We start from the raw sequence: 125569 nt of genomic DNA, 5'->3' as shown, positions 1-125569 counted from the left end.
CCCATGCAGCCTAGGATGGGGCAGTGGCCGGCCAGCACCCTCATCTCTGAAGGCACCTGCCTAATCCTCTGTCCCCCAGCCCTGGACACCCAAATATGCCAGATGCCACTGTCCCAGTAAGTGTGGGTGTCAAAGCCACAGAAGGGCCATTGCCTTCCTGTCCTGGAGAAGTGGGAGTTGAGACAGCCACATATATTTCTTTTCTTTTTTTTTTTTTTTAAAGATTTATTTTTTACTGGAAAGGCAGGTTTTACAGAGAGAAGGAGAGACAGAAATATGTTCTGTCTGCTGCTTACCCCACAAGTGGCTGCAACAGCCAGAGCTGAGCCGAGCCAGGAGCCTCCTCCAGGTCCCCTATGCAGGTGCAGGGTCCCAGAGCTTTGGTCCATCCTCTACTACCTTCCCAGGCCACAAACAGGGTGCTGGAAGCAGCCAGGACATGAACCAGTGCCTATATGGGATCCTGGCTCATGCAAGGATTCAGCCACTAGGCTATGCACTGTCCCCACTCCCCTCAGTTCTTGATCCTTGTCTCCCAGACCTGGAAGTGGCTCAGGCCAAGAGGAAACAGACACTGCTGTTGAGAATGAAGCTGCCACCCTGACAGGTGGAGACGGAACTTCAACTGAGGACCTGGACCAGGAGACAAGACTAGGCTCTAGATAAGCACTCCTTAACCCCAGAAGGAATACCCTCAGGCTTTTCCCTTGTAGGGGCATGTCATCTGCCCCCAGGTCATCTAGGAGGGCCTGGGGACGTGTGCGGTGCCTGCTGCTCAGTTCAGGATGGGGGCCCCGTGGGATCCATGGGAAGAGGCACACGAGACAGAACTTGAAGTGTGACGGCAGCTACAGCGGTAGTGGGGTCCACGAAGACAATGTGCAGAGGAAATGAGGTACTGACCCAGGTGGGAGGAAGACACCAGAGAAATGCCCACAAGCTGGAGGACAGGTGGGAAGTTTCAGGAGGGTAGCAGCCACAGTGGGTGGCAGCCTAAGCTGGCCTTGGCCGAGCTGAAGGAACCTGTGTGTGCTCCGGAAAGGTGCATGTCCCTCCCTGCAGACCCCGCTGCACTTAGCGTGGGCCAGCAGGGAGGATGGTCACCCCAGTTGCCTCGGTTTACCCATTCTGGAGTTTTCCTGACAGCATCCTTTGGTAAAACAGACGATGATGTCACCTGACAGAGGGGCTCTTGTCTATAAATTCCCTGCATCCAAACATCCATGGGACCATCCTAGAGACTGTCAGCGAGCAGGGCCGCTTTCTTAAGAGGCATTCATTTAACTGAAAGGGGGAGAGAGAGAGAACTTCCATGTGCTGGTTCACCCCTCAAATGCTGTAGCAGCTGAAGCTTGGCCAGGCCGAGGCCAGGTGCCATGAACTTCATCTAGCCTTGGTATCTCCTGCTGCCTTCCCAGGTGCACTAGTATAGAGCAGAATCGGAGAAGGAGCAGCCAAGACTTGGCCTGCTGGGACCAAGGGCCACTTCTTTTTTTTTTTTTTTAAAGATTTATTTATTTTATTACAAAGTCAGATATACAGAAAGGTGGAGAGACAGAGAGGAAGATCTTCTGTCTGATGATTCACTCCCCAAGTGAGCCGCAACGGCCGGTGCGCCTGCCCGAAGCTGGGAACCAGGAACCTCTTCCGGGTCTCCCACGGGTGCAGGGTCCCAATGCATTGGGCTGTCCTCATCTGCCTTCCCAGGCCACAAGCAGGGAGCTGGATGGGAAGTGGAGCTGCCGGGATATGGACTGGTGCCCATATGGGATCCCGGGGCGTTCAAGGCGAGGACTTAAGCTGCTAGGCCACGCCGCCGGGCCCGAAGGGCCACTTCTGTCTCCACCATCTGTCCTACAAAATGCTCATGGAGCTTGTGCATTTAAATGGATCAGGATGACCTCAGCTTTGTCCTCCCAAGAAGCAGCCCATTTTTAGAACTCTCTGTACCTTGCAGTTGGTTCGGCTTTAAAATGGGGTTCCTCCTTCCTGTCACTCTCTGATGGGAATTAGCTACCTGTCAGGCTCAGAATGTGTCCTTATTGGGCCCGGCTGTGAAACCTCACAGCGAAGCCACCCAGCAAAACAAACCACCCAACGCAATCATGAAGAAATAACAAGGAAACTCCAAGGTCTTAGGAAGAGATTTGATCAGTCATGAACATTCTTCCAACAAAGAGAAGTCCGGGGACTCGTGGCTTCCCTTGCAAGCTGTACCAAAAGTTTAAAGAGAAATCTCAAAGGTTGAAGAGGAGGAACTGGCTCCAATGCTGGCTGCTCCACCTTGAATCCAGCTCCCCACTAATGCATCTGGAAGGCAGTACGGACACGACATTTGTGCCCCCGCCACCCACTGGGAAGACGCGGGTGGAGCTCCTGCCTGCAGTGGCCTTTTGGAGAGTGAACTGACAGATGAAAGATCTCCTTGTCTCGTCTGTCTCTAATGCCCTTTCAAATAAATATATCTTTTTTTAAAAATTGAAGAAGGGCCCAGTGCAGTAGCCTGGTGGGCTAAAGTCCTCACCTTGCACACACCGGGATCCCATACAAGCGCCAATTTGTGTCTTGGATGCTCTACTTCCCATCCAGCTCCCTGCCTGTGGCCTGGGAAAGCAGTCGAGGACGGCCCAAAGCCTTGGGACCCTGCACCCGCGTGGGAGACCTGGAGAAAGAGGCTCCTTGCTTCTGGATTTGGATTGGCTCAGCTCTGGATGTTATGGCTGTTTGGGGAGTGAACCAAAGGAAGGAAGATCTTGCTCTATGTAAATCTTCCTTTCCAATAAAAATAATTATTAAAAAAACTCCTGAGAATAAACAAAGTCATGAAGGAGCAGGATACGAAACTGACATGCAAATTAGTTTCATTTCCATACTCAACCAACCAATAAAGGAAAATAGAATTTCCATTTAAATTAAAAAAATAAAATAGAAATAAACTTAAAAAGAATAAACTACCAGATGTTGTTGAAATGAATTAAATACACAAGTAAATGAAAAGATGGCCTGTGTTCCTTGCTTAAAAGATTTACCAGGTCTGGCGCGGTAGCCTAGTGGCTAAAGTCCTCGCCTTGAGTGCACTGGGATCCCATATGGGCGCTGGTTCTAATCCCGGCAGCTCCACTTCCCATTCAGCTCTCTGCTTGTGGCCTGGGAAAGCAGTTGAGGACGGCCCAAGGCCTTGAGACCCTGCACCCACGTGGGAGTCCGGGAAGAAATTTCTGGCTCCTGGCCTCGCATTGGCTTAGCTTCAGCCATCGCGGCTGCTTAGGGAGTGAATCAATGGACGGAAGAGTTTCCTCTCTGTCTCTCCTTCTCTGTGTATATCTGATTTTGCAATAAAAATAAATAAATCTTAAAAAAAATTACCATTATTCAGAAGTCATTCGCCAATGTACGAACTCACTGCCATTCCTGTCAAAATACCATCTTTTTTTGCACAGGAATGATTTTTGTTTTAGAAAAAATATGTAATCTCTAAGGACCCCAAACAGCCCAAGGAATCTTTTTTTTTTTTTTCAAGATTTATTCATTTTTTATTGTAAAGTAAGATATATATAGACAGGAAGAGACAGAGAGGAAGATCTTCTCTCTGCTGATATACTCCCCAAGCAGCCACAATGGCCAGAGCTGCGCCGATCCGAAGCCGGGAGCCTGGAGCTTCTTCCGGGTCTCCCACTTGGGTGCAGGGTCCCAAGGCTTTGGACTGTCCTCTACTGCTTTCCCAGGCCACAAACAGGGAGCTGGATGGGAAATGGGACTGCCAGGATTAGAACTGGTGCCCATACGGGATCCTGGCGCATACAAGGCGAGAACTTTAGCTGTTAGGCCACTGCACTGGGCCCTACCCAAGGAATCTTAAGAAACAAAAACAGAATTCACACTTGATTTCACAACTTATTACAAATAGTGATGAAAATAAGGCAGCACTGGCATAGGGACAGACACACCACCCGGAATGGATAGAGGGCGCAGAAATAAGCTCCCACATGTATACTAAAAATGTATTTATTTGACAGAGGGGCCAAACCCCTTTGATGGGGAAAGGATAGGACAGTCCCTTCAGCAACAATGCTGAGAAAATTGACACCCAGAAGCTAAAGAATGAAGGTGGGAACTTACCTTACGTCACAGGCAAAAATAAACTGAAAGTAGAGTGAAAATCCAACACAGAGCTACAAATGTAAAACTCCTAGAAGAAAACATAAGGACAAAGTTCATGATACTGAATGTTGCAACCATTTCTGCAATATGAATCCAAAGCACAGGCAACAATGGAGCAATAGATCATTTAGAATTTGTTCAAACAAACAACTTTTGGACAGAGAATATTATCAATAGAATAAAAAGGCAACTGATGGAATGGGAGGAAATATTTGCAAGTCATATCTGATAAGGGATTAATATCCAGAATACTGTACATAAAGGATTCCTGTAACTCCACACCCAGGAAACGAATGACCCATGTCAAACATGGGCAAAAGATTTGACTGACTTCTGCACAGATGATAGGTAGATGGCCAAGATGCATACAATTGATACCAAGTATCAGAAATCACCAAGGAAATGCAAAAACAAACTATAAGAAGTTACCACTTTACATCCATTCTGATGGCTAGTATAAAACAGAACAAAACAGAAAGCACACGTTGGCATGGGAGTAGCAAAGCTGGACCTCTTGTGAAATGAAACAGATTGGTGCCCCTTCCAGCGAACAAAAATACCAGCACCATACACGACTCAGCAAGTTGAGTCCACTTCTGGATACGCACCTGAAATCAAAGAAGGTTCTAGAGCAGATACACGCATGTCAGTGTTCACAGTAAAGCTATTCACACTAGCCAAAAGGTGTAAGCAACCCCACTGTCCACTGGCAGATAAAACATGGTCTACACAGTGAAATACTGTGCAGTTCTAAGAAGGCATGAGATTCTGACACATCACAACATGCTACAAGTGTACCCTGAGGACAGCCTGCTCAATGAAGCAAGCAAGCTGCAAATGACAAGCACTGTATGAATGCACGGATACGCAGTCCCTACAGTAGTCAAATTAATGAGGACAGGAGGTAGAACGGAAGGTCCAGGAGTGAGGGACATGAATCGGGGCAATCTGTTTGCAGAGGTGAAGGGGTTCTATGGATGGATAGAGGTGATGGTTGCAGAGTAATGTGAGCATACTTAAGGGCATCTTCAGATGGACATTTTATACTATGGCTATCCATCCACAATTAAACGCAAAATCCCTGTGTTACACCCTTTGTTGCGTGGGTGAGAACAGGACTGAATGCATGATGCAAAAGGCTCCATACAAATGACCTGTTGGGTGGCGGGGGAACACAACACACCTGTGTCAGATGCTCATGCCTGCACGTGATGCTTTGCCATATTGTTCCTGGAGTGCCAAAACAGAAGAGGGCATGATGGGGCTCACAGGCCAGGCCAACTGGGTTCTGGGTGGTGACCTCCGGATGCCAGCTGATTGATACATGCTGAATTGCAGCCCAGCCCTGTGGAGTGTGGAAGGCCTGGCAGCAGTGTGGAGACACAGACAGCAGAAGCCATGGGCATCAAGTCTGGGCCCACAGGTCACGTGGTATGGGGAACATGATGGCACTGAGTTTCCTCCACCCTCAACCTCTCCAGACCTTTCCCTTGCTGTCTCCCTGTGGCCCAGACCCAGCACTCCCTCCCTCCTACCCAACACACTGCTCTCCCAGGTCACCTTCTCAAAGGGCATCCCCGTCCTCCTCTACCCCACATGGGAACCTCATGAGCCATTCTCCATGTCTTCTACACTGTTCTGCATACAGTAGGTGCCCAATTAGAGTATCTGAGAAGGGGGGAAGGGGCAGAGGAAAGGGCAGGCGAGGAAACTGGTTTGACCCTGAGGATGACTTTGAACAGTGCAGTGGACATGGTTGGCTGCAGACAGGAGTTCTCCAGGGGTGGAGATAGGAGGCAGGTGGTAGGGAGGGCAGGGTGCCACAGTCAAGTTCTGTGAGGGACCCAAAGCTCAGCTAGGTCCAAGACTCAGAGGAGTGCAGGCTTCTAGCATTCTCTTCCATCTCCCACGGAGCTGATGTTTCTGGCTGACATGCAAACACTCTGAGCCTCAGTTTTCACGTCTGTAAAATGGCACCAATAACAGCAGCAATGTGACAGTCCAGCGTGGGCTAGCAGCCACAGTGACCCAAGCCCTCCCGGGGCACTGTGGATCCTGGAGAAGCCTTAGCGAGGAACCCTGCACCTGGGAAACACACGGCACGTGCTGGGTGCTGGTTTCTCTGTTTGCAGACAAGGAAAGGGAAGGGTTGAGAGAGGCGGGGCTGCTCCCCACACACAGGGGCTTTCAGAAGTTTCCAGCTTTGGTAGAAGGATGATCACTAAGAGGTTTCAGCACCACTCACCTGACTGCCCTCGCAGCGTTGCAGGGGGACAGGACTACATCCATCAGCACCTGGGCAGTGCCTGCCCACCTTTCTCTGGCTGAGCCCCACTTCACTATCCGACAGCAAGGTGCTGATGCCAGACAAGGCAGTGGTACTTGGTCCTGGCTCAGAGCCTGCTAGGTGAAGCAGCAGCTGGGGGTGAAAGAACAGCAGTGAGGTCTTCCTGGACCCATGTGGGGCAGCTCCCAGGACTGAGAGAATGGGGTTACTCCTCTCTCCCTTCATGCTTTGTCTCCAGGTGAGGGCCTGATTCTGACATCAGCAGAAGGGCACCTGTTGGGTACAGGAGGTGGGCCTTGAGGACCGATTTTGGTTCCACAGGAGGAAGGACCTTCCCAGAGCTGCCTGCTGTGTACCCCAGAGCCCCTTGTCCAGGGTGTCCTGAGGCATGAAAGTTCTGGGAACATGAATTATGCTTCCCCTCCCACCAACCCCTCAAAGTGATCCGCATCCCCCAGCACTAGGTGCGTTTTGCTGTAGGAATGGGAGAAGAGCAGATTAGGAGCATCAGTCAGACAGGACTTACCACTAAAGTGGCCTCCACCCAGCACGGGTGTTCAAAGGATGCAAGGGCAAGTGTGGCCAGAGGCCAAGGGGAGAGCTGATTTCCACCTCTCCCTCCCCCACTCCCCAAAGGACCCCAGGGCACTGCAGGGGAGGTGGTGACAGCTTAGGACAGGAGCAATGCCAGCCTCCCTGGCTTCCTCTCTGGTAGACACAGTGGTGTGGAAGGAAGCCTCCTTGCCCAGGTCTGGGGCTTTCAGTGGGGTTCCTGGGCAGCTCCCACGCCCAGGCCAGACTCTGGGGCCCCTTGGAGGCCCTTACCCTGGCACCTGGGGAATGAGCATCAGGGAGGGTCCCCTGGACCCCGTCTCCGTCTAGGACTTCTCTAAGTCTCCAGCTTAGAGAAGGGGAAAAGTTACACTGTCGTATTTGAGCCAGGACCTCAAGTGGGGACACAAATTGAGACTGAAGCAGGGAGGGCAAAGAGAAACACCTCCTTCCCGCCAGCTGTCAGCCGCGGCTGCCAGGCCAGGAGAAAGTTGGGGTCCAGGAGCTTTTCTGCTTTCTGGGGGAGGAAAGACCCCACCTGACAGTCCCCTTGACCCAGCCGAAGGTCACCGATCGGCCCGCCGGTCGTGCCTTGGGGTTCCTGGGTCCCCTTCTCGCAGTCCCCGCAGCCCACTTCCCTACCCCCACCCCGTGCCTCTGGCCCAACTCACTCCCCTGGCAGGGACGTCTAAACCTACCTTCTTTCCCCAGCAGGTACCACGGCCCACTTTCTGCCCGGCAGAGGCCCTCGGCTCGCCTGGTCCCCGCGGGGAGGTCCCCCGGCCGGCCCACCTTCCAACCGGCCCGCCTTCCCCGAGCGGCAGCGGGGCCCAGGCCGGCGGGCGGAGGCGGCGCCACCCGGGGCGCTGACGTAGAGGCCGCTCGGCGGCCGGGGGTCCCTGCGGTGGGGCCGCGGCTCCCCGCCCGCCGCCCCCGCGCGTCCCTTCCCTTTTGTGTCCCGCGCGCGGCCCGGCCCGCGCACACTCGCGCCCTGAGCCCCGCGGCCGGGCGGCTCCGGCGCGGCCTCCAGCGCGCGCGGCATTGTGCGGACGCGCAGCCGGGAGCGCGCGGGCGGTCTGCGCCCCCGGCCCGTCCTCCGGCCGCGGCGCCGCCCGCGCCCGCCGCCCCCGCCCGCCGCCCCCGCGCGGCCCGGCCCGGCCCGGCCCGGCCCGACCGCGGCGCAGCGGCGGGGCGCGCGCGGCAACATGGCGACGGTGCCCGTGTACTGCGTCTGCCGGCTGCCCTACGACGTTACCCGCTTCATGATCGAGTGCGACGCCTGCAAGGACTGGTTCCACGGCAGGTGAGCGCGCAGCGGGCCCGGCCGCCTCCCGCACGCTCGGCCGCCGCGGCCACCCAGCACCCGGGCCCGCCTGGCGGGGACGGATCTCTGGGAACAGCTCGCGGGGACGGCCCGCTCGGCAGGGACGGCAAGGGGAGGCCGGCTTGCTGGGGGGCACGATTGGTGGAACTCGGCTTGCAGGGGCCGAGGCGCCGCGCGCCCTTTTGTGCCCAGGGCGGGGGCCGCGGGGCCAGGCCGGCGGGGCGCCTGGCGCCCGCACAAAGCGAGGCCGGCGGCTCGGAGGCGCCAGGGCGCGGGGAAGTTGGGGCCAGGCCCCGGCCGGGCGCCTGACAGCGGGGCCGCGCGGCCGCGGAGGCGGCCCGGAGGGAGGCCCAGGCCCTGCGCCCGCGCCTCCCCCTGCGAAGTTGCAGGAACTTTCCCCGCGCGGGCTCGGGCGGCCGGGCCGGGGGAGGCGGGCGCGCGGCCGGCGCGGGTCCCCGAGAGGCGCGAGTGGCGGCGGGGCTGGGCCGCCCGCTGCTCCCTGAACCCTGTCCCGGCGGGCCGACCCTGCCCGTGGACTGCGGGGACAGAGTCGTGTTGGTGCGCGGGGAGGGCGCCAGGCTTTGCTGCCTCCGCCCTGGCCTGCATGGTTCCCCATTTCCTTCCTCTGTACCGGGCAGGGACACCCTAGTTTGACATGACCCTTGTGCTATCTAAGCAAGGTGGGGAGGGGGCAGGAGGTGAGCCTAGAGACATTGAAACCCGCCTTCCAGGCCCTTGCCTGTGGCCATGACTTGGCCTGGTGCCTACTTTTCACGAGCCGAGGGCCCTTCCCACCCAGAAGTAGAAGCGTCAGGAGGAAGAGGAGGAATACTCCTGCCTGAACTGCTCCGACAGGTTCTTCTGTGTGCGACTTTGCCTGTGCGATGTATTTGGGCCTCCGAGGACTGGCCAAGGCTGCCTGCCCTCTGAAGCTCCAGGCTCCGGTGGCACGGAGAAGCCTAGGGGTACGGGAGAGGGTAATCATAGCTCTGGATCCTTCTTCCAGAGTGGAGACCCCCCTGCAGGCCCCTGCTGAGAGCGCTGAGGATGCGTTGCCTGTCCTCAAACGCTCCTACATGTGTTCTGTGGCCTCAGTCCACTATGTCCCCAAGCAGTTGTGGGGGTCAGGGTATTAGGATGGAGCAGGACTTGGTCCCCTCTGTGCCCAGGTCCCACTTCCCTGCTGTAGAGGGGCACCTGGGAGGAGACTGTGGACTGACAGCGGGGACTGTTTCAGAGTCCACATTGCATGTAATCCTCACCTCTCTTGTGTGGCTGGGGACACACTCTGACATCTCCTGGGCCTCTCAGGAGGATGCTTTCCTGGGATGCCCAGGGCTGGGATCCCTCAGACCTGGGAGATTGCAGCTGCCTGGGGCTCTGTTCAGAGCAGGACGATGAAAGCCTTGCTGGCTGCGAAGCTGGCCCCTAGACATCCTTAAACACGGTAAGGGCTTTCCAGCCTCCCATCCCCACCCTCTGGGCCCTTGACTCAGCTTCTGGGCACCCACACATGGTGCCCTGCCTGGTGAGGGTGAGAGGGCTCGTGAGGCATTTTGCACTGTGCTCAGCTTCCTGCGCTGGACGCTGAGACCAGGTCAAGACCCGGGAACAAGGGGCAGGCAGGGGAGCAGGGCTGATATCATTTGCTCTGTTGGTCCATGCTGGGGGTGGGGAAGATGTGACATTTGAGACCTTAGAGAGAATTTTGGGGGGACCCTGGGAAAGGACCCCTTCCCACCCCTGGTGTGTCTGGTTCCCTGAGTGACTTAGGGCTATGGTGGACTGAAGGTTGGCCCAGGGCCTGGGGCTGTGTGGACGGGGTGGGCCCTGGCCCCTTTCAGGGTTATTCTTGCCATCTGCAAGATGAAGGTGTGCTACCACTCCCAAGTGCTTCTCCACATGGACCACCTGTGCAGCCATTTATTGCCCAATTTGCATTTCAGCTCACTTCTCTTGCAAGTTTAAGCACTTCTTAACTTTGTAGTTTGAGGGGTCTTAGAGTCTTAGTTTCTCTACACAAGGTCCCCTTCAGTTTGCCTCTCCCAGGTTAGCATCTTGCATAACTGCCGTGCTCATGTGATAGCTACCGTAGCTGGTACCTGGCCTGTGGCCTTTATTCACATTGATGGAACCGGATTTCCCCTACTTTGATGTCTTTTTTTCTGTTTCAGAGTCCCCATTGCATGTAATCCTCACCTCTCTTTACTATGGGGAATGTTTCTTATAAAAGGAAACTTTGTATCATTCCCTGAAATAGAACATTAGTAACTTGCAGTCCACAGTAACCATGAAAGTTAACAAACTTTTGCTGTTGACCCACCTGTGGTCATATTACATTCTTTGAGTAAGTCCCAGAGTTTCAAAAGCAGTGTCTTTGTTTCTATGTACTTAAAAAGTAGAGGGAGGGAGGGAGAGAGAGAGAAAGAGGGAGAGAGAGAGAGAGAGAGAGAGAGAGAGAGGGAGAGAGTTAGCAAGCTCTTCCATCTATTTCCCTCGCCAAATGCCCATGACAGCCAGGGTTAAGCCAGGCTGATGCCAGGAACTAGGCATTCCCACTGCATGGGGGAGGCCCAAGCACCCCCTGCCTTCCAGGGAGCATGAACAGGAATGCTGAGATTCAAACTGGTAGTCTAGAGAAGATGTAAGCATCCCAAGTGGTACTTTATCCTGTGGCCCCTACAGCACCTGCCCCGATGAGCCTTGTTATGGAAGGGATATGAGAGAAGGTCCTTGAGTCTTCCACACTCACAGAATCTGAGTCTTTGTCCTTGGGAACTGGGGCTGAGGACTTGGTGGAGCATCCCCTGGTTTGGATCAGAGCTGGCTTCTAAGTCAGCACCCTTTCAAGTGTTCTCCTGAGCGCCTCCTGGAATAGGAAAAGCAGTCACCTGGTCCTGGGAACCCTTCATCTTACATTCCCTGGAGGGGCTGCAGACAGAGGCACTCCTTGCTGGGGAGTATTCTGTTCCGGAGTAGCCTCTCCTCACAAGGTTGCTCCCCTAACCCCATCTTTGACCTTGGCTGAGGGTTGCTTTGTCAGCTTATACATCCTGCTCTGGCCCCAGGGCTGCCCTGAAATTCAGGCCTTGGCTTGGAAGGGACGGATTTTGGGACAGGACCTGGCAGGAGGTGATGAGGCTGGTTGCTGTCCAGTATGTGCTGTCTGTCCTGGTAGGCAGAGATGTGTGCACCCCACACAGGTGTCAGGAGCCTGTCCTATTCCCCCTGGGTGCTGTATGCTTGCAGAACTGCTTGAGCTAAGTGCTGTGGTCCCCACCTTGATCCCTTGGGCAGACTGATGCCCTGGCTGCTTACCGTGTCATTAACTTGATCTAAAGGCTTTCCACCACTGGGAAGCAGGAACAGTCCTGGAAACTGCCAGACGTCCCTGGACAGGAAGTCACCTTGGAGCCCCCACACAAGGGCTTGTTCTGTTGCACTTTGGTGTTTGTGAGAGCTTGGAAGCTGTGCAGGTGGCAGAAGCTCCACTTGTCCCTCCCTCAGTGTGTGGCTAGGCATGATTCTGTGCAGCCTTTGGATGGGTTTAGGGCTGCCTGGCTGCGCAGATTGTTCTGCCAGGCTTGAGAAGTTAGACCAGCACTTGGGGAGTTCCCTCTGGTTTGCAGCCAGAGGTGAGCCAGCCCCAGGGGAGTAGAGAAGTGAGGGGGCGAGGAGGTCTGGGGGCAGATCTAAGGAAATGCTGAGCCCTGAACAGAGGAGGGATGGGAGGAGACTGGGGCTGTTATGGGTTCCCCCTGGCTGCTGTGGGGACAGAGGTGGAGCAGGTGGGGCAGGAGATAGCCAGGAAGCTGCCACCACATCAGGTGAGAGAGGAAAGGATGTGTACCCAGAAGGTAGTATGGACTTGCATTGGGAGACGGTGACTTCTGGAGATGCTCCGAAGGTGGGGTGCAGCCATCTCAATGGACAGGGCTCACCTGGCCCCTGTGTGCCCATCCTGTCCAGGACCAAGTCTCCATGTCCTGCCTTAGAACTGAGTCTGAACCAGAAGCCTGGGGTACAGGCGAACAGAATGGGTGCTAGGAATGGAAACTCTGGCAGAGTCTTGGTGGCTGCTAACGTTGGAGTTTGGCGGCGGCCAGAGCTTCAGATGCTGAAGGCTTGGGAGAAGGACCCTTCTCACAGAGATGGCATTGTGATTTGCTTGACGGTCATGATTAATCATTTTAATTAATTAATCAGCTAATTAAATGACTCTCTTCTTGTACGAACTGCAGAAGCCCTGGAGGAGGAAGGAGGGCTGTCCAGCTGACTTCCAGAGGGCAGAACTAGTGTCCCCGCCTGTGGCGTTTTTTTGGGGGGGGTGGGAGGTTTCCTGGAGGCAGCCGCTTGGTGCAGAGCTCATGTGCATTCCTGGAGGGTTTGCTTTTCGAAGAAGTCTCGTGGCTAGGCAGGGTCTCGGTGTGAGCCTCCGGCCGGCAGCCCATGTCTGTCCGGGTCACTTGGACATCACTCATTGGTGGCTGCAGAGAGTGTGGATGTGCGCAGAAGCGGGGTCCGGGGGGGGGGGGCTTGCTTCTGAGCCTGCCACCCAGGCACTCTTTTTTTTTTTTCTTTCCTGGTATCTTGTATGTGTCAGGTCGTTATCTCAGAAGAATGGAAAGATTTAGTATATGGGCCCCTTTGGAATGTGCTGAGTGACCCCAACTCCTGAACTCAGGGTATGGGGGAAGGAAAGTTCATTGACTCTTTTTTGGAAGGCAGAGTTGGGGAGAGCAAGAGGTCTTCCATCTGCTAGTTTACTTTGTAAATGGCCATAGCAGCCAGTCTGTGCCAGTGAAAAATGAAGTGCCAGGAGTTCCATCCCGGCTTCCTGTGCTGAGCGGCAGGTGCCCAAATAGTTATGCTATCCTCTGCTGCTTTCCTAGGTACATTAGTAGGAAGCTGGGTTAGAAGTAGAGCAGCCAGGACTCTGATTGACTCTTATGGGATGCTGACATTGCAAGCGGTGACATAACCACTGCACCACAAGGCCAGTCCCACTGACTCTTTTTTGATGTTGTGCTGCGGGGGAAACACTTGGGAGTGTGTGATTCCTCGTGGATGGCGGCTGGGGCGGGCTGTGTGCAGAGGCAGCCCTCATGGAGGTCACGGGCTCTGTTGAAGTCCTTCGCAGTGCTGCAGGTGGGCACAGGGTGGGGTGCAGGTGAGGAGCTGGCGTCTCTCTGGTTTGCACACTTTTAGCTCAGTGGCCTGAACAAATACCAGGGACTGATAACAACCAGTAGCTGTGAGTATGACAGTGTAGCAGGGGTAGGGACATCATGGAGGACCGCAGAGGGCCAGGCTAGGCAGAGGAGGTGGTTCCCTTCCCAGGAGGCCCTGCTTCTGCCACGAGGCACCCGTGTCTGTGTTCCTCCTTCTCCGGCTCCTCATTTCTGCTGACTGATTCCTGACACTGGGAGGTGATGATGGCGGCGCTCCCCTGGCTGCAAGCTCTGGTTTGATGGGGGGGTAGGTAGGTGGGGTCTGTCCACTTCTCCCTTGGACTTCCCCTGCCGCCCAAGTGCTGGGTCACCCACGGAAAGCTGTATTTAGAATCCCACCAGTGACTGGCTTCCATCTCAGAGTGCACAGGTCTTTATGGTGTCTATGCAGGCAAGTGGAGAAACTAGCTTTTCATCTCTCTCTCTTTTTTAATTGAGGCCAAACACACATAAAATTAGCCATTGTAAAGTAAACAGTTTAGTAGCATTTAGTGCATTCGTAGTGTTGTGCGACTGTCACTTCTGTCTGGTTCCCAAACATTTTTTTTCCTCACTCTGTGCACATCAAGCAGTCGCTCTGCTGTCCCCCCACCACCCAGCCCCTGGCAACCAGCAGTCTGCTTTCTGTCTCTATGGATTTATCTATCTTGTCTATTTCATATAAATAGAATCATACAATATGTGACCTTGTGTGTCTGGCTTTCACTAAACATCATGTTTTTGAGGTTTATGAGCGTTGCAGCCTGTATCAGAGGATCACTGATTTTTATGGCTGGGTACTGTTCCCCTGTAGGTTGGGCCACGGGTTATCTGTTCATCGTGACGGACACTGGCCTTGTTCCCACATATGGCTGTTGTAGATGACGCTGTAAGCACTGTTCGCTTGAACACCTGTTTCAATTCTTTGGGGTTTACATTTAGGAGTGGAATTACTGGATCATATGTTAATTCTTTGTTTAACCAATTTGAAAAAAAAAATTTATGATTTAAAAAGCAGAACAAGGGAGAGAGAAGGAGAGGGAGAGGTAGAGAGGGAGAGGGAGAGAGAGAGAGAGAGAGACATATCTTCCATCCAGTGATTCTTTCCCCAAATTCCTACAACAGCCAGAGCTGGGCAAGGCTGAAGGTGGGACCCGGAACACAGGCACCTGGTTACTTGGGCGTCTGCTGCCTCCCGTGGGTGCATTAGCAGGAAGCTGGATTGGGAGCAGGGGTGGGACTCAACCCCGGGGACTCTGATAGGAGATATCGGTATCTCAAATGAAGGTTTAATCCATTGTGCATCTGTGTCCTGCCCATATGTCTACCTTTGTGAGTAACCAGCAACGGCGCGAGGGCTGGTCAGGTTACATTCTCACCAGCAGCGTGCGAGTGTTCTAGTTTTCCACGGTCTTGCCGGCACTTGTTATTTTCCTCTGTACTGTAGCTGCCTCGGTGAGTGAAGTCGCATCGCTGTGGTTTACCATGCCTTCTGCTATGACTAGTGATTGAACATCTGTTAACATGCTTGGTAATGATTTGTGAATACCTTCTTCTGCTTTTTTTTTTTTAGATTTGTTTATTTGAAAGGCAGAGAGAGAGAGAGAGAGAGAAAGAGAAACATTGTCCACTGATTTGCTTCTCCAATGGCTGTAAGGGCTGGGGCTAGGCCAGGCCCAGGCCAGGGACCTGGATCTCCATCCTGGTCTCTCACATGGCAGCAGGGGCCAAGTACCTGAGGCCGTGTGCCACTGCTTTCCCAGGTGCCTTAGCAGGGAGCTGCCTGGAAGTGGAGTAGCTGGGACATGAACAGTATTCACAAGGGATACAGGCATTGTGGTTGGTGGCTGTACTCGCAGCGCTACAGTGCAAACTCCCGGAATGTTTTACAGCAAACTCTTTCATTGAGGTTTTTAGTACATGGTGAACTCATTGTTGTAAACTCTGTAAGGGAAGGATCCAGTTTTGATTTTTTTTGCCTGTGGAATGTCCATTCTCTCAGCCGTATTTTTTGGGAAGTGCTGTTTTTTCCTCATTAGATGGCCTTGGCACACTTGTCAACATTGTTTGACCGTATATATATATATGAGTTTATTTCTGGACTCTTCCTTCTGTTCCCTTGGTTTCCATGTCCTGTCTTTGTGCCAATACCATGCTGTTTTGAATCATGAAGGTTTGTAGTAAGTTTTGAAATGAGATTCGTGATTTTTCAAGATTGTTTTGGTTCTTTGGCATCTGCAACTCCATGTGAATTTGAAGATTTGCTGCTTCATTTCTGCCAAAAAAAAAAAAAATAAAGCCTGTTGGAATTTTGATAGGAATGCTGTTAAAACTGTAGGTTGCTTTGAATAGCATTGTCATCTTAACTGTATTAAGATTTTTAAAAATTATTTATTATCTATTTAAGGGTCGGGGGAGGTGGGAGAGAAAGTGACAGAGAGTGAGTGGGAGAGAGAATTTTTTTTTAAAGATTTATTTATTTTCATTGGAAAGGCACATATACAGAGAGGGGGAGAGACAGAGAGGAAGATCTTCCATCTGATGATTCACTCCCCAGGTGACCACAACGGCTGGAGCTGAGCCAATCCGAAGCCAGGAGCCAGGAGCTCTTCCTAGTCTCCCACATGGGTGCAGGGTCCCAAGGCTTTGGGCCATCCTCCACTGCTTTCCCAGGCCACAAGCAGGGAGATGGATGGGAAGCGGGGCCACCGGGATTAGAACTGGTGCCCCTATGGGATCCCGGTGTGTGCAAGGCGAGGACCTTAACCACTATGCTATCGCGCTGGGCCTGAGAGAATATGTTTCATCTGACACTTTACTGTCCAGGTGTTTCAATAGCTGGAACCAGGCTAGGATGAAGTCTGGAGCCTAGAGCTCTGTCTGGCTCTCAGGCAGTAGGGACCCAAGTACTTGAGCCATCTTTTGTTGTCTCCCATGGTGCTTGTCAGAAACAAACAAACAAAAAAACCAAACCACACACATACACAACAACAAAAACAAAACAAAGAAACAACAGAGCTGGAAGTGTAGCCAGGACTGAGTGCCCCAGGTGCCCATCCTAACAAAGTCTTCCAGCCCATGAACATAAGGTGCCTATCCTTGTGCCTGTAATGTTTAGTAGGTTTCAGCATGTGTGTCCCATCTCCTTGGGCAAATTGATTCTCCTGCGTGTCTGATTCCTTTGGATGTTGTTGAACGGAATTAGTTTCCCACTTGCCTTTTGAGATTGTTCATCGCTAGTGGTTTTATTTGCTTTTGTTGTCACCCTAATGTGTGGTGACAGAGTTTCCAGGACCCGGTGACATGTGTGCACTCAGAGGCTGGCGTGCCCAGCGCACCTACCTTCTGTTTCTCCACATGTTTTTGTGGAATGATTGTGACAGATGCAGGGCTGCGAACTGTCCTGTTTGGGTGCGGGAAACCCTTTTCCCTTGAATCCCATGCTCCCCTCTTTGACCTCATGAAGTCCCTGCTGAGGGAGCTTTGCTGGGATGATCCCAGGGCTCTTGAGAGTGAGGTGTGGGATGCTGGCAGGTGCCATGGATCCTGAGGCTCAGAAGAAACGGCGTTCTTCGGGCTGGGATGTGCAGGGGCTGTATGTGTCTAGGTTGCTTTCCAACAGTGTTGCTTCATTGCTAAGAGAGACAGTGGATGGTGCAGAGGCTGGGATATGCAAGCAGGCAGGTCCGGAGGGAATGAGGTAGCAGACAGGTCAGCTGTGCTGAGCAAGCAGCTAGCAGGACAGGGAGCTCCAGGCTGGCCCTAGAGTCCACCAGGCTCAAGAAGGCTTCTTGGAAAGTCCTGGGGATGTGCCAGCAAGGGAAGGTCCCTTGGGTGTTTTAGCTGGAGGGGCAGATTGCTCTTTGGGGCTAGGAAGCTGGGTGCTTTACAAGGAAGTCGGCTAGGAGCGCCTAGGGGACCCTGAGTCCTGGGCTCTGGGAAACCTACATCTTACCTCACTCCCACCCTCATCCCATCCTTCCAAGGCCAAGGGCCAGAGTGAAGGCTGAGAGGGAGGTGGCTGACCAGTGTTAAGTGCAAAGTGGAATTTGGACCAGGCTGCATGTTGTCAGAGACCACACAGAACTAGTGGCTCTATTGGGGCTGGAGGGCCAGTGAGTCAGGGTGAAGGTCATGAGGGCAGTTGACTGGGCAGCCAGTAGAGAACCTGAGGCCCTTGCACCCGTCTCATGGTCTGAGATGCAGTCTCCCTGCTTTGCAGGGGCTGAAGGGATGAGCTGAGAACAGGAGCCAGGTGCTGGAGGGTCCTCAGGGTCCTAGGGGCTGTGTGCTGGGGACTGGGTTCCTCAAGTGGGGCTGCCTGTTTCTGACAGCCAGGGCTGGAGTGCGCACTCCTTCACCTCTGTACCTGGCCCCGGCATGGGCTGGGATGGCCCAGAGGTTCAGACGTGTGCTCTGGAGGGTCTGATGGCCACATAGAGTGATCTGGCCCCAGGTCCCAGCTGGCAGCTGATTGCAGTGGGGCTCGCAGTGATGGCTCTGTGTTCTCTGAGACTGAGGGTCTCTGTGCGGCTCTGTGACTTTCGCCTAGAATACCCCATCAAGGCAACTTCTGCCTGGGGGTTTTGGGTAAAGCATGGGCAAGCTGGAGGAGTGGTTGCCTTGAGCTCCCCAGGAACATGGGGGCTGCACTGGTGGCAGTGTGTGTGTGTGTGTTGGGGGGCTTGAGGGCTTTCTCTGCCAGTTCCCCCAGCCCGCCCAGGGCTGTCCTGGCACTGCTGCTGTGAGAACGCAGTTAACTCCAGGCATTCAGTTCCCATTTCCCTGCAGGGCAGACTGAGACCCAGAGTCCTGAGGTCCTTAGCAGCCCAACGTTCAGACAGAAGCTGCAGCCTGGGTCTGTCCATCTTCAGGGAACAGGGCTGGAGAAGGGTGCTGTAAACGTGGACAGAGCTCTGGTGGCCCTTCCTCTGCTGCCTGGGGCTGCAGCACCTGATGGATGCTGTGTGGCTGGGCCTTGGACACGGGAGGTCTCTGTGCTCTCTCTGTCTGTATCTGGCACTGGCACCCTGGCTAGCCACCTCACAGCTGCTCCCTGAAGGAACTCACATCCCGGTCTGCTCAGGAAGAGGCCATGGGGGGAGGGCAGCATCCTGCCATGTCCTCCTCTGCACTGGGCTTTGTCCCAGCCAGGGCACTGGCCAGATGGGGATGCCTGCAGGACTTTTTTTTGTCACCCCTGGCTGTGTGTGACAACTGTATGTCCTGCTCAAGGAATTCCCAAGTCTCCTGCCATGCTGGCACTTTGGAGGTTTACCCGTGTCTGGGCTTGGCTCCTCATTCATCTGTCCTGTCACCCAGCTGGTGACATTTCCCGAGTACCTTGGAGGACTGCGCTCTGGTTTAAACCCTGGGATGCATTACTTATGGCAGCACACTTCTGGAACTGGGGCAGGAGGTGGTGGCCCCATGGGGCAGGCATGGCCCTCCTCACCAGCTGCCCATAGTTTGGTTCTGGTCAGAGCCCACTGTGTGGGAGGGGCTGTGTGGGGCCAGCTCCGAGGGCAGAGGGAGGTGACAAGTGGGGTTTACCGTTCATGTTCATGGCAGTAGGGTTATGACGGGGTGTGGTGTTCTCTAGTTTGTACTTTACAAAGTTGTTTCAAAGAGCCACGGAAGGTGTGGATTGCGGGGCAGGAGACCAGGGATCATGGCACGCTATAGGGAGGGAGGCCCAGGGTGAGGAATTGGGAAGTCCAGGTTAGGGGCGTAGGAGCTTCAGGTGAGGGTGTCTGATACTATCATCGTTCCTGCCCTTTGGAGGAGTCTGAACCTGCCGGTTGCTGCACCTGCTCTTAGCCACCTGTGGCCCTTGGACGGGGGATTGTAGCTGCTGTTTGGCCCCCAGGTTCTCCCAGCCCAGCATTGTTCTGGGACTCTTCTGCCCATCTGACTTTGGATGGCCAGTCCTCTGCCCATCTGCTCCCACCCGCCTATTCACCCTCTCCAGGCAACCTGGATCCCCTGCCTACCTTGGTCCCGTAGCACCTACTCTGCTGCTGTTAAGCACGAAGCCAAGTGGGTGGGATGCCACAGAGCATGCTCCTGCCCAGGGCACACTCTGGCCCTGGTCCTGAAGGCAGTGCTAGGGTGATCCTGGGGATTTTGTGCTGAAGGAAGCACCTTTGGTGCTTGTGGGTGCTGTAAGGGGATGCAGGGGACAGCCTGTCTCCTCGCTTCAGTTCTGTCTGCAGAGCAGCCTCCCAGCTGCAGCACCGGGAAGGGACCAGGTGCTAAACTCATGGCTGCAGAAGGGAGCTTTGCAAGCGAGTGGATTGGGGCTCAATACTGAGAACTGGAATGGGCCATGGTGGAGGGAAACAGGTGCATGGTGGGCCTTTGGTCTGTGCTGGAGAATTCTATTTTTTTGCGGAGGGAGGTTTGCTCATGCATTGTCTCCCACCCATCAGATACCAGCAGTGCCAGCCCTGTGGCCCAGTTGTGACAGCCTGGAATGTTTTTTGTCATTGCCGAATCTCGTCTGCTGCGGTCAAGAAACCGCAAACCTTCTTCCAAATAGGTTGCAACCTTATCTGGTGGAAAAATTAGTATATAATGATTTATATGATTTATTTTGACATGCATTTATTCATTTGAAAGCTTTCAAATTATTTTACAGAAGCAACATTTGTACTTGGTTAAAGGGGGAGAGCGGGGGCGAGAAGTAAAAAGTAGCTTGTGCTTGGAACCCACTGGGCTGCAGGTCCAGAGGTGTCACGTGGTCCTAAAAGCTCCCACCTACCTGCAGACATCATCGTGTGTGGAGTGCTGCGTCTTCCACTCTCTGGTCCCAGCTGCGTTCGCCTTGGGGTTCCCTTGGTGCTCCTGTAGTATTGCGCAGTGGAAACCCTGACCTTGTGCGTTTGTGTAGACATCTGCTGGATCAAGTCCAAGAAGGAAAGCTGCCGGATGGAAGGAGATGGCAGTTTGAGATTTTCAGTTCCACAACCTGGGCATCGCACCAGTGCTGCCTAGAAGGTGGAAGAGTCTCCAGTGCCGTTTCAGTGTGCACTCTCCCAAGGTCTGAGCCACGTGGCAGCCCTCTCTGCCTGGGCTCGCAGGACCGTGTCCATGGTCCCCACGCTTGCTGAAAGCAGGGCAAACAGGGGAGGCTGTGAGGTTGGATGACGGGGATGCCCCCTGTTCGCTCTCTGCTTGCCTGAGGCCCTCATTTACTCTTGTTCTTCCTGCTAAGTTAGGAATTACAGCTTTCCAGAGAAGCTACAAGCACAGTGCCAGGCGTCCCTGCATACTCCTGGCCCCTTGTCCCCTATGTGCATGTCCCACATCACCATCCACAGGGTTGCTGAGAGCCACCCTAAAGGTCTTGCACCTGTCACCCTGTGACTTGGGCTCCTGTGGCTGTGACTCACTTTGTCTTGTGACCCTGGCAGACCTGAGCAGCACCCCACGGCTCTGAATGTCCTTGTCTGGTTTGTGTCTTTGAGGCGCCTCTTCTCCCCATGTGCCCTAATGCAGCTCTGGAGGCTTCTCAGTCCCAGCACGAGCACCCTACCATTCGTGGGTGCTGCAAGGTGCAGGAGAGGGACCTGGCACCACTTGGCAAGGGTGTGTGGAGCTGACCGCAATAGTACCTGTGATGTACAATCACCAGTGCAAGTTTGCAGAGCTGCTGGTACCTAGAACCATCCTCTGTGCCAGCATCAGGGTATCCCAGCCATGAATTCCCAAGTTCCTCTTTGGGGAAGGTCAGACTTAGTAACATTGGCCTCTGTTGCCAGGTGCCTATGGAGTCTCACCCAGGCCCCTGCCTGCTACAGTGCTCTCTAATGGAAGGCACACATGGGAGCACTGGGGCATTTGGTCTAAGCGCCACACCCCAGACCTGGAAACTGAGGCTGCGCCATGAGTCAGGGCCCAGCAGGGCCAGCGTCCTCTCTTACTTTTTGTTCTGAAGGAAACCACTGCCTCCAGGGGCAGCTTTAGCCCTGGAAGACCAGCACCCCAGGGACTCTGGGAAGCCAGAGCCATCACCAGAGCTGGAAGCCTTCTGCTTTCCTCTTCCCTGGGAGGGCTCCCTGGAACATCACATCCATACGTCCCCCAACCTGGAGCCTTGGCCTTCACAGGCACCTTAGGTGCACATGGGACTCCCTGACTGGATTTAGGATTGTGGCATCCTCCCTTGCCTCTGGGCCCTCCCTTCCCACCCGTTCCTTGCCTCGTACCCATTATTGAAAAGCCGTCCTGTATTCCCAGGCTTCATCTCCCCCCTCTGCTAGTCAGCTGAGCATGCTCTTGCGACCTGGTGAAGGAAAGCAGGTGCTGGGGTTCCTTGGCGGACCTGTGTTTCTTACTTGCTGGAATTCTGGGACTCTGGGATCTCCTCCTTTAGCCCCTGCCTGGTGGGGCCTCTGTGGAGTTGAGCAACATGCCATGGATCCCGAGCTGACTGCTAACCCACAGGAGTGCCATGTGGGGCCCCTGTTGCTGCTTCTTTGGGCTACTGGGATGCTGGGACCTTGCTGAAGTTGCTCCCAGTGGCACTTGCCCACTTGCAAGCTTAACCCTTGAGGGCACTTCCTGAAGTCTCACCTGCTGGGTGCCACATAGGGAGTGAAGTGCCTTCCTCCCATTGCTGGTTGGGATTGTGGCAGCATGCGTTGGAAGCTGTGGCAGAAGGCGTGCTGCCGTCTGTCCATCCATCCGTCTCACTGCTTGTGTGTTTACAGTGAGCTGTGGCTGGGATATATGAGGTCTGCTGCCCACTCCATACACAAGGCCATTTCACAGATGAGAATATGACCTAGGAGCCTTCGTGGACAGCACGGAGGTCAGAAGTGGTCATGGCCTTGCACTTGGGCCCAGTCCCACCTGGCTGGGCTTGTATTGCCAGAGAAGGCCCAGCTGGCATCTGTCAGGAATATAACCTGCCCTTTGGAAGGGCCGTCAGGAGGCACCTCTTCTTGGAGGCCTGCAGCTACATCACTGCTTCAAGCCTCTAGTCCTTCCTTATTTCTTCTTCTTTTTAAAAACGATTTATTTATTTTTATTGCAAAATCAGGTATACAGAGAGGAGGAGGAGAGAGAGAGGAAGATCTTCCATCTGATAATTCACTCCCCAAGGTACCACAGCAGTTGGAGCTGTGCTGATCCGAAGCCAGGAGCCAGGAACTTCCTCCAGGTCTCCCACGTGGGTGCAGAGTCCCAAGACTTTGGGCCGTCCTCGACTGCCCTCCCAGGCCACAAGCAGGGAGCTGGATGGGAAGTGGGGCCGCCAGAATTAGAAACGGCATCCATATGAGATCTTGGCATGTTCAAGACGAGGACTTTAGCCGCTAGGCTACAATGCCGGGCCCTCCTAATTTCTTCTTAAAGGTTTACCTATCTAAGCTGAAAGGGAGAGTGAGAGAAAGGGAGAGACAGGTGGTTTTCTGCCCAGACGCCTGCAACAGCGCAAGCTGACTCAGGCTGAAACCAGGAACCCCCGGTGAGTGGCAGGGATCCAAGTTCCTGAGCCATCACCTGCTGCCTCCCCAAACGCATCAGCAGGAAGCTGGATGGGAAGCAAAGGAGCCTGGGCTCAAACCAGCCCTCCAGTGTCCCTAATTTGTCTGTGCCTCCAAGGATTTAGTGTCTATTTCTCATCTTTGTTTGTCTTGTGCCGTTTGCTTCTTTTGTTTGTTTGAGATTTATTTATTTTCAGATTTACAGAGAGAAGGGGAGATAGAAATATCTTCCATCTACTACTTCACTCCCCAAGTGGCCACAATGGCTGGAGCTGAGCTGATCTGAAGCCAGGAGCCAGGATCCTCTTCTGAGTCTTCCATGTGGGTGCAGGGTCGCAAGGCTTTCTGTCATCCTCCACTGCTTTCCCAGGCCGTACGCAAGGAACTGGATGGGAAGTGGAGCAGCTGGAATACAAACCAGCACCCATGTGGGATCCTGGTGGTCGCAAGGTGAGGATTTAGCCACTGAGCCGTTACACTCGGCCCCCATATGGCTTTAAAGGTGTTCAGAGAGCAGACGTTGGATCTGATCTTGGAACTCATGAAGTACAGTAGTGGGGCTTAGAGTTCTGATGATGTCAGGACTACCCCCTACCCTTTTTTTTTTTTAAAGGTGGAGTGAGTGAGAATGCCTTGCTTTACTCTCTAGAGAGTTTCAATGACAAGGGCTGGTCCGGGCCAAAGGTAGGAGCCCAGAACTGTATCTAAGTCTTCCATGTGGGTGGCAGGGCCCAAACACTTGGACCAGCTTCGCCTGCTTTCCCAGCTGCAATAGGAGGGAGCTGGATAGGAAACAGGGCAACCAGGACTGAACCGGCACTCTGATATGGGATCCTGGCTTCATAGGCAGCCGAACTGGCCACAGTGCCACAGTGCCTGGGCCCCAGATGAAGTCTTCTTGACTCCCACCTTTTCTTCCAGGGTTGTGTCTAGGGGCTGCAGTGCCCCCAGTTTGATGCGGTTGGAGCTGGGTGGCCCAAGGACCAGGCTTTCCCTGGGTCTGGAGTCTCTAGCTCTGTGAGTAGGACCATGCACTCCATTTCCCTTGTGATTGGATGTGAGTCAAGTCTCTGAGGATTTTCTCCAGAGCTTCTACGTCTACATACAACTGGTTTCCCTAGAAACTGCTGGAGTTGCCACTGCAAAACTGGCTTGTGATTTTTAAAGAGGTATGCCTTTTCTCTAGATGGCGTGCTAAAAGTCCACCATCGCAGGGTTTAAAGTATACAAGAAGGCATTTTTGGGTTATTCATTTAATGTCTCGAGAAACCCACGCTGTCGCTGCCGGAACTAAGGGGATGATGAAGGAAATGACGCTGTATTCACACAATAACAAGCTAGGCAGTCACCACCAGTGACGATTTGTGGTGTAGGGCACGTGCCCATGACGGAACATGAAGGGAGTGCCGTGTACGTAATAGGATGGCTGGGCTTCGTCAGTGAAACTCGGAAACACGCCAGAGGAGAACAGACCCTGATGGGGAAGGTCAAGGTTGTGTTTTCCTGCAGCTTTCATGCCTGTTTGTTCCAGGTGTGTTATGTTATTCTTGTATTTGCAAGTGTGGTGCGCTATATAGAGGCCCCTCAACTGATTTTATGAACGCTGGGTTTTATAGACACTGAGGTTTGTTTGAGTATCTTGGTGGCCCCAGGCCTCCTGACCCTGCAGGCTGAGCTGGGCTGAGGTCTCCTGGTGCTTCTGGCATGCTCTTTTCTGCTGTGACGCCCTCCCCCATGAACACGCAGGGGGCAGGAGGCTGCAGGTAGACTGCTCAGCGCTGAAGGAGCCCCTCACCGTCAGCCCCTCCCCTCCTTTGGGACCATCCTGTGGTGTTGGTGGTGTTCTCATTCCAGATTTTGCAGGCTTTTCTTTTAGTCCTCTTCCAGGGCACCAGGAGCAGTAACTGTATCCCAGAGCAGCAGGTCTGTCCTGCCACCAACAGCAGCTGCCCTTACATGCCCACAGAGTGGCCAGTCCTGAGGCCACCCCAGGCCCAGGGGACCTTAGCCTCCCCTAGCCATCTGTGCTGTTTTCTCTCCCGCAGTCACTGTACAGAGGGATGGCAAGCTGGGACTTGGGACAGGTCCTGTGATATTTACAGATACCAAAGGAGGACTCACAGTTACTCAGTACTTATTGATGTGTAAACACCAGAGGAGTACTGGCAGCCGAGTGATGAGCTGCATATAGCTGAGCAGTGACGGGTGCTAATAATCACTTTGAAACACCCAAGCCCTCACACATGCCATGTGATTACCTGTTGGAACTCGGGTGAGGTAAGAGTGCTAAAACACTTACAGATGCAATGTGATAGCTTACAGAACTCAGACACTATGGCGACTGCTTGCAGCTACCTGGGTACTTACAGGAACTCACAGATACTTGGGTACTTGCAGATGCTAAACAATAATATTACATTGTTACCTGTAGATACTTGGGCACTTACAGGCATTAAAGGAGTGCTTTCAGATGCAAACATACTTAGAAATACTCAGGCCCTTAAAGAGATGTGAACCAGTCATTTACAAATATTCAGGCACTTAGAGATGCTAAGTGCTAGCTCCAAGCTGATTGCTCCTGGGTACTCAGCATATGGGTGGTAGTGAGGACTGCATGCACCCAGATGGGGATGCTGGGTGGTTGCTTGTGAATAGTCAGGTATTTGGTGATAAACTCTTGGAAATGTGCTCAGTGATCGAGGTCCTTACACGTCATCTACAGATGTTAAATGACAGCTCTCAGCTCCTAGCATACATGTGGACACTCAGCGTCTGCTTCTGTGCACTTAGATACCTGCTGATGCTGTGTGGTTGCTGATGGGGACCTGGGCTCACTTAGAAAGGCTACACGGAGAGTATGGAAACCTGAGGCCCAAATGCAAGGGAGCACTCCAGGTGGACACACTTGAGCAACAGCACTTGGAGAATTCCTGAAAACGTGTTGTATAAGCCCTGAGAAATGTAGGATGGGAGTTGCAGACCATATGACTGGGCTGTGGGCATGCTCTGCTCGGTCCTGGGATGCCTGAGAGCACAGGTGGTCATTCCTGGGTCCTTGGTAGGGGTGCCCGGTGGAGGCTGAGCTGGCTCCGAGTGCTCCCTGCACAAAGGTGTGTGTGCTCATGACAGGGCTGCAGCCCCAGTGGTGTGATCCAGGGAGGAGGGGATCCCCGAGGATGCAGGGCCTGGACTTCCTGAAACCGAAGATTGATCCCTGATCCCTGCTGATATACAGGCTGATTTACAACAAAGGTTTTGTTCGCATTATTTCTCTCCCATCTTAACAGGCACAGGAGACACAAGTCCATGTGCTTCAGGGTGGAAAACTCAGCCTTGTTTGAGTTCTGTGCCTCCCCCACCTTCCGCCCCCGCAGGACTGGCCACACTTATCTGCTCACTTCCTTGCTGCACTGTGCATGGATCCCATGCTCCTGGACTTCCCATTGAGGGGTCCCTCCTGTCCTGTGCACAAAGCCTGGGGCCATTGAGCAGGCCAGGTGGAGAGCTAGGCACAACTGGGTTTGTAGGACCTCTCAGAAAAGGAACCCTGCGTTTGTAAGCGTGTCACCAGGCCGCTGGTGACAGGAGGACTATGCTGACCATGGATCCCAAGGCTCGCTGGACCTGTGTTTGTCATCTTGCCCAAACCTAGCTGTATCCCAGCTCCATGTAAGCCAGTGAAGGCTGCTCTGCAGGTACCCGCTCACTGTGTCTGCCCCACACTCTGCTCCCCTTGAATAAGGAGAGTGAGGGGTATGTGGCCTCCATGTACCTTCTCACCCCACGGGACCCCACCTCCAAGGGAGGGAGGAGACCTGGGATGGTGACAGGGGCCACCGGAGAAGGAGGAGCCTGGTCTGGGAGAAGCCCGTCAGGGCAGCTGCCCTCCCAGTTAGCTGGCGTAGGACAGGTGAGGCAGGCTCCATTCAGAGTGTTTCTTCTAATTTTTTTGAAGATTTTTTTTTTTTTATTGAAAAAGTCAGATTTACAGAGAGAACAGACAGAAAGATCTTCTATTTGTTGGTTCACTCCACAAGTGACCACAATGGCCAGAGATGAACTGATCCTAAGCCAGGAGCCCGGTGCCTCTTCCAGGTCTCCCACGTGGGTGCAGGGTCCCAAGGCTTTGGGTCGCCCTTGACTGCTTTCTCAGGCCACAGGCATGGAGCTGGATGGGAAGTGGGGCACCTGGGACATGGACTGGCACTCATATGGGCTCCTGGCAAGTTCAAGGTGAGGACTTTAGCTGCTAGGCTACTGCGCCTGCCCCTCTTATAATTTTGAATCACCTTCAAATCACAGGTATGGATTTCCCTAAAGATCCCTACAGTTGTCCTTGACCCATCCTTATCTCTGTGCTGCAAGGGGCTTCCCACAGCTGTGGTGCATGGGGGTACCCTCAGGAAATCCCAGTGTTCTTGTAATTCTGTAGTCATTATAGGCCTGCAGTCATTATAGGCCTCTATATGGCCCTGGCCTGTCCACTCCCTGTGGGCAGGTGGGATGGGTCCAGCTGGGCTTGGGATTGCACAGTGTATGATTTGTGCTATCAGCATCTTCCCTTCCAAGGTAGTCCTGGCTAACAGGAGAGGATCCCAACCCCATGTAGTGCCCACAGCTTCTCCCTTGCCTAAGGGCCTCTGCTCCAGGATCAGTAGGTGGGTACTATGTGCCACTATGGCAGAGGTGAGCAGCAGCAGGGGGCAGAAACCAGGAGGAAAGAGCACTCATGTGAGTGGGTGGTTCAGAATGGCCTGAGTTACCTGTGAGCGTGTCATTTCCCAGATGTTACTCTGCTCCCTCGTGGGTGGCATGCTGGTGCCTGGGCCCCGAGTGCCACGCTTTGTAGTGGAAACACAGATCCAGGGGTCTGGTTCATCAGGACCCAGAGATGCTTTTCTGAAACGCAGAGTCACTCCTGGTCAGGTTGCTCAGGGCCACATCTGCCCTGGGGACCACCTGCCCCTGACATTGTATGGTCCCACTGAGCCAGTGAGAGCCCAGCTCTGTGTGTGTGATGTGTGATGTCTGTGTGTGTGTGTGTGATGTGTGATGTCTAGGCATGGTGTGTGTTTGTGTGTGTGTGTGTGATGTCCAGGCATGGTTTTGTGTATGTGTATGATATGTGATATGTGATATGTGTGTGTGATGTCTGGGCACAGTGTATTGTGTGATGTGTGATGTCTAGGCATGGTGTGTGTGTGTGTGTGTGTGATGTCTGGGCATGGTGTGTGTGTTTGTGTGTGTGTGATGTCTGGGCATCTCAGGGGCAGTCACCTCCTTGCGATTGGGAGCCTGGGACATCATATCTTGCATAAGGCCTATTAGGACTTGTAAGTCTGTCCTTCTGACAGTGTGTTCCTGGGCTTGCTGGATGGTCTGGGTCATGCCTGGCCTCCTACAAAGGTGGGCTGGGCTAGGGGCTGCTGGGCGGATCTTTGATCGGCACGTCTCTGCTCGGCCTGGTGACATTCCCATGGGTGTGGGTGGGACGATATCCTTCTAGAGTCTGGCCTCAGTGAGTGGCTTTGGCGGATGACTCACTGCCTCTTCTTCTGACCCATTAATCTCAAAACGTAAGCTTTTGGCTGCCAGGTCGGCCCCATCGGAGCCCAGGGCACCTGCCAGCTCAGCTGCTTTCTGAGGCTCTCTGGTTTTCTCCCACGGACTTTTCCATCCTTGCTGGGAACTCATGGGGGTAATTACTGGGTGTTCATCACATCCTAACCATGTGTGTACCTGGCTGCAGGGAGCCATCCTCTGAGGGTAGGCAGTGGTCAGTGGGGCTCAGTGTGGGACCCCGCTCGCCTGCTCCAGGCAGACCTCTTTTCCCTGAAGTCCCAGGAAGTGAGACCCCACCTGCATGCGCGTGACAGCAAAGCACACCTGTCCTCAGATCTCAGGGCGGGGAGACTTGCTCTGGGTCCTGCCTGCTCCTCCAGCACCCTCCACCTGCGGCACCTTGTCAAGGGAGGTGTTGCGTGGGAAAAGCACTGGCTGCGCCCTGGCTGTCATGGAAGGAACCCCTCAGCCACAGCCAAATGCCACTTGCCTCAGGTCTTGGCCCCCGACCCGGGCCATTTGCACCAAGCTATGGTCTCACCTGGACACTGTCCACGTGTCCTCCTGTCCCAGGGCCCTGGATGTCCCATGAGTCTCTGGGATGAAGACAAACCCCAGGACACATTTTTCGCTTGTCATCAGACTCACTCTTTGGGAGCAGGTGACTGGGAGAGAGGTTTAGTCAGAGGTCCAGAGTCTGGGTTCTGGTGTGGGCTCACTTGGGTATGGTCAGCTATGCTAGACTGGGGAGGCTGGTGTGGTGGTGAAAACTTCTGGTTTCCCCAAAGCCTGAGGTGTCTGGCAGAACAGCGCAGGGAGCATTGCTATGCCAGGTGGCAGAGGCAGGGCACCTGTGCCCTGAGCCTCTCTGCTGCTGTGGTAGTGCTGTGGGCTGGCCTCTTCTCTGGTGGTTGCACTGCTTGGTGGGACAGAGGCCAACCTGGATACTCTCTCTCAGGTTGCCCTGCCTGTTCCTCCTGCCTAGAGGCACCCTGCCCAGTGCCGACCTGTGTGTCCGTGGAAGGCAGTACTGGGCTGGAATCACCATTTCCAGCTCAGAGTTCAGGGATTTGGCAAGTGGTAGACAGGATCTGTGTCCTTGTTGTTTGGGTACCTCTGGGGGATCCCTAAAGTACTGCTGGCTCTGGATTCCAACGGCCCATCCACCTTTGGGGCTCACGCTGTAGTCAGGCTTGTACATCCGAGCTTGGAGGATCCGTTGCAGCCCATCTCTACCTCTTATCTCTGTTTGCTGGAATTCACCTACAGTGTAGGCCCTGGGGACCCTGAGACAGTCTGTCTTCAGGACATTCAGGCAGAATCCCTCAGCCTGGTGTCTGAGGAATGAGTGCCCCTGATGAGTTAGGGTCTGGAGCCTGGCACAGGGGACTCCTTGGGGGGTGTGTGCACCTTTGCCCAGAGGTTGTCTTGCATGCAGCTGGCCTCCCCCAGGTCGGGTCATCTGGCACGAGGTACTCGCCATGCTGTTCTTTAGTGTGGCACCTGGAGAGTGGGTCCAGTGGTCCCCCTGCAGATCCCCCAGCTTGCAGCCAGTTCCAGTGGCCTCTGCAGCAGGTGGCCTGGATGTGGTAGAGTGCCCCACTGGTCTTCACTGGACTGTGGTAGTGGCTTTTTCTGTGGAGTCAGAGGCCGGAGAGGGGACTCTGGGATCAGCTGGGACAGCACAGCAAGCAGAGCAGACCCCAAGGGGTCCCCAAGTGGAGGAAGGAGGCTGTCACTGTGCTGGGGCCTAAGGTCCGGGTTACCATCTGATCCTGGCTGGCAAGGGTCCCTGGAGGAGGAGTGGGCTTTTCCAGGGGCAGGAGGCCTTGCCTTACCTTAGTGAAATGATAATTCTTTACATTATGTAGAACATAATCATCACTTGCTTCAGGATCTCCTTATAGTCTCCATCCTATCCTTTCTCTGCTCATTCTTACTATGTCGCTTGCTTACTTGAAGTAGCATCCTAGATGGCTCTGTTCCATCCCAAGCCCTCCTGAGCTTTACTCTCGTCTCCTAGAATTCCCACTGACGACCACTGCTACTCCAGGTGTTTGTGTGAAGCATGTAGACACTTGTGCTTTGTGTTTTATTTATGTGTTTGAAAGAGTTGTAGGGAGGTGGGCGGGGGAGAAAAGGAGAAAGAGAGATTGCGATCCTCCATCTGCTGATTTGCTCTCCGGCCACTACCGAGTCAGACTTGAGCCAGGAGCTTCATCCATGTGGGAGCAAACGCGCAAGCACTTGAACCATGCTCTGCAGCTTTGCCAGGCCGTGAGCAGGGAGCTGGATCAGAGGTGGAGCAGCTGGGACTAGATCTGGCACTCACACGAGATGGTGGAATTGCAGGCAGTGGTTCAACCTGATGCATCTTGATATTAGTCCCATCGTTCTTTGTCTTTTTTTTTTAATAAATATTTATTTCTTTTTATTGGAAAGGCAGAGAGGAGAAAATACAGAAAGGAAGATCTTCGCTCGGAGCTGAGCTGATCTGAAGCCAGGAGCCTCTTCTGGGTTTCCCAATGTGGGTGTAGGGTCCCAAAGCTTTGGGCCGTCCTCGACTGTTTTCCCAGGCCACAAGCAGGGAGCTGGACGGGAAGTGGGGCCACTGGAATTACAACCGGTGCCCATATTGTCTGTTTTTAATAAACTTAAGGTTTTGGACCTGTCTTGCATCTACAGAAAGATTGAGTTAAAAATACAGATAGTCGGGGTCTGGCGTGATAGCCTTGTGGCTAAATCCTCATCTTGAATCTGCCGGAATCCCATATGGGTGCCAGTTCTTATCTTGGGTATCCCACCCAGTTCCCTGCTTGTGTCCTGGGAAAGCAGTCGAGGACGGCCCAAAGCCTTGGGACCCTACATCTGTGTGGGAGACCTGGAAGAAGCTGCTAGCTGCTGGCTTCAGATTGGGTCAGCTCCAGCTGTTGAGGCTGTGGCCACCATGAGAGTGGGCTAATAAATCTTAAATATATATATATACACACACACACACACACACACACACACAGATGGTCCTTACTCAATTCCCCCTCTCCTAATTCACATTCCTAATATCTTCAGCTGATGGGTCAGAATCGACATACATCTGTAGTCGGCATTGGAATTTGGCTTTCTTGACTCCGTGCTGACGTGCGTGTGAGGCTGCTCCGCGATTCTCTCGGCTTAATCATGGTGGCCAATGACACTAGCTAACACTGTCTGGACATACCGCAGTTTATCCACTCACCCATTGCAGGACATCTGGGTTGCTTCCACGTTTCAGACAATACTGTGCAAACAATACTGACCCGCACATCTGTGAGTAGGTTTTTGTGTGTGAATCCCGAGGAGTGCGCTTGCTGGGGCGTATGGTGAGAGTCTGACTAGTATTGTAATGAACTGCCGACTGTCTTCCACAAGAAGCTGTACCATTTTGCATTCTCAACAGCAAGCCTGCTGTACATTCTCAGCAGTATTTGGTGACGTGAGTGTGGTAGGTTCTGACCATTACAGTAGGTACACAGGGTAGCTCATTGTTTTAGTCTACATTCCCTGATGACATAGGACCAGTATTTGGTGACGTGAGTGTGGTAGGTTCTGACCATTACAGTAGGTACACAGGGTAGCTCATTGTTTTAGTCTACATTCCCTGATGACATAGGACCAGTATTTGGTGACGTGAGTGTGGTAGGTTCTGACCATTACAGTAGGTGCACAGGGTAGCTCATTGTTTTAGTCTACATTCCCTGATGACATAGGACCAGTATTTGGTGACGTGAGTGTGGTAGGTTCTGACCATTACAGTAGGTACACAGGGTAGCTCATTGTTTTAGTCTACATTCCCTGATGACATAGGACCAGTATTTGGTGACGTGAGTGTGGTAGGTTCTGACCATTACAGTAGGTACACAGGGTAGCTCATTGTTTTAGTCTACATTCCCTGATGACATAGGACCAGTATTTGGTGACGTGAGTGTGGTAGGTTCTGACCATTACAGTAGGTACACAGGGTAGCTCATTGTTTTAGTCTACATTCCCTGATGACATAGGACCAGTATTTGGTGACGTGAGTGTGGTAGGTTCTGACCATTACAGTAGGTACACAGGGTAGCTCATTGTTTTAGTCTACATTCCCTGATGACATAGGACCAGTATTTGGTGACGTGAGTGTGGTAGGTTCTGACCATTACAGTAGGTACACAGGGTAGCTCATTGTTTTAGTCTACATTCCCTGATGACATAGGACCAGTATTTGGTGACGTGAGTGTGGTAGGTTCTGACCATTACAGTAGGTGCACAGGGTAGCTCATTGTTTTAGTCTACATTCCCTGATGACATAGGATGTGAGAGATACCCTCCTTCATTTGTATATCTGATTTATGAGGTGTCTGTTCAGGTCTTTGCCCTGTGTTTTAATTGGGTGTTCTGATACTGTTGAGTTTTTTTTTTTTTAGAATTATTTCATTTTTATTGTAAAGTCAGATATACAGAGAGGAGGAGAGACAGAGAGGAAGATCTTCTGTCCACTGATTCACTCCCCAAGTGACTTCAACGGCCGTTGTTGCGCTGATCCGAAGCCGGGAGCCAGGAACTTCTTCCTGGTCTCCCACGCAGGTGCAGGGTCCCAAGGCTTTGGGCCGTCCTCGACTGCTTTCCCAGGCCACAAGCAGGGATCTGGATGGGAAGTGGAGCTGCTGGGATTAGAACAGGCACCCATATGGGATCCCGGCATGTTCAAGGCGAGGACTTTAGCTGCTAGGCCACCGCACTGGGCCCTACTGTTGAGTTCTAAGAGTTATTTCATAGTTTAGATACCAGCCCTTTAAAATTTTTTTCTTTTTAAGATTTCTTTATTTTTATTGGAAAGGCAGATCTGATTTACAGACAGAATGGGAGCCAGAGAGGATGATCTTCCGGATGATCTTCCATCCACTGGTTCACTTCCCAAATGGCTGCAAGAGCAGGAGTTGAGCTGATCTGAGGCCAGGAACCAGGAGCTTCTTCCAGTTCTCCCACACGGGTTCAGGGTCCCAAGGCTTTGAGCTGTCCTCAACTGCTCTCCCACAAGCAGGGAGCTGGAAGGAATGTTGAGCAGCCGGAGTATGAACCAGCGCCCACATGGGATCCCAGCACTTGCTAGATGAGCATTGAGCCATTGCGCCAGGCCCAGACACCAGCGCTTTTAAAGAAATGTTTGCTCAAATACTTCTCTCAATCTGTAGCTTTTTAATATTTTCTTGACAGTGCTTTTCACAGTGCAGAAAACCCTAATCATAATGAAACCCAGTTTATCAATTATTTCTTAGTTTGTGCCTTAGATGTTACATCAAAAAGTCGTCGTCAAACTCATAGTCACCAAGATTTTCTCTTTCGTTATTTTCTTGGGGTTTTATATTTTCATATTTTACATTTAGATAGATAAATCTTTTTAAAAGATTTATTTATTTTTATTTGAAAGCAGTTTTAGAGAGAGCAGGAGAGAGAGAAATCTTCCAACTGATGGTTCACTCCCCAAATGGTCACAGCAGCCAGGACTAGGCTGATTCAAGGCTTGGAGCCAGGAGCTTCCTCCATGTGTCCAGCATTTGGGCTGTCCTCCACTGCTTTCCCAGGCCGTAGACAAGCACCTGGCTCAGAAGTGGAGCAGCCTGGATGCAAACTGGTACCCATGTGGAATGCTAGCACCACAGGTGGAGGGTTAGCTTGCTTTGCGAAGGCAATAGCCCCTAAAGTTAATTTTCGTGGCAAAGTAAGATCTGTTTAGATTTATTTTTCCTTTGTCATAGGTGAGTGCAGAGGTTTCAGTGCTATTTCTTGAAAAAGCTGTCTGTTCTGCATTGTATTGCTTTTGTTAATTCAAAACAAAACAAAACGTAACAGAAAACAGTTGTCTACCTTAGCCTGTTTCTGAGTGCTTTGTACTGGTCCGCTGATGAATGTCTGTTCTTTTACTAACAGCGTGCTGTATCAATTGCTATAATTGAATGGCAAGTCTTGAGAGCTGCTAGCGTCAGTGCACAGTGTTTGCCCTGCTTCAGTCTTGCGCTGGCCATTCTGGATCTTTCCCCTCTCCGTGTAAGCTCTAGCGTCCACTTGTAACCACCACCCTGTCACTTGCTGGGATCCATGGGAACGGGGTTGGTTTTCTAGGTTTAGCTGGAGAAAGCTTAGGTGACAGTATCGAGCCTTCCTGTCCTTCCATGAGCTGGAGACACCTTCAGGGTTTTGGAAGTTTTTTGTTATCTCTTGTTTCCCTTTCAGGGTGACAACCTCAGTAGCATCGCGTTTTAAATGAAAATTTCAAATTTTTACTGCTGGTATATAAGGAAGCAACTGGCTTTTTTTTTTTTTCTTTCCTGTCAACCTTGTATCTTATATCCTTGATGTGCAGTTGCGGATTGCTTCCAGGAGAACTTGGGTTGATTCCTTGGGGTTCTCTGCACGGACAGCCGGCAGTCCGTGAACAGAGACCATCAGGCTGCACCCTTCTCAGCCTCTGTGCCCGCTTGTGGTCTCTGCTTGACTTATATTTAACATGTGTTTCACTTATTTATTTTATTCAGTTGGAGGGCAGAGAGCTAGAGAAAGACAGAAATTGAAAGAGAGAGGGAACTTCCATTCTCTGGTTCACTCTGCAGATGTTTGTCACAGCCGGGCCTGGGCCAAGCTGGAACCAGGAACCTGGAACGCTGCAGCTTCTGTGTGGGTGGCACAGACACAAGGAGTTGAGCCTTCATGTGACACCTGCTACGTGTGCATGATCAGGAAGCTGGAGTGAACACTGGCGCCTGGACCCGGGCTGTTGATGGGATGTGGGTAACCCAAGAGGTGACGTAACTGCTGAGAATTTTCACAAATTGCCTGGTTTTGGTAGAGTGGTATCGGCCTTGCAGGATGAATTAGAAAGCATTTCCTTTGCAAGAGACTGAAGAGGTTAGTGTACGTTCTTCCTTTAGTCTGTAGTAACATTACCAGCTTCTCCATTTGGGCTTGCAGCTCTCTGGGAAGGTTATTAGTTATTGATTCACTGTCTTTGATGGATAGAGGTTTATTCACACTTCTGGTTTTTTTCCCATGTGAAGTTTACCCAGGTTTGTTTTTCAAAGAATTAGTGTATTTCATTTTAGTTATCAGATTTGTAGGCATGCGGATGTCTTTACTCTGTACTTTTAAATATGTATTTGTTTTTATTGAAAAGGCAGATTTACAGAGAGAAGGAGAGGCAAGAGAGGGAAAGATCTTCCATCAGGAACACTACCACTACCATTAGGGCTGGAGCTAAGCCGATCTGAAGCCAGGAGCCAGGAGCTTCTTTTGTGTTCTCCCATGTGGTTGCAGGGTCCCAAGGATTTGGGCTGTCCTCTGCTGCTTTCTCAGGCCATAAGCAGGGAGCTGGAATTGGAAGTGGGGCAGCTGGGACACGAACTGGTACCCAAATGGGATGCTGGCACTTGAAGGTGGAGGATTAGCCTATTTAGTCATGGCGCTGGCCCCTACTTTTTTTTTTTTCTGTTTTTTTTTTAATTTAATTATTTATTATTTAGCTTCATTAATTACATTGTATTATGTGACACAGTTACATAGATACTTGGGTTCTCCCACCCCTCCCCAAACCCTCCCACCATGGTGGATTCCTCCACCTTGTTGCATAACCACAGCTCAAGTTCAGTCGAGATTCCCCCATTGCAAGCGTATACCAAACACAGAGTCCAGCATCTTATTGTCCAGTCAAGTTCAATGGCTTCTTAGGTATACCCTCTCTGGTCTGAAGACAGAGCCAGCAGAGTATCATCCCAGTCAATTGAAAGCTCCAACATACCATCAGCAAAAATTTACATCATTATGGAATTAATTGACATAGTAATGAGTAACCAATATGTTAAAAGTAAATGCGAGTTCCCAGCCACCTTCTGTGACTACCTCACCTACACTTCAATTTTAGTTTATACACAACATATAACATTCAAAACATAACATGTTATACATAACATCATATCATCTTAAATTAAGGCAAACATGTGGTATTTAACCTTTTGGGATTGGCTCATTTCCCTTAGCATTATGGTTTCCAGTTTGGCCCATTTGGCCACAAAGAACTGCATTTTGTTTTTTTAATAGCTGAGTAGTATTCCATGGAGTAGATGAACCATAGCTTTCTTATCCAATCCTCTGTTGATGGGCATTTTGGTTGCTTCCATGTTTTTGCAATTACTGATTGTGCTGCTATGAGCATAGGAGTGCATGTTGGGTTTCTCATAAAACAAGTGTTCTGGATATATTCCTAGGAGTGCTATTGCTGGATCATATGGTATGTTGAATTTGAGTTGTTTGAATATTCTCCATACTGATTTCCATAGAGGCTGTACCAGCCTGCAGCCCCACCAGCAGTGGAGTAGGGTTCCCTTTTCCCCGCAACCTTGCCAACAAGTGTTGTTGGTGCTTTTATTCATGTGGGCCAGTCTTACTGGCGTTAGGTGGTCCCTCATTGATGTTTTAATTTGGATTTCCCTTATTGCCAGGGAACTTGAGCATTTTTTCATATGTTTATTTGTCATTTGGGTTTGTTCCTTTGTGAAGTGTTTGCCCATTTCCCGTGCCCATTTCTTGAGTGGCTTGTTTGTTTTGACATTTTGGTTGTTTTGTAGCTCTTTGTATATTCTGGAGATCAGCCCTCTATCACCTATGTCGTGTGCGAAGATCTTCTCCCATTCTGTGGGTTGCCTTTTTACTTTGTTGATTGTTTCTCTAGCTGTACAGAAGCTTCTTAGTTTGATGAGGTCCCAATTGTTTATTTTGGTCTTGATTTCTACTGCATTTGGAGTCTTTTTTAGGAAGTGAGGGCCTACCCCTAAGTGTTCCAGTGTGTTTCCAACATTTTCTTCCAAAAGTTTGAAGGTTTCTGGATGTAGGTTTAGATCTGTTATCCATTTAGATCTGATCTTAGTGTATGGTGAGAGATGTGGATCTATCTTTTTGTTTCTGCAGGCTATTAACCAGTTGTCCCAACAGCATTTATTGAACAGACCTTCCCATTTGCCTGGATTGTCGTTTGTCTTTTTGTCAAAGATTACTTGGCTGTATCTGTGTGGGTTTCCTTCTGGCGTTTCTATTCTGCTCCATTGATCTTCCTCTCTATCTTTGTGCCAGTACCACGCTGTTTTGATAACCACTGCCCTATAGTATGTCCAGAGGTCCGGAACTGTGATTCCCCCAGCTAACTTCCTGTTCTTCAGGATGGTTCTAGCTATCCGTGGTTTTTTGTGCTTCCAGATGAACCTTTGGATCATTGTTTCCAGTTCCATGAAGAATGTTTTGGGCAATTTGATTGGGATTGCGTTGAATGTATATATTGCTTTTGGCAGTATAGACATTTTAATGATACTGATTTTACCTATCCAGGAGCATGGGATGTTACTCCATCTTTTGAGGTCTTGTTCAATTTCTTTTTTAAGTAGTTTGTAGTTTTCTTCAAATAAGTCTCCTACATTTTTGGTTAGATTTATTCCCAGATATTTCATACTTTTCTCTGTTATTTTGAATGGTATCTTGCTGGTTAAGTCTTTTTCCATCTTGGGGCTGTTCGCATATACTATGGCTGTTGATTTTTGGCCCCTACTTTTAATCTTCATGTTTAAAGTGTGTTTCTGGAAGTTACCACATGGTTCGGTCTTGCTTTCCTATGCACTGTGACAGAGCTATTGATGTTTAAAGTGATTGCTAATATAATTGGATAAATGTCTAATATATTTGTTATTGTTTTCCGTTCTTTGTTTTTCTTTCTTTACACCTTCCCTGGTTTTAACTGAGCAGTTTCTATTATTTATTTTTTTGATTCTCAGTATAACATTAATTTTTGAAAAAAAACTGTGCTAAAATACAGGATCAATAGATATTTAGGTAAATAAACATGTATGTACACATAGCTAGAGCAGCTATAAAATAGAGACTAGCATAGAGAGAATGAAGATTCGTCGCAGAATACATCTCTACTCCTGAACAAATGATGGACTCCCAGTGAAACTCAAATATATATTGGCAATAGGATGCTGGATTTTACCATTGTCTGAACCTGTGATGTCAGGATACACTTAGCAGAATGATGGACTTTTGACTGTTGCTGAAGGATTGTATTATTATAATAATAAGGGGAAAAATAGTTGGGGGAAGGATGGAAGGGGAAATACCTGGAAATGTATTAGGAAAAAATAAAAATCCAATAGAAAAGAAAAAAAAACCCATGCTGGTGATTGTCATTGAGAATCCAATACACGTTTATGACTGATCAGGTCCTCCTTCAGGAAGTGGAATCACTTCGCAGGAAAAACAGTGTTGTGTGTTGCTCACTCCTGCATCAACACTGTTGCTGTTATTTTAAAACACCTGCTGTCTGTTGGCATTGATTAAGAATAAGAGACTCACACATCAGGGTTTTGCCCTCCTGTGTGACTTCCCCAACGCTTGTTTCTTGCAGCAGATCCCCAATTCTGACCTACAGCGTTTTTCTTATCTCTGGAGAATTTCTTTTTCTATTTCTTGCACTTCCACTTTCTATTGCTAACAAGTTCCCTTGCTTTTTGTTTGTCTCCTAACAGCTTTGCTTCTCCCTCACTTTTGAATGGTAATTTTGCTGGACATAGAGTTCTAGACTTGTGCGTTTTTTTTTTTTTTTTCTTTTTTGGCACTCTAAATCTTTCTCCCTGGTTCACTGGCATGCATAGCTTCTGACGAAACACGAACTGCGGTTCTGTGCTTCTCCTTGGCGGAGGGGTGTTTACCTCAGCCCCTGGCTTCTTTTTTTCCCAGAAATGTTTCTCGCATCCTTCTGCTCTCTGTGTTTGTTGGTATTTATCCTCCTTGGTGTTCCCTGGGCTGCCTGGTCCCTGGATCGTTGCCTGTCCGTGAGTGTTCGTCCTTGGTGTTCCCTGGGCTGCCTGTTCCCTGGATCATTGCCTGTCCGTGAGTGTTCGTCCTTGGTGTTCCCTGGGCTGCCTGTTCCCTGGATCATTGCCTGTCCGTGAGTGCTCCTCCTTGGTGTTCCCTGGGCTGCCTGGTGCCTGGATCGTTGCCTCACTGAGGGTGCTCCTCCTTGGTGTTCCCTGGGCTGCCTGGTCCCTGGATCATTGCCTGTCCGTGAGTGCTCCTCCTTGGTGTTCCCTGGGCTGCCTGGTGCCTGGATCGTTGCCTCACTGAGGGTGCTCCTCCTTGGTGTTCCCTGGGCTGCCTGGTCCTTGGATTGTTGCCTCCTTGAGTACTCCTCCTTGGTGTTCCCTGGGCTGCCTGGTCCCTGGATCATTGCCTCTCTGTGAGTGCTTCAGGTACTTCACACATGGCTTCATTTCCTTCCTCCTGCTCTCCTCTTGGTGCCCTCCATGTGGGTTTGCCATCCTCTCCTATCTGTCCCCCAGTTCATGCGTATTCCTTCTCATTCTTTTCCTTCATTTTCGTTTTCTGCTTGTTGGCTTTGAAAGTTTATGTTGACGTATCTTCAAGTGTCCTGATTCTTTCTTGGCCATTTCTCATTTATTATAGAATCCATCAGCAGCATTCTACCTTTTGGTTGCAATGGTTGTGATAAAAAAAGAGTTATTGTATTAATTTGAAAGGCACAGTTACAGAGAGAGGGAGAGAGAAAGAGATCTTTCATCTGTTACCTTACTCTCCAGAGGGCTGGGTTAGACCAGAAGCAAGAACCTGGAGCTTCTTATGGGTTTCCCACATGGGTTAAGGGGGCCCAGGCACTTGGGCCAGTTTTTCTTTTTTTACTGGATCAAAAGTGGAGCAGCCAGGTCTCAAACTGGCAACTATATGGGATACCAGCAAAACCGATGTAAGTTTCTTATTCTTAATTGATGCAGCAGACCACAGACAGCTGGTGGCTTGAAAGCTGGTGGCTTCATTGGCTACGCCACAGCACCGGTCCCAAGGGTTGCGATTTCTAGCATTTCCTGTTGATTCATTCCTCTTTCTGCTCACATCATCCAGCTGTCTTGCAGGTGGTCCACTTTTCCCACCGGAACTCGTAGCCTAGCAGCAATAGCTGCTCTGCGTTCCTGGTCTGATTTTCATGCTTGCTTCTTCTCTTTAGGTTGTATGGGTTTTTTGTTGTGCTCTTGTCACACTTTGTAATTTCTGTTGCAATGAGCAATCTTTCTCAAAGACTGTCCCCTGAGCTGTGCCTATCTAGAAGGAGTCGCCTGTGGTATCTGCACACGTGTGCTCCGCTCCTGTCGGCCCCCTCTGTGGATACTGCGTCCCTTGCTGTGGCTGCTTCTGTTTGTAGAATCACAGGCACCCATGCCTCTGGTATGTTAGTCTCTCTGCTTCCTTGGAGGAGTATCAGATACTGCTTCTGCCTGGGCTTGGGCCTCTTGCAGGAGGAGGTGACGGTTGAGGGAGTGAGATTGCTGCGGGCAAGCACTGCACAGACAAACAGCACGAGTGTCTGCTCAGTCACTGTGTTCTGCTGCTGAGATGGCCAACAGTTTTGTCCTCTTCAGGCCCCTGCTGCAAAAAGTCCCAAACATACTAGTCCTTACTCCTTTTTTTAAATACATTTTTTAAAGATTTATTTTATTCTTATTGGAAAGGCAGATATACAGAGAGGAGGAGAGACAGAGAGGAAGATCTTCCGTCCAATGGTTCACTCCCCAAGTGACCACAAAGGCCGGTGCTGCGCCAATCCGAAGCCAGGAGCCAGGAACTTCCTCCTGGTCTCCCAAGTGGCTGCAGGGTGCCAAGGCTTTGGGCCATCCTCTACTGCTTTCCCAGGCCACAAGCAGGGAGCTGGATGGGAAACGGGGCTGCCGGGATTAGAACTGGTGCTCATATGAGATCCTGGCACGTTCAAGGCAAGGACTTTAGCCACTAGGCCACCACGCCGGGGCCCTTTTTAAAATATTTATTTATTTTTATTGGAAAGTCAGATATATAGAGAGGAAGATCTTCTGTCCAATGGTTCACTCTCCAAGTGGCCACAACAGCTGGAGCTGAGCCAATCCGAAGTCAGGAGCCAGGAACTTCTTCCAGGTCTCCCATGTGGGTGCAGGATCCCAAGGCTTTGGGCCGTCTTCTACTGCTTTCCTAGGGCACAAGCAGGGAGCTGGATGAGAGGCAGGGCCGCTGGGATTAGAACCAGTGACCATATGGGATCCTGATGCGTGCAAGGCGAGGACTTTAACCACTATGCTACTGCACCGGGCCCTAGTCCTTACTCTTAAAAAAAATTATTTTTTGCAGCATACACACTCCTCCAGTGACTGTGATGGTTAGGGCCAAAGCTGGGAGCTGGGAACTCAACCCGGGTCTCCTGTGTGAGTGGCAGGAACCATCTTGGGCGATTACTGCTGCCTCCCGGAACTTGCATTGGCGGGAAGCTGGAGGCTGGGCTGTAGCCAGGCATGAACGCAGGTATGTGCGCTGTGGGACGCAGGCCTCTTAACTCCCACTCCAGGTACCTGCTCTGGTCTTGCTTTTGACTTCCTGTTCCATACAGAGTCAGAGGCTGTTTCTTTTTTTAAGTCATGTTGCACATCTTTTTAAATTCCAGAGTTGTGATTTGAATCAAGTTGCTGGAACCAGACATTTGAAACTGTTGATGGGCAGAGAGAAGTATAGGTATATGAGGGAAAAAAATGGCTCATTCAAAACAGACCTTGCCTCTGATGGGAAGTCTAGCACCACTGCTGCAGCCCTTGTGCAGAGGTGGCTGCTGGGCCAGCCAGACTGACCACAGAGGAGAGTGCATCAGGGCTGCTCCAGCGCACACACAAGTGGGCGTGGCCCCGCAGCCAGGTGCGGCTTGTGCTGTTCGCCAGATGGTGCGACTTGGGGATGGTCCAGTCCAGCAAACACAGCATTTGGACTCGTCCGCCCTCCAGAACGCTGACCTCTGTCTCCCAGGAGTGGACATGTGTGCTGCGCATTCAAGGTAGACCCATGAGGGAGTGGACAACGGGGGCTTGAGACCATCGGCAGGCCGTGCCAGCATGTCCTGCTGAGTGTGCACTGGGAACTTGCTGCTCTGTGGCCGCATCCCCTCCAGGCACTGCACATGGCTGCCCTTTGCTTGCCCAGAAGGGAGAAATCAGTCAGCAGTGCTGGGGGGAGGTCTGACTCCAAGTGGCTTGGTTGTTTCCTGTTGTGTTAGAGTATCGTTTTGTCTTTGTCTGTAGACATTTCAGGCAGTGATTGTTTCCGTGTGTGTGTGTGTGTGTGTGTGTGTGTGAGAGAGAGAGAGAGAGAGAGAAGGGGGGGAGAGAAGAGTGGAGGGGGAGGGGGAGAGAGCGTCGTCTTGTCATTGACCCTTGACCATGTCCTTCTCGTGTGTTCCGGGACTAGATTGAGACTTCGCTTGGGTGCATGCGCCTTGCTGGCCAGCACTGAGTCGGTGTTGATCCTTGGTGTTTTCAGGGCAGTGGAGCTGTGGCATGGCCCTGAGGTGTTCTGATTTTTTCCATCTGTGGGATACGTTTCAGGGAGCTAGGGAGGGATGTCCTTCCTGCCCTGCGTCTCCCTGGGAGAAGACAAGGGCCAGCTCCTCTTTGGGTGTGCATGACAGTGAGCCCTAAGGGGCACCGTTTAATGAGCATGTCTGTGCGGCCAGCTGACCTGTATCCAGCAGATACCGATTTTAAATAAGTCTGTTGGTGAGGCTCTGCACTTCCCAGTGCTCTGGGAGGCAGTCTCAAAAGATAGCTGTAAAAATGTATTATTCCAGCTGATTCCACCTGAGACTTGGTGCTGTGGCCCCATTGGTCTCCCGGCCGGCTTCTGTTGGCTGCCACCGGGAGGATGCCACTGTGATGCTGCCCTGGGGACACAAGAGCTTCCCCACTTCCTCTGGGGACAGGGCCAGCTGGGGTCAGCTCTTAGCATCTCAATCACAGTGTGGCAGCAATGGGGACTTGTGAAATGGGCTGAACAGAGTGCTTCTCTCTGGGATCCAAAAATGACAAGTGATGACGTCGTGGGAGTTCCAGATCTGCTCTGTGCTGATTTCCACCACCGTGCCTGGGGATTTTCTCATGCAAATATATTTTAGAAATACAGTTAAGAGTTAAGCTAGGGGTAGGTGTTAACACTGGCATTCTGCAGTCCTAGTTGCTCTACTTCTCATCCAGCTCCATGCTAATGGCTTGGGAAAAGCAGCAGCAGTGGGCCAAAGCGCTTGGGGCCCTTGCCACCTACACACTTGATGAAGCCCCTGGCTCCTGGTTTCTGCCTGGCTCAGCTCTGGCCCTTTGCAGCCATATGGAGAGTGAGCCAGCAGATGAACATCTTTCTCTGTTTTTCGCTCTCTGTAACTCTGATTTTCAAATAAATAAATTTTTTTTTTAAAGGAAAACAGGGGTCCAGCACAATAGCGTAGCGGCTGAAGTCCTCAATTTGCACACACCAGGATCCCATATCGGTGCCGGTTCTAATCCCAGCAGCACCACTTCCTATCCAGCTCCCTGCTTGTGCAAATCAAGGACGGCCCAAAGCCTTGGGACCCTGCACCCACCTGGAAGACCTGGAAGAAGCTCCTGGCTCTTGGCTTCGGATTGGCTCAGTTCCAGTCATTGCGGCTACTTGGAGAGTGAACCAGCAGCTGGAAAATCTTTCTGTCTCTTCTTCTCTCTGTAAATCTGACTTTGCAATATAAATAAATAACACACAAGCAAATAAATAAATAAATATTTAAAAAAAAAAAGGAAAACAGAGCTATGCCAGTTGAAGCACAGTGCCTTGGCCTAGGCTACGATCCTGTGGGTGAAGGTGCTGATGGGGAGTTCCCATGTCTGGATTGGCATGCAGTTGCTGCCTGTGGGTCATGGAAAGCCAGGAAAGGGTTGACGTCCTTCTGGGCCTGGTTCATCCAGGGCCCAGCAGCACCACAGGGCTCCAGGCTGTCCTGGAGAACAGACTGACCCCGTCTGTGGTCCCAGGCTCTGGGGCCTGGATTTTCAAAACCCTCTCAGGGCTGACCGTGATCTGACGTGGATTGAGGTCAGGGCATTGCTAAGTGCAAAACCCTCAAGATTGAGCCCGCTGGTCCGAGGGCCTGATTCATGCCCTGATTGTGGGTGGATGTGGGGTGGGGAGGTCTGGAATTCACCTCAGCCAGGAGTTCCAGCCCAGCAGAACTAGCATTCCCTGAAAATGGACAACCCAGCACTGTCAATACCACGCAGAGCCAGAGAGGGTCTCCACACAAGACCGCTGGCCATGGTCCTTAGAAAGGCACTTCATGAAGAATGAAAAGCCTGGCCTAGGCTTAGGAACCCTGAAACCTGGTGGCCACGGGCCCTTAGCCCTCCTGCCTTCCTGCTTTCCTGGTAGCCACCTCTTCCCTACTTCCCACCAAACTCCTTTAACAAAAATAATAAATTTATTTTTTATTTTTGATGATGTTTACATAGTTAAGGATGCACGTTCATGTGGACCACTGATTAGGGTAGAGAGGGTCGAGGATGGGGGGACGTGGATGACACAACTGTTTCTAATCTCCCTTTTTTTTTCCTACATCTGAGGATAGTGGGGAGGGAAGGGGGTAGGGCCACTCCCAGCAGCCCAGTCACAACAGTAGCTGGGAGTGGGGACCGCCACCCACTGTCATCCCAGGGTTCTCCAATGTGGAGCATGTTCCTAGGGTACTGCTTAAGTGGTTTCAGTAGTTCTGAGATGCTGTTGATTTCACTGCTCCAAGGTTGAGGAAATCCTTCCAAGGTTCACTGGCTGGCATAGTCCACCTTAGAGTCTCCACTCATCCAGATACTTGCTGCTGGGAGGGCTGTCCAGTCTGTTCTGCCCTCCATGATACTAGATGTCCTCTGCAGGCTTCAGTGAACTGGTTGTTATGTCCCCCATGTGCATCTGGGTATGCTGTCCTCTGTGCAGGCTTCAACAACAGGGGAGACTCAGTTCTGACACTGTGCTGATGCGCTCCGTGGTCAGACCACAGATCCTGTGATTTCCCCCATGGTTGGAGTTCTGAGTTCAGTGGACCAGTTGCAGGGGAGGTCCCCAAAGAAATCTTGCCTGAGGGGACCCCAACCTGACTCCTGTGTGTGCCAGCCGGTGCAGGGTCCGGCTTAGTCCATCATGCACATCAGCCTCTTCATACTGGAGGTTGCAGGTGTCTGCTGAGTTCTGTCCCCAGCCCCATCTCATACACAAATCCATGGATGCTGCAGCCCAGCCCAGCCCTACCCACCACACACTTGATTTTCACGTACACCAGCAGGAAATACAGCCTAGTCAGAGCAAACCCCACCAGACCTTCCCCAGCCTGGCTCCAGTGCATGTCGGTATGTACAGCAGTCCGTCCACATCTCATTCAACTCTCCTATACATCAGTGGGTGTTGGAGCCTAGTTCAGACCAACTAACTCTACTATCCAGCCCACACTCATGCCAGTGGGTGCATGTTCAGCCAGATCTGCCCTAGCGCTGGTTCTCATGCTTACCAGTGGGAGCTGCAGCACATTAAAGGGGTGCCCACAGTTTCCCTACTAGGCCTGCTCCTTGTCCCAGATATCGCACCTTCCACCTGGTTCTGTAGTCCAGTGTGACAATTGCCCCAATCCCAATACCTGCCAGCTGATGATACAGCAAAACTTGACCAGCCTGCACTTACTCTGGCTCTTTCAGTTAGTATCCTGGCTCTCCCCTAACCCAGCTGACATGCAGACCAGTGGGCTTTGTAGCCCTGCCTGGCCTGGTCTGCTCCCAGTCCCAGCTCTAATGCTCACTAGCAGGAGCAGTGGCCCATCAGAGGAGTGGCCCATCAGAGGAGTCCTGATATCCCCCTACCATGCTTACCCCCCATCCTGGGTCTTTCGTGTGTGTGTGGGTGCTGTTCCCCAGGCTGGCATGGCCTGCTTCACCTTGGCATTGCTGGTGGGTGCTGCAGCCTGGCTGAGCCTGGTCTGCCCCCAATCCAGCTTTTGCTGGTATGTACTGCAGCCTAGCCCAGCCTGGACAACCCCAGTTTTAGCCCTAATGTGAACTGGCTGGTGTTGTGACCTAACCCAGTGGGTGCTGAGAGCTAGCCCCCACCTGTCCTATACCTACCCTGGCTCCTGTGAGCACTAGTGGTTGCTAGAGCTTAGACCAATCTGACACACCCCATACCCAGTTCACACCCATTGTGATGAGTGCTGCACTCATGTCCAGCCCAGGTTGCTGCCCTAGTCTAGCTCTTGGGCTCACTGATGGGAACCATAGCCCAACTGGCATGTCCCATTAGCTCCCCAACCAGCCACAGATGATGTGTGTTGCTCCGACCCAGCCTGGTATAACCCATCACCTGGCTTGGCCTTTGCTGTCTGATGCTGCAGCCTGGGCTGACCTGCCCCTGATCCCAACTGTTGGTGGGTGCTGTAGCCTGGCCCTGCCCATCCTGTGCCTATCCTGGCTTTCATGCAGGTGTGATAATGTAATCTAGCCCAGATGGCCCACACCCCATCCTGGTTCCTGTGCATGCAGTGTGCTATGGTTTGGCCTAGCCCTGCATGGTTTGCCCCTCTCCCTGCTCCAGAGCCCCAGAGTAAATCCACATACCTACTAACAAGTGAAGTGGCCCTGCTTGGCATGACCGGCACCCAGCAACTCACATACTCACCAGCAGGAGCTACAGTCCGCCAGAGTTCCCCAAATTCCTCCGCAAGGCCCATTCCTATATCCAGATCTCTTGCATGCCGGTGGGTGTTAGGCCCTTACCTGACATAATTTGCCCTTGGCTCCGCCTTTGTGTGTGTTGGTGGATATTGCAACCTGGCCTGCCACACACTCAGTTTTTGGATGCACCTGTGAGTACTGTAGCCTGGACCAGCTGGGCCTATTCTCAACCCCAATATCCATGAGTGTTAGTGAGTTGCTTGGTCATGTCTAGCTCAGCCCATCACTACCCCAGCCCTCAAGCACACCAGCTGTTATGGCAGTTCCACAAGGATGAGCCCCCAAAATCCACCCCCAAAATCTGCTGCTAGACCCAGTTTTCTCACTTGCTGGTTTTAGTGACCTACCCCTGCCCCAATATTCATGCTGGGTACTGTGGTTGGGTCCTACCAGGCAGGCTGCTCAGCCATGGCTTTCGTGTGCATTTGTAGATGGTGGTTGATACCAGCAAGCCCAGCTCAGGTCTCCCATGTGGGCAGGTATATTGGTCTGTCCTGAAAGGTCTTCTGGTTTCCCTGCTGTAAACCACCTGGTCTCAGCCCCCTTGTTTACCTGCAAGTGCAGTAGCCTTGTTAGTGGAAGTCCCCTAGAAACCACTCCTCACCTGTGACTTTGTCCCTCAGCAGTCCTCCCTCCCACATCCCCACACCCCCTTCCCTGAGCAATCCATAACCCCCTCACCTTGCCCCCGAGTGCACAAATCTCCAGGCTTAATCCTTAGGAGGTATGTCGTTCCTCCTTGGGGTCCTGCCTTCCTATCAGGGCCCACGAACACTCGGGTGCAGGTCGCCAGACCCCTTCTGCTGGGGTGCTAGCACGAGGAGGAGGTGCAGTAGTCTTTAGTGTCTGTAGCATTCTAGAGCTTAGACTTAGGAACACAGATCTTTATAAAATTCAATGCTTCTCATGGCTGTTTAATGTGCCAAGTGTGCGGGTTCGACGTGTTTGCTTAGCTGCTAAAGTCATTGCCTTGCACGTTCTGGAATCCCATTTAGGCACTAGTTCTAATCCCAGCAGCCCTGCTTCCCATCCAGCTCCCTGCTTGTGGCCTGGGAAAGCAGTCAAGGATGGACGCCCCAAGGCCTTGGGACCTTTCACGTGTGTGGAAGACCTGGAAGAAACTTCTGGCTCCTGGCTTTGGATTGGCTCTGCTCTGGCCGTTGTGGTCACTTGGGGAGTGAATTAGTGGACAGAAGATCTTCCTCTCTGTCTCTCCTCCTCTCTGTATATCTTCCTTTCCAATAAGAATAAATAAATCTTAAAAAAATGCTATGTGTGCATACAGTATGACCTGGGGACTTGATTTTCATTGGTGGGAGATGTATTTTTTTTGTGGTTTTCACTGGTATTTTAAATTTGTTTTGATTTAGTTGAATGGCAGAGAGGCAGAGGAGAGAGAGAGAGAGAGGGAGCTAGTGAGAGAAAGAGAAGGAGACCTTAGAATCAAGATGGCGGAATAGGGTAAGGACACGTTTAAACGGACGGAAAAACATTTAATCAGGACGAAGCAGAGAGGACATATTCCAGGAAATAGGAGAGGACAGAACAACAGCAGAGGGGTACCCGGAGACTGACAGACACAGGAAAGCAGTGGGCACAGCAGTGTGGTGTTACAGTGACTGATACTCCAGTGGCTTTCAGCTAACAGCGATCTGAACTCCACCAGCAGCTGGAACTCCACCAGCAACCAGGTGGGGAGGGACTTTCACTGGGAGCTTGGGAGGTGAACCCAGACAAAGAACTGTCCGTCCTGCTGGTCCGTTTGACTTAACCAGGAGCAGAGACAGAGCAGCAGATCCCAGACGGGCAGTGTGAGAACAGGGTGGATTTCACAGCCCAGTCAGCCACCTAGAGCCGAATTGGGCGCCATTTTGCGTGAGGAGGCAAAGACAAGGGAAAGGATTGAGCATACACTGAGCTGGGAGTGAACTCATTTCTGACTCAGTGAACTGCAACGACGTGGCATTCTATAGGTTCCACCCAAGACAGGTCTGGGTAGCCCTCAGACCTGATGGCCAGCAGATCAAGAATTCTAGTAGTGGTATGTCAGGCACCATTTTGTACACTGTGGCAATAGCTTTAGGACTGCAGGGGATAACAGTGAACTGCGCATGTGCTGAGCTTGCGAGAACTCACTGAGTTCAGCGAATTGCACTGGTGCCCTGGGAAAATAATACCGACTGTGGCATTGTACCAGCCAAAATAGGTCTGTGTGGCACCCAGACCTAATGTCCAACAGGTTCTGACAAGATCAGCACCACCAACAACCTAACTAGATAGGACACCTGGTGTCTCTCTAATCCTGGGACCTGCTCCAACCGGAAGTGGGAGAAAGGTTGCAGAGACAACGGTGCAGCCTTAGCATAATATCACAGGAGGAGGAGAGTGGTGAGCTAGGAGCCGGGGCTGTGGAGACCACGGTGTAAATCTGACATAAGAACCCAGACCTGGAACTTGCTGGAGGTTGTGGCACAAGTGGCTGCACGCAAAAAGTTGTGTACCAACCGCAATAAGTAAAATTGCATTGTAGACCTGTGGAAACCTGCCCCAAGGAGAAAACTCTGCCAACCAGAAGTGCGCTGACCAAGAGCAAAAGAAGAGACAAAGGCACAATGAATATTACCGAAAACTCCCCTGCAAAGGCGCAAAACCCATTGCCAACCTCAGAGTTAACTGAGGAAGACATCGAGAAAATGGGGCATACAGAATTCATAAGACTCATTTTAAAGCTTCTGATCAAAAATGAGAAACACGTACAAGAGTTCAAAGAATTTAAGGAAGCAATAAAGCAAATCAAGGCTGGTATATCAGAAATCAAGAACACAGTAGAGCAAATTAAAAGTACAGTGGAGAATCTCCAAAATAGAATGAAGCAAGCAGAAGAAAGAATCTCAGAATTGGAAGATATTTCTTGTCATCAGGGGGAAACAAAGAAAAAGCTGGAAGCAGAGCTGGATCAGGCCAAAAAAGTATTCAAGAATTGAAAGACACTATTAAGAGGCCAAATATAAGAGTTATGGGAGTCCCAGAAGGGGCAGAAAGAGAAGCTGAGTTTGCAAACGTATTTAATGAAATAATAAAGGAAAATTTCCCTAATCTAGAGAAAGAATTGGGAAACAACAGAACTCCCAACAGGCTTGATCAAAAGCGATCTTCACCAAGACACATGGTCATCAAGCTCTCTTCAATTGAACATAAGGAAAAGATCCTGAAATGTGCACGTGAAAAAAGTCAATTGACATATAAAGGGATGCCAATTAAGCTCACAGGAGATCTCTCACAGGAAACTCTACAGGCAGGAAGAGAATGGAGTGATATATTCCAGATTCTAACAGAAAAAAATTGTCAGCCTAGGATAACATATCCAGCAAAGCTTTCTTTTGTCTTTGAAAATGAAATAAAATTCTTACACAGTAAAGAAAAGTTACAAGAATTTGCCTCTTCCAAAGCTGCGCTATAAATGATATTTCAAGATGTTCTCTTCACAGAGAAGAGGAATAGCACCTACCCAAACCAAAGGCAAATGGGAAGAACATCCCAGTAAAATGACAACAGAAGACTAAACCAATGAACAATCCATTGCTAAAATGACAGGACCAAAGTACCATCCGTACATGTTAAACTCTGAATGTAAATGGCTTAAGCTCAATCAAACGTCATAGATTAATAGACTGGATTAAAAAACAAAACCCATCTATTTATTGTCTAGAAGAGACACACTTCACCAACAAAAATCAGTGGAAACTATATTGCATGAATATTGTTGTTTTCTGTTAGTTTCATCTCTTCAAAACACTTTCTTCCGATTAAATCATTCAGTGACTCATAGATCATACAGTAGCATCATTTTCTTCAAGAAGGTTCTTGATTTTCATCTCTTCAGCTACATGTTAGTCGTTTAGTAGCATGTTATTTAACGTCATGGTGCTGTTAGTTTCTTTTTTCTCCCTGTTGTTGATTTTGTTTTGTGGCTCTTCATTTAAGGGGATGTATAGTAGCTGTGTAATGGAAACTGCCATATCTAGTAACATGTCATTTAACTTCATGGCATTGTAAATTTCTATTTTTCTCTTTATTGTTGGTTTTGTATTATAACTTTTCATTTAAGGGGATGTACAGTAGCTGTAAGATGGAGACTAACATATCCATATGTGAGGATACAATGTAGTATGCATTTTCTACTTCCAGACAAAGATGGACTTGCAATGAAACTGTGTGCTCTGTATTGACAATAGGATGCTGGACTCTCTGTCATTGTCCATGCCTGCAATGATGGACGTATGACTGTATGTGAAGAACTCTATTTTAGTAATGGTATAGAGGAACTAGGCAGGATGGGGGGAGGGAGTTGGGGAGGAAATAAGGGAAATGCCAGGAGCCTATGGAACTGTATCATAAAATGATAATAATAATAAAATGTTAAAAAAAGAGAGAGGGAGATAGAGATTTTTTTTTTCCTGCCACCTGCTGATTCACTCCCAACTGTCCTGGAACAAGTAGGGCTAGGCTAGGTTAAATCTGGGAGCCAAGAACTCAACCCAGGACCTGCAGTGGCCGAGACCTAACTAATGAAGGCACATCTGCTGGTTGCAAGGTTGTGCCTCAGCAGGAAGCTGGAGTTGGAGATGGAGTTTGAACCCAGGCGCTGCCCCTATGGGATGTGGTCATGCTTGGGCATGCTGACCACTGAGCCAAATGCTGCCCTCAAATCTTGCTGGAACGCCCACCACGTGCAGTGGTCTCAGGACGTTTCTGCATAGGTTAGTCACTTGAAAGCAGTGAGGAGCGTGCCAGCTCCCTGCTGCCCCCACTGTGTGTGTCCACCCATGCTTTGCTTAGGGGACGTTTCTAGAGGTGTTCACTGCCCTTGAAACCACACCTGCTGCAGGACCTGTGTTGCGTGCTACAGAGGCCCGGGAGCCCAGGGAAAGGCTCTGTCACCCTCCGCCCATGGAAAGATGTCATCTCCTTTTGTATTTTTCTGCAATTAAAAAATATGTCAAAACAAGGTGACACAAATTGTGGTTTGCCTTAAATTAGTGTTCCCTAACAATAACAGAAAAAACTGGAAATGCTCTTCAGTTGTGCTGTTTCTAACGTTGATTGCAGACTTGGTTTGAAAATGCGAAAGAGCACAGCGTGAGGCCAGCCCCAGCCTGGTGGTTGGGGTCAGGAGCCTGTTGTCCCTCGCTGGCCATCGGGCCTGGACCCTCTGCTGAAACTGATTGAAAAGTTGATTCCTAGGCTTTACGCACTAAGTTAGGTTGAAAGTTATTTGCGGTAGACTCAGCTCTGTGTACTGGGGTCACAGCTGGCTCAAATGGAACCTGTCCTGAGCTTGGTTCCACCTGTTCTTGCCGTTAAAATAGGATAGTGCATCTATATCACTTGAAAAATCCCCCTTCGTGCCTGCCACCCTGCTTCCACCATTAGGGCCTCCTCAAAGGTAAGGTGGGTGTGATGGGCATAACCCTGCCTTGCAACACTTGCATGGCCATGTTACGAGCACGACACACATACACGTAGACATGCACCCATTGGCACACATGCATAGTTGCGGACACACAGAGACAAGGCAACGCACGTGGTGATTATGACTGCTTACATGTGTGTGCACACACATGACCAACATGGATGCACGCAGAGCTCACACAGGGCACGCATTTTGTTTCAGGTTTTCCACCAAATGGAATTGTATGTTAACTGTGCTGTACTTGTCTACTTAAGAGTATATTGTGGGTTGGGCTCGGCAGCGTGGCCTAGTGGCTATGGTCCTCGCCTTGATCCCATATGGCCGCTGGTTCTAATCCCGGCAGCTCCACATCCTCTCTGTCTCTCCTCCTCTCAGTATATCTGACTTTGTAATAAAAATAAAATAAATCTTTTTAAAAAAATGAAGAGTATATTGTGGGCCTCTCTTCATGTCAGTATGTAGACACTTATTTCATTCTTTTTAATTGTAAAATTAACTTTTCATGTCCCGCTCACATTATCACCTGCATTTGTGTGTGTGTGTGTGTGTGTGTGTTGTGTGTCTCCATGTTGCTTGTGTCTGGGTTCATGGAGTATGTGGGTGGTATGTATGTCTGATTCTGTCCCTGTGTGTCTGCGTTAAGCTGTGTCTAGGCCTCATTCTTGATGTGTGTTCATGACCCTGTAGTCTGACACCTGCTATGTCATACTATGGGTTGCATCTCCCGTGGTCACTGCTTCTCTTTTCAGTGGGAGGACCTGGTCTGGTCCCCACGCTGTGATGGTTGTGTAGTGCCCTGCTGTGGTCTCCTGGCCCCTGGGAGCCTCATGAGACAGCGCCAGGTCTGTGAGCTGTTGGGGTCATCACTCTTCTATCAGTCTGGCTCCTGCGGATCCGGAGACTCAGTTCTGATGCTCCAGTGTCCTTGGGGACGAGAAGAGCTGGGAGAGCTCCTGTTGGCTCCAGCCAGCTGTGTGCCTGTCGTCAGCCCTGTATGCTTGGAGCAATCCTGGGCTGACTCTGGCTGAAGGGCCCCATTTTTGCAGGAGGGAGCCCCGGGTGCTGGTGCTGATGCTGTCACTTGGGCTGCTTTCTCCTGGCCCTACACTGCCACCCCCAGCTACTCTGCAGCTCTCCTTGTGCCCCGTGGCTCATCATAGAGGGCTCCTGTTGCTACCCGCCTCCACCTAGGTCCTGCTTGTTGGTGTTTCTTTCCCACCTGCCGCCTCCTCTTCCTGTGTCTGAGCCCTGATTCCAAAGTTCTGGCTCATCTGGTACCTTCTAACCCGTGACCCTTGCTCCTGCTATCACTGTGGGGTTGCTCAGGGGCCACACACACACAGCAGGGCCTGGCCCATTCCTGGTCTGCTTTCTGGAGGGCTTTCCTGAACCCTCCTGCCCTGCACACCTGGGTCCTCCTGAGCCTTGGTCTTCTGTGCCCCTATAATCACAACCCTGGTAGGGGATGGGCAGGCAGGGTCCGGGGGACACAGAGGTACAGGGTTCCTGGGAGTGCCGTTAAAGGTTGGTCAGGCCTGGCTGTCTGCATGTTGGGCGAACCATAGTAAGTGTCCTGTGGAGGGCCACTGCGACATGGCTGCACGCCTTGGGTGCTCACTGTATGTTGGCAAGGGGCTGGGGGAGTTGGATTTATGTAAATAAGGTAGGCTGCCTTTTTTCTTTCTTTCTTTTTTTTTCTTTCTTCTTTTGCCTTTTGTTTTCAATGGATTGATTCATCACACTAGCTGCCATGGAGTACTGTTATGACATAGTCATTTCTTGTCACTCCTGGTGGACGGTATTGATGGCACATGCCGGCATGCAGCTCCTGTGTGGCCAGAAACTCTCAATTTGAATCTCAGAGCCTGGAGGCTGTGGTTTAATGCAGTGCTGAGGACAGCACCTGGGACACCCATGCTCCATGTTGGTTTGCCTGGGGTTGGGTCTTGGCTTCCAGCTAATATGTATCCGGGGGGGGAGGGGGTGCAGCAGGTGATAACCCAAACATTTGGGTCCCTGCTAGCCATGGTGGAGACCTGAATTGAGCTCCAGACCCTGGCTTGACCTGGCCCAGTTTAGGATGTTGTATGGGAACTTGGAGAGTAAAGCAGCAGATAAAAGATTAATCTCTGTTTGCCTTTCAAATATAAATTAAAAAAAATACTTTAGAAAGTAAAGCATACCAGCATCCTGTGCTCTTGATACTATTTTTTTTTTAAGGTTTATGTACTTTTTTTTGAAAGACAGCGTTACAAAGAGAGAAGGAAAGACAGAGAAACCTTCCATTGTTGGGCCACTCCCCAAATGACCACTATAGTCCTAGCTGGGCTGCTGTGAAGCCAGAAACTTCATTTGTGTTTTCCACTTGGGGGCAGGTGCCCATGGACTTGGGCTATCCTCTGCTACTTTCCCAGGCACATTTAACAGGAAGCAGGATTGGAAGTAGAGCAACTAGGGCACAAATTGGCACCTGTATGGGATGCTGACACCACAGAGGAAGACTTAAGGCGGTATCCACAGCGCCAGCCCCTGGTCTTCACTTTGACACATGGAAAACGTTTCCTAGTTCTGTGTGGCTGTTCTCTTTTGGTTTTTTTTTGCCTTGGTTATTCTCCAGGCTGTTTCTTAGGGGGCACTTGGAAAGTCTTACCTTTGTAATAATAGAGTAAATGACCAAATAGCCTGTCCTGGGAGGGTGTGGTGAGCAAGGCAGGACCTGACCAATGTTTGCAGTGTGGGGCTTGCATGGACACTGGGCCCCTGGAACCTTGCTGTGAGTCTGTGAGGTGTGGGCTGCTCGCTTAGCTCCTCTGGCTGCTTCAAGACCTTGGTGGCTGCCATCAGGGCACTGAGTGTGGCAGCTACTCAGTGTGACAGCCACAGTCACTGCTGAGCCAGGCCCAGGATGACTCAGGGCCCTGCCATTTTCTAAGCCCTGCCTTCCTGGGCAGAAGCAGAGGGGCCATACCCCATCATCTGCATGTGGGTGGAGGCTGGTGCTGCAAGTAGAAGGCACATCAGGGTGGACACTGCAGGGACCACTGGGCATGGCAGGTGTTGCCAAACTTCACTCCGAAAAGCTCCCCTATGGACACCAGTTCTCCAGTGAGAGGCATGTTAGGAATGTGTGGATTTCTGTCCTTATGGGTTGGACTGGGTCCATGACTCCTTCGTGGCTTTCCAATGGGGCGGCTCCCTCCCTGCATGTAGGGAATCCAGCTCTCACTGCACGCAGGGAGCCCAGTGTCTGCTCCTGCACATAGACAACCCAGTGTCCGCTCTTGAACACTGCTGCTAGTGCTCAGAGGTACCTTTCTCTGCCTTGTGAGCCTTGAGGAATCTTCGGTGCCATACTGCCTGTACTTCCTGCGCACAGGGGTAGCACCAGCCCATGAGGGCCTGGGGATAAACACTGCCTGGGAGGTGCCTGCTGGGACAGGAGCTGTGTCGCCCCAGTCACTGCACTGGAACTGCAGGAGCACCACACTCAGAGCTTTGCTTGGACGTGGGATGTGGTGGGGTTTGACGTGGGATCTGCAGGCTTGTGGGGTACTGGTCTAACTCTTAGGCCAGCCAGGCCCTGAGTGGGGTGAAGGCAGAGGAACTACCCCCTGTCTCCTAGCTGCTGGCTGCTGGTGGATGAAGACCTGCATGGAACTGGGTGGAGGGAAGGTTATCCCATAAATCTGCCCTCCCACCCCCGTCCCAAGTGAGTGAGACCTATAGCCTTTCTTTCTCTCTTTATCTTTCTCTTTCTTTCTTTTTCTTCTCTTTCTTAGATTTATTTTTATTTATTTATTAGTTATTTATTAATTTTTATTACAAAGTCAGATATACAGAGAGGAGGAGAGACAGAGGAAGATCTTCCATCTGATGATTCACTCCCCAAGTGAGCCGCAACAGCCGGTGCTGTGCCGATCTGAAGCTAGAAGCCAGGAACTTCCTCCAGGTCTTCCACACAGGTGCAGGGTCCCAAGGCTTTGATCCATCCTCGACTGCTTTCCCAGGCCACAAGTAGGAAGCTGGATGGGAAGTGGGGCTGCTGGGATTAGAACCGGTGCCCATATGGGATCCCGGTGCGTGCAAAGTGAGGACTTTAGGTGCAAGGCTACTGTGTCGAGCCCCTTATAGCCTTGTAAAGGTGGCTGTTTCCCTGTAGTGGGTCAGCACTCTAGGGGTTGATTTCTGGGCCCTGCTGAGCAAGCTACCCAGGAGGGGCCGGCTCCCTGCCAGCTGACTCAGCACATGGTGTTTTCAAACGTGATGGTGATGATGACCTGAAGGGACCGCCCTGGACTCCCTGCTCACCCATTGCTCAGAGACCTAAGATGTGGATAAGCCCTGGCTGCCCTTCTGCCTGGTCCTGGAACCCTCTTTGCCCAGTGTCTTCCCCTGTCTCCAGCCCTCACGTGCCCTGGGTTCTTCCGGGTTTGGGCCCTTTTCTTTGTGTTGGGGCAATTCCCATAGTGTAGTGAAAGGGGTAGGAAAAAATTATTTAGATGGCTGTGTTAAAGACAGAAAAAGCATCCATATCTTTGTCCACTCTCCAAATGACTGCAGTGCCTGGAGCTGGGCCAGGCCGAAGGAGCTAGGCCTTTGTGCAGGGAACCCAAGCATTTGGGCCACCCTCAGCTGCTTTCCCTGGCGTGTTAGCTGGGAGTTGGACCGGAAGTGGAGCAGCAGCCAAGATTCCCACCTGTGCTCATATGGGATGCTGGTGCCGTAGGGAGCCACTGACCCTGCTGTGTCATAGTGGTGGCCCCCAGAGCAAGGATGTTGACACTTGGTTGTATTTTCAAGGTGTGTGTTTTAGTCTATTTTGCTTATTTAAAACATAATTTTAATCTGTCGGTGTTCTTTTCTGAGTTTTCCTTCCAATTTTTGTTTAAAGTCACTTTGCATCCTGAGAGCAGCCCAACGTTTTTTCACAGTCTACTTTTGATGGCTCTGTCTTTTTTTAAAGATTTATTTTTATTTGAAAGATTTATTTGTATTCTGTTTTGTTTATTTACATAGGAAGAAGTAGAGACAGAGAGAGCGAGGTCTTTCATTCAGTTGTTCACATTTCAGTCACACTGGCTTGAGTTGGGCCAGTCTGAAGCCAGGACTGCACATGGGTGCAAGGGTCCAAAGACTTGGATCATCTTCTGCTGCTTTCCCCAGCACATTGGTGGGGAGCTGAATTGGAAGTGGAGCAGCTGAGAATTGAACCAATGTCCATGTGGGATGCTGGCACTAGAGGCAGAAGCTCCACTTAGGACATCACAATTGTGGTCCCTGATGGTTTTGTCTTTTGTAATTTAAACTATGTTTAAACTAGCTACATCTGGCTTCAGTCTGTGGTCCAGTGAACCTTACCTTTTTCAAAAAAAAAAAAAAAAAGAAAGCATTGCCAAGGCCTTTCTCTGGGCTTCAGGACCGTGACAGCTTCAGTAGAGCCACTGTGCGGGGCTCTAGATGCTGGTGCCTGTTATGGTGAGTCTGGCGCAGTGGGCGTTAGCAGGAACCACTGTCTGGAGAAGCCTCGCAGACCAGGTGGCCCAGCTGCTTGCCTTCTTCTGTGGGTACCCTGAAGACAAGAACAGGGCTCTCGCCAGGGAATGAATGAGATCTTTGGGGCAGGTGTTTAAGCTTGTGAGCCTGTTTCCCTAGTTCTGAAAAAAAATCCCTGTGGTTGTGGGGTTGTAAAAGAATGCGTTTCGAGTTCCTGATGTGCTACCTGCTTCACTGAGTGCTCAGCCAGGGTGGCAACGATAGGGTGTGAGATGGTGGTGGTAAAGGTGGTAACGATTACGGTAGCAGTGTTGGACGATCATGGGCGGGTGACGGTGATGATAATGACGATGGTGATGATGCCACTGTCTCAGGACTAGGTTCTTTTTTTTTTCTTTTATGGAGATAAAATTCATGTAACATAAAATTAACCACTTAAAAGCTAACAAGTCAGTAGCATTTACAGTGATATGTTCAGAATGCTGCTTAACCATTGGCTGTATCTAGCTCCAAAACATTTTCTTTTTCCAGGGAAACTCCATACCCATCAAGTGGTAACTCCCGTTCTGCCCTTTGCCACCCTCTGGCACCACTAACCAGTCTCATGACTTGGATTGAGCTGTTGAACAACATTGGTTTCCTGTGTAAGAATTTGGGTACCTGTTCTTAACTCTTGAGCTATCTACTTATGAATGAATTTGTGATTTTATATTTAATTTTCTTTTTCTAGCACTTTTTAAAAAAGATTTAATTTAATTGGAAAGTCAGATACACAGAAAGGTAGAGAGATAGCGGAGGAAAATCTTGCGTCTGTTGATTCACTCCCCAAGTGGCTGCAACAACCGGAGTTGCACTGATCTGAAGCCAGGAGCCAGGAGCTCTTTCGGGTCACCCACATGGGTGCAGGATCCCAAGGCTTTGGGCCATCCTCGACTGCTTTCCCAGGCCACAAGTAGGAAGCTGGATGGGAAGCGGGGCCACTGGGAATAGAACCAGCGCTCATATGGGATCCTGGTGCATGCAAGGCGAGGACTTTAGCCGCTAGGCTACCATACTAGGTAGCACTTTTTAAAAAAAAAAAATGTATTTATTTATAATTATTTGAAAGGCAGATTTATAAGGAAGAGAGACAGAGAGGCAAAGATCTTCCATTTGCTGGCCATAATTGCCAGAGCTAAGCTGATCTGAAGCCACATGCCAGGAGCTTCTTCTGGGTCTTCCATGAGGTTGCAGGGTCCTAAGGGTTTGGCTCATCCTCCATTGCTTTCCCGTGCAGTAGGCAGGGAGCAGGATTGGAAGTGGAGCAGCTAGAATACTAACTGGCACCCATATGGGATGCCAGTACTTGAAGGTGGATTAGTCAGTTGAGCCATGTGCCAGCCTCTGTTTAATTTTCTTTTAAAAAAGGATTTATTTTGGGGACTGGCATGGTAGCCTAACGGCTAAAGTCCTTGCCTTTAACACACTGGCATCCCATATGGGTGCCAGTTCTAATCCCGGTGGCCCTGCTTCCCATCCAGCTGTCTGCTTGTGGCCTGGGAAAGCAGACCCAAAGCCTTGTGACCCTGCCCCCACGTGGGAGACTCAGAGTGGCTCCTGGCATTGGATCAGTGCAGCTCCAGCTGTTGCAGTGGCTTGGGGTGTAATTCGATGGACAGAAGATCTTCCTCTCTGCCTCTCCTCCTCTCTATATATATCTGACTTTGCAATTAAAAAAAACATAAATCTGAGTGTTTGGCTGTGGGGTTGGGGCGAAAGGAACCCTCTGCAGCCTGCTATGCTGGCTGTGGGGGAGCGGGAGAGTGCCTGAGCCAGGTCGGACCCAATGCTTGGGACTCAGGCCCTGGTTACTGCCGCCATGCGGTGAGTGAGTCCTAGGCATTCCCAGGCTAGAGATGCTGGCACTGGGGGTTAATTCTGTCAAGTGAAACTGCAGAACCACCTGGAGAGTGCATGATCCGGGGATGGGAGTGTCCCAGTAGGGAAATAGTGGGCACCTCCCTCTTGGGTTACCACTCCCACTGGACAGCATGAAAACCAGGACAGGGGCAGGGGTGGCTAGACAGAATGGCGGGTGCATGTGTGTGGGCTAGAAAGTAGGGCTGGTTGGGTTGAACTAGGCTTCAATGCCCAGTGACATATATTAGAGTTAAATGGGATGTGGGACAGATTGGACAGGTCTGCTGTCCCTATTGGCAAGCATGGGAACCAGGGCAGGGGGCAAGCCTGATGAGGGTTATTGGGAGTCACTCCGACTAGGCTGCAGCTCTCATTGATTTGCGTGAGGGCCGAGTGTGTGCTGGGCAGAATCATGCTTGACTGCAACACCCATTGGTTAGTGTGGAAGGCAGGTCTGCAAACAGAACTGACCCAGCAATTACAACCACCAGTATATGCATAAGCTGATTGGGTTGATGGACTGTGCCAGACCCTGTACTGGCATTCACAAAAAAGAAATCAGGTCTGGGATCACCTTAGAAGAAGTTTCTTTGGGAAACACTCCGACTGAACTGCTGATCCCAGAACCCCAACCATGAAGAGAAGTGCAGGATCCATGGTTTGATCATGGAGTGCTTGTCAAAACTAAGCCTCCTCAGAGGTTCAGATGGAACACTAGACAGTATATCTAAGTGCACATGGAGGAAATGGCGGTCCATCGGAGCCTGCAGAGGACACCTGGTACCACAACAGTTCAGAGGACAGAAGAAATGGATCATCTGCCTCAGCCATGTGTTGGCCGTGAAGATCTGGGCAAACAGAGACCCAAAGGTTGATTGTGTCAGCTAGTGGATACTAGAGAGATTTCATCATGCTTGGAATGGCAAGATTGGCAGCAATTCAGAACTGTTGAACTATCGAAACCACTTGAGCAGTGCCCTCGGAGCACGCCCCATGACGGGAACCCTGGAATGGGGTGGGAGGTTGGGTGAGGCTTCTCCGTTTATCTCCCTCCTTACCCCAGATACACACACAAAAAATTGTGAAAAAAAAATCCCTGACTTCCACCGCACAGCACAGTAGTTCTGGAGTGTAGTGGGAGTTGCTGCGGCCAAGCTTGGACAATAAAAATTCCTGCTAATATCCTAAAATACATAAATGTATAAATAAATCTTAAAAAAAAGGATTTTTTGAAGGACAGAATGGTACATACACAACAGAAAGAGAGAGTGCACTTCCATTGGTTGGCTCACTCACCAAATGGCTGCAATACCCAGAGCTGCACCAGGCTGAACCTACGAGCCAGGAACTCGCTCCGTATTTCCTGCACCGGGGACAGGGACCTAAGTTCTTGGGTCATCCTTTGCTGCCTCCCAAGTGTATTAGCAGGGAACTGGAGTGGAGGCAGAGCAACTGGGACTCAAACTCATACTGTGAAATATCTCTCCAGTACCTGTTCCATTTTTACATCCTGTCTGTTGTTGTAAGAGAGCTATGATTGCTCCATGTTCTTGTCCCTGGTGCTCTTCTTTTTAATAAAATGGCAGCCATCCTAGTGGGGTGAAATTGTAGCCGACTGTAGTTTTGGTTTTGTGCTTGTTAGCCATTTGCATATCTGGGAAAGTGTCAGTTCAAGTTGTTTGCCCATTGTTTAAATTGGATTGTCTTCTATTGTTGAGTTATAATCATGATATAGTCTAGACCCTTATAAGATACGTGTTTTGCAAATATTTTGTCTCATTTTTTCAGCTGCTGCTTAAACTCTGTTGTTGGTGTTCTTTAAGGCAAAATTTTTTAAATTTGATGGAGTCTGGTTTATCTCATTCCTTCTTTATTTCTTTTTTGGTTTCTCATGCTTTTGCTGTGCTGTCTAGGACCCAACTGACAAATTCAAGTTCATGAAGATTTTTCTTCGAGTTTTCTTCTGAATGTTTTATAATTTTAGGTCTTATGTGTAGGCTGTTGATCCATATTCAGTCCACTTTTATATAGGGTGTGAATCAAGTATCCAACTTTATTCTTTTCCTGTGATTAGTCACTTGTCTCAGCACCATTTATTGAAGAAATTATTCTTTCCTTGTTCTTTCCTTTTGTTATACGGTCTTGCAACCTCAGTTTAAAATTAATTGGTTGGGGTTGGTACAATGGTTCAACTGGTTAATCTCTAACCTGCAAGCACCAGCATCCCATATAGAGGCCAGTTTGTGTCCTGGCTGCTCCACTTGCCATCCAGCTCCCTGCTGTAGCCTGGGAAAGCAATGGAAGATGGCCCAAAGCCTTGGGACCCTGCTCCTGATTGGGAGACCCGGAAGAAGCTCCTGGCTCCAGGCTTCAGATCCCGGCAGCTTTGGCCATTGTGGTCCTTCGGGGAGTGAATCAATGGATGGAAGATCTTTCTTTCTGTCTCTTCATCTCTCTGTGAATCTGCCTTTCCAATAAAAAAATAAATCTTTAAAAATAATAAAATTAATAGGTCATCGAAGGTATGGGTTTATTTCTGTAGTCTCATCCATTTCATTGGTCCATATGTCCATAGGGCAGTGCCACACTTTTATTTTTAAGGATTGATTTATTTGTTTATTTTATTAGAAGGGCAGAGTTACAGAGAGAGAGAGAGAGAGAGAGAGAGAGATCTTGCACCTGCTGGTTCACTCCCTAAATGGCTGCAATGGCCAGGGCTAGATGGGTCTGAAGCCAGGAGATTTTTCCATGTTTTCCACATGAGTGCAGGGGCTAAGGATTTGGGCCATCTCTTGCTGCTCTTGGAGTCTAGCCGCAGGGACTTGAACTGGTGCCCAGATGGGATCCTGATGCCACCAGCAGGGTCTCAGTCTGTGTGCCACAGTGCCAGCCTCGGTGCAACACTGCTTTGATTACTGTAGCTTTGTAGAAAGTTTTGAAACTGGAAGGTAGAAATTTTCTTATTTTTCCTTTTGAAATTTGCTTGGGAATCCCTTGCAATTACTTACTTATAATTTGAAAATCAGTTTTTCCATTTCCTTGAACAAAGGTGTTGAGGGTTTTATAGCGATTACATTGAATCCATAGGTTGATCTGGGAGTAATAGGATTTAACACTGTTAAACGTTCCAATCCAGGTCCCAGGATATGTTTTCCATCTGTTAACTCTATTTCAGCAGAGTGGCAATCTTGAATCTGCTGGTTTTCTGAGTTGCTCTTGTAATGTCTTCCTTGATTTCATTTTCAGAGTACTCATTGCTAGTACATAAAAATACAGTTGTTGTGGGGGTGTTGATGTTGCACCCTACCCAGTGTGCATTTATTTGTTAGAGTTAACAAATCTTTTCTGTGGAGATTCTGGAGGATCTTTAAAATAGAGGATGTGCCGTGGGCAGACGAAGATCAGTATATTTATTCCTTTCTAATTGGAGTGCCTTTTACTTTATCCCTTTGCCTGATTGCTTTGACTGAAATTTCAATACTGCGTGGAATGCAAGTTGCAACAGCAAGACTCCTGGCCAACTGGTGATCCTAAGGGAAAAGCTTTCCTTCTTTCCCCATTGCGTGTGCCGTTAGCTGTGGGTCTTTCCTATGCACATACGGCCTTCATCATGCTGAAAACATTCTCTTCTATTTCTAGTTTGTGCAATGCCTTTGTCATGATGGGGTGTGAGATTGTGTTAAAGGCTTTGTGTCCACCAAGAAGAACATGTGGGAGTTTTCATTCATTGAGTTAATATGGTGTGGTGCATGCTAGGAGGAGGGTTTGGAAGGGAATGGGAGATACAGGGACAGAGGGATGCACTGAGGGGCTGTGCCAATGCGAGAGAAAGGGCCAGGCCAGCCGCTGTCTTCCTTGTCCTCTTCCTCCCTTCATGGCCATGTCCTGTGAATTGAGGGAGAGAAGCGTGCCTTCTGTCTTCCCAGCCTGCAGCGCCAGGAGTGCATCCTTCCCTTGCCACCAGAGGAGAGGTTCCAGGATGAGAAGCCATGGCTTGTTTTTGCTTACTAAGCTACCCTTGTATGTCTGTGATCCATGCTGCTGGGTCATGCGGGGTGCAATCGCCTTACTACACTGCTGGACTAGGTTTTTTAGTATGTTGTCAAGAATGTTTGCATCATTATTCATCAAAGATAGTGGTTATCTTGTCTAGCTTGGAAATTAGGTGATGCTGACCTCCAGGAAGTTTTCCTCCTCTGTTATTTTCTGGATGAGTTTGAGGATTGGCGTTATTTAACACTTTTTAAAAAAGATTTATTTCATTTTTATTGAGAAGTCAGATATACAGAGAGGAGGAGAGACAGGAAGATCTTCCATCCAAGGATTCACTCCTCAAGTGGCTGCAGTTGGCTGCAATTGGCTGCAGTGGCGCCAATCTGAAGCCAGGAGCCCAGAGCCTTTTCCAGGTCTCCCACGTGGGTGCAGGGTCCCAAGGCTTTGATCCATCCTCGACTGTTTTTCCAGGTCACAAGCAGTGAGCTGGATGGGAAGCGGGGCTGCCGGGATTAGAACTGGTGCCCATATGGGATCCCGGGATGTGTGAGGTGAGGATTTGAGCCACTAAGCTACCACGCTGGGCCCTATTTAACGTTTTGATAGAGTTTAGGACTGGCATTGTAATATAACAAGTTAGGCCATCACCTGTGATACCAATTTGAGTCATTTCTAATCCAGCTCCCTGCTAATGTGCTTGAGAAAGCAGCAGAGAATGGCCCAAGTGCTTGGGCTCCCACACCCACATGGGAAAACCAGAAGAAGCTCCTGGCTCCTGGCTTCAGACTGGCCCAGCCCTAGTTGTTGCAGCCATTTGGGGAGTAGACCAGCAGATGAAAGATTTCTCTGTCTCTTCTTCTCTCCCTGTAATTCTAATTTTCAAATCAGTAAATAAATATTTAAGGAAGAACATTGATGGCTTTCACCAGTGGTGGCTCTAGGGTTTTTATTTTGGGGAAGTATTTTATTAATGAGTCAGTCTCTTGTTATTGATCTGTTCAGTTTTTCCTTTCTGTTTTCGAGGTCACTTTGATAGTTCCTATGCGTTTAGGAATTTGTCCATTTCGCATTAGGCTCAGTAGCGATGTCCTTTATTTCCTGTCTGATTTTAGCAATTTGGGTGTCCTCTGATTTTCCTGATCAGAACCAGCTTTTGGCTTGATTGATTCTCTGATATGCCTGTCGTGAGGACAGATGTCAGCTTGAGCCTAGCATCTGCATTGCAATTTGCTCCTTCCAGAATAGTTCAAGTTCAGGCCACTCAAAGGGGGAGACCATCACCCTCTGCCACCCTAACGTGGCCGAGTCAGTTGCCCATGTTCTGGTGTCACCTCTGGCTCTGCTCCCCGTGTCGGTGGATCGCACCTGCTGGTGACTTACCTGTCCTACTCTGTGTTGTCCCTCAGCTCCTGTGGCTGCTGACAGTGTCATTGCAGGGAGGGACAATAGGAAGACCCGTTGCTGGTCTCCCTACATGCATATTTCAGCGTCCTGATAGAAAGCAGGTAGGCAGGCATCCTTCCAGCAGACACTTTCCAGTGAAGGATTTTCTCTGTGTCCTTGTTGAGTGGGTGTGCTGTGCAGCAGGCCCAGGGTGCCTGGGCTCCTGACCAGCCCCTGGCCATGCCCTGTCCGAATGGAGACATCCTGTCCCTGTTTCCCAGCTACCTTACCTTTGCATTTTAGTGTGTCTCAGAAAGAATCCCTCCCCAGTTACCATAGGTATTAAATCAATGTCAGCCCCTCTTCGAGCTCCCAGATGAGAAAGAAAACAAATACTCAGTGTGATGAAAAGCAGTTTTGGAAATCTGACTTTTTCATTGCTTTGTCTGCTTGTCCTAAGTAGCAGCAGTCTGCTCAGGGCACATCTGCAGTTTCCAGGTAGCTTGCTGGCCCAAGCCCCTCCTACTTAGGAAATCTGGATCTGGCCTGGGGGGAAATGTGTTTCTAAATGTACTAACTGGTTTTATTTACTCGTACAAGCTCACCAGAGGAAGGTGAGGAAGGATTTTCCAGTTCCTCCCCTGTATTTTTCTAATGAGAGTTGCCTGCTCCTGGGCCTGCCCCCTGTCCACTGGGATCTGTGTTCTCATAAGTGCTTTTTATATCTTGCAGCTTTCAGCCAAAAAAAAAAAAAAAAAAAAAAAGGCAGAGGGCATGAGCACTGGAGGCCCCATTCTGCTGGCTCTGACTTGGTGGAAATCTGTTAATGTCTTAGGGCACAGCTGGGTACTGGCCGTCCTCTTTCCTAAAACGGTCTAGGGCCTGTGTCTGGGCCCTCTGTGCCTGCCCCTTTCAACAGGATTGCAGGGGCTTGGAGGAACCCCAGGCAGGAAGGAGGCTCCAGACCTGGACCTTGCCCTGAACTCTGTGAAACGGAGCTGAGTGGTGGCTGGAGTACGGCCCAGTGGGTGGCTCCTCGGGGAGGCGCTGGGGGTCCTCATGGTGGCTCTGCCGGCGGCTCTGTCGGCACACGGTTCTGCTGCAGCTGGCAGAGCCCCAGGTGCAGTTTGGCGGATGGAAGGCACCTGAGCGTGGTGGAACCGCAGGTGATGGTGTGTTTGCTGCCGTTTCAGCTGTGTTGGGGTAGAAGAAGAGGAGGCGCCCGACATCGACATCTATCACTGCCCGAATTGTGAGAAAACCCACGGGAAGTCCACCTGTAAGTACCATGACGGACACGGCTGCCCCGTACCTGCTGGGGCACCTCTGCCCACTCAGGCCGCATGCAGGGTGGGATTCCAGGGCCTGCATCCAGGGCTACTGCTGCTTGTAGCCTCTGGGATCCTTCCTGGTCAGCCTGAGTCCTCCAGGGCAACCTTGTACAATCCCATGGCTTCAAAGCTTGGGGACGGGGCCCACACATTCAGCTTGTGGCCTGAGCCAGGGGCGTGGATGAAGTGACCTGGTGAATGCAAAGGCAGGTGCTGTTCAGGGCTCCCAGCTTAGCTGGCCACTGCCGTCCACAGGTGAATGCCAGTGTTTTCTCCCTGCCTCCTCTGCAGGGTTTCTTAGGGACCCTGCCTTTTTCACTTCCCCTGCTGTTTGTACGTCTTCCTCTCACTTCTCCCCCATCCTTCTTAGGTCCCATGACACCTGGGGGGCTGGAGCATCCTAGCCTTTGGGTGCTAAGTTGCTAGTGGGGAGCAGTGCCTGGCCTCCGTGTGTGTGTGTGGTGTGCACTAGCATGTGTCGGAGTGTGTTGCTGGTATGTGTTAGCGCAGCTGCTGGTTGCTGATCTCCGTGGGGGTCCTGGGCACTCACTGAAGCTGTTAGCTGATGTGTCCCTGGTGGATTGCTGACCCCAGCCCTGCATCCAGAGCCCTGAGGCTGCTAGGCTGAGGATGGGGAGGCAGCCACGTCTGGCTCCAGCACGACCACTCTGCACCACTCCCTGGGTGACCCACTTCCCACCCTTCCTGGTGCCTGGTCACAAGGCTAGGGCTGGCCCCCTCAGTCCCTGTGGGGTGAGCCCACGGCTTCATCAGGGGAGGAGAGAGGGCAAACAGCAGATAAGGTCCCAGTACCTTGGTTTTGTGGGCTATTGCCTCATGAAGCTAGCACTGGAAGGAAGGCTCTTTCTACCTTGGGGACCTCACTGCCTTTTCTCTTTGCCCCTGCAAGGCCTGAGCACCTTGTGCCTGGCCTGAGTTCAACCACAGGACTGTGGGGGCTGCATTTATTTCTGACATCATCCCCTGCTCCGCTGCATATCGCCAGCAGCTCAGCACACAAGGGTGGGGGAAGGCGACAATGCTGGTAGTCCCTCCCAGATCATCAAACCTGGAGAGGGTTCATGTTCCTGAACTACCCTGCTGCTCTGAGCCCCATAGTTGGCGGCATTTGTTCAGAATGTTGCCCTCAACTTGAGCCAAAGCATCTTTGGGCAGGCAGGATCAGCCTGGTGGCTCACTGGGTATTCCTGACACCTTGTGGTATCTAACTGGAGAACTCAGGGCCTCCTTGTCGCCTCAGCAGGATTGAGCTTTCTCAGGGGCCTAGGATGCTGCTGAAAGGCCTGGGGAGCCTCCCTCCTCCCCATCCCACCGCAGGTGGTTGCTGGCATGACCCTGCCAGGGTGAGACTTGACTTCTCCAGCAGCTCCATTGTCCTCAGAAACCTTCATGTAACTGTGAAAGTACATGGGCCTCACCCAGACCTGTCTGCACCAGGGAGTGCAGAGCCAAGTACACCCCTTCCCATCCACTAGCCCCTACGCTGGGACTGATGCTTTAGAGCAGCAGACGAAGGGCCCTCTGCCTCAACCTGGCTGTGTACGTGTGTGTGTGTGTGTGTGCGTGTTTGCACATGTTCATCTGTGCACATAGGCCTGCATAGACAAGGGCACTTGAAAGAGTTCATGAAAATGCAATTAAAAGATGAGTTTATTTCTAAAAATGTTTGAAATTCTTGCGTATTTTTCCATGATGTGTACTTTCCATGAATTTTTTGAAGGCCTTGTATGCGTGTGTGTGAGTGTGTGCGCACGCATGTATAGGGGGAATGCTGAACATGCTGGGCACCCTTTGTGCGTCACACTCTGCAGTGTGATACTGGAGAGTGTGTGCTCTACCGGGGACAGAGGCGCGTGATTCTGGCCCCTTCTGCAGTGAGCCAGCACCGTGATCTGTCCGTTTCTGACACCCAGTCCTGCCTTCTGCTCTGGGCGTCTTGGTGACAGGTGATGTTGTAGCCATGGCCTGTGCCGTGAGTTGGGGGGTTGGTCTCAAGGCTGCCTCTTCCCCTTCTGCCTTTGTGGCCCTGACTTGGGATGGGGCTCACAGCAGGACAGGGGCTGGGAAAGGGAACAGGGTTGACTTGCAGAGCAAGCCATGCCTGCACTCTGTCCTCGTGGTTCCACTGTTTAGCAAGGCTGCACATAAGGATTGTAGAGTCCTTCCCCTACGTCCCCCGTGTCCCTGGAGTAGTTCTGGACTGTCACCCATGGGCCATGGTTAACATTCCTGACACAGGTCGGGCCCAGGGTCAAGGTCCCCTGTGAGCTGAGGGCACAGGAGGAGGAGCAGGCACACCCGCATCAGCAGTGACTCGCATGTGTGGCCGTGTGACATCACGGAGCTGCAGACACACTCTGCATCCCACCCAGCAGGCCTGGGGTAAGACGCTGAGAACCCAACGCTGTATGCAGCCACTTGGAGAGGGTCCCCTGAGGCCTTAGGGTAAGACTCTAACGTGCCAGCTGTCCCTCTCTCAGCTGAGTGATCCTTCCAACTCACCTTTCCCTGTGACCTCCTGGGCCATGGTAGGGCTGTCTGTGTCCATGGCTATCTGTTTACCTTCCATGGACACCTGGGCCTGGGGCCATGTCACTGGCTCAGTCTCAGCTCTCTGAAGACAGGTGCACCTGGGGCGGGGGCTTCTGGACACAGGCCCCCACCCTGCCCTCCTCTTGGGCCCCTGTGTATGTGTGGCTGTTCTCCTGTGCGGCCTTTAGGGCCCTGCACTCCTCTGGGGCCTCCATTGCCTCTGTCTCGTGGCCTCTCCTAGTTGAAGCATCCCTGCTGTCCAGTGCCACATGAGCCTGCTGCGTCCTCGATCTCTGCCTTGTCCTCTTCCCCTCAAATCCCTGCACACACCAGAGGCTCCCCTGGAACTCACCCATGTCTCTGGCTCCTTGCTTGCACAGCAGGATCTGGCTGACCCCTGTGTGTCTGAGCTCCTGAAGAACAGGCTCCATGGTGGCATCTGTCCAGCGCCCAGCCTCTTGGTGGGTGTTTGCTAATGAATAACACACAGGAAGATGGTAGGCAGCGGAAGAGTAGGTTGGTGTGGCCTGTGGCCCTTGCACGGTCTGGCTCAGGCAGACACAGGGTGGGGATGGGCATGGGATGAGCTGAGTCCTTCTGTTCGTGTTGGTGGAGAGGACAGACACATCCCCTCCTCGTAGGATCCTCTGCGAGACCCTGTCCATCCACAAATGGCCTTTCTGTGCCCACAGTGGTTCATTCTGGCACCAGGGACAGGGGGCCACAGAAGGAAGCTGAGAGCCTGTTGTGGGCTGCCAGCCCTGGCTAAGCACCTGCCTCACTGGGTTGCATGGCTCTGGCAAGGTGGATTGATGGAACCCTGGGGCCTTCCTGGCACTGAAATATGGCTCTGGCTGCTTCAGTGGCTAGTAGGAGCATCCCTCTGTTCAGACGAAACACAGAGATGCCCAGCAACTTGCTCGCGGTTACACAGCTAGGAGGTGGCTTGGTCACCTCCAGCTTTGACACTGCAGGAGCTGGCCGAGCTTCTGTAGCATATCAGGGGCGGGGAGATTGAGTACAATGTGAAGGATCTCCGCAAGCAAGGTCTGGTCGCACTAGCCTCTACCCTGACGGGAGCTGCAGCAGCAGTAGGTCTGGCTCGGGGACGGTCATTTTCATTGTGTGGTCTTCAGTTCCTCTTGTTTCCATAGCATCTGAGAGTCAGGAGAATGGTCCTCTGTGACCGTGGCCCCTGCTCTGTGGCCCCGGCCCATCCTGCTCTGGGAAGGGCAGGCATTGTGTGGGTTGTTGCGTTCAATCTGTATGGCTCAAGGCTGTGCCTGGGCCACGCTCAGCCAGGAGCCCCCATACCCCCAGCGGCTGCCTACACCGCTGTTACTCTGTTTGCCCTGGACAAGCACCTGGGTGGTTGTTGTGGAAATGAGTGGAGGAGGAGGCTGCTGTCTTTTCCTGGACCATGGTCTAGTGGGCGTGTGTACCTGTGTGTGCAGGCAAGTGTGAGTGTGGAGTGCAGACGTGTGCCTGTGTACATGTGCCTGTGCGTACAGTGTCACCCGGTACACAGTTTGGTAAGGGTATGTGTGCGTACTCATGTAAGTATGAACGTCCAAGGTGGGTGGGTATGCCTGGTCCCCTGGAAGGCCTTGGAAATGTGTGGTGGTGGTGGGAGAGCAGGGGCTGGCCCAGAGGTGCTGGGGTGTGCACCCTGGGGTGATAGGGCAGAGGACACAATGAGGGCAGCCTGCCCCTGCCCCTTAGTCTAGCAGGAAGGGGAAGTGGGGCAAGCAGTGGGAAGTCAGGCAGGGTGTCATCCCACTTTCCAGGAAGTTCCCCTGGGATTAGCTCTGCACACTTGGTGCCTGGATGGAGAAGGGTCCTGGGAGACCCCAGCTGCTTTTGGGTCAGGGAGTGGCATGAGGTGGTGCCATCAGGAGGCATGGGGTGTGCAGGGGACCTGAGGCTAGAGTTCCTCTCCGTGTGTGTGTGTGTGTGTGTGTGTGTGTGTGTCATGGGAGGAGGTCATCAGGGCATTGGAGGAGTCGAGGGCGTGTGTGGGAGGGCTGAGCGGTGGAGCTGGGCAGGGGTTTCATAGCATGACAAGATGCCTCCTGTCTCCCTCCCGACAACTCTGCAGTGAAGAAGAAGCGGACCTGGCACAAACACGGCCCTGGGCCCACGCCTGACGTGAAGCCCGTGCAGAACGGCAGCCAGCTCTTCATCAAGGAGCTGCGGAGCCGGACCTTCCCCAGGTGGGGCCCTGCCCCTCTGCCCTTCGCCGGCTCCTCCCAAGAATAGAGGCACCAGTAGGGGTGACTAAGCTTTCTGTGGGGAGAGGAAGGGTCCCCTGGCCCCCGGAGCACCTGCCAGCCTGCCTGCTGTTTCCCTGTGCCTTCTTTGCCCTGCTGTCTGCAGTATCATCCTGCCTGAGGGCAGAGGCAGAGGGGAATGAGCGGGTGCTAGGTGAGACAGGCCAGTTACGAGCAGCTGCCCACTCACTGGCGCATCCAAGACAACTTCAGTTTGAGTCTGCGTTTCTCCTGCACCGTGTGTGTGATGTGGATGTGTCACTTCCCTGGCTGCAGCCTGCCAAGTTGACAGGGTTGTCTTGTGATGCTTAAATACCCTTTCCTCCCTCCCTCCCGGCTTGTGTGACTTCCCATGAGAACTCTGAGACAATGCTCCTCTCTGCACAAGCTCTTTTCGTGTCCCTGGCTCCTTCCTTTGGCATCTTAGTCGAGACAGAGTTCACCCACCATACAGCTCACCCCTTCCAAGTGTACATTTCCATGGCGTTTGATCAGTCACTGGTGGATCCACCGCTTTTCACATGTTCTCATCCTGCCAAGAGCCCTGTCGCCTCTGCTGTGTTACCCTCCTTCCTGCTTTCTCGTGTATGTAGAGATACACGCTGCTCCTGGGTGTTGTGGACAAACAGGACCACGCACGCTGTGGCGGGCTGCCTCCAGGCAGCAGGAAGTTGTCAGGGTTCATCCCCATGTCCACGCGTTACTCCTTTAACAGCCAAATCATATGCCAGACACACCTCTGTCCATTCGGCAGGTGACAGCAATTCATGTGGTTTCCACTCTGAGGAGTTGTGCCTGTGTACACGTATGTGTTCGTGGGCCAGGGTGTGGCAACGCTGCCAGCAGCTGTGCCTGGGGGTCCCGGCTGCCCCCCACCCTCACCAGCACTGGCTCCTAGCTGGCCTCTGCATTCTGACCATCCTACTGGGTGGGAAACGGACTCCTAATGTGCACTTCCCTAGTGATGAAAGTGATGGAGACTCTTTCCATGTGCTGATGGGTCCGTTCATGTTTTCCTTAGAAAATGTCAGGTCAGGCCCTTTGCCTATTTTATTCTTCCCTTTTTTAATCATTAAGTTGTAGAACCCTTTAATATTCTAGCTACTAGTCCAGGATCAGAGAGATGCCTGGTTTACACTCTCTGGCTGTTGGTTGCTTCTTCACGGAGCATATACTCCGTGAAGCAGAAATATTTTTAAGCTAATGAAGTCCAAATTGGTTGTTTTTTTTCTTTTTGCTCATCCTTTTGGTCATGCATCCAAGAATCTTTCGCCAAATCCAAGATCAGGAAGAGGAATCTCTGTAGTTTCATTACAGTCTAAATTCTTGAAGTTTCTTCGATAACACATTAATGAGTATTTTGGTATTTTTTGTTTTGTTTTTTGTTTGCATATGACCATCTATTTGTCCCAACAACTTATGTTGAAAAGACTGTTCTTTCCTTCTTGAAAGATCTTGGCACCTGTTGAAATCTAATTGGCTATAGATGTATGTGTTTACATCTGAATCCTCAAATTCCTTAAGAATTCTGGGTATAAGATTACATTAATTTCAAAGAGAGAGATGGTCATGCTTCTCTCTTTGCAATCAGTGACTTCTGTTTCCTTAGCTCTTTGCTGTAATGAGAACCCCCAGGATAACATGGCATGGACAAGGACCGTTGGGGCCCCAGCCAGACTTATCCCTGTGCCACCGGGGAGGGAAGGCTGCTCCCACCTGCTTTCCAGTGTTCGTCCAAGGTGTATCTCCTGGAACAGACAGCCAGGGAGTGTCCTGCCTCCAGGGAGGAAGCCCTGTAGCTGGGAGCTGGCAGGGTGACAGCCAGCGTTCTTGCCCACAGCGATCTGCAGTGGCCTCTCCTCACTGAAGTACAAGAGTGGGCTTGGTTCTTAGTTCCTATATCATAAACGCTTGCTTTTTGTTCTATTTTTTTTTCCAGATTTATTTATTTTACTTGAAAGTCAGGATTAGAGAGAGATGTGTCTTCCATCTGCTAGTTTATTCCCTAGATGGTAGCATGGTCAGGCATGGCCCAGGCTAAAGCCAGGAGCCAGGAACTCTGTCTGGGTCTCGCACATACTTGGCACGGTCCCAGTACTTGGGCTGTGTTCTGATGCTTTCCCAGGTGCATTAGCAAAGGGGTGGAACGGAAGTGGAGTAGCCGGGACTAAGTTGGCTCTGATATGGGATGCTGCTGTCCCAAGTGTGGCTTAAATTACTGCCCCACAAGATCGGCTCCTGTTCCTAGCATGTTAATCATGATTATTTAGAATTTCGTAAAATCCGTGCCATATCTGAATGTGACTCTGCTTGCTTTGTCTCTTTGGGCTGTGATTTTCCTTGTTTCATGTGTCTTGTTGAAAGCTGGAAGTGATGTACTGGGTAATAAAGACCAAGGTAACCAGGCTTTTTAAAGGTGAGTTTTTATGTTAATCTGGCTAGCAGCTAAGCTGTGTTAAATTTGCTACAGCTGTAGCTACTGGTCTTCTCGTTTCCTGGTTTGTTTCCTCTCCTGCCTTTGGGCTCTCCAAACATCCTTCCTTTATAGATAGCATCTGTCTTACTGTCAGTTCTAACCTGCTGCAGGTACACGGAGGCATGGGATTAAGATTATGAGAGGTGATGTGTTCTGACATTTTGGAACCCAGTGCAGTGTACGCACAACTCTGGGCTGTGGCCTTCTGAGCACAGGCTGGCCTAATTGTCCTCCCTGACCCCAGACAGGAAGGGGCAGGCCCGAGGTGGCTAACTGCCCTCTGCTGTTGGTAAACGTTGTGTCTAGTGGCTTTCCTGAAGGGTAGGCTTCTGCTGTGGAGAATGTTCTGGATGTTCTTAAGAATGGCCCTTTCCCCCATCCATGCCTGATTCAGGGCGGGGCCTTGACCACAAGAAGCCGGTAGTGTTTATGGAGGGAAACCCTGAAGGTTATTATTTTGGGGCCTGCCAGTTAGTGCCCCTGGCAGCTGCTCTGGGGTCATCCCCACTTACTGTATTTTCCAGATGCGCCCCCCGCCCCCACTGCATCTGGGGGTGGTTATTTGCCTTCTGACCTCAATTTCTGGTTTTTCATTTGCTCAGCCCTTCCATTGACGTGAAGATGGGGGTGATGATGTCTGAGCATCCTAATTGCTGGAGATGCACGCTGAGGTCAGGTGCCTTCTCGTGTTAATTAGGTTCTGTGTCTTATAGCTGAGAGAGTTCTTAATGAGTCTTTAGATCCTTGCCTCCTACGGATGGCTGTTTCACCCTCTAGGTGGTGTCCTTTGCAGCATGAACAGTGTTAATTTTGGAGAGAACGCAAGATATCTCTTCCTTCTGTTGCTGGTGATTTTTGTGGCATATCTAAGAAGTTAGCTAACCCCTGGATTGTGAAGATTTACTTTTTTTTGAGAGTTTTTGTTATTCTTGGCCATTATGTTCAGGCCTCTGCTCATTTTGAGTTAAGTATTGTTTGTTGTGTGAGGTTAGGACCCTCTGCCCTTCTTTTGCAGGGACACTCCGTTTTCCTTGCCTTGTGTGTGGGAGAATTTCTCCTTGAACTGTCTGTGCACTTGCAGTGAAAACTGACCGTACATATAAGGACTTATTGCTAGACACCATTCTAACTTTTCTTTTGTTATTTGAGAAGCAGAGAGAGCTCCTACCCACGGGCTCACTCTCCAGATGCCCATAGCAGCCAGGATCCGTCAGACACTCGAGCCATCATCACCATTGCCTCTAGGATCCGCATCAGCAGATTCATTCAGGAGCGAGAGAAAGTATTAAGCCTAGGTACTCCAGTGGGATGTGAGCATCTTAGCTGCTAGGCTAAGCGCTTCCTTTTCCATGCCATGCCATGCTGTGTTATACCATGCTGTTCTGTCCCGTCCCGTCCCGTCCCACCCCATCCCACCCCATCCCACCCCATCCCACCGCATCCCACCGCATCCCACCGCATCCCACCGCATCCCATCCCATCCCACCGCATCCCACCCCATCCCACCCCATCCCACCCCATCCCACCCCATCCCACCTCATCCCACCCCATCCCACCTCATCCCACCCCATCCCACCCCATCCCACCTCATCCCACCCCATCCCACCCCATCCCACCTCATCCCACCCCATCCCACCGCATCCCACCTCATCCCACCCCATCCCACCGCATCCCATCCCACCCCATCCCACCCCATCCCACCCCATCCCACCGCATCCCATCCCACCCCATCCCACCCCATCCCACCGCATCCCATCCCACCCCATCCCACCTCATCCCACCCCATCCCACCCCATCCCACCGCATCCCATCCCACCGCATCCCACCCCATCCCACCCCATCCCATCCCACCGCATCCCACCCCATCCCACCTCATCCCACCCCATCCCACCCCATCCCACCGCATCCCATCCCACCGCATCCCATCCCACCGCATCCCATCCCACCCCATCCCACCCCATCCCATCCCACCGCATCCCACCCCATCCCACCTCATCCCACCCCATCCCACCCCATCCCATCCCATCTTATTCTATTCTACCCTGTCCTCTGTTCTGTATTATTCTCTAGGTCTGTTCTACCAAGGGCTGCAGAGTCTGGTGATTGTAACTTTGAAGTGAATTTTTTTTAAAGATTTATTTATTTTTATTACAAAGTCAGATATACAGAGAGGTAGAGAGGAGGAGAGACAGAGAGGAAGATTTCCCATCTGATGATTCACTCCCCAGGTGACTGCAATGGCAGGAGCTGAGCCAATCCGAAACCAGGTGCCAGGAACTTCCTCCAGGTCTCCCACACAGGTGCGGGGTCCCAAGGCTTTGGGCTGTCCCCAACTGCTTTCTGAGCCCACAGGCAGGGAGCTGGATGGGAAGCAGGGCAGCTGGGATTAGAACCGGTGCTCATATGGGATCCCGGCATGTTCAAGGCGAGGAGTTTAGCCGCTAGGCCACTGCGCCAGGCCCCCTGAAGTGAATTTTGACATTGAAAGTGTCTTCCAGCTTTGTTCTTTTGAGAGACTGTTTTGGTGACATGATCACCTTGAATTTCTGTGTAGCGTTCCAAGCTTGCTTGGTCAGTTCCTGCGGAGTAGGCCCTTGGGTTCCTGGTGGTGTGTGTGGAATCTGTAGGACAGCTTTCATCATGTTCTGAGTCCTACTCTTTCTAGATTTGATTTCCTACTTGTTGAATCACTTCTTGAACTTCTTCAGCCAAGGCCAATGGAAAATATTTGCTGTTTGACTGGGTTTTCATTTCATCCTTATTCCTCAGTAATTCAAATTGTGTACAATGTATTCAAAGTTCTAGAATGAAGGTTATTTTCCTTTGACTCTTCAAAGTTATTCTTTCAGTAAGATCTTTTGTACCTGTTGTCCGCTACATGGTTGTGTTTGTTGCTGATAATTTGTTTTTTTTTCCTCCCTCTGGCAACAGTTGTGGCTTTCCTCTTGTCTTTGAGGCCCTGCGTGAGTCTGCATTTGTGCTTGAATCTTTTTATGCTGCTCGGAATTTAGCAAGCTCCACTGAGTTGAGAAGAAATATCTTAGTATTCTGAAAAATATTCTTTCTCTGTTACTTAGAGACTTTTATTCATCTGAAAAACAGAGTGACAGAATAGAGAGGGAGAAATAGATCTTCTATCTTCCCAAATGGCTGCAACAGTCAGGGCTGGGCCAGGCTGAAGCCAGGAGCCCAGAGCCCCTTCTAGGTCTCCCTTGTGGGTGCAGGAACCCGAGGACTTGGTCCATCTTCTGCTGCTTTCCAGGAGCATTAGCAAGAAGCTGGATCCGAAGCAGTGCGCCAGCATTCGAACCAGGGCTCATGTGTGATGCCAGCACTGTGGATAGTGGCTTATCACACTGTACCACAATGCTGGCGTCGACTCTTCTCTTACTAGCATTTCTCCCACCTTGCCGGTATCATTCTACACATCTTTTTCAAACTCACTGCTTTCTTTGCTACTACTACCATTTAATTCAATCATTGGGTTTTTATTTTAAAATTTTAATCATTTTTAACAGATTCAATAGTTTGTAGATATAATTCTAGAATATATTTTCTTCCTCCATCCTTCTGTCTTCCCTCCCGCCCTCCCTCCTGCCTGCCTTTTTCCCTGTCTGTTTTGTTTTTGAGTGTTAACATTTTAAGCATCGCATTTTCTAGGATTGCTGTGAGGTTGCTTGTCAGTGTGGTCTGACCTTTTCCTGTGCTTCTGTTCCCGTTTCTGACCTGATCTTGTCACAGTTTTGTGTGTGCTTGGTTATGTGCATCTGAAAACCTCTCTTTCTGTTCTCAGTGCTGGGGTCTGCTTCCAGGCCTGGCACTCCCTCTGGCACGCACACTTCCTCTGGGGAGGAGGTATGTTTTCCAGTAGCAGTTGAGTCCTAGGCCCCCAGGACTCCCTACTGGAGGACTTTCCCGAGCTGGGGTGGGGTCCTCAAGCAGGATTCCTTGTGGACGGGGAGCCTCAGCTGTGAGGCCCCATGGTGTCCGATACCTTGCTTATGGGATCCTTGCATGGCTGCTGGCATACAGTCTGCCCTAGCTTCGCCCTCCAGTCACCCTGGCCTTTGGGATCTGCCCTGCTGCTCCCAGGGCTCCCAGGGGACACAGTGGGCTCTTCAGTGTTCTCCCAGAGGCTGAAGCCTTACATTCTTCCTCTTCCTCTTCCTCTTCCTCTTCCTCCCTGGACCCCACTAGATCTCCATTTTTTGCTGGCCTCCAACTGTGTGCTCAGTTGCAGTTGGAGGACTTGCCCACTATTGCCAGAAAGGAGTGCATTTAAGACCCAGAGTGGGCAGTGCCCAATACAGTGCTGGGCAGAGGGGGTCACTCACTGCAGGTGCTCCGAGGGCCTCTGGACAGGGGTGGGGTTGAGGGGGTATCCAGTGTGTGACCTGAGCAGACACCATGCTCTGTGAGGTGGGGCTCCCCCCCACACTGAAAGATGCCAGCATGTGTCCATGCCTGGTGATGGTCATTCATGTCCTCCACCTGTGAGTCCTTTCTCCTCTGCCTCTGGCCCTGAGGTGGAGTTAGTGTCCAGCAGGGGGCAGGCCAGGACCAGGCACTCCTGTGTCACCTCCTCCAGGACAAGCACGCCGCGACAAGGCAGGCTGGCAGGGCGTTCTTGTTCACCAGGCCAACACAGGGATGGACAGGGAGCATAGTGTGTCCCTTCCCAGCCATGTGGCATTATGCAGGGCCCTGCGGTTTGGGCCCTGCTGACTTAGGAGTCCCTCCTTGTCAGGTGGGACCAGGGCTGCATAGGCAGGGACATCCTAGGAGGGGGTGAGTAAGGGGCCTATCTGCCTGGTCATGTCAGCATATGCATTTAGTGCCTCTACTGGGCCTCCTCTGTGGCCAAGCAGATGTGTGGCTGACTGCGGCCCAGCCTGCCCCGCTGTCCCAAGACCCGCGGCTGGCCTCTGACACATGCCTTTCCCGCAGTGCGGAAGATGTAGTGGCCCGCGTGCCAGGCGGCCAGCTCACACTGGGCTACCTGGAAGAGCATGGCTTCACTGAGCCCATCCTTGTCCCCAAGAAAGATGGATTGGGCTTGGCTGTCCCTGCCCCTACCTTCTACGTCAGCGACGTTGAGAACTATGTGGGTAAGTGTGATTCCCTCAGCAGTGCTGCGTGGGGTCCATGCTGGTAAGTCTTGGGGACCCTCACTGCATTCTGTTGGCCAGATCCTGGGCTCTGAGATCAGGGATATGGTCAGGAAAACTCCTATTTCCTTGCTGGGGACCCCTGGGTCTTGCTGGCCATGAGTTCCATTCCTGCTGGGTGCCACCTGATGCTGCTATGTCTGGGTGCCTGGAGTTGTGAGTTCTATTCCTGCTGGGTGCCGCCTGATGTTGCTATGTCTGGGTGCCTGGAGTTGTGAGGTCCTTTCCTGCTCTGGCTGGTGGTGTTTCCCCAGCCGCACCATCACCTGCCTCCCTGCACTGCCAGGACTACCTCCTGGACTCTTCTGGCTCCCACTGAGGTCGCCAGCAGCCACCATTGAATGTCCTCTACAAGTCCCCAGCACTGAGGTGTGGGCACGTGGGCATGGGGGGCACATGACTGCACTGGATGCCACCTGAGAGGCAGCCAGCACTGGTGGGGCAGCACAGCCTGCATTCTCCCTGGCACCAACCACTTGTTGCATGGCCTGGCCTCTGAAACCCCATGTGGTGATGGAGCCTTGGGTGCTTGGGGGGGTGCCTGGGTTATGGGGAGAGACCAGGAAAAACCCTCAAGAGACGAATGCTCAGGACCAGGGTATAGATGGGGCAAAACACACGGACCTCAATCCTGCAGGCAGGTGGCTCCTTGCTCTCGTCTGTCCCTTCATCCATGGCTCCCGTGTGCGAGGCGCTGGGGAATCCCAGGAGATGATCACCACAAGCTGTAGGCACTTAGGTGACACGTAGACCCTGCTGTCCCCCACCCTCTGTTGCTGGCCCTGCAGAATTGGGGCCAGAGATGGCTCTTAGAGGCATTTATTGCTTTTGTGTTTTTCTTTTTCCTCTTTATTATCGTTTACATGGAAATAAACACACGGAAGGTGACACGTGGAGGTGAGCCCCAGGCCAGGCCCCGTCATTGGTTTTCTGCCAACCTCGCTGTTGGTTGCAGTCCCTTGGCTAAGCAGCAGCCTCTCACTGGTGTATCAAACCGGGATCATTTTCTGCAGTGGCCTTTGTGCTGCTTCCTTGCGCTCCACTGTTGGAGTCAAATTCCAAGGCAGACACACATGCCTATCATAGCTTCCCAGTCCACTCCTCTCCTGAGATAGCCCCACCACACCCCCGGGCCTTGCTGTGAGAAGGGTGCTGAGGAATTCCCACATCCAGGCGCTCTGGGTATGGGAACCATCTGTCTGTGAGGACAGTTATAGCTGCTGCCCCTGCCACCACTCTTCCTGACTGCCCTTATCTGCCCATAGCAATTCCAGAGGCCTCTCACCTTGTGTCCAGGTGGCTGCTGAGGGCTGTGGCTCCAGGGCCACTTTGCTGAGCCTGACTTCCCCTCGGTTGGTCACAAATCCTCTTGAACATTCCAAGTGTAGACACATCTGGGTATTTTTCCTATTGGCCAGGCATTTGGATAGCTGTCTGCTGACCCGGTCACTTGTGTGGATGCCTGGCATTGGTCTCAGGAAGAGGGCTCTGTCCAGCTCAGGGAGCATGGCATGTGGAGACGGACATGAGCACCCCCATCTCAGGTCCAGCAGGAGGGCAGTGGAGGGTGTGTGTGTGTCTGTCCCACGGGTCCCACCTTGCAGGGGCCCAGCCGTCCAGCTGAGTGTTCAGCCCGCCACCGTGTTGCCTCCCTAGGCCCAGAGCGGAGCGTGGACGTGACGGACGTTACCAAGCAGAAGGACTGCAAGATGAAGCTGAAGGAGTTCGTGGACTATTACTACAGCACCAGCCGCAAGCGTGTGCTCAATGTCACCAACCTCGAGTTCTCCGACACCAGGTGCAAGGCTGTGGGCCAGGGGCGCAGGGAAGGGGCATGGGAAGGCCAGCTCCAGGCCCCTCCCTGGCCGGGGGTCTTGGGAGTGAGCCTAGCACACCCTGAACACATCATACAGGGAGCTAGGAGACAAGGATGGAAGCCCCTGGCCTGTAACCTGCCAACCCTAGAGAGAACCACTGGCCGCAGTATGCAGTCACTGCTTACCGCGGGCACCTGTTCAGGATACACACACATCAGTACCCCATGCCACACTCCCCTGGTGTGCCACGTGTCTCACACAGGACACACTCAGGACACACCCACATTGATACCCCATGCCACACTCCCTGTGTTCCTGCCATCCTCACATACAAGTTCGGCCTCTCATGTGAGGTCTTACAGGGGCCTCTGCTCTGCCCCAGCCCTCACTGCCGGCCAGGCCTGGTTCCTGCTTGGCACAGCTGTGCCCTGCTGACGTCACCCCGTGGGCCCCAGGTGCTTCTCCCAGCTCCTGATCACTGTGGGCAGGGACATCCTCATTAGGTGGGATGTCAGCTTCTCCTGTGCCGTAGGACTGTGTTCCCTCCTGGAAGCCCACCACCGCAGCCCTCTCACATCCCTATTCTGTCTACCAGGCCTCCTGCAGCTGGCTTCACTCTCCCAAGGGCTCTCTAGGAATGTCATTCCCACCTTGTCACATTCTAGAAGCATGTGAGATGCTTTGTGTGTGGATGGGCAGGGGACTGGGATCAGAGGTCCCCTGGGAAAGAGAGTACAGAGCTCCAGCAGAAGCCATAGAGAGACTGTCTGGCTGGACATGGGATTCTGCTTGAGCTTCCTGAGAGCAAAGGCAACAAGGGGAATGGGCTGGAGATTGGGAGCAGAGGAGGCAGCCTCCTGGGGATTCCTAAGAGAGATCTTCTATGTGGCCTCATGCATTATGTCCGTGACAGTGATGTGTGCCTGGCCCAGAGACCAGTCACCTTTCCCAGTGTTCCTTGGGTGTGTGCTGGCCGGGTTGGACAAGGACTCGAGATGGCATGGAGCCACTGGTGCTCTATTGGCTCTCTAAGAGCCATAATATTGGCTCAGCTGGCACCAGGAGGTGCCTGGGCCTGTGGGGAAGTGACAGTGACAGCCAGGGCCCTGGCCAGCGGCACAGGTGTGGACTGGTCTGGATAATGGCTTTCCAGTCCCAGTGTGGTGAGTACTCTCAGGGTGGTGGGTCCTCAGCTCTCCACAGCTGCTGCCATGCACACTTCACGGCCTGTCCCTTCCACCCTCAGTTGTCTCATCTGCGAGACGAAGTGGAGGGCAGAGTGTCCCTCCCGTCCCCTCCCCAGGGGCCATGGACATGAAGAGGTGGGCTCCCTTGCCTCTAACCCTGCCTCCCTCCTGCCCCAGAATGTCCAGTTTTGTGGAGCCGCCTGACATTGTGAAGAAGCTGTCCTGGGTGGAGAACTACTGGCCCGACGACGCACTGCTGGCCAAGCCCAAAGTGACCAAGTACTGTCTGATCTGCGTGAAGGACGGCTACACCGACTTCCACATCGACTCTGGCGGTGCCTCTGCTTGGCACCACGTGCTCAAAGTGAGCCCTCCCCCCAGCCCAGCCCTCCCTCTCGGGGCTTGCATCCTGTTGCACTACCTGGGGCCACTGTCTGGCATGGCCCTGAGGAGGGCCTCTGGCATGTTTGGTTCTGGGGAGGAGGCCATGGGGATGCTTCAGGGTGGGGGTGCAGCCCAAGAAGTGAGAGGGCTGTGGGGCAGACTGTCCTGGGGAGGGGGCCAGCAAGGAGCCCTGCCCTGGAGACAGCAGGCAGGACATGAGGAAGTGTGTGTGTATGTATGTGTGCAAACATCAGGTGGCTGAAAGAAAGATGAGGCATCAGGAACCGCAGAATAAACTCTAAGCTGGGAGCTCGACCAAGATGGCTTTATCCAGCCAGCTGCAGCTTGGGTGGAGGGGAGAGGCAGACTGAGGCACTGGGCTGTGTCCTGTGAGCCCACCTTCAACCCAGTATGTGAAGAAGAAGCCCTATTTGGGAAAGGTAGTGTCTGCCCTTCACCTTGGCGCCAGGCTCTGCAGCCTGGAGCCCACCCCGACGGCAGATAGGCCCCAGCCCCAGGTGTGTGTGCACGTGTGCTGCTGTGGCATTATGGGAAATGGAGGGTGTTGCTCTGTATCCTAACGTTTCCTGTTCTGCAGTCTTGGGGACTGCAAAGCCCCAGGTGCCATGATGGGCCCCGGGTGGGATGCTTGCAAAGCCAGGAAGGACCCAACCCCAGCCTCTCACCTGGACACAGTGGACCCCATGTGTGCGGCTCTGCTAATTGGTTCTCTTGGCAGGGAGAGAAGATCTTCTATCTCATCCGGCCGGCCTCAGCCAACATCTCCCTGTACGAGCGCTGGCGGTCAGCCTCAAACCACAGCGAGATGTTCTTTGCTGATCAGGTAGACAAGTGCTACAGGTGCACTGTCAAGCAAGGCCAGACCCTCTTCATCCCCTCGGGTGAGTGCTGTGGGCTCAGGGCACCTGTCATGGTTGTGGCTCTGTCCCCACCACTTCTCTGGCCTGGTGCCCCTGGCCTGCCCGTCCCTTCCCTGGGACTGACCTCTGTCCTACCCATTGCCTGACCCAGGGATCAGCAGTGGGCCTGGCAGCAGCAGGAGGTCCCCGTGCCAGCCTTGACAGCTAATGGCCAAGGGCACTGGCACAGATGTGGCTGGGCTAGGTCTATTTGGCCATGGCTGCCCGAGGAAGGGCCACAGATGTCCACTGATCTGGAACTGTGTGTTGGGGAACCTTTAGGCTCTGCATAGGAGAAAGCCTGTTCTGAACATGTGAATCCAGCCACCTGTTGCTCCTCTGGGTACACCCTGCTGTCTCCAAGACCTTGCCTTTTAGAATAACACAATTAACCACCCTCCCCAGGGTCTCAGATAGCCAAGCCAGGCTCAGATTGCCCAGTTCTTATCTCTTTTTCCTCATTGCCGGAACTGCAAGGAGGTCCTGATATTTCAGTTCCTCTAGAAACCTCTGCATCTCAGTGGGAACCTGGGTTCTGTCCTTCCTCTCCCCAGCTTCTCTGTAATCACAGTGATTTGGCCATAACTGTGGATTTCCTGCAGCCTGGCCCCAGCCTGACTCCCTCAGCCTTGTGTGTGGAGGTCAGGATGGGGACGGGGCCCATTCGCTGGGTTTGAGCATCGTCCTCAGGGAGCTCGTCCGCCAGCTCCCAGGCCTTGGCCTCCCCATCCGTGTGGCGCGGGTCTGGACCAAAGAGGCCAGAGCCTCTGACAGGGTCCTTCTCCCCGTGGAGTCTGGGAGGGGGCTGGGCCACAGAATGCCTTCTGGGGGATGCCCTGGGGGCAGGTGGGAACCTTGAGGGACACGATCGGATAGGCTGTGAGCTCTGGGTGGAGACCAGCTGTGTCCCTGTCTCTCTCTCCCAGGCTGGATTTATGCCACACTCACCCCAGTGGACTGCCTGGCCTTCGCTGGTCATTTCCTCCACAGCCTGAGCGTGGAGATGCAGATGAGGTAGTGCATTTGCCCCATGTGCCCACAGCAAGAGGGGTCCCCCCTTCAGCCCACTTGCTGTGAACTGAGTCCTAGTGTGGCCCAGCCTGTGGTGGCTCTGGTGTGACAGCCAGCTTCACCCAGCTTCCTGCTGCTCTGGGAGGAAGGAGCATGTGGGGGCTCTCAAGGCTGCTGGGGGGGCATGGTGTGGAATGACCTCGTGGAAGTCACTGCATCTAGGCTGTCCCTAAGGGTGCCACTGCCTGTCCTGGGCTCTGACCATGTCCTCTAGCAGCCCAGGTACCATCCAGGGTGGCTGTCCCAGGTGTTCGCTGCCCTGGTCCACCTCACCGTGTAGGGCCCAGTGGGGAGGAATGAGTTCGCATGGCTGTGGCCTGGACCTATGTGCTTGGTGCACAGTGTACTGAGTGGTTCTTCGCTGTGGCCTGCAGAGCGTATGAAGTGGAGCGGAGGTTGAAACTGGGAAGCCTGACTCAGTTTCCCAACTTTGAGACTGCCTGCTGGTACATGGGGAAGCATCTGCTGGAGGCATTCAAAGGTACTGGTTACTACAGGGCAGCGGTGGCAGTGGGTGGGAAGGGCCACTGAAGCTTGCTCTTTGGGCCAGGTCACAGACAGTATCCCATTGGGTGGGGGCCTCCTTACTCTACAGTAGCCCAGGGACTTCCTCTACCTGCTGTCCAGCTAAGCAGCAGGTCCAGGCCCTCCTAGACTCTGTATTCCGGGACTGTCCCTGCAGACTGAAAGCCAGTGGCCCCTGTGACCATCCCCCATGCTTAGGGCTTGGCCGCACGGCATTGTGGGAGCAAGCCTGAGCAGGGTTTCACACTGTGCAATTTCTGTTTTGGTGATGCCCTCCCTGCCATGTTTTTCCCTTGTTTTGATCCTGGCCAAGAGCCAAGAGTCATCTGGAATATTTTGCGCTGAGTCTGTGGCCTGGGATAAGCTGAGAACCATCTTACTTCACTTTGGCTAGCCAGGCATTGGTGAACCTGTCCGTTGCTCCTCCAAATTTGGAACCCTGAGTTTGGCTGGTAGGAAGGAGGCTATCCCAGCTGTGAGGGGCTGATGTCAGGAGGTAGAAATGGGAGCACCAGTGGATGGAAGGTGGAGCCAGATTGTGGGGTCAGTTGGTACCTGGGAAAATCCTCTCACCACTGTGTTCCTGGGTCGACAGTTTGGAGGCCCCCCAGGTGGTGCTGTGGTCACCTGGTGGCATCGGCCCTCGGCCTGCAGGGTCTTGCAGTAGGACCTGATCCTGGGACCTAAGTGTGCCTCTGAGGCCCTGCCCCAGCAGGAACCTCCATCTAAACTGAGCTATGGCAGTTGGTTCCTGAGCTCACTGTCCTGCGGTGGAAATCGGAAGGCTCCTTGGGATCCTTGCTATGGGCTGTGGGGCAGACCAGTGTTAGGAGCACAGTGGGCAGGCTGGTGGGGGGGTGGACATGGGGAGACCAGTCCTTCCCCTGGCAGGGTGAGTCACAGGGTGCTCCAGGTTCCAAGAGGAACCGTTGGCAGTTGGGCAAGTGGCTTGTGGCTGAGGGCCTCTAATGGGGGGCCGTGCATGTCCCTGGCTGGCTGCTGGATTGGGTACAAAGGTGTCTGCAGGTGATGGGCAGTGAATGGTGGGGCTGGCTGGCTTCTCAGGTAACTTACAGTCTTCTTCTCTCCACCCCAGGCTCTCACAAATCTGGGAAGCAGCTGCCCCCTCATCTAGTCCAAGGAGCTAAAATTCTCAATGGTGCTTTCAGATCATGGACAAAGAAGCAGGTAGGAGGCACGGTAACTAACACCCTTGGGTGGGGACACCAGCTTGAAGACCAGGGATGCTGGTGGTTAAAACCCCCTGCAGTGGGGCCCCAGTGTTGCTACCAGTGGATGGAAAGAAGATGAGAGCGCTTCGGCCTGCTGGAGAAGGCAGGTAAGGGGCAGGCAGCTGTGAAATGGACTACACTGTGTGAACCCAGAGAAACCTGGAGCCTACAGCAGCCAGACAGGGACCTAGGGGAGCAGCTGGCCTCATGACAAGGTGTCGGATTCTGGACAGGAAGGTTCAGGCCACCCCCTCATCTCCCCACTGAGCCAGCCAATGCACCAGCTCAGAAGCCATCAGAGCCTTGCTGGGTGAGAGGGGGCAGGTGGTGGGCTTTCAGGGAGCCCTGTCATCCAGGACCAGGCATGTCCACCTGGGAGCTGGGGGTCATAGTAGAGCCTTCTTGTTGGGGCTGGGGTCCAGGACCTGGTGTGTCTAGGATGTCCCATGGCTCTTCTGGCCCAGTGCCTGTTTGTGTGCCCTGGCTGGGCAGGCAGGGGATAGCCTGGCGGGATGTAGAGAGTGACCAACAAGCTTGGGGGCCAGGGCAGGCACTGACCCTACCCACCATCATGCAGGCGTTGGCGGAGCACGAGGATGAGCTTCCCGAGCACTTCCGGCCCTCACAGCTCATCAAGGACCTGGCTAGAGAAATCCGGCTCAGCGAGGTACGGCTGCACCCCTGGGAGCAAGGGTGCCCACCTGCTCTGCCCCTGGCCTGGGAGCCAGCCCAGCCCTAAACTGCCTGCTTGGGGATGCCTGAGAGATCTCAGATCCCCCTGGAGCTTTTTTGAGCTCATCTGTGTGAAGGCTCAGTCCCCTGGGCTAAGTCCCCTTGGCTGAGGTCTCCTGATGTGAACATGTAGGGAGTGGGAGATTGGGGGTGCAATGGGAGTCCCTGAATGTAGCACGTTGAGTCTGGTTTCTTATGAACTTAGACCAATGCTGTAGTTTCCTGTGCTCAGGAAGGACACGAGGGCCCGTGGACTGTCACAGGGACACTTAATGAGTGTGTCATGATGGCCTGGACAGGTGTGAGACACCTGTGTCAACTTGTCATATGTTGGCATAGCAAGTGAATGTGTCAGCTGATGGCGTGGGTGAATCTGAGTGTGTCATGATGGCCTGGACAGGTGTGAGACTCCTGGCGTCTCTCTGTGTGACTCTGCGCTCTCCGCCCCTCTCCCCCTGCCAGAATGCCGCCAAGGCGGTCCGGCCCGAAGTGAATGCTGCAGCTTCTTCAGATGAGCTCTGTGACGGTGACCGGGAGAAGGAGGAGCCGCCATCTCCCATTGAAGCCACCTCACCTCGGTCCCTTCTAGAGAAAGTGTCCAAAAAAAAGACTCCCAAAACTGTGAAGATGCCTAAACCGTCCAAAATGCCCAAACCCCCCAAGTCCCCTAAGCCTCCCAAGCCCCCCAAAACGCTGAAGCTCAAGGATGGAAGCAAGAAGAAAGGCAAGAGGAACCGGGAGTCTGTCTCACCCACCATCCCTGACCTGGACCTGCTGGAGGCCCATACCAAGGAGGCACTGACCAAGATGGAGCCCCCCAAGAAGAGCAAGGTGGGCGAGGGGTGGACGCCTGGGGGCACCGGGATGTAGCTCTCTGCAGAGCCTGAGGTGCTAGGATCTTATTGCGGGTGTAGTTTGCCTGGTAGAAGAGCTCTCCTGCCTGCTTCCAACCTAAGCCCAGAGCCTTGGAGGGCAGACTCAGTCCAGGAAGCCGACAGAGGCCCTGGCCAGAGGAAGGCAGCACCCAAGAGGGCCACCTGGTAGAGTGGGCAGAGTGGTCTTCCAGGGTCTGAAGGTGAGTGAGCTGTCTGTGCAGGAGCGCCAGGGAGGAAGGATGCTCGTGGAGGGGACAGTGCCAAGGGCAGCGTTGCCCTGGTGAGCCAAATCCCTCTGGACTGTGAAAGAGGCAGACTGAGCCCTGAGAAGCAGCACTGAGTGTGGGTGTCCACCACAAGGCGGCTACTGCCCACTTCCTGGGACCCGACAGCCTGCTGGTGCTGCAGTAGGATGTATTCATGTTCCTTTTTCAGGACAAGCGTGAAAGAGCAGATGGCTAAACGCAGGAATAGATGGGTGACTCGGTGAATGAATGGATGAATTAATCCTGGATCATTAAGGGGATGGTGAAAGAGGACAAATGCAGAATGAACGGACAGATGAACAGATAGACAAGTGAACTGATGAACAGATGAGTGGATAAATGAATAGATGATTGAAAAAATAAATGGGTGAATGAACGGGTAGATACATGGATGGGCTGGATGAGTGGATGTTGGAATGAGCTGTGGAAGTGCCAGTGTTCAGGGGCTGTGGGCCAGGCCTTTGCGCAGCAGCTGGGGGAGTCCTGTCTGCCTCCTGAGTCTGTCTCTGGGTCACTGGTGTTCTCTTTTGCAGGCCACAAAGAGCGTCCTAAGTGTACCCAACAAGGACGTGGCCCACACGCAGAATGACGTGGAGAGGCTGGAGATCCGAGAGCAGACTAAGAGCAAGTCTGAGGCCAAGTGGAAGTACAAGGTGAGCTGTGTGCACGCACGCCCGTGTGTGACTGATGTGACCCTGTGTGCGTGCAGGCTTGTTCCCAGGAGGCATTGCTGGGGGGTGCCTGTGTCTTGGGAGGCAGTGCTGAGGGATGCCTGAGTCCTGGGAGGTAGTGCCGGGGGGTGGGGTGCCTGGGTCCTGGGAGGGGGTGCCAGGGGATGTCTGTGTCTTGAGGTAGTGCCGGGAGGTGCCTGTGTCCTGGGAGGCATTGCCAGGGGTATGTCTGGGTCCTGGGAGGCATTGCTGGGTGGTATCTGGGTCCCGGGAGGCGGTACCAAGGGGTGCCTAAGTCCCAGGAAGTGGTCCTGGAGGAGTGGGGGTGCCTGGGTCCTGGGAGGCATTGCCAGGGGTATATCTGGGTCCTGGGAGGCGTTGCTGGGGAGATATCTGGGTCCTGGGAGGCGTTGCTGGGTGGTGTCTGGGTCCCGGGAGGCGGTACCAAGGGGTGCCTAAGTCCCAGGAAGTGGTACTGGGGGAGTGGGGGTGCCTGGGTCCCGGGAGGCAGTGCTGGGGGGGTGTCTGTGTCTCAGGAGGTGTTGCCGGAGGGTATCTGGGTCCCAGGAGGTGTTGCCGGGGGGTATCTAGGTCCCGGGAGGTGGTGCCAGGGTCCCAGGAGGTGTTGCCGGAGGGTATCTGGGTCCTGGGAGGTGTTGCTGGGGGGTACTTGGGTCCTGGGAGGTGGTGATGGGGGGTATCTGGGTCTTGGGAGGTGTTGCCAGGGGGTACTTGGGTCCTGGGAGGTGGTGCTGGGGAGGGGTGCCTGGGTCTTGGGAGGTGTTGCCAGAGGGTATCTGGGTCCTGGGAGGTGTTGCCGGAGGGTATCTGGGTCCTGGGAGGTGGTGCTTGGGAGGGGTGCCTGGGTCCTGGGAGGTGTTGCCGGAGGGTATCTGGGTCCCGGGAGGTGTTGCCGGGGGGGTACTTGGGTCCTGGGCGGTGGTGCTGGGGGTCGTCTGGGTCTTGGGAGGCCAGGCACTTTGTCCTCTGTGTCGATGGCATTCCCCTTCACTGCCTTTGCCGTCTATTCTGTGGTGTGCTTCCTGGCCCAGGCAGGGGCCGAAGTCCTGCCGGGCCTGGGGCTGCAGACACTGCCGAGGATGAGGGTGGTACGGCTCCTGAGGGCCCCACGGTGGCCCAGGCAGCCACTGGAGCTGTGCTTTGCTGTCAGGCGCCTGCCCTCTACAGCCCTGGCAGCTCAGGGACTGCCCTGGTCTTGCTTTTAGAACAGCAAACCTGATTCCTTACTAAAGATGGAGGAGGAGCAGAAGTTGGAGAAGCCGCCCATGGCTGGAAACAAGGACAAGTTCTCCTTTTCCTTCTCCAACAAGAAACTCCTGGGGTATGTGAGGGCGCATGCGGGATGGGAGACCATGCAGGCACCCCACGGTGCTCGTACGCATGCACACACCCCACAGGCTGCACGCCACCCTGGCACACATACCCACCACACACTACACACGCCACAGATACACCACACATAGCACAAACTATCCACCATTTACACACACCCACACCGTGGCTGGGCTCCCTGGCCAGGACCGCCCTCCAGGGTCTGTGCCCAGGGTTGCTTGGTCAGCTGCAGACCCCGGGAAAGCTGCTGTGGCACATCTTCCGTACTCTTCTCTGCAGGGCAGGCAGCAGCTGGGGTGGACTGCGGGGAGGTCGCTTGTGGGTGGCACAGCACCCGGCAGAGGGGAGTTTGGGTGACCGTGCGTACTGATGTTGAGGACGTGGGCGTGATCCTGGCTGTTGGTGGCTAGTGTTCAGTGAGGGGGCGAAGTGACCCTAGTGTATCGGTGGATCCACCTAAAATGATGGTCGTGGGAAGTGCCATAGAGAAGGATTCATGGGTGACCTGGGTAATGGGAGTGTGGCTCCTCTGGGCCTCAGGAGGACTTCCAGGGGAAGGTGGTGCTGAGCTGAGTGATGGCAGGCATTCTGGTAGGGTGCACCCCTCGAGCAGAACCCCAGGACACGTGAACACGGCCCCTAATCCACTGAGATGTTCCCCAGTCATGTTCCTATGGGAGTGGTGGCCATTTTCCTTGGGCTGGCCTCAGTTCCTACTTGTGAGATGGGGGAACAAGGCTGCTTTAGGGTGTTGGGGAAACAGGGAGAAGGACCTGGAGAGGGTAGCAAGGATTGGGACCCTGCAACTGTCCAACAGGAACCAAACTTGTGTGTCCAATCTGTCGAGAGCCTTATGGCCACCCAACTCCATGTTCTGGGCATTGTCCCTTGCTTTGTATATGGGACCCAGGGAAGCTTCTGAATGCCTTGGGCCAGTGATGGTGCTGAGAAAGATGAAGTGGCCCTCCAGCCGTGATAGCACACACACACCCAGGGGTGCAAGTGCAGTGTGGCTCCACCTCCCTGACCCAAGTGCTATCCAGCGGCTGTGCTCCCTTTTCCCCCAGCTGGAGCTGTGTGTGTCTGAGACTGTTCTGCTTGGGACCTGCTGTCCCTACGCTGCAGAGGGTGGGTGTACTGCAGCCCCTAGGGAGGCCAAGGCAAAGTGTGGGGGCTCCCTGTCTCTGGGAGCTTTGCCCAGCCCTGCTGGGAGGTGGCTCTTAGATTGATGTGTGTGTATTCTGGCTCTGGCCCTGACTTTGCTGTTTGTTAAACAGCAGTGCAGGAAAAACTGGGCAGGTTGGAGCCTTTAGCCATGCAAGACTGGTTTCAGCTCCTGTCTGGATTTCTGCACCCATCAGGGCCATGGGGCCGTAGGGACGGAGGCTCTCACACACAATGTCTGGGCTTTCTCTGTGCCACGTGGGCTGAGTCAGGACCACAACTGGGGATGTGACACCTGAGAGGGGGCTCTGTGGGACTGGGAAGTGATCCTTCCCGCAGTGGGGCCTGAGTTCTCCTGGCACTGTGAACCTGCCTGGCCAGGGTCCTGGGTCCGGGTCTGGGGTTCCCAGAACATCCTCTTCACCAGGACGCTCAGTGACTCACTGCCTTCTGCTGCCCTAGCTCCAAGGCCATGCGGCCCCCAACGAGCCCTGCTGTGTTCGGGGCCTTGCAGAACTTCAAGGAGGACCAGCCCAAGCCCGTGCGGGATGAGTACGAGTACGTGTCGGACGATGGAGAGCTCAAGATTGATGAGTTCCCCATCCGCAGGAAGAAGAATGCCCCCAAAAGGGACTTGTCCTGTGAGTAGGGGAGGGCCCCTGAGGAGGGAGGGTGAGAAGAGGAGAGGAGGGACCCGGCCATGAGAGGTCAGTGCTGGACCCCCATCTGTTCTGCTTGCAGTCTTGCTGGATAAGAAGGAGGTGCTACCCACACCTGCCACAAAGCCAAAGCTGGACTCCACGTTGTACAAGGTGAGCTAAGCCCCAGGTTCCCTTTGCCCATCCCTACCTCCCACAACCTTGCCCTTGAGGGGCCACTCTGTGAAGCCACGAATGGGAGCATCTCCATCCTCACCCCTTCTTTTGCTCAGGGTTCAAGGAAAGGCCATGGCTGGGCTCCAGCTTGGGGTTGATGCAGGAGACTGAGACCCAGCCTGAGGCCCTGGTCGCCAGGTCTACCAGGCAGAGCAGAGCAGGGTCTGCAGGGGGGCGGGGGGGCGGGGCCTCTCGCGAGCCACTCACAGCCCTGCCTGTGTGGTCTCTGGGGAGTCTGTGTGCTGTGGGAGTCTTGCCCCACCAGGGCCTCTCGGTCCACTTGCTGTGCCAAGACCCAGTGGCTACCTCTAAGGAGCTGAGGGGTCCTGGCAATGTCTTACCCTGCCTGGGGAGAGGCGCATACCCTCTGCACTGCCAGCTGGGACTCTACACTTGCCCTAGTGTGTCCACCCGCTGGCCCTGTTGGCTGTGGGCACTCGGGCAGGACCCAGTGGTGCTCATTGAAGGGCAGGACTCATTGGGAATTCCAAAAAGTCAGTGGGTGAGGACGGAGTCCCCTGCCATCCTTGGAGCTCCACTCACCAGCTGCCCTGTCCCTCACGGCAGAGTGACGACTCCTCAGATGAGGGCTCCCTGCGCATCGATACGGACACCAAGCCCGGCCGCAATGCCAAAGTCAAGAAGGAGAGCGGGGGCTCTGCTGCTGGCATCCTGGACCTGCTGCAGGCCAGCGAGGAGGTCGGAGCCCTCGAGTACAACCCCAACAGGTGGGGGCCAGGAGGGGCTGGGCTGGCTGGGGCATGGGCAGGGCACCCAGAGGGCAGAGATGCTGGCCCGGCCTGCCTGGTTCTGTTCCACTTGGCTTTGCATTCCAGAAGAACCGTCCCAGTCAGGGCCTCTGAGTCTCAGCTCTCTTACCGGGTCTTTGGTTTTTTCACGTGTAAATCACAAAGGAATTCCCCTTGTGTATCGCAGGCAGATGCCCAAGCAGGCAGCTCTGTGCGTGCTTCCCAAGTCCCCCTCTGGATGCACGTGGGGACCCTAGCTCCACAGAGGCAGGCTCCTGCTACACAGTTAGGGAAATCCATGGCCACACCACTCAGAGGCAGCAGAGGCAGGCCAGGAACCTCTGTGTGATCCTGCAACCCGAGCCTGGGACTCCCAGGGCATGGGCTAACATGGACTATGGGAGGGAGGGTTCCTGGGGCCTGGCAGGGGGCTGTAGCAGGGATGTGCAGGTAGCCCTGAGGGCTGCAGGGAGTACGCTGAGGCCACTCTCGGATGACAGAGGGGCTCCAGTGAGGCCAACTCAGGGTAACTGAGGGGCACTGGCTGACTCAGTGGGCTGTATTTTATTTCACAGTGGCTGTTTGGCATGGAATTCTGTGCCATAGCCAGCCATCCCTGGGTACTCTGTGAATGGGTGTGGAGCATGACCGGAGGCATCCACCATGTCCTGGGGATGGATTTCCTGTGTTCTCGAGATGGTCTCCCTAACCTGGTAGAGAGGTGCTTGTGCCCGGCAGGTGGAGTCTGGCTATGGAGCCCTGTCCCCTTCCCCCACCAAAACCATGACCCTCCCTGGGCAGTGCTCCACATGTCCATGGTGTGCCTATTTTGAGTAGAAAGTTGGCGTGAGCCAAGCTGGTCTTAGGGACCTGAGGTGCCCCTGACATGCATGGAGGGTGGTCAGGCTGTATCGGAGGGCAGCCAAGATGAGGGCAACTAGGGGCTGGCAGGGGTCAGGGATGAGAGGACTGGTTATGCCTTGTGTCCCGGGCTCTGAACATGAGCTGGGAGGGGGCCGGCCTGTCTGCAGAGGAGCGAGCTCTGTGCCCGCACACACGCACACACACGTGCACACACGTACACACATGCCTGCCGGGGCCTCTGGAGCCAGCTTCCCCCTGCCCATGCCCACCGCACGCCGCAGGCAGTTCCTCTCCCAAGTCTCCTATGTGGAGTGCCGGTCGGCGTTTGATGGTCCATTTGCTCTGTTTTAAGTACTGACTGTTTTGGGGGGGAAAAAAAAACAGCTGAGGAAAATATGCTAATTTCTGGAGGAGGATTTGCTCAGTGTTTACCGCTGAGGGGAAAAGGAGAGGATTTTGGTATGATAATTGGAGGATTAAAGTATTATTTTCTGTGCCGACTGGCTCACGGATTGCCCATGACTGCGTGGACAAGACGGACCAACCCTCAGGTCACCCAGTTGGCATGGCGGGTGGGCAGCACACTTTGGTGCGGGATCCTCGTGGTGGGTGTCCTGGTGTCCCTTGCCTGGCCTGCTGCTGGCCCTCTTCCCCGGCCTCCCCTCATCCCCAGCCCGTGTCTTGGCCCCCTGCGGGCGGTGTAGGGTGAGCTGTCTGCACTCTGGCCTCCAGCACCATGGCCTAGGGCCTCTGAGGGCTGCCACACTTACTTTCCTTGTCGCTGCTTGGGCCTGGCCGGTAGCCCTGGGGAGTGGGAGGGCAGGCCTGGGAGCCTGTGGTGCTGACAGAGGGCAGGCATGCCCTGAGCTGAGCGGCAGCCAGGCTTGCCCTGGAGAGATACAGGCTTGAGCTTAGAGAAGCGGGATTCTCCTGTGCCACTGAACAGGGAAGGCTGCCCAGCTGCTTCAGGGTTCCTGGGAGGTGACGGAAGGGAGCACCCTGGCCTGGGGTCCAGGTCAGGTTCATGGCCAGGGGAGAGAGGCATGGGGTACAGGTGTGGCTGTGGGTTCAGGTATAGTGTCAGGGGGTGGGGCTGTGCAGGACTGCACAGGGCCCACTGCAGGCCATGGCACAGGTGGCCGAGTCTTACTGGTTGGAAGGTGGGGTGGGGAGAGCCCAGCAAGTGACTACATGTGGACCTGATTCTCCCCGTTTGTCGCTGGCCACCTATTGTCTCTCCGTGGCCTGTCCCTGCCTCAGGCTTCCAGCCCTTCTTGTGGGTGAGTGGAGGAGAACAGCTGGCCATTTCCCATAGGGAAGTTTTCAGATCTTGGCCACCCTTAGCACTCTGTACCCTGTGCTTGGGTGCCCAGGCATGCAGATGTGGGCCTTGGGCTGAGTGCTATGGTCTGGGTGCCCTGGGCTGTGGCTGAGGGTTGAGTGTTGAGTGTTATGCTTGGGTGCTCTGGTTTGTTGCTGAGTGCTATGGTCTGGGTGCCCTGGGCTGTGGTTAAGGGCTCAGTGTTATGGTCTGGGTGCCCTGGACCTTGGCTGAGGGCTCAGTGCTGAGTGCTATGATCTGGATGCCCTGGGCTGTGGCTAAGGGCTGAGTGTTATGGTCTGGGTGCCCTGGACCTTGGCTGAGGGCTCAGTGCTGAGTGCTGTGGTCTGGGTGTCCTAGGCCATGCCTGAGTGCTCAGTTCTGTGGCCTGGGTGCCCTGGGCTGTGGCTAAGGGCTGAGTGCTATGGTCTGGGTGCCCTGGGCTGTGGGCCGAGGGCTGAGTGCCTGTCTCCCTGTGCCCCCAGCCAGCCCCCAGCCTCCCCCAGCACGCAGGAAGCCATTCAGGGAATGCTGTCCATGGCCAACCTGCAGGCCTCCGACTCCTGCCTGCAGACCACATGGGGCTCCGGCCAGGCCAAGGGCAGCTCGCTGGGGGCCCACGGTGCCCGGAAGAATGGGGGCGGCAGTAGCAAGAGTGCAGGCAAGCGGCTGCTGAAGAGGCCCGCCAAGAACAGCGTGGACCTGGACGACTACGAGGAGGAGCAGGACCACCTGGATGCCTGCTTCAAGGACTCGGACTACGGTGAGCACAGTCTGCTCTGGGGCTCACCTGGGTCCTGGCGGGGGTGGGGTGGGGCTGTGTCCGTCCTGGGAGAGCATGGCTCCGTGAGTGTGTTGAGTGGTGTGTGCAGCCATAGCCACCGTGCACTTGGATCAGTGCGTCCTCACTGTGGCCCATCACCTCGATCCCAGCATCCCTCTCCCACAAGCCACTCTTCCACCTTCTGTTTGAGTTTGCCTGTGCAGCGTGTTTTGCGGAGACCACGCCGAAGACACATGTTCTGCAGCTGGCTGACTTTCCTTGGTAGAATGTTCTCAAGGTTTATCTGGGCTACAGTGATGTCAGAATGAATTCCTTCCCTCCCTCCCTCCCCATCCTCTCCGTTCTCCTCCTTTACCTGGTGTTCCATCCACTGGTTTATTCCTGAAATGGCCTCAGTAGTCTCATGGGCCAGTCTGACGCCAGGAGCAAGAGCTTCTGCCAGGTCTCCCATGTGGGTGCAGGAGCCCAAGCACTTGAGCCATCCTTTGCTGCCTTCCCAGGCCATAGGCAGGAAGCTAGATTGAAAGTGGTGCAGCCAGAACTTGAACCAGCGCCCATATGGGATACCTATTATGCCACAATGCCAGCCTCATGCCCTTCCTTTTTTAAGTCTATAGAATGCTCTGCTGTGAGTGTACCCATTGTGTGAATCCATCTGAGGGCACTTGGGCTATCTCCACGCTGAGCTGTTAGGAGAAGTTGTCCACAAACACTGGTGCATGGGGGATCCCGTGAGGGCCGGGGCTCTTGTGTCCTGGGTGAGTGGTCACTCGGCTGCAGGCCCCTGTGTACATGGCCTTCTGAGGGCCTGCCTGGCACCCTGGCCATCCACCCCGGGCAGCCTCTGTATGAGACAGAGTGAGACCCACCCCCGAGATGAGGCCGTGGAGTAGCCGGCTCCTGCCAGGGAGAGCTGTTCCGGCTGTGAGGGGGGCCTTTGCTGCCAGGGAGGGATGGTTTCCAGAGCCGGGTGTGCTGTGGTTCACTTAGTTCCAGCACCCATTATAATGGCCAGAGACTGGGTGTTGGCAATAACGAGGCTGCTGTGACCTGGAGAGCTATGTGTTTATGCTACTGTTCCCCTGAGACCCTTCCTGCCGACCCTGTCTCACATCTGGGGGATAAATTTGGACCTTGTGATAGGACCTGCCCTAGGGAGGGCTGGCAAGGCACCTTGTATTTCAGGCCATTTTGGGCATGGCCCTCAGGTCCCCAGGGTGCTGAGTGAGCCTGAACCTGCAGTGCAGGGTCTCGGGCATGTCCCTGCCCTGTGTTGAAGCTGCTCGCTGCCGGCTGCCTGGTTTCCGTGGATATGAAGCATGATGATCTCTGTTGGCCACAGGGACTATTGCCTACGTACAGTCTTTTCCTGGGACCCCCATGTGTCTGGGGCTCAGTCTCCCTGTGCCCTGCAGCCGCCTCTGAGGGCAAGCCTCTGGGCCCCAGCTTTGTGGACAGGTGTCCCCATGGCAAGGCCCAGCCACCCTGCATGGGTTCTGGACTGGCAGCAGTCAGCCCGCAGCAATGGGCCCTGTGCACAGGCCTGGGGCTGCTGCTCAGGAAGGGGTGCGGGCACTTGCAGCCCTCCCAGCAGGCTGTACCTCGTGCCGTGGCTCAGCGTTCTACCCTCCTCTTGCCTCCTCCAGTTTACCCCTCGCTGGAGTCGGATGAAGACAACCCTGTCTTCAAGTCCCGGTCAAAGAAGAGGAAAGGCTCGGATGACGCCCCCTACAGCCCCACAGGTAGTGCCAGGGGTGACAGGTGTCATCAGTCCGTGGTCCCTGTGGCCCCTGAGGATGCCTGTCCGACCGGCCCCCTAACATCCCCAGGGAGGAGCTGCGGCTGTGGGCATGTGGTGGGCTCTGCTTCACTCCTCAGGGAGCCTCTGAGGCCGGCCTTCGCCCAGAAGCCACAGGCTGGTTCCTGCCCCTCCTTCCTCACTGAAGAGTCACACTGAGACGTAGCTGTGTGCCTGTGTCCCACACCCCGACCCCAGGGTGTCCAGTGGGATGTGGCCCTATCCACCTGGCCCGTGGCACTCAGAGTGCCTTCTCCATCTCGCTGGGCCTCTGGGTGCCCAGGCTGTGATGGCCTCTGCCCCGGGGGCTTGGTGCTCAGAGGGAGAGAGAACCAGGACAGGCCAGTGGCGTGGAAGGGCCATGACTGGTAGTTCGAGGGAGATTCTCTTCTCTTCTCTTCTGCAGCAAGGGTCGGCCCGTCAGTGCCGAGACAGGACAGGCCAGTGCGTGAGGGCACCCGAGTGGCCTCTATTGAGACTGGGTTGGCAGCCGCTGCAGCCAAGCTGTCCCAGCAGGTGAGACGGAGCTGAGGGAGGGGTGCATGGTGACCAGGCCCTACCATAACTACCTGAGGCTCTGGCTCCCCAGATGACTCTGACCTTCCAACACCAAGCATGAACCTCCCAGGTTGGGGGGGGCTGTTGCCAACGTCGGGATGTCTCATTTACAGGGTGGCCCATTTGTCTTGCTGTGAGTGGGAAGCAAGGAGCCAGAATTGCTGGCCTGGGCTGCTGAGGCCAGACAAGGGCCTCTTGCAGGGGGTGGGCTGCTGCAGGCCTCTGCACGCCCCTCACCTCTGAGAGGGTCCCCCTGGGCATGTGGGCAGTAGCCAGCCAGCCTCCCCAGGCCCCGAGCAGGAGATGGTGCCCTGGGTAGGCACTTGTTCTGCTCTCGCTGAGCCACCTTTGGCTCCTTGCTGCTCAGAGAGGGAGTGTCCCAGGCCTCAGGCACCCCTCTGACCCTGGAAAGTGTACCCCACCCTCCCCTAGGCCTTCGGGAAGTTGAACCAAGTGGACATCCTTCTGGCTGTGGAAGGCCTCGGCCACCAGAATAGGTCTGAGGCTGGCTGAACCTGCAGCAGGGGCCGGGGGTGACAGGCCAGGGAGGGGAACCCTATTCTGGGGGTGGGGGTGGGAAGGAAGCAGGTATGTCCTGGCCGCACGTGGGACCCAGGAAAAAATGAGGCCTGTGCCTGCCTGCCCACCTCCTGTGGGTCAGCTCCTGGAAGGGCTGTCGGGCTGAGAGGGAGGACGGCAGCTGCGTCAGCGGCTCCTGCTCTGTGGCCTGAGTGATGGTGCTGGGGATGTGTGAGGCTTCCGGCAGCTAACGTGCCTGCATGCCTTGATTCAAGGAGGAGCAGAAAAGCAGGAAGAAGAAGAGCACCAAGAGGAGGCTGACTCCCAGTGCGGCCTCCACCTCCGCCTCCACCACGCTGGCCTCCACCACACCAGCCTCTACCACATCGGCCTCCACCACGCCAGCCTCCACCACACCAGCCTCCACCACGCCGGCCTCTACCAGCACAGCTAGCAGCCAGGCCTCGCAGGAGGGCAGCTCCCCTGAGCCCCCACCCGAGTCCCACAGCAGCAGCCTCACCGACCATGAGTACACGGCGGCTGGTGCCTTCGCTGGGACCCAGGGTGGCCGGGCCTCCCAGCCCATGGCGCCTGGCGTCTTTCTCAGCCAGAGGCGGCCCTCGGCCTCATCCCCCAACAACAATAACACCACTGCCAAAGGTACCATCCTGCTGGGGGCCGGGGAGGGGGGCTCACGGCCACCAAGATGCGTGGTCTTAGCTGGTTGCCACCGAGCCTGTGCGTGCCCTTCCTGGGGCTCAGCACAGGTGAACGCGTTCAGTGAGAGGCAGGGCTGGGGAGAGGACGCTGCTACTACTACACAGCTCTTGGGGTCTGACACAGCCGGGTCCAGCCAGCTGGGAGCGGCCTAGGTGAGCCGCGTTCCCTGAGCCCTTGGTGTGGGCTGCGGATAGAGGGAGGGCCCTGGCTGACCCCTCCTGCCCCCTTGAGGCGTGCTCAGCTCCCACCACTACCACCTGCCCCTGAGCTGTGGCCCAGCTGCCTCTGAGGACAGGAGCTTTGCATGGTTGCTGGCGTGGCTGTAGCCAGCTGTGTGGCCCCGGGCCTGGGGTGTTCTGGGAAGGCCCCACAGGGTCGTGACCCCTGGAGGTGCAGCCTCTGACACGGCTGCTGGGGGCTCCTGCCTGGCAGGGGCTCCTGCTTGGCAGGGGCTTGGGACCCGTGGTCCAGGGAGAGGCAAGGGCGGAGGGGCGGTGCTGCAAACCGTTGCCCCCGACACCTCACTCACCTTCCCCTCTCATCTCTCCTTAGGAAAACGTACAAAAAAGGGCATGGCTACTGCCAAACAGAGGCTGGGGAAAATTTTGAAAATTCATCGGAACGGAAAACTGCTCCTTTAAAGTTTGGAAAGCCAGGATCTTTCTGCTCCGCTCAGGACCCCCGGAGCCCCGCCAAAACTTCGCTCCCCGCCCCACCCCCAGGAGGGTGGCCAAGTTGCCTCGCCCAGGGAGGGCCCTGCCTCCTCCCGGCCACCAGCTCCCCCAGACGAGCGCCTGTCCTTGAGCAGGCGGAATGGGCTGAGCACGGCCATCCCTCGGTTTGGACTTGAACGTCCTTTCTCAAGTTGCTTAGCGTGACCAGATCCTGAAGGAGCAGCCCCGCCACACTGGCGACCATTCAGGACAGCATCCAGGCACCCCAGGAGCATGGGTGTGATGGTGGGGGCCTCCACAGCTCTGCTGGGAGTACGAGGCCTTCCAGGAAGGCAGAGTGAGCCAATGCTCACCGCCCCAAGAGTCTGAGCTGGCCACAGGCTGGTAGCCTCCAGAGGCTTAAAACAAGGCCAAGGACACAGAGAGGAAGACGAGGAGCGGCTGGGGTGTGGATGAGCCTCCCTCCCTGGCTGGCGGATGGCGAGCCGTGTGGTGGGTGGCCAGAGGGCGTCTGTTAGGGAACAGCCAGGATTGACAACCGGGTCGGTGTGTTGAGAGCTGGGGAGCCGTGTGGGAAGGACAGGGGCTCGGCCACGTCTTTGGGTCCTGGGGGCCCGGGCTAAGCCACGTGGAGGGGCCCTAGCTATAGCCCTGCCCAACCATGCTCCCGACAAGCACTTCATGGTCAGAACGCTGCCCTGGCGGCTGGTGGGGCCGGCCAGCAGCCCCAGGACACTCGGACGGGCACATGTGTGTGCGCGCTCCTGTGTCTGCGTGTGGTGTCGCGAGCGTGGGCCGTCCCTGAATGGCTGTGTCTGCCCATCGACACACAGGGGCTGGGTTTGTTTCTCAGGCAATCCTGTATTTTAATTTTAGATGTATTTCCTGAAGCATATTTTTCATAGAATGTAGCGTGTAAATAGCTTTTTAAATGACTTCTTTTTTATAAGAGTAAAAGTTATCTTTAGGGATTTCTTTCTAGAGGGTTCCTTCATTAACATTTATACGCGTTTGTGGCCGAGCCGGATGGACACTTGGGTTCCGATGCTTCGCCCTTCTCTTGCTTTCCTTGCGTTACCGTTGCCGTTGCTTTCTTTTAGGAACTAAGGTATTGCCTGAAAAACAAGTGCTGTCTGCGCAGCTTCCCCCTCGGCCCCTCAGGAGCGAGTCGCGTGCCGCAGGGCCATCGCAGAGGCGTCTTAAAGCAGATGACTCTTCAACCCTAACACCAGCTCTTTGTCCTTGTATGATGAGGGGTTAGGGGATGCAGTTATTTTACTAGCACCTTGTGAAGTGTTTCTGTGTTTTGTGATGCTGTAATTTATTAATGTTTGTAGCTTTTTATATTTGTACATTTCTTATGAGCTTTGTTTATATACCCATTACCTGGAGGTTCTGTCCATGGGGAGCAGCAGCTTGGCGGAGGCCTTCTCCCCCACCCCCGGCTTCTCCTGTGAACAGGGAGGGACGTGGTCCCCAGGGCCCAAACCTGGGAGAGGGGAGGCTCACGGGGCCCCACGCTTACTCCCCTCGGGGCCCCTGTGCTTGTCAAACATTTATATAATCTAACCCGGTACCAAGCTGTTCTCTCTTTCTCTCTCTCTTTTTTTAATTTTATTATTATTATTTTGGCAACATGTACATTTCTAACAAAGTTTATCGTGGCTATTAAAGTGTTTTATTTCCTGATTCATATTACTCTCGTATCGAGTCCATGGGGTCTAAGGCAACTTAGACCAAAGTTTTAAAAAAGTAAAAAGATTTCAGGTTTTGTACAGAACCCTGTCTGTGTCATCTCTGCCTGTTGACCTTTGTCCGTCCATCGTTGTGGTGGGGAGGATGGTGGGGAGGGTGACCTGGAGGCCTGGCTGCCACTATTCCTTCTGGAGAGATAGGGGGGAGAGGGGGAGGTGGGGAGGCAGAATCCCCTGGGGGGCATGGTGAGCACCCCAGGGGAGTCAGGGCAGAGCACCCAGGGGGGCGTGGAGCACCCAGGGGGTGGGGTGGGGTGGGGCACCCCAGGGGGTAGAGCCATGAGTTTGCTAGGAGGAGGCAGGAGAGACCCTTCAGGCCTCTAGGCCTGGGCAGCCTTTGAGATCCAGGCTTTGCCTAACTCAGCCCTGCAGGTGTCCTCAGGGGGACCTCTGGAATCTTTCTTAGAGGTGCCTGGCTTGGCTGATTCAAGCACACAGAGCTGCGCCCACCTCCATCTGGGGCAGGACCTGTAAAAGACAGAGCTGCAGGCTTCTTCCCAAACAGACCCACAGAAGCAGCCATCACCCTCACGGAGATAGGACAAGGGAACTGCCTGGCAAAGGGACTAGGCGACTGTCATGTGCAGTGGGCAGGTTCCTGGGACCCACGTGGGGCCTGGTTCTGTTGCAGTGACCACAGAACTGAGGGCCATTGGGGCATTGTCAACTCTGGGTGGGATTCCGGTGATGGCTGGACTGGCTGGTGCAGCAGGAGGTACTGTGCCCCCCACCCTACCAAGCCACGTTCCCGGGAGGAGGCCAGGGCAGGGAGCCTCACTATGCTGGACTGCTGGCTGTGTTTCTGGGAGTGGCTGGCTGGGCAGCACAAAACCTCACCGCACTGCACCACCCTGTTGGTGCCTTGTTGGAGCTTGGGTTTGCTCACTAGAGCAACCCCCACCCCTGCCACAGTGAGCCTGAGTGGTCCTGTGGCCTGGGCCCTGCTGGGTGGCCCTGGGCCTGTCCTCTGGAAATGAGGGGTGGGGGCTTCTCAATGCCCTCAGGCAGACCTCCCCCAGGAAATGTATAGGACTGAACCCCCTTACCACATTCAGGCTAACCTGGCAACCTTAGGACTATCCCGTCTGTGCTTAGTGGTTCACTCCCACCCCAGCGTCACTGTCAGGAGCCCAGGGAGCTGAGGCTCCTGGGGCCCTGGAATGTTCAGCGGGCAGCACTCTTAGCCCTCCTAAGACCCAGGGCTTGATCCTGCCTAGCATCGTGCCAGCCTGTGGCTCGTGGCCTTAAATGTGTGTGCCTGTAGCAGGTAGGGTGGAGGGCCTGGCTGCCTTCATGGATCTGACCCCTGACAGTGGGCTTGGAAGATGGGCACCCCAAAGCTGTGGCTCTGTCCACAGACTTCATAGGTCACTGAAAGCTGTTCTTGGAGATGGCCTGGACCCTTCTTCAATCGGGCTTTGTTATACGCTTCTGGGAACCCACCACCTGCAGTTCCTGGACTTGTCCTCTGGGCTTCCCTCCTGCCATCAGATACCCATTAGATCTCTTGGTGTGCGCAGGCCAAGGTGACAGCCACTAGCAGCCTGAACTGAAAGCTGTTCCCTCCAGCCTGGCTGCTCCATAGGATAGAACCAGGACCTTCTGGCCCCTCAGACAGCCTGCCCTGGAGCACAGCGCTGTGTGCCAGAGCAGCCCACACTTGCCATCACTGCTGCACCCTGCTGGGGCAGCACAGTGGATGCCCTGGTTGCCGGCTGGGTCCTGCCTCTAATCCCCTCACTAGACGAGCTGCCCAGGGCACCTCCAGGAGCAGGCTCTTGTGCTGGCCTTGGAGGTTTGGGGGGTTGCTTCTTCCTACAACTCCATCTATCTGATGGAGCAGTGGGCCTAGTGCAGTCACACGGGTTCCCAAGCTCCGCTTAGATGGGACGGTCGGCTCCTGAGAGCCCAGCATGGTGGAGAAACTGTGCTTGGAAGGCAGCCTAGTCCACTTCCCACCAAGGCTCAGAGGAGGTGCAAGTTCTCATAGCCCCAGTGGTGCTATGCCTCTGGGAGTACGGGAAACCAAAGCAGCTCCTTGGCGATGAGGAGTGACTGGGGCCAGCGCATGGGATCTTGCAGGCAGAGGGTATGGGCCCTCAGGGATGCAGCATGTGGCAGATGGGTCATGGACCCCTTTCCATGTGTCCATCCTCCCCTTGCCTGCCAGGAAGCTCAGCAATGTGGGCAGCTCTGTCTGCTCTACAGAACCTAGGCTGCCCAGTCCCCCAGGGCCAGAAGCTGTGTTTGACTGTGGTGGGCTTCTAAGGGCCAAACTTGGGAGTCAGGGGGGCACTTCCCAGAACAACCACCAGGGGGCAGGGCAGGGCTGGGAACAAGAACACAGATGGTTAAGTGCCTGGGGCTGGGACACAGAGCCTTATGGGCCAGGCAAATGAACTTAAAAGCGGACTGGGAGACATTAAAATGAAATCACCTGTTATTATCTGTTTTAAGCACCTAGCCCGTGATAGAGGGCTCTGTTTTACCGATGTCATTGGGCCTTGAGTCTGATGGCTGGAAGAGCAGGAAATTCAGGCCCTCAGCTTTGTATGAGAAGCAGCCCCTGTACAGATGGCGGGGGCCCGCAGCAGAAGCGGCACAGGTACACAGGTCCTGGGGTGGGGAGAAGCACCCCAGCGTGAGGTTGGCTGGAGCCTGGTGGCAGGTACCAAAGATTATGTGAGGAGCACCGGTCCCATCTTCACCCCAGGCTCTCCTCCATCATCCCCTGCCTCCAGGCACCTGCCTTTGCCTTCCCCAGACACTGCACAGCTCTGAGCAGGGAACCCAGTTTGGGGGGACACGGAGGCAGGCTTGTCTGGGACATGTGGCTCTAAGAGCCTCTGCCTCCTCTTGCCTGGTCCTGGGTGTGGGAAGGAGAGGAGAGAAGTCACCACCCAGGGTCTGAAAGAGCGATGCTGACTCTGAAATCTCTGCTCTGTTTCCAGCCTTCTCGACAGCAGGAACAACTCCCCACGAGAACAGAGACACAACAACGGCCGCCTGCCACCCCAGCACCCCCTGTGGGCACTGATTTGTTGCCTTGGCTGCTCCACTTCCAGTCCAGCTGCCTGCTCATGGCTTGGGAAGAGATACAGAAGATAGTCGCTCATGTGGGAGACCTGGATGAAGCCCCTGGCTCCTGGCTTCAGCCTGGCCCAGCTTTGGGTGTTGGGGCCATCTGAAGAGTGAACCAGGGGATAGAAGATCATTCTCTCTCTGTCTTCCCCTCTCTAACTCTGACTTTGGAGGGAGAGGAAGACATTCAGAGGGGAGGCCTCAGAGTCAGGCTTACACCGCAGGGGTTTCCTGCAGTCACCACGGGGCTGCAATGGTCCCTGTTCCTGAGTGACTGGGATATGCCGTCCAGGGCCCCGGGAGTGTCCACACACTGGCTGAGCACCCCCACACTCCCTCAGCCTCCACCCAGAGAACCGAGAAGGGTGGGTTCTGGGCTGGGCTCACTGATCACCCTGGGCTGGGAGGTCTCTCAGCAGACGATGGTTGGTTGGGGTCCCAGGAACACTAGGTTCCCTGAATGGTCCACAGAGGAAGCTGTCTTGTGCAAAGGCCCTGGGGCAAGAGCAGGCCTGCTGGGGAAGACCCAGAAGGCCACAGGGCAGGGTGAAGGCCGGGCCAGGGGTCGCAGGAGTCTTATCCCCTCACAGCCCTGCAGCCCTGGCCCAGCCTGCTTTGCACAGCCCAGGTGCCTCTGCCTAGCCCTGCTGTGCAGCCCTAGGAGCCTCCTTGGTCTTCGCATTTGGAGAAAGATGAAGGCCTTGACCTCACACAAACATGTTTCTGGGTCAACTCCTCCTCGAGTCACTCCCAGGGAATCCAGCTTGCTGTGTGACTTTGGAGAGCTCATGCTCCCTTTCTGGGCCTCTCCCTCGAGGGGCCCTCTCTATGTGTGCTCAGCTGGATAAAACACCGTCTCATTCCCACTTTTCAGGTTCCCGCTACAGTTCTGAGGTGAATCCTTTATCTCTTCTCAGGACCCAGCTTTCGGTCCCCAGGGAGGGGTGCACAGGGGTGGTGGGCTGTGGGTGAGGGGAGACCTGGTGGAGGGGTGACATGGCTGGAGAGTCAGCCCCAGCTGTCGGCCCGCAGCTGACAAATGGCCTCTCTGCAGGCCGCCCTCCACCCACCCGGGCCTTCCCCAGGCTGAGCCCCGGGCGGCCTCATCCAAACAACCCTGGGTGCCACCTCGGCAGAAAAATGATGCTGTTCCATTAACATCTGACACGGATTTGCAGGGCCCAAACAGAGGAGCGCGCGTGTAAACACCCGGCCTCGGCTGGGCCCTCGCCCGGCCTCACTGTCCGTCTTGCCGGCGGGCTGGCCCGGGGCCCCTCGGCCGGCCGGGGTTATTTCCAAATCGGAATCTCCCACCCTCCGCCTGCCCGCCCCCTGCAAACTCTATTTACCAAACAGCGGAAGTGCGAGGTTGGGAGGAAGGCACGGGCGGGGCAAGGGGTTGCTTGGCTTCTGCAGAATCGGGGGTCCCAGCTGGACTCTGTCCAACCTCATAACCTTGGACCTCAACTTCCTCCCTTGGCCTCGCGGGCGATTGCGCCAAGGAGACCCCTGCGGCCCTGGCCCACACGGGGAGCGCACCTGCTGGGCCTGAGTGCGGTGGGCCCCGGCTCTCAGGCCCACTCACGTGGTTTCTGTGACTTCCAGCTCCCACGAAGCGGGAGGGGCCGCGGGGTCCCACACCAGCTCCTGCAATTCCTCGCAATTCCTGCTTGAGTAAGTGCAGACGGCCGCCTGGATGTTGTTACGGTCGCTTTGTACCCCAAAGAAGGAGAATTCTTTGCAGGTGGTGCCCAGAAATACGGCCCTGGGCACCCAGCAATACCGTCCAGCCACTTGGGCGCTCGGGGCTTAGACCTTTCCAGGAGTGCAGCTGGGTTCCTTTGTTCCTTAGGTGGAGGGTGGGCTGTTCCTGTTGTGAAGGTGAGATCCAAGTTTGGACTCTGTGCTCCATCTGGGCAGTCTTAGGGTGAGGGCTTCAGGGAGGAGGTGGCCTGGGGGTGGGGAGCAGCTGGAGGGAGAAATCCGGGAGAAATTTCTGGGGAACTTGATCTTTTTGTGTTAATCTGCGTTTGTTGTTCTGAACTCATTGCCTGTGGAGTTAAGACTGTCTCACTAGATGGTGAGTCTCCAACCCGGGTCGTCTCTCCTGGCTTCTTGTGGGGTGGAAGTACTGCCAGCTGTGGGGCCACTTGCAAGGTCAGTCTTTGATGGCCCTCAGGCTGCAGCCACACCTCTGCGCCCAGGTGAGGGTGTCCCAGTCCATACTAAGCCCCCCTATGGCCCTCAGTTCCCAGGACCAGCTGGCCCAGCCTCTGGGACCCCCACACCAGCTTGCCATGCTATGTCTCTATGAGCGCTCAGATTCATCTTGGACATGTTGTATCTTTTGGTTTCTCTCCAGCTCCACCACCTGCTGTGGCTCCTTGCTGACCCTTGGCTGCCCACTAACTGCCCAGGAGGTCTCCACATTCTGGGCATCCCATTCTCAGCCCTGCAGGACATCCTCAGGATGGTGGAATGGGACTCCTGGGGCCCCCTTGGGTTGCTGAGAACAGAATTCGTCCAGGCTGGTTCTGGAAAGGTGGAGTCTTAGTTGCCTAGCCACTCATGGATAGACGAGGGCATTGCTGGGTGGTGGGCAAGCAGGGAGAACCGAGGGACCAGGGGCTGGGAGGAGGGTGAAGCCTTGGAGTGAGGCGTGGAAGAGGAGCTTCCGTGAGGCGTGTGATGGGCAGCAGGGGGCAAGAGTGGATGCCGAGGGGCAAGGGCCGGGTGCTGGAGAGTTTTGAGCCTGGCTCCGCAGGGGTGGCCCTTCTAGGGTCTGGGTTATCACTGTTTCCTCCTGGGAGGTGGCAGTGATTCATGGCCTGAGTGTGGTGGGGCGCAATAAGTGGGACACATCTTGGGCGGCTCTGGGGCAGGGCCTCCAGCCTCTGGCTGTGAACTCTGGAGCTGTCACTTTTGTCCCCCTCCCCCAGCACAGCAGACACAAGTGGTGTGGTGTTCCAACCCCGCCCAAAAGCAAGTAGGCCTGTGAGATCCGCAGGGGACTGGGGCAGAGTGTAGGGTGGGACGCTGGGGAGGAGGCTCCTCCGAGGCACAGGTGGACACAGACCGTAGAGGTGAAGGATGAGGAAGAGCGGAAGTGGTGATGAATAGGTCTTGAGCTGGGGCCAAGACCAGGGCCACAGAGAAGACAGGAAGGGCTTCAGAGTTCTCCCACTGCACTACCTGGCCTTCCCACGAACCCAGGAAGTCAGAAGAGAGCCCCCCCAGAGGATCTTAAAGATAAAGGGCCCCAGCAGAGACAGCCACAGCTCTGTAAGGACAGTGATGTGTGCAGGCATGACTGAGCACTGGAAATGGGACCAGGGGCTGTGTGCTTGTAGTAAATTTTAGTTTTAATGACTGAATTTTAAACAGCCACATAAAATGAAATAGAAAACAGGAAAACAATCAAGAAAGTAAAAAAAAAAAAAAAAAAAAGCAATAAACGGATTCTTCGGAATGATCGGTCGGATTGATGAACCTGAAGCCAGACAGTACTTGAGAAAAAATGGAGACAAGTTATCCGTGTAATGGAGCGTGATTTTTACCACACGTTCTGCAAATAAACAACTTAAATGACAAATTCCTCAAAGGACACACATAACCAAACTAAAGGAAAGAAATAGAAAACCTGGTGAACTGTGCACATTTTTTGTGTGCATTCTTAATTTTAAAACCTTCCAACCCCAGTGAAACAGCTGGAAATATCCTAACAGGAGGATGCTGGACTCTCTGACATTGTCCATGCCCACAGGTCGGGAAACACAGCAGTAACGGCACGATGAACTTACGACTATTCATGAAGGGCACCCACTGTAAGACTAGAGGGGAAATCAATGAGGGGGTGGGGAGGGACCTTGGGGAGGGAGATGGGATATTCCAGTTCCTATGGACTTGTAATAGAAAACATAACAAACAAACAAACAAACAAACAAAAAACCTTCCAGCAAAGAAACTTCCAGGCCTGGATGGCTTCACTGGTGAATTCTAGCAAACATTTGATGAAGATGTATAAACATTTGCAGAAAAAGTTTCAAACAATACTTCCTCTTTTACAAAGCCAGTGTTATTAGGATACCACAAAGAAGCTACAAAGAGATATTACAAAGGAAAGTACAAATATTTCTCATGTATACAGACACATATAAGACACACATTCTCCATGAAACTATAGCAGATTGAATGCAGTATTACATTAAAAGGATACTGCATCAGAAAATTTTTATTTATAGAATATTCGTTTATTTGAAAGTAGGAGAGGTAGATAGCTTCTGGTGTTTTACTTCTTAGATGATCACAACAGCCAGGGTTGGACCAGGCTAAACCTGCAGCCCAGAGCTCAGTCCAGGTCTGGCAGGGGCAGCAAATATGTGAGCCGCCATCTGAGGCCCCTTGGTGGACAAATGAGCTACCAAACCCAAACCCTAACCCTAACCCAAACACGAACCCTAACCCTAACCACCTTACAACTCTAACCCTAAACCTAACCCAAAACCTAACACAAACCTTAACCCTAACCACCCTAACAACCATAACCCTAACTCTAAACCCAAACCGAACCCTAACCACCATAACCCAAACGCTAAATCTAACCCTAACTTTAAACTCTAACCCAAACATGAACCCTAACCCTAACAACCATAATCCTAACCCTGAACCTAACCCAAAACCTAACATGAACCCTAACCCTAACCCTAACCACCCTAACATTAACCTAACTACCATAACCCTAACCCAAACACGAACCCTAACCCTACCACCCTAACATTAACCCTAACCACCATAACCATAACCCAAACTGAACGCTAACCACCATAACCCGAATGCTAAACCTAACCCTAACTCTAAACTCTAACCCAAACATGAACCCTAACCCCAACCACCATAATCCTAATCCTAAACTTAACCCAAAACCTAACCTGAATCCTAACCATCCTAACCCTAACATTAACCCTAACCACCATAACCCAAGCCCTAACCACCCTAACCCTAACATTAACCCTAACCCAGGCATTCTAATATGGAGCATAGGCATCCCAGACAGTGACTTCAGGGCTTATCTCCTACAGCATGTTCATGTGAAGCTTCTCACAGGAAAGCAGGCTGGTTTAACATTCTCAAATAAATTTAATTCATCATATTAAAAGAAAACAGTATGATCAACAGTTATCTCATTGAGGCCAGCACGGAGGCATAGTATCTGTGGTGCCACCCTGTGGAACTGGCATTCCCTATGGGCACTGGTTCGTATTCTGGTTGCCCCACTTCCCACCCAGCTCCCTGCTGACCTTCCAGGAAAGCAGTTGAGGATGGCCCAGGTCTTGGAGCCCTTGCACCTGTGTGGTATATCTAGAAGAGGCTCCTGGCTCCTGGCTTTGGATCAGCTCAGCTCCAGCTGTTGCTGTTGTTTAGAGAATGAACCAGTGGATGTAATATATCTCTCTCTCTGTAGAATCTGCCTTTCAAATAGAAATCAACCAGTCTTGAAAACAATTATTTGATCATACCAAGCAGCTATTCAAGATAAAAATTTTCAGGAACCTAGAAACGGAGGAGGATGTGTGAACATGAGAGGTTTTTAAAGAATTTGTTGATATACATGTTATGAAAAGGCTATACTTGGATTTCAAGCTTTTTTTCCCCACCAAGATGAAATTGTCTTTGAATTTCATTTTTCCACAAACTTGTTTGAAATACTCTTAGTCTTCATAGTGAAAAGGAGACTGAATGCCTTCCCCTAAGAGCAGAATTGAGGTAAAGATAGCAGATAGCCACTCTAGGACTTCTATTCAGCATTGTAATTAGCCACTGCAATAAGGCAAGAAAAAATAAAAGGCATGCTGACTAGATAACTTTGGGATTACTAAGGAATCTATCAAACACTTGGTGGAAGTGTTTTGAGCAAAGACTTGGACCACAAATCAGTTTTTCTGTTTAATATCTAAAGGAGAAACAAAGGGACAACAATGGTATTTAAAACAACATGAAATATTTAGGGATAAACTTAACAAAAATATTTGAAAGACATATGCTCTAAGAACTATCAAAACTGCTGAGAGAAACTAAAGAAGACTTTACAAATGGAGGGATGAAGTATGTTTATTGATCGCAAGAGTCAGTACTTTTCATGTCGATTTTCCAAAGTAAGCACATTTGTTGCAGATCCAGAATTTTTAGTAGAAACTATCATGGGAACGCATAAGACTTGCACTATTGCAAGGCAAACAAATACTAAAAAGAAAAGCTGAACTGGAATGCTACACTGGTTGATTTCAAAACTCGACATAGGGCATCAGCATTGTGGTACAGCGGCTGAAGGATCAGCTGGCTTCCCACGCACAGTGCCACGTGGCTCCTGGCTTTTTTCCTGGACCATCTCTGGCCATGGTGGCAATTTGGGGAATGAACCATTAGATGGAAGATCTCTCTCTCTCTCTCTCTCCTTCTCTTATGCTGGCTCTCAAATAGATGAATGAATAAACCTTTTAAAAGGTTATTATTAGCTAAGCAAACAAATCAAAACAATCTGCATAGATATATAAAATGGAACTGAGTGGAATATTCGGAAATTACTCCACATATGTAAGGTCAAATGATTTCCAACAGGGCAGCAGGCAATTCAACTTGGAAAATAAATTTTTTTTTTCAACAAATAGTTGAAGGAACTAGGTACGTGGGTGGAGAGAGGAAATGAGTCTGGCATCTTACTTTATACATCCAAAAACAATAAGACCCAGAAGATGAGAGACGTAAACTTAAATGCTAAAACAGTACATTTTTCTAGAAAAAAAAATATAGGCAAGGAGCTGGTATTGTGGTGCAGCACACTAAGCTGCCAGTTGTCATTGTTGGCATTCCATATCGGAGAACCAGTTCAGGTTCCATCCAATTCCTTGCTAATGTGCCTTGGAAAGGAGCAGCAGATGGCCCATGTACTTGGGCCCCTCCTGCATGTGGGAGACCTCAAAGAAGCCCTGGGCTGCTGACTTCAGCCTGATAGAGCACCGGCCACTGCAGCCATCCGGGGAGTGATAGGACAATGGGTGTGTCTCTCGTCCTTTGTCATTCTGCCTTCCAAGTAAATAAGTAAATAAATATAACTAAAAAAGAAAACATGGGCGCAGTGTGGTGGTCTAATGGTTAAAGTCCCGCCTTGCATGTGCCGGCATCCCAAATGGGCATCGGTTCTAATCCCGGCAGCTCCACTTCCCATCCAGCTGCCTTGGGACCCTGCACCCACGTGGGAGACCTGGAGGAGGTTCCTGGTTCCTGGCTTTGGATCGGTGCAGCTCCGGCCATTGCAATCTCTTGGGGAGTGAATCATCGGACAGAAGATCTTCCTATCTGTCTCTCCTCCTCTCTGTGTATCTGACTGCAATAAAGATAAATATTTTTTTTAAAAAAAGAAAACATAAGAAAATATTGATGAGCTTGTATAGCAAAAAATTTCTTAAACTAAACACAAAGGAACACAATACAAAATGGGAAAAAAAACCTTCTCAAACTGATTTCATGAAAATGCAAGAAAAAAATTTTGAATGTTTCTAAAAAGAAAGTTAAAAACAAGCCACATAGACATATAAGCCCATGGATTGAAGAAGCTGAGTGGATCTCACACAGGATAGAAAGGAGAAGTCTATACCCATCAAGACATACTAGAGTTCAACTTACAGAAACTAAGGATGAAAGATCTTCTAAGAAAAGCAGACAGAAATGGCCCCTATCCTACAAAGGAGCACCAGTTCTTATGTTCAGTGAAGCTGCTGCGACCGCTAGAGCATCTGAAAACCCAAAGAGCTCTGAGGATGCAGAAGAGTATCCAACATAATTCTGAAATGCAGGTGCATCTGCTGGCAGCCTTGCCCATCAGCACTCCGAACATCTATGAAAAATATGCCACTCCGATGGGCTCATGTTGAATGCTTAATTATCGTATATAGAAACACATACAAACCCCTCGTTACATCCCTTCATCAGCAACCCTTTTGTAGTCCTTCCCAGCTTCCTGGGATTGTCTAGGCTTCTTTCAATAAACTTCCTTTGCTTTGCTGCTTCCTTTCTTGTCTGTGTGTCTCATTATCTGTGGGCACAACACCAAGAATCCAGGACAGCAATGCTCTGTGGCAAACCCAGCAGAGAAGAGAAGCTGTGAGCCAGCCCAAGGAGCTGCACACAAGGAGCCCTGACATAGTGGGCTGCGCTGTTTCTAACAACTCGTGAAATAAAAAGTCTACCACGTCTCTGGGACCAAGCCAGAGATCTGAGTGGCTGGAGCTGCTGTCTCCTCCTGCCACTATTCCTGAAGCAAAATTGCACTTCATGGCAGAAAGGGAAGTAAAGACTTGCAGAAGATGGAACACTAGGATAATGTGTTTCTACGCCTAAAAATAGCTAAAGGGAGCATTCTAGCAGAAAATCAATCCTGAGAAGACCAACATTTTCACAAAGAGAAGTGATAGGTAAAAATAAAAGTAAACAGAGGGCCTGGTGCAAGAGCCTAATGGCTGGATCCTCCCTCTACATGCACCAGGATCCCATATGGGCACCAGTCCATATCCCGGCAGCTCCACTTCCCATCCAGCTCCCTGCTTGTGGCCTGGGAAAGCAGTCGAGGACGGCCCAAAGCTTTGGGACCTTACACCTGTGTGAGAGACCCAGAGGAGGCTCCTGGCTCCTGGCTTTGGATCAACTCAGCTCTGGCCCTTGCGGCCACTTGGGGGAGTGAATCATCGAATGGAAGATCTTCCTCTCTGTCTCTCCTCTTTGCATTTGACTTTCCAATAAAAATAAAATCAACCTTTAAAAAAAGAGTTAAATGGCTATGCTAATATTACATAAAGTAAAACTTAGAGTAAAGAAAATTACTAGGGACACAATACTATAGAAGCACCATTCCAACAGGAAGATGTAGCATTCATACATGCTTATGCGTTAAATAACAGAGCTTCAAATCAGAAGAAAAAACTGGTAAAACAGGAGAAGAAAATTCAGTTATGTTTGAATCTTTTAAAACATTTTATTGTGGTTATTTTTTCCTTTTTTTTTCTTGAATTTTTATTTCGAATTTTGAATTTTATGGTACAATTCTGTAAGAGAGAGGGAGAGAAAATTGTGTGTGTGGGTTTTCTATCTGCTGGTTCACTCTCCACATTTGGGGAATATCCCAGTGACTGGTCGGGCCTTGGTCTGTCTGCTATCCGGAGTCAGGAGCTGTGTCTGGGTCTCCCATGTAGCTGCAGGGACCCAGGATTTGGGCTGTCTTGCCCTTCTTGGACAGGCCATTGTGCCTGAGTAAGTAGCAGAAGATGTCCCAAGTGCTTGGAACTTTCCCCTAACTTGGGCGACTAGGATGGGGCCTTACGCAGCTCCAAATCTTGCGGCCGTTTGGGAAATGAAGCAGTGGATGGGAGAGACCTCTGTTTCTCCTTCTCCTACTCTATCTTCTTGCTCCCTCTCTCACTTTCTCTCTTCTGACTTCCTTGCCCTCTGCTCTATTGCTTTGCCTTTCAAATACTGAAAAGTTATCAAAAACAATAACATACAATTGCTTTGGACTGTGTGTGTCCTGGTGCACGTCTGACTTCACGAATTGAATCTTAACCCCTGAAATGATGATAGTAGAACTTTAGGGAGGTAATTAGGTCTTATGAGTGGGGTCCTCATGGAAGGAATTAATACCATATAAATCAGATTTTAGAGAGTTCTTTTGCCTTTTTCCACGCTGTGGGGATACAGTAAGAAGCCAGGGCCAGTGAACCAGGAAGTTGTACCTCACCGATCACAGCTTTCTGGGCTCCAACGTGTGAGAAACAGACAGGTAAGCTTTCAGTTTCTCAGTCAATGGGAAGGAAAAAGGAAAACAATACAGAAAATTTGTGAAAATGTCATTGAAGTTGACAATCTTTAGCAAAAGTAAATTACACAGAAGATCCAGACCATGTTAAGTATGAAGAAAGAGGGCTTGGCAACCATTTGTAGTGTTATAAGGAGTGTGAACAAGTGTGTGTTCATAAATTTGACAATCCAGAAGAAATGGACCAATTCCTCCAATACCACAAGTGACCAAAATTTTATCAAGATGAATGGGAAAAACTTAATAGTTTTATAACCCCTAGGTAAATTGAACTGCAACTTTCTTTTCTTCTGAGAGCTAAGCAGGTAGACACATACACACACACGCACACACACACACACACACACACCTCCTCTTTGCTGGCTCATTTCCCATCTAGCTGCAATAGCCAGAAAGAAGTCAGACTGAAGCTGGGATCCAGGAAGTTGACCCAGGTGTCTGGTATCCCATATGGGTGGCAGGTGACCAGCACTGCCTTGAGTGGGCAGCACTGCCTTGCAGGGTGCTCATTGTTAGAAGGTAGAATTTGAAGTGGCACCAGGACTCAAGTCCAGGGAGGGCATGAGATTTCCCAACTGCTAGGCCAGACACGTGCCTTGAACTGGTCATTTTAAGGCTATTGAAAAATAAAAACCCAGGCCAATACTGGAAAATTGTGTTGGAAATTTGAAAAAATATTTAATGAATGATTAGTGCCAAGTCTACATGGCTTTTCTGAAAACGGAATGAGAAGGAACACTTCTTAATTCATTTCATGAAACCAGTAGTGTCTCAATTCCAAGACCAAAGACAGTGCCAGAAATGTAAGACAAAAAATGGTACATACACTAAGACTAAGTGGGCTTTATTCCAAGAATGCAAAGCTGGTTCCATACTTAAAATCAATCTATTAAATCAACTATTAAAGAAGAAAAATCATGTAATGGTATTGACATAGGGAAAAACTACTGATAAAAACCCAGCAACCATTGACTTAAAAAAAAAAAAAACTTAGAGCAAACTAGAAACAGCAGGGAACTGTTTCAATTTGGTCACAACTCAAAGTGGATCAGTGATTTAAACGAAGAACATAAAACTAAATCACTTTTAGAAAAAATCTGGAAGACCATCTTCAGGTTTTAGATAAGTCAAAAGGTTCTTAGGATTGATAGCAGGAGGATAATCCATAAAAGGAAGATGGATCACAAACAAATACTTGTGCTTCTCTGAGAAAGACTCCATTAAGAGGCTGCGAAGATAAACTGCAGCTTGGGAGGACAGAGTTGTAAGCCGCTGACCTGCTGAAGGGAGAGTTTCTACCAGACAGAAAGATCTTCCGAACTCTAAGAGCGAGAAACAGTCCCCACTAGAGAAACTGCTCAAATGCATTGAACATGTTGCTAAAAATGATATGCAGGTGGCAAATAACCTTGTGACAAGATACTGAACGCTACTAGCCACGAGGGAAATGCAAATGAAACCCAGAATGTGCTATTATTGTAAACTCATCAGCTAAATCAACAAACAGTGACAGCATCCGATGGCACAGGTTACGAGGAAGCAGGGCACTCATTCATTTCTGCTGGCAATGCAAAATGGTACGGCCACTCTGGAGAATGGCAATTCTGTTTAAACCTATAAATGGAATTACTCGAAGGCCCAGCAATTGCACTCATGGGCATTTATCCCAGAGAAAAGAATATTTATTTTCATGTCAAAATTTGCACGGGAATATTTATATCAGCTTTCTTTGTAATAGCCCAAATCTGGAAACAGCCCAAAGAACCTTCACAGAACGAATGTGGAAATGTACTGTGGTTACGCCCAATCCCAGTTGCTACTTGGCTGTGAACAGAGCTGAGCATCGACGCTCAGGGATACGGAAGCAGTCACAGAAGTGTGCTGGGTGACAAGAGCCGCTTGTGAAAGGATGCATACATGTGATTCTTGCTATGCAATATCCACGAAATAACAGCATTGGAGATGGAGAACAGGTGGTCATGATGAGGTGGAGGCAAGCGTAAAAGGGCAATGCGGACAGCCTTTGGGGAGGGCACAGTGAAGTGTCTTGATGCTGGTGTTGGCTTCCGGAGGTTGTACATGATGTGTGTGTGTGCACAGTGCCACATTACACGCACACACACATGCATGACAGAGGAGATCTGCATAGGTTCTGTGGATTATACCAGTGCCAAATTTCTTGTTTCTTTTTTTTTTTGAAAAAGATTTACTTATTTTTTTATTTTTTTAATTACAAAGTCAGATATACAGAGAGGAGGAGAGACAGAGAGGAAGATCTTCTGTCCGATGATTCATTCCCCAAGAGAGTGCAACGGCTGGTGCTGTGCCGATCCGAAGCCGGGAACCTGGAACCACTTCTGGGTCTCCCACACAAGTGCAGGGTCCCAAAGCTTTGGGCCGTCCTCGACTGCTTTCCCAGGCCACAAGCAGGGAGCTGGATGGGAAGTGGAGCTGCTGGGATCAGAACCGGTGCCCATATGGGATCCTGGCGTGTTCAAGGCGAGGACTTTAGCCACTAGGCCACGCCGCCGGGCCCAGTACTGTTGTTTCTTAAAGGCTTTACTTACTTATTTGAAAGGCAGAGTGGTAGGGAAGAAGAAATCTTGCATCCACTGAATCAATCAAGGCTGGGCCAGATGGAAGCTGGGAGCCTGCAATTCCATCTAGGTCTCCCATACTGGTGCAGGATCCAAGCACCCGGGCTATCTTACACTACTTTCCTAGATACATCAGTGTGGAGCTGCATCAAAAGTGCCAGCTGTCACCACTGTGCCTGTCAGAGTACAGGTTTGTGGGGGCCTGGGAGTGTGGGCTTGCAGGGGACTTGGGGGATAGCACCAGCAGGGCCTGTGGGGACCTGGGAGCTTATTGCAAGGCAGCTGGAGCAAGCATGGGGATTTCCCCACATGCTTGGTCCCTGGAGTGGTAGGGGAAGGGGAGGGAAGAGTCCTAGGTTAACATGCTGGTGTGGTGTGCTAGTGTTTCAAGCGTGGGGAACTCTGAATGGACTTGGAACCTGAGTAGGAGGAGGGGTAAGGTCCCAGGCTAGCACACTTGCCTGGAGCTTGGGACCCTAATGAGTGGGCAGAGCTCCAGGCTAGTATAAAACCCCACAGGAAGATTGGGCTTTGGAAGACTGGGCTGGGGAACCCATGCACTCCCAGGCACAGGAACTGTGGACTGCCCAGGGAATGTGGTAAGGGAATATGTGGGAAGGAGGACTTCTGAGGGAGTATGTTGCAGGTCAGTAATGACTTCCTAGAGACTTCCATCATCAAGGTCACTGTAATTTGCAGGTAAGTGAGAGGGCTGAGACTGAGCGATTTGGAGAACTGGAGGACATTTAAGGGTCAGACGGATGCACCAGCCCACAAAGGAGACCTCTGAACACCACTCACTGGTGCACACTAAAGCTAGGGCTGGGGGCCTACCTGGAATGGTGAGATCACAGTACCCACCAGTGAAGAGTTAGAACAGGGGATGGGTGATGTTAGGCTGGGCCATGACACTAATCAATATGTGAGAGAAATAGGTCTCGGGGCAGATTCTGTGGGGGATATGTGGGCCAACCCCATTTGGAACTGTAATTTCTGCTGGTTAGCTTAAGATCTTGGAGTAGTGATGCATTGAGCTAGGCATGACCGTAGAACCCTCCGGCATTCACGGGCACTGGGTTTGGGAACAAGCTGGGCTGGTCCAGGCTTCAGCACCCACAGGCACATCCAAAAATAGGATGTGGGCAGGGCCAGGCCACAACATCCGCTGCCCATACAAAGGCCAGGATGAGGGGGCACAGACTATGCCAGGTAAGGGCCTAGCACAGCTGACACATGCGAGAGCTGGGTCTGGGAATTGGCCTGATGGGGCAACTTGGGAAACTCCCTTGGTGGACTGGAGCTCCTGCTGGTGAATATGAGATTCAGGCCTGTGTGTTGGTTAGGCCAGGCCAGGTAGCTCCACCTGTCAGCAAGTGGAACAGGCTAGGCTCCAGCATCCAATGGCAAAGGCCAAGGCAGGAAATGGGCTATGCTGAATTGGATGAAAGCAACTACCAACACATGCAGGATCTGTGGCTGGGAACAGACCTGGTTGGGGGGCTAAGGGTATGCCCCGGCTGGGTTGGGTGAGCACAAGGATTGGGATAGGGGTGGGGATCTGGGGTGGACATGACTGCAGAATCACTTGGCATGGGTGTGGACTGGGCTTAGGCTGCACCAGACTGGGCTAGACTCCAGCACCCACTGGTTCTCGTTAGAGTCAGAATGGGTGTAGGATGGGTTGGGCTAGGTTTCGGCACCTGCTAAACCATGTGAGAGTTGTGTCTGGGCATGGACCAGATGTGGCAGGGCTGTAACACCCAACAGTAAGAACTGGAATGTGTGGGCTGGCTGGGCAATAACACTGTACCTTATAGGACAGGAGGTAGACTAAGTCAGTCTGGGCCAAGGATCTGTGTGCAAGATCTGCCAATGGGAGGTGACCTGATAGAGGACCTTGGGGAACTCTTCTTTCTGGGTGCAGTCCCTGCAGGTGAGTGCAAGAACCAAGGCTGGGAGCATCTCAGAGGAGGCCAGATTACAGTACCCGCTGGCATATGTGTGGATCAGGTCTGGGGGCAGGCCAGGCTGGGGCAATTGATAGTACTCACTGGCAGATGTGAGAACGAGGACAGGGTGAAGGACAGGCTGTGTCAGGTTTCAACTCCAGCCAGTTCACATTAGAGCTGGGACTGGGGGCTGGCCTGGCTGAGCTAGGCTGCAGCATCCATGAGTATGAGCTGGAATTGGGCATAGACCAGGCCGGGCCAGGCTACAACAACTGCTGGCAAATGCCAAGGTGTAGTAGGCCATGCCAGACTGGGCTGCATCACCGACCAGCACATGCAAGACCTGGAGGATGAGATTGTGAGCCCAGTAGAGGGGCAACTTTAAGGGCTACATCACCTGTTTGCCTGCATGTGAACTGGGTTGGGGAAGAGCCAGGCTGGGCTAACCGACTGTATTGACGGTTGGGTGCATGAGCCAGGGTAAGTGCAGGCTGGTTGGGTTTTGCCACAGCATCTACTGGCAAGTGCTGGGACTGTGGCGGGGGTGGGAGGCGGGCAAATTCTGTCAAACTAGACTGCAGAACCACCTGGAGATTGCAGGATGCGAGGCTGGGAGTGGGCCCATTAGGGACATTGTGGGCACCTCTCTGATGGGTTGTAACTTGCACTGGTGGGCTGGGAGAGGCCTGGCTACACATGGTGGCACCTCCTGGCATGAGTGTGGGCTGGCTAGTGGGGTTGGTTGGGTTGAGCTAAGCTTCAACACTCATTGACTAAATGGGAAGTGGATGGGTGGGACAGACTGGATCAGTCTGCTGCACATACTAGAAAGCACAGGAACCAGGGCTGGGGGTGGGCCTGGTGTGGATTAGTAGGGATTGCTCTGATTAGGCTGCAGTTCCTGCTGGTGTACGTGAGAACCAAGTGTTTGGTGGGCAGTGTTGAGCTGGGCCACAGTTTATGTTGGCGTGAATAAAAGATGGGTTGGAGACAGAACTGATCCAGCAATTGCAATTACCAGTGTGTGAGTAGGCTGGTGTGGGTGATGGACTGAACCAGACCCCATACTGATAAGCACACAACCACACAAGAGTCAGATCTGGGGTCACCTCACATGAGGTTTCTTTGGGGATCACCTCAAGTGAACTGCTGGACTCAGAACTCCAACCATGGGGAGAATTACAGGATCTGTGGTCTGACCATGGAGTGCATGGGCAGAACTGGGATTCCTCGGTGGTGGCACATGGAGGATATGGCAATCCATTGGATTCTGCAGAGGACATCTGGTAACAGAAAAAGTAGGGCAGAACAAATTGGATAACAACTACCCCAACCAAACATAGATAACTAATATCTAGGCAAATGGAAACTCTAAGGTGCGCCATGTCAGCCAGACTCCCTTGAAAGGATTTTCTCATCTTCGATCAGCGAGAACGACAGTATTTCAGAACTACTGGAAACATTTGAGCAGAACTCTCGGAGCATGCTCCACACTGGGGACTCTGGGATGATATTGGGTGGCCTTTCCCCATCCTTGGTTACTGAGGTGATTGGGCGGTTGGTTGCAGCGTCCCCCGTTATATTCTTCCTCCCCCAGATACAGGAGGATGAAAAAGATATTTTGGAAACAATGGTCTCACCCACTTTCCCGTGGTCTTTCCACTCTGATCAACTATGTAAACATGATCAAGAATAGAATGAAAAACAAAAAAAAAGGGGGTGGGGGGACTGAGGCTGGAACTGGAGTGCTGATATCACAGGCATTGGCTTGACAGACTGCGCCACCATGCAAGCCCCCACACTACTGTTGCTTCATGTGTTTTTGCTGTGAGAGGCTAAGTGAAGAACAAATAAGATCTCTTTGTACATTTTTGGGTAAATTTGTTTATATCTATAATTGTTTCAGAATTAAAAAGTTAAAAGAGGGCTTGGTGTGGTGGTGCAGTGAGCTAATCCTCTACCCTAAAGCTGCTGGCATCTCATGTGGGCACCAATTCATGTCTTGATCCATGTTTGAGCCAGCTCTCTGCTAATGGCCTGGGGAAGCAGTGGAGAATGGCTCAAGTCCTTGGTCTCCTGCACCCACATGGGAGACCCAGAAGAAGTTCCTGGCTCCCAGCTTTGGGTTAGCCCAGCTCTAGCCTTTGTGGCCATTTGGGGCCATTTGGGGAGTCAATCAGCAGATGAAAGAGTTCTCTGAGAATCTGCCTTTCAAATAAAAATAAAGAAAGTTAAAAGAGAAGGACAAGTCACAGTTTGGAGGGAATATATATAAATTTGTAGGACATAGCTGAAGAATTCTTACAATGCACAGGAAGGCACACAACACAGCTTAAATGGTCGCAAACATGAAGGCTCCATGCCTGCAACTATTGTGGGTAGCTACAGGGAACAGATGTCCTTAGGTAAGACACAGGAGACCTTCATTTTCCCAGTGTCTTCATTTTCCAGGACCAGATAAGATATGGCTAGAACAGCTTTACAAGTATAAGTTGCTTTATGGTAAACAGCCTAGATCTGCAGCAACAGGCGAGTGGATGTGAACCTCAGGTCCTGTGCACAGTGGAGCACAACTCCGCAGTGAGAAGCAACCATGCGTGCATATAGTGCAGACAAGCAGAGGGTGTTTGTGGTTGGAGTTCAACCATGCAAGATTTACCAGAAAGTGGAATTGGCCTCCTAGGGACAACAGAGCAGGTGGGCTGCCTGAGACAGGGCCAGGGACAGACCTCTCAGGAAAGCGAGGCTGCTTTCTAGGGAGGTGAAAAAGCTCCAGAACTCCACACTTAAAGCAGGTGGAATTCATGCTCCGTAAATTACACCCTAACGAAAAGGGAGACCCAATTGTGTTCCCACCTCTGGCTCTATCCCAGCTATGGTGGGCACCTGGGGAGTGCACCACCAGATGGAAGCACCATATGTCTGGCTCTTTCTCACACTCACACTCTCGCTCTCCCTCTCTTTCTCTCTCTTTGCCGTTCAAAATAGATTTTAAGAATCGAAACACCTTCTGGTATGCTTCTCCCCTTTAAAAAAAAAGATTGATTTGTTTAATTGAAAGTCAGAGTTAAGCAGGAGAGAGATCTTCCATCTGCTGATTCACTTCCCCGTATATAAGGCTGCCAAGAGCCAGCAACTCCATCTGGGTCTCTGCTTGTACTTGGGTCATCGTCTGCTGCCTCTCCAGGTACATTAGCGGGAAGTTAGATTGGAAACAGAACGGCCAGGACTGGAATCAGTGCTCTGATGTGAAATCATCATTTCACGTTGCAAATGGTGGCGTTGCCTACTGTGTCCCGGTAGGAGCTCCACAGCACCCCACCCCCCTTTTCCAAAAGCCGACCCCTCCCCCAGGGCCCATTAATTGCCCTCAGCAGCCCTGCCTGGGCAAACAGTCTTGGCCATTCTCTTCCAGAACAGCATGTTGTATATGAAAACATTTTCCTCCTCTCTTACCTCCTGAGAAGGCAAGTCCTGCTCTCTCAGGCTCTTTTCTCTCCTGGAGAGCTTTCTGGGACTCTCCAGGCTGAGGGAGCAGGGATTCCTGCGGGAACCTCAGAGCTCACCTCGTTTTGTCTTTCTAACATTGCCTGGCTGCCCTGTCCCCTGGGATGTTCTCAGGCAGAGACCTCCACCCCTGGAGAGAACAGCTCCTGAGGCCAGGCCTGTGGGCCCCCTGCTTGGGGGCTGTCTTGGGGCCTCCAGGGCTTCTGCTCCAACTGAGAAGGAAACCTGCATCCAATCTTGAAGTGAGTGGCTATACCTGTGTTTGGAAATCCAAGCCTGACAGGTGGGGTGGGCCTTGCTGTCGGGAGTTCAGGGCTGATTCGTTAAAAGGTTTTATGAAAGCACGCTAAATAGACCGTGCAATTGCAAGAGTAAGTTCCTCTCTGGTGGAAATTACTCAGCCATTTGGTTTCTATTTTTGCATACGCGGCTCGGCCCTTTTGAACACTCACTTGATATGCCTTCGCTGCCACAGCAAGAGGGAGATATGCTTTGAATTCCCTGTAAACCCCGTGTAAACACCAGGCTTACGGGTAATTGCAACAGAACACTGGCTCTGCCCAGGAGCCCCTGCCTGACATCCTCCCCCTACTACTGGCAGAACACACCTTGGCCTTGGGAGACCCCTGACACCATCCCCAAACTTCAAGGTCGAACAAGCCAATTGGGACTTCATCCCAGACTGAGAGAGGCTGGGGCTTTTGTAAGGAACGCTCTCCTTGGGGAAGAGGGGGAGGAACCCACAATTTCCTGGGGCCTTGGCCTCTGGTGTGCTGTCCCATGAATTTCCTGTGAGACCTAGGGCATCCTTGGGCCCTGACTCTGACGTCCTCAGGGAACTTTCTTTGCCTGATCTCCACCTGTTGCCCAGATCTCCAGCTCACACCCTCTGGCCCACCTTGCCCCCCACTCCGTGTTCCTCTTCACCTATCCCACACTGGGAGGCCCTCACATAGGAATCTGTGTGTGCATCTGGGTTTGGAGCTCAGGAGCTGGGTCATCCCAAGCGTGCAGCAGTAAGCCCACTGAGAAGCACCTGCTGGGTAGCACGTTCTCGGCAGCAGGAAGTGGAGGGAGATTCCCAAGCCCTTGCTACTTGCGTCACTAACAGATACCCTGAGAAACTCAAGTCTTTTTTTGTTTTGTTTTGTTTTTAAGGTAGAGAGACACAGATCTGCTATCTACTACTGGTTTGCTCCCCAGCTGTCTGCAGTGACTGAGGCTTGGCCAAGGAGAATGCAAAAGCCAGGAACTTGATCTGATTTTTCCATGTACGTGGCAGGCCCCAACTACTAGTACCATCACCACTGCCCTCAGGATATGCATTAACAGGAAACTGGGATTGGGAGCAGAACTGGGACTCCAATCCAGGTATTCCAATATGGGATGTAGGTATCCCCAGGAGGCATTTTAGCTGCTATGCCAAATCCCTGACCCTCAAAAATGTTTTTTTTTTTTTTTTTAAGATTCATGTATTTGTTGTTGTTGTTGTTGTTTATCTGAATGTCAGAGTCTCAGGGAGAGAGGGAAATGGAAATGTTTTATCTACTGGTTCACTCCCCCCGTTGGCTATGATGGTCAGCCAGGAGCCGGGAGCTCCATCTGGGTCTCCCACTGAGTGGCAGGGACCCACCAACTCGGGCTATCTTTGCCTGCTTTCTCCAGTCCAGCAGCAGGGAGCTGAATTGGAAATGAAGAAACTGGGACTTGAACTGGCATCCGTATGAGATGTTGGTGTTACAGGCAGTGGTTTCAGTCAATTTACCACATCACCAGATCCCCCAAAAGTGTTTTATTTTGCCTGATTTATACTTCTAAGCTGTAAGGTTTTTAAATGCCTGATGTCTTTCAAAATGATGTTCCAGGGAGTGATGGAGTCACCAGTCTCCCTGGACTGGTCTAAACTCTGTCCTTCCACAGAAGCCATGCCGGCGTGAGTAGGCCCTGCAGTGTCCAGAGTTACTGTTGGCCTAATCTTCGTGCTGCCATCCCCACGTTGGGAAGAGCTTAAGCTTTGTCACATCAGATGGCATGTATGTGACGGAAGAGTGTGTGTGAGCGTGTGCCTGCCTCTACACGCAGCATTCCCACTGCCCCTTCTGGGTAGGAGGTACCTGGGAGCCATAGCCTTCCATGAGTCTCTGTATCTCATTTGCTGCACAATAACATGGCTGTGGAACAGTCCTGGTACAGTCTTTGCTCTTTGCTCCCCAAGAGACACTTCACCTTGCTGCTTAAGACCCTAGTCAAGTTCTAGGCCAGGCTGGGCAGGCTCCCTGTGCCTGTAGCCCTAGAGAGTGGAGCGAGCCAGCAGGGCTGGTGGGATGGGGGTACCGTACAGAGGCTGTGACAACGGTCGATGCTGCGGGGCTGTGTGTAACTTAGCAGGGTTCTGATTTCGTCCCTTCCACGTGGTGCCCAGGCCCCTAGAACCGGACTGTCCGAGAACTTAGCCTGAGTCAGAAATATTTCTGTTGTTCTGCCCAAGGC

The 125569-nt window shown here is 52.5% G+C and overlaps 2 protein-coding genes across 2 annotated transcripts; one reads left to right on the top strand and one right to left on the bottom strand.

Annotated features, from left to right (window-relative positions):
- Nucleotides 1-5131: 5131 nt before the first annotated feature.
- Nucleotides 5132-8207, bottom strand: LOC131481849 (serine/arginine repetitive matrix protein 3-like). Its single transcript, XM_058672273.1, has 2 exons — nt 7699-8207; nt 5132-5506 (listed from the first exon to the last, which is right to left on the bottom strand). Exons 1-2 carry the CDS (start codon nt 8205-8207, stop codon nt 5350-5352), a joined length of 666 nt encoding a protein of 221 aa, XP_058528256.1. The 3' UTR covers nt 5132-5349.
- Nucleotides 8076-102022, top strand: PHF2 (PHD finger protein 2). Its single transcript, XM_058672981.1, has 22 exons — nt 8076-8303; nt 66666-66751; nt 71455-71569; nt 79050-79210; nt 80927-81068; nt 82452-82638; nt 83398-83560; nt 84505-84592; nt 85024-85130; nt 86271-86362; nt 86984-87073; nt 87601-87969; nt 88813-88932; nt 90177-90292; nt 91930-92108; nt 92209-92279; nt 92910-93070; nt 95762-96039; nt 97707-97802; nt 98265-98374; nt 99211-99595; nt 100208-102022. Exons 1-22 carry the CDS (start codon nt 8206-8208, stop codon nt 100294-100296), a joined length of 3303 nt encoding a protein of 1100 aa, XP_058528964.1. The 5' UTR covers nt 8076-8205; the 3' UTR covers nt 100297-102022.
- The last annotated feature ends 23547 nt before the right edge of the window (nt 102023-125569 follow it).

The sequence above is a fragment of the Ochotona princeps genome, chromosome 14 (genome assembly GCF_030435755.1).
Source record: "Ochotona princeps isolate mOchPri1 chromosome 14, mOchPri1.hap1, whole genome shotgun sequence".
NCBI lineage: Eukaryota > Metazoa > Chordata > Mammalia > Lagomorpha > Ochotonidae > Ochotona > Ochotona princeps.
Note: the sequence above shows the minus strand (reverse complement) of the source record. Positions and strands in the feature narration are given on the sequence as shown.

What these genes read in the sequence shown, in the direction of transcription:
- PHF2 (XM_058672981.1), top strand. Translation starts at nt 8,206, where the DNA reads ATGGCGACGGTGCCCGTGTACTGCGTCTGCCGGCTGCCCTACGACGTT. An exon ending in GATCATGGACAAAGAAGCAG is followed by an intron (nt 86,363 to 86,983) that starts GTAGGAGGCACG and finishes ACCATCATGCAG; the next exon opens with GCGTTGGCGGAGCACGAGGA. An exon ending in CAATAACACCACTGCCAAAG is followed by an intron (nt 99,596 to 100,207) that starts GTACCATCCTGC and finishes ATCTCTCCTTAG; the next exon opens with GAAAACGTACAAAAAAGGGC.
- LOC131481849 (XM_058672273.1), bottom strand. Translation starts at nt 8,207, where the DNA reads ATGTTGCCGCGCGCGCCCCGCCGCTGCGCCGCGGTCGGGCCGGGCCGG. An exon ending in GTACCTGCTGGGGAAAGAAG is followed by an intron (nt 5,507 to 7,698) that starts GTAGGTTTAGAC and finishes CACACTCCACAG; the next exon opens with GGCTGGGCTGCAATTCAGCA.